This window comes from Symphodus melops (genome assembly GCF_947650265.1).
Source record: "Symphodus melops genome assembly, chromosome: 10".
Lineage (NCBI taxonomy): Eukaryota > Metazoa > Chordata > Actinopteri > Labriformes > Labridae > Symphodus > Symphodus melops.
The window spans coordinates 1985046-2122001 of record NC_136700.1 but is presented as its reverse complement, the minus strand read 5'-3'; the positions used below and the strand labels follow the sequence as shown (position 1 = coordinate 2122001).

At 41.4% G+C, this 136956-nt stretch overlaps 16 protein-coding genes and 2 long non-coding RNA genes across 24 annotated transcripts in view; 9 read left to right on the top strand and 9 right to left on the bottom strand.

The window, feature by feature from the left end:
• Nucleotides 1-413, top strand: part of LOC306830276 (uncharacterized protein) — a 4975-nt gene extending 4562 nt beyond the window's left edge. Inside the window, exons 8-9 of the mRNA XM_079353657.1 lie at nt 1-225; nt 277-413. The exon at nt 1-225 is cut by the window's left edge and continues 145 nt beyond it. Of these exons, the coding sequence (XP_079209783.1) occupies nt 1-122 (122 nt within the window). The 3' untranslated portion in view covers nt 123-225; nt 277-413. The remainder of the gene's footprint in view (nt 226-276) is intronic.
• A 513-nt stretch (nt 414-926) lies between these two features.
• LOC306830275 (uncharacterized protein) lies at nt 927-5195 on the bottom strand. Its single transcript, XM_079353656.1, has 3 exons — nt 5025-5195; nt 4282-4503; nt 927-3247 (listed from the first exon to the last, which is right to left on the bottom strand). The coding sequence occupies exons 2-3, from the start codon at nt 4495-4497 to the stop codon at nt 1382-1384; spliced, it is 2082 nt and encodes a 693-aa protein (XP_079209782.1). The 5' UTR covers nt 4498-4503; nt 5025-5195; the 3' UTR covers nt 927-1381.
• Nucleotides 5196-6378: 1183 nt separating this feature from the next.
• On the bottom strand, nt 6379-22913 carry LOC306830174 (calpain-5-like). The gene is made up of 13 exons (XM_079353461.1): nt 22646-22913; nt 20517-20677; nt 17595-17726; nt 11432-11640; nt 10130-10322; nt 9836-10029; nt 9578-9655; nt 9129-9324; nt 8890-9012; nt 8584-8780; nt 8101-8222; nt 7301-7437; nt 6379-7095 (listed from the first exon to the last, which is right to left on the bottom strand). Exons 2-13 carry the CDS (start codon nt 20670-20672, stop codon nt 6919-6921), a joined length of 1914 nt encoding a protein of 637 aa, XP_079209587.1. The 5' UTR covers nt 20673-20677; nt 22646-22913; the 3' UTR covers nt 6379-6918.
• LOC306830175 (olfactory marker protein-like) lies at nt 11655-14849 on the top strand. Its single transcript, XM_079353462.1, has 2 exons — nt 11655-12837; nt 13742-14849. The coding sequence occupies exons 1-2, from the start codon at nt 12565-12567 to the stop codon at nt 14171-14173; spliced, it is 705 nt and encodes a 234-aa protein (XP_079209588.1). The 5' UTR covers nt 11655-12564; the 3' UTR covers nt 14174-14849.
• Nucleotides 22914-26004: 3091 nt separating the features above from the next.
• On the top strand, nt 26005-28289 carry LOC306830640 (uncharacterized protein). The gene is made up of 2 exons (XM_079354231.1): nt 26005-26687; nt 27114-28289. The coding sequence occupies exons 1-2, from the start codon at nt 26362-26364 to the stop codon at nt 28069-28071; spliced, it is 1284 nt and encodes a 427-aa protein (XP_079210357.1). The 5' UTR covers nt 26005-26361; the 3' UTR covers nt 28072-28289.
• A 687-nt stretch (nt 28290-28976) lies between these two features.
• On the bottom strand, nt 28977-34217 carry LOC306830284 (DCN1-like protein 5). Its single transcript, XM_079353668.1, has 10 exons — nt 34109-34217; nt 31982-32031; nt 31821-31854; nt 31583-31682; nt 31093-31255; nt 30911-31002; nt 30645-30753; nt 30448-30552; nt 30252-30354; nt 28977-29461 (listed from the first exon to the last, which is right to left on the bottom strand). The coding sequence occupies exons 4-10, from the start codon at nt 31648-31650 to the stop codon at nt 29406-29408; spliced, it is 696 nt and encodes a 231-aa protein (XP_079209794.1). The 5' UTR covers nt 31651-31682; nt 31821-31854; nt 31982-32031; nt 34109-34217; the 3' UTR covers nt 28977-29405.
• Nucleotides 34218-38174: 3957 nt separating this feature from the next.
• LOC306830101 (cullin-5-like) lies at nt 38175-48694 on the bottom strand. The gene is made up of 19 exons (XM_079353355.1): nt 48397-48694; nt 47194-47303; nt 46018-46117; nt 45426-45602; nt 45036-45177; nt 44662-44807; nt 44284-44364; nt 44040-44133; nt 43696-43826; nt 43169-43276; nt 43022-43086; nt 42767-42899; nt 42530-42661; nt 42025-42148; nt 41682-41857; nt 41178-41339; nt 40919-41037; nt 39983-40106; nt 38175-39531 (listed from the first exon to the last, which is right to left on the bottom strand). Exons 1-19 carry the CDS (start codon nt 48418-48420, stop codon nt 39337-39339), a joined length of 2343 nt encoding a protein of 780 aa, XP_079209481.1. The 5' UTR covers nt 48421-48694; the 3' UTR covers nt 38175-39336.
• Nucleotides 48695-48836: 142 nt separating this feature from the next.
• LOC306830106 (solute carrier family 35 member F2-like) lies at nt 48837-53038 on the top strand. The gene is made up of 8 exons (XM_079353361.1): nt 48837-49142; nt 49630-49805; nt 50404-50531; nt 50797-50956; nt 51202-51358; nt 51449-51501; nt 51804-51958; nt 52726-53038. Exons 1-8 carry the CDS (start codon nt 49033-49035, stop codon nt 53029-53031), a joined length of 1245 nt encoding a protein of 414 aa, XP_079209487.1. The 5' UTR covers nt 48837-49032; the 3' UTR covers nt 53032-53038.
• A 22-nt stretch (nt 53039-53060) lies between these two features.
• Nucleotides 53061-57745, bottom strand: LOC306830104 (rhomboid-related protein 4-like). The gene is made up of 9 exons (XM_079353359.1): nt 57494-57745; nt 57283-57312; nt 56924-57079; nt 55944-56238; nt 55377-55509; nt 54754-54842; nt 54036-54101; nt 53618-53755; nt 53061-53514 (listed from the first exon to the last, which is right to left on the bottom strand). Exons 3-9 carry the CDS (start codon nt 57065-57067, stop codon nt 53390-53392), a joined length of 990 nt encoding a protein of 329 aa, XP_079209485.1. The 5' UTR covers nt 57068-57079; nt 57283-57312; nt 57494-57745; the 3' UTR covers nt 53061-53389.
• A 214-nt stretch (nt 57746-57959) lies between these two features.
• Nucleotides 57960-67427, top strand: LOC306830103 (flotillin-2). Of its 2 annotated transcripts, none has more exons than XM_079353357.1 (11): nt 57960-58087; nt 59359-59440; nt 60329-60419; nt 60558-60681; nt 61227-61345; nt 62630-62743; nt 62839-62958; nt 63332-63546; nt 64398-64581; nt 64839-64988; nt 65478-67427. In XM_079353357.1, exons 1-11 carry the CDS (start codon nt 58039-58041, stop codon nt 65514-65516), a joined length of 1287 nt encoding a protein of 428 aa, XP_079209483.1. In that variant the 5' UTR covers nt 57960-58038; the 3' UTR covers nt 65517-67427. The 2 variants fall into 2 exon arrangements, with proteins under 2 accessions (XP_079209483.1, XP_079209484.1); XM_079353358.1 differs by lacking the exon at nt 57960-58087 and adding an exon at nt 58155-58175.
• A 322-nt stretch (nt 67428-67749) lies between these two features.
• Nucleotides 67750-77128, top strand: LOC306830102 (protein FAM222B-like). Its single transcript, XM_079353356.1, has 3 exons — nt 67750-67974; nt 70923-71050; nt 71646-77128. Exons 2-3 carry the CDS (start codon nt 70969-70971, stop codon nt 73694-73696), a joined length of 2133 nt encoding a protein of 710 aa, XP_079209482.1. The 5' UTR covers nt 67750-67974; nt 70923-70968; the 3' UTR covers nt 73697-77128.
• Nucleotides 77129-77161: 33 nt separating this feature from the next.
• LOC306830105 (transient receptor potential cation channel subfamily V member 1-like) lies at nt 77162-84598 on the bottom strand. The gene is made up of 15 exons (XM_079353360.1): nt 83482-84598; nt 82999-83153; nt 82581-82733; nt 81782-81919; nt 81372-81676; nt 81084-81260; nt 80345-80500; nt 80146-80241; nt 79973-80043; nt 79729-79894; nt 79090-79156; nt 78681-79000; nt 78300-78424; nt 77749-77855; nt 77162-77658 (listed from the first exon to the last, which is right to left on the bottom strand). The coding sequence occupies exons 1-15, from the start codon at nt 83619-83621 to the stop codon at nt 77582-77584; spliced, it is 2253 nt and encodes a 750-aa protein (XP_079209486.1). The 5' UTR covers nt 83622-84598; the 3' UTR covers nt 77162-77581.
• A 13930-nt stretch (nt 84599-98528) lies between these two features.
• ech1 (enoyl CoA hydratase 1, peroxisomal) lies at nt 98529-102516 on the top strand. 4 transcript variants are annotated; one of them, XM_079353458.1, is made up of 11 exons: nt 98529-98683; nt 98863-98940; nt 99449-99617; nt 99842-99930; nt 100062-100186; nt 100277-100325; nt 100710-100774; nt 101110-101180; nt 101354-101425; nt 101695-101845; nt 101918-102516. In XM_079353458.1, the coding sequence occupies exons 2-11, from the start codon at nt 98904-98906 to the stop codon at nt 102020-102022; spliced, it is 933 nt and encodes a 310-aa protein (XP_079209584.1). In that variant the 5' UTR covers nt 98529-98683; nt 98863-98903; the 3' UTR covers nt 102023-102516. The 4 variants fall into 4 exon arrangements, with proteins under 4 accessions (XP_079209584.1, XP_079209583.1, XP_079209585.1 ...); XM_079353457.1 differs by having other exon boundaries at nt 98529-98714; XM_079353459.1 differs by having other exon boundaries at nt 98529-98726.
• LOC306830173 lies at nt 102075-103177 on the bottom strand. Its single transcript, XR_013779935.1, has 2 exons — nt 102796-103177; nt 102075-102707 (listed from the first exon to the last, which is right to left on the bottom strand). It is a non-coding gene; the product is annotated as an uncharacterized lncRNA (long non-coding RNA).
• Nucleotides 103178-106965: 3788 nt separating this feature from the next.
• cep295 (centrosomal protein 295) lies at nt 106966-134659 on the bottom strand. Of its 2 annotated transcripts, XM_079353454.1 has the most exons (28): nt 134273-134659; nt 133003-133203; nt 132746-132870; nt 132568-132661; nt 132341-132454; nt 132119-132259; nt 131685-131868; nt 131436-131603; nt 131051-131281; nt 130749-130846; nt 129666-129878; nt 129402-129478; nt 128518-129292; nt 128214-128388; nt 127861-128046; nt 127560-127787; nt 127377-127474; nt 126534-126630; nt 126167-126349; nt 125402-125989; nt 125171-125326; nt 124600-125072; nt 124304-124477; nt 124164-124224; nt 123642-123920; nt 123036-123129; nt 122646-122745; nt 122438-122551 (listed from the first exon to the last, which is right to left on the bottom strand). In XM_079353454.1, exons 1-28 carry the CDS (start codon nt 134396-134398, stop codon nt 122510-122512), a joined length of 5481 nt encoding a protein of 1826 aa, XP_079209580.1. In that variant the 5' UTR covers nt 134399-134659; the 3' UTR covers nt 122438-122509. The 2 variants fall into 2 exon arrangements, with proteins under 2 accessions (XP_079209581.1, XP_079209580.1); XM_079353455.1 differs by lacking the exons at nt 122438-122551; nt 122646-122745; nt 123036-123129 and adding an exon at nt 106966-107036.
• On the bottom strand, nt 114482-118781 carry LOC306830172. Of its 2 annotated transcripts, XR_013779933.1 has the most exons (5): nt 118579-118781; nt 118249-118343; nt 117957-118197; nt 117454-117553; nt 114482-115844 (listed from the first exon to the last, which is right to left on the bottom strand). It is a non-coding gene; the product is annotated as an uncharacterized lncRNA (long non-coding RNA). The 2 variants fall into 2 exon arrangements; XR_013779934.1 differs by lacking the exon at nt 114482-115844 and having other exon boundaries at nt 117135-117553.
• On the top strand, nt 120372-121062 carry LOC306829903 (geminin-like; the record flags this gene model as incomplete). Its single annotated transcript, XM_079353121.1, has 4 exons — nt 120372-120471; nt 120560-120642; nt 120827-120949; nt 121036-121062. The coding sequence occupies exons 1-4, from the start codon at nt 120384-120386 to the stop codon at nt 121060-121062; spliced, it is 321 nt and encodes a 106-aa protein (XP_079209247.1). The 5' UTR covers nt 120372-120383.
• Nucleotides 134660-135378: 719 nt separating the features above from the next.
• The window catches only part of med17 (mediator complex subunit 17), a 6146-nt gene continuing 4568 nt past the window's right edge, over nt 135379-136956 (top strand). Inside the window, exons 1-2 of the mRNA XM_079354127.1 lie at nt 135379-135480; nt 136119-136363. Of these exons, the coding sequence (XP_079210253.1) occupies nt 136129-136363 (235 nt within the window). The 5' untranslated portion in view covers nt 135379-135480; nt 136119-136128. The remainder of the gene's footprint in view (nt 135481-136118; nt 136364-136956) is intronic.

The following is a 136956-nucleotide window of genomic DNA, read 5'->3' as shown; positions in this document are numbered from 1 at the left end:
GAAACAGCCTGAAAGCCCACCAGCAGATACACACGGGGGAGAAACAGTACATGTGCGACAAGTGTGGGAAGAGTTTCTCCTACCTGAGGAACCTGAAGGACCACAAGTGTTTCTATGTGTGACACTCAACTGTGATTACTCGTCTGTTATGACTCGTCTGTGCCTGTTTAGGAAGAAACGAGTGGATAGATCATAAACTATAAATTTATGAAGGTAGCAGTTTGTGTGTTCATTGCTCAGCTAACTACAAAGACAGTGTTTTAAAGCTGGAGACAGTTACTGTGTAATTCACTGTGGTTTAAGGTTTAAAAAGGTTTGGATGGTCACTTTCTTACAGAAATGTTTTTAATGATTTGCAGTGATCAGTTACGTTATGATTATGAGGAAAATAAAATATAAAAGGTACAAAATAATCCCCAAAGGCAGAGTTGGTGATTTTTTGAAAACTAGCATGATTTCAAAAGTAGCACGGATTTTCTTAGTTCCTTTTTCAGAGCACCTGAGTTATTAATTTCTGTCAGGACCTAAAGACAACTTCAACCAAAATCTCTAAAAGTGGATCAGGAGGAAATTACCAAACCCGCCTTTCACATCAAACACCTGACTGATGATAAACCGTTTACAGAAAAACAAACTTTATAATCTAAAACTCTGACTGGTTTATGGATTTTCAAACAAATGTTATTTTTATCGGTTAAACGAACTCTCGTGCAGATAAATGAATCAGAACTTGTGTCGTCTTGTGTTTTGAGGAGCTGACGCGTCGACTGAGAACAGACAGTCATTTAATCCCAGTGTTAAACGTCACGTCACCTGTTTGTGTGTTATATCTCAGCTCCTGTGAGTCCAACTGATAAACATTGAACATCGTATGCTGTGTTTTCTTTTTATTTTCAAATATGAAGATTTGAAGAAGTTTAAGAAGCGTGATTTAATCTTTTATTGGTATCCTGTTCAAATCAAATGCACATACAAACTCAACTGTTTACAAACTTCTTTTACACTACTTTATGCTCAACACTAACAACCTTAAAAATATTTATGTTTAAAATCATCAGGATACAAAGCCAGGCTCCGGTGAGTCTACCTGCAGCCTGTGAGGTTTTTTATATGTCACATACAATCATTCATGTTTTTGGAAGTATTTCCAGTATGCAAGAATCAACAATAATGCTTGAGTCTTACTTGCACTCTTGTAGGATCATGTTATTCCACTGGATTAATGTCATTTGCAAAAATATTTTATTGATTAGACGTTGCATTTTAAAGACATGAGGCTCTGATGCAACTGTTTACAAATCACGAGCAGACAAAAAAGAAAAAAAAAGCAAAGACAGGAAAGACGAACGAGTGAGAGAGCACAAAACCACAACAAAGGATGTCACAGTGTGGCGAAGAGAGAAGCTGTGAGCAGAGTCAGCATGTCTAAAGGAAATGAGCCACTTGCAGCACTTGTAGGGCAATCGTCCTGAAACAGGGGAGGGGGCAGCGTGGCCCGAGAGAGCGCCGTCTCCTCAGGAAAGAGTGACGAAGCGGAGGGATTTTGCAGAGAAGAGAAGAAGCAGGCGGACTGGTCTTTGAGTTTCTCAGCGTGCGTGTTGATGTACAGAGCTTGTGCACCTGTGCAGTCCCACATGTTACCTGACAGGTACACAGCCTTCAGCTGTGTTAATGGCTCCAGAGTCCCATGCTCCACTCCTCTCAGCTGGTTGAACCTCAAACTCAATTTCTGCAGGTTTGTAAGTCCTTGAAATACGTCTGGCTGCAGGTGATGCAACAGGTTCCCATCCAGGTTGAGTTCTGTCAGGTTCGAAAGCCCGACGAAGGGCCGAGCGTGTAAACTTCTCAGGCTGTTGTTCTTTAGCAGAAGCCTGCGGAGGTTCTGGAGGTGAGAAAAGCTGCCGGAGGAGATGCGGTGGAGACGATTGTAGCTGAGTTTGAGCTCTTTGAGGCGAGTCAGCCCTGAGAAGTCATCAGGAGACAGCACTGAGATCCGGTTGTTTTCCAGCTCAAGGGTTGTTAGATTAGTTAGATTAATAAAAAGGCTCGAGGGAAAGTTAACTATTTGGTTTTTGTTTAGTTTGAGCTCTTTTAGGCTGACAAGGTCTCTGAATTGATCCTGGTGTAACGAGGACAGAGCGTTACCAGAGAGACTCAGTAAATGTACTCTCACCAAACCATGAAACACTGACGGATGTAGAGAGCTGATGTGGTTGTAATCCAAGTGTATCTCCTTCAGGTTCCTCATCTTGTGGAAAAGACCTTTAGGAAGGTGCCTCAAAGAGTTGTTCTCTATGTGCAGGAGCTTTAGAGACTTCAGCTTGTTGAGCAGAGTGTGCTCAAGTTTGAGGATGTGGTTGTTTGAGAGCTGGAGCTCATTGAGTCTGGATAGTGGATCGAACACCCCAGCAGGCAGGGCATTAATCAGATTGGCTTCAAGCTGCAGCTCCTGCAGGTTCTTTAAGTTCCTAAATACGTCCAGAGGAAGAGATGTCAGTTTGTTTTTGTACAGATCGAGTGACTGAAGGCTGAGCAGGTCGATGAAGAGTTGCGGGGGAAAGGAATCGATGAGGTTGACGCTGAGGTCCAGCTCACACAGACTGCTCAGACCGCTCAGCGATCCCTCCGACAGAGCGCTCATCCTGTTGGAGCTCAAGTCGAGGTGAAGCAACGAGCTCAGTGAGGAGAAGCAATCCTGTGGGAGGCTGCTGAGGTTGTTCTTCTGAAGGTGCAACCACCTGAGCTCACGTACGTCCCTCAGTGCCTCAGCAGGAACACGGACCAGCATGTTATCACTCAGGTCGAGGTGTCGGAGCCCCGTGGCTCCTCTGAAGCTGCCCATCCTCAAATCTGTGATTCTGTTTCCAGACAGAATGATCTTCTCCAGGAGTGCAGAGTCCTTGAACACACCACCTTCTATCCTTGTTATATCATTATGGCTGAGGTAGATTTCAGTAAGGTTGAAGGCTCCTTCCAAATCCCCTGCCTGTAACATTTGGATCTTGTTAAAGTTCATATTAAGTGTCTTCAGACTTCCCAATCCATTTAAGAAACCAGCTGTTAGATGTTCAATGAGGTTCTCACTCAGGTCCAGTAAGCTGAGAGCAGAGCAGTTTACAAACTGATCACGGAGCACAAATCTGATGCTATTGTTTCGTAGGAGGAGCTTGGAGAGCTTCTTCATCGGGGACCGAACTTGGTAGAGGGATAGAGACCCGTTCGACTGGTTCTCAGTCAAGTCCAGGACCTAAAGAACATCCAGGACACAAAGTTTGCTTGTGAAAAGAGAATTTTTTGTTGTGAATAATAAAGAATACATCCTGAAGGACTGACTGCTTCAAAGTCATTTGATTTGGCTAGTTGTAGTTTTTGTTTGCCTTGTTTTTGTTCAACAGTAGGCTAAAGGTCGAAGTCATGAAATAGTATTTTTTAAACTGATAAACCAGAAGTGTGTTCATTTTTAAGCTTTGAATGGGCTTGTAAGATTTTTACTTTGTCAAAGCCAGTTATTGAGGTACTGTATGTGTAGTTCAATTCAGCTCAAATTTCAATGAGAGCTTTGATATTCTGGTCATATTGAAATGTTTTAATGCAAAATCTGTGAAAGGTGAAAAAGATCTTTCAGTGGATTCTTTTTCAACGTGTCCCTGGCTAATATCTTGAGAATGTTCAGAAGATTTTCCTGTTCAGTTTCTTTAAAGAAAAATAAAGGTTTGTTACATTCAAGTTTCATTGAGAGATATCATATTTTAGTATTAGTATTAGTACTCAGTATTTTATTGTGAAAAATCTAAAAGAGGTGACAAAGATCTTTCAATGGACTATTGTACCCAAGGGCCCTGACTATTGGCCCTATAATTTACAGCAGATTTTACCGTATAGTTTTTGAGAAATTAACGGTAAGTTCCACTCAAATTTCATGTCTTACTGAAAATTCAGTAAGACATCAATTCAAAATCACAGGGCTGATGGTCAGGGCCCTTGGGTACAAGGATCCATTGAAAGATCTTTGTCACCTCTTTCAGATTTTTCAAAATAAAATACTGAATATATCTCAAATTTCTTACCTCTCAAAGAAAAATTGGCAGAATTTATCTTCAATTTTCTCAAAAATTATACAGCAAAATCTGCTGAAAACTAGAGGACTAATAGTCAGGTCCATCCGGTTCAATGATCTATGATTTAAAAAAGTTTGGCTCTCCACTTGCTGAAGGACGTCATCAGAAAACAGTTTAGGACTTTCCTCTAACATCATGTCAAAGCCTGCGTAACTTTCCTTACCTGTAGGTTCTGCAGCCTGTGCCAGGGTATTTCCTCTATCCTACTGTACACAACAAACAGCTGCTCTGTGTCCTCTGGGAGATCAGGGATCTGGTTCAGTCCACTTGTCAGACATTGGACAGCGGTCAGATTGTGGAGGCAGTGGCAGGCAGGGGGACAGAGGGTGGACGCCCACGCCAGGACACTCAGAGATGACAGAGTCAGGACCGCCAGCATGTTCAGCTATATGGCACAAAACAAACGTGCAGCTCGGGAGTTAACAAGTTTACTACTCTATGAATAACGTTTAACATCTGAGGTGACTGTTTTTAATCATCCAAATCTATGTAATTCATACATTGTGTGTGATTCTATTTCTTGAATAGAACTGTCATAATTATTGAAGCTGTTATTCAGTAAATTAAAAAATAAATTGCTGTGCTGGTTTAGCTCAGAATAGAGCAGGTCTCCAGTTTACAGAGAGGCGACAGTCCGAGTCAAACTGGTCGCAGGTTCGAGTCCAGCGTTCAACACTTCCTGTCCCTCTTAAGCTTTCCTGTCTGTGTAGGCCTACCAATTACGACACCTTTTAAGAAACACACTCATAAATAAATAAATTGTTACAAAACACATTTGAATCCATTCTGCGTTTATACTTTTTTTTATTAACTCAAAAGTCTAAAAGATACGATAAGATGCATCCATCCAAAGCCATCGATTCTTAGTTTGCCAAACTATTCTAAAAGGTTCTGAATGAATCTCACCTCTGATGAGAAGTCAAAGCTGTGAGAGGTGAGTCTGTGTTCCTGCTGAGCTCGCAGACCGTCGGTGTGCTGTGCTGCAGGCGAGATGCATTTACTTGTTGCAGAGGAAGATGTGGTTAGGAGAGAGTTTTTCTGAGAAAGCTGCTAAAAAACCGAGTTCGATGGCCTCAATGTGGTTACAGATTTGATAAAAAAAACCCCACCAGAAACCTGCACAGCACAGGTTTTTACAATCAGGCATGATAGAACTGAATCTCTCACCTTGCAAACCACATCAGTATAAAAGTTTAAATCAGGACACCTTCACACGAAACCTCGTTTCCGTGAGGTCGGAGAGATTGTTAGTTTGAGCAAACTCCACCACTGCCATATGTTTTCTCCGAAACCAGTGTAAATAAACTAATCTAATGTGTTTTTTATTCACCACAATTAAAACTGACCTGAATGCATCATGTTTGATTCATTAAGAAACTTTTCTTTTATTTGGTTGAAGATAATAATACAGTCTGATACTTCTGTTTTCAGGGGTCCAGAAACAACACAGATACAGTTTGTGTAAAACACATCAATGAAAGTAGAAATCACTTATTGGATGTATTCAAATACGTAGAGGAGAGGAACAAGGGGAGTCAGATATTTAACATACAGCATGACACAGAACAGGTCTGATCTGGAGCTCAAAGCACGGCTGGCCGATTTCACCTTTTTTTTTTTTTTTTTTTCATATACTTTATTAATCCCGCGAGGGGAAATTCGGTTTTCACTCTGCATTAATGGAGAGGTCTCAGAGTGAGGGGGCTGCCCACAGAGAGCGCCCCAGAGCAGTTGTTGGGGTTCGGTGCCTTGCTCAGGGGCACCTCGGCAGTGCTCAGGAAGTGGACTGGCACCTCTCCAGCTACCAGACCAATTTCCGGACTTGTTCCGTGCCGGGACTTCAACCGGCGACCCTCCGGTTCCCAACCCAAGTCCCTACAGACTGAGCTACTGCCGCCCTCATCCTTTCACTCATCCTGTCGATGCTGAACTGCAGAGAGACAACGTTGAACTCATTGAGGTTTTAAATGAGAAGACAATACATCAGACTCTCTCTGGAGACAAAGATGAAACCATCCATATTCAGGAATGTGTGAAATCAAAGTATCGTATGGCTACGTGTTGCTTCACCGAGTTTGATCAAATCAGCTCCAGTTCTCGGGCGGTGTCTGGGTTACCTGCAGCACACCTTACTTAGGATTAGCGTTACCACTTCATGCAGGGATGACAGTCAGTGACTCGGCAGGCCGTGAAGCTGACTCACCCTTCTGGGATTAATGAAGTCGCCTGACTCTTAAATCAAAATGTAGCAGGCTGTGTGTGAAGATGGTGTTTCTTAGTTTATTCATGGAGCACAGTTCAAACAAGGCAATAAGAAGAGCTTTACAGAAGACACGAGAGCCATGAGGACAATATACAAATATAACACAATATTAATAAGAACATATAAGATGCTTTGGCAACACTTTTCTTAAAACTTCAACGCCATAAAAAAAACCCTTTCAGGAAATAAACAAAAAAAAGAAGGACATAAAAAGTAGGAAATGAGGAAATATAAAAAGGCAGTATAAAAGGAAGCAGTAAGAAAAGACGTACTTAAGTCCTGTAAACAATGTTTATATACTCGATGGGAATTATTTGTAGTATCTCTCTCAGATGTGAAAGATTCCAGACTCTCCTTAAGAAGGGCTGTAAATCAATATGTAAACACATTTCAGAGCAGAGTTTGTCATTCTAATCAGCTGATTTACTCCCGTCTCTATTTCATGACATTTACTCAAACTAATCTTTAGTGGTAAACTCGTTATATTTGGTGAACTTCATCGCACAGATCTGGAGTGGACGCTCGTCCAGCTCCGTCTCAGATGTTGTTGAGCAGTGAGCTGGTCACTATGGCGACAGAGATGGTTCCGGGGAGGTCGCTGTCGCTGCGATCGCCCTTTCCCCTCAGATGCAGTGTCTGCTGGAAGCTTCCCTGCTCAGCGGGCACGGTCACCTGACCCAGGAAGGAGTCCATCAGCAGGTTGTGGTTGTAGAGCTGCAAAGAAAAGGACGCCAGAAAGAGAAAGTCACAGATGGAACAGAAGAGAAGAGTTCACACACACACACACACACACACACACACACACACACACACACACACACACACACACACACACACACACACACACACACACACACACACACACACACACACACACACACACACACACACACACACACACACACACACACACACACACCTTGATGCTGATTGGCTTCTTGGCTTTCTTCCTGTAGAAGAGCCCCTTGGTGTCAAACACGGGGCTCCGTGTGTCCTTACTGACCGGAGAGCGAACCTTCTGTCCTTCACAATTAATGATCACATAGGGGTCCGACACTAAAGAAACACACACACACACACACACACACACACACACACACACACACACACACGTAACATGAGAAAACATAATCGTGTTTGGGACGTCCAACTTTACTGTCAGTTAATCCAACTTTATTCATTTACACGGTTCTATTTAAGATCAGGAATTAGTGTCGGATTAATTACGTTTGTGTTCATTTCGATCAAACCTGATCTCAGCTGTAGCGTTGGTATTTTAAAAAAAGGTTTTGCACATCAGAAGGTTTCATACTTAGAGGACTGAAAAAGTGGAATCTGGATGAATTTAGGCAAAATGGACGTCTCAGTCTCTTCTATGAGAGCACATGTGGCTCCTGTAGCTCTAAAGACAATAATATCATCCATGTATAGGTTTTAAAAAAACTGGTAAGATTAAATAAAAAAGGTTCAGAGATGCTGATGGAAGATTTTTTTTTTTTTAACAACTGCAAAAACTTGAATAGGAAGCTTGTAGCTGAGTCACAAAGCTGCCACTGCTCCCTACTGGCAGAAACTGGTATTGCACTGGAGCTGCTTTAGGTGAAGGCAGGTCAGAGTTCAGGGAAATATTATAAAACATATAATACATGTTTGACTTTGATATTTTGTGGTCATTTTATTTGATCATTCCCAATAAAACAAAGAAAACCTTCAATATACCTCCACCAGAGTCTTGTCCTGCGAGTCCAGTCGCCCTCAGTACGTGGACTTGAGTGACCAGAGTGGGATAGCCACACAAACCGGTCCAGCAGGTGTTTGGAGGCTTGTCTAGAGTTAGCTCTCTGAAGCACAGAATGAGACCACGTTATTCTGCACATGAGCTGTCGTACCAACACAGTTCTGTCACATGACATCATTAAACGAAGAGTTCGATATGAAGAGCTTCACCTAAAAACCTGCTGCAGATCTGAAGACTAAAAAGAAGCAAACTCCTTTAAAAGGTAATAAACAATGCTGAACGTTAGCACAGCCTCGACTGTCACACAGCGTCTAATGTGCTGCAGGTTATCAGAGCTTTATGTAGACTTTAAATTCAAGCTTCTTTTTTTCATGTATTGATTTTAAAGTAACATCAAAGTATAAATGTGTCTACGTAATCACGCAGATTAACATGAAGTCAGGAGACGGCGACTGCTCTCTTACTGGAAGTTTGACGGCACGTCGCTGAAGATGCGCAGCAGGAATTCTCCCTCCAGACCAGGGTCAAAGGTCGTGGGTATGATGACATATCTCCCCTCTTTCAGGTCAATCCGAACAAACACAGAGCGTGAGTTGATGTAGGTGCTCCCTCCAACCTTCTCCTGGGTGACGTGCATGCGGTACGTCCTGTTTAACTCCACCTGTACACAAAGAGACAGCCGCTTTCACTCGTCTCCCTCTCCAACTCTCCAAGCTTCGGTAACGTATTCAAATATTTATAAAAAAAGAGCCGAACGTAAATGAACTGACCCTTTGTATGTCAAAGCCAATAGCCAGGTTTTCTCCTCGTCCTTCCTTCAGTGACGCCCTGCGGTCCTCCTGCTGCAGACAGATCAATATCTCGTCCTCTGGCTTCTTCACATCGAACACATACTACAAAAGCAGGGAAACAAACATGAGTTTGTTCCTTCTTTCAAAACAAAAAGGTGTCACAATTCAACGGGACAGGACAACGCCATCGTCCCATGATGAATGAGAGGAAGTGACACCTGTGGATTCTGGAGGAAGGACTGCTTGTTGTTGGTGCAGCCACCCGCTCGGTTGAGGAGCAGGTCGCCGTTGCGTATCCAGGAGCCTCGAATCACGGTCTCCGCCCAGGTCTTATGGAAGCTCAGGTAGGATGTGTTGATGAGACGACACAGGATGAGGTCTGTGAAGTTGGCGATAAAGTCGTCAAAGGTCATCCTGGGCGGGAGGGAGAGAGAGAGAGAGAGAGAGAGAATAAATCAGGCTTCAGGGAATTCTGCAAGAACAATAATTGACTGTTTGATCAGAGGTATTTACAATGAGAGGTGGAAAGAAAGAGAGAGCGACAGGATGAGTTTAGAATAACTCAAGAATACGCCAACATGCATCAATAACAGAAACTAAAGTCCTTTAACTCCACATGCAGGCGCAGAGTGACTGCCAACAGGGGGCAGTGTTGTTCAAAGCTCACCAGAATTCTCCATCGTCCTGCACAGTGACTCCGATCTTCTCTCTCTCACTTGTACTGACCTTCTTCCACTCCTCAGAGCTGCAGACAAGAAACAGCAAAAAAACACAACATTTTAAAGTGCTTTTTCAAACTGGGCAGAATTTAACAGTCGTGACCAAAAGTGCTCGATGGAAAAGTACAATATTCTCCTATTTTATATTCCCGTTCTTGTACTCGTAGCCATGATTACGAGTAACTTCAGAGCTTCCTCTTCCTCACCTGTCGCTCCAGGGCCCGTTCCACTCTTTCTGTCCCCAGGGGTTTCTCATGCGGATCATGGTGAGCTTGTCCGATCTGAAGTAAGCCAGCAGGCCGGTGCCCAGCCTCACCCTGCGGACATCCGTCACTGCGTACGCGTGACCCTTAACAAGACCGCAGGTCAGCCTGGCCTCCATGTCCGCCGCAGTTGTCGCCTGTAATGACGCCCGCAATTAAAAACCCAGTTCAACACATTCAGAATCCTAAATCGATGAATTTAAGTCACTGTGTTGTTGTCTTTGCGTCCGTCCTCACCCGGATGGAGCAGCTGATGAGCCCTCCTCTGTTGTGGACTTTCAGGACTCTCTCAAACAAGTCGTCCCGTTTCTCTTTATCCTCTTTGAAACCTTTTTCCACCAGGTCCATCGGCTCGGACACACCCCCGGTGAAATCCACGAGAGCGTCGGCGGTGTTGCCCCCATCGAGCGCCTCGTAGCATCCGCACATCCTTAAAAACCACACGATACACGGATGAAACATCTTCATTAACTCACATCACATTCTTGCTGATTTTTCACGCGTCACTTCAAGGTTCAAGGTTCAAGGTTCAAGGTTCAAGGTTCAAGGTTTACTTTCTTGTCAATCCCAAAATATGTCAGACATACAGTGAAATCGAAATGACGTCTCTCCCCTCCCCGCGGTGCAAAGTAAATTCCTTGTGCTGCATAAAAGTAATGACATCAGCACATTTGAGAAACAACCTGTTAATTAATAAAAATCTCTAATTTGGGGGGTAAACTCCTCCTGTTTACAGTATTTTATATATTAATATGTTAGTAATATATTACATCTTATGCAGCACTTTGATAATAAGAAGTGACTTTGAACCTTTATGAACTGAGTGTCTCATAAAGGCCACGTACTGTATGTCTATTCTTGTTGGTTTGCCCTGTGGGACTTTAGCTTTTATGCAAAGTGTGACAAGAAGCTGCTGCATCACCCTGAAGCAGCGTGACGTCACGGCCTGTTTGAGTCCTATATACGCTATACGAGGTGGGAGGAGTGGGGAGCCAGTATGGCTGTGTGCTGCCATGAACCTGAAATGTTTACACACCTCCAGGGTGTTTGAACAGCATTTGACAAACCACACTTAGTGATCATCCGCTCAGACGACACAGATCAGAAAAAGAGTTCAAAACCAACACGAGGAGCCGAAAGATTCTGAAATATAAATAGATGCAATTAGCTCAATATGAGGATGTTTAAACTTTTCAATAAGGTCTCTGCAGCAAAGCTCAAAATATTTAGACTTTCAGTCCCTCATGTGGGATCATCAGCAGAGTCTCAGACGTTCAGTTCAGTCCCTGCCTGTTGAGTATGTGTGAGCATGTGTGTGATTGTGTCAGTGTGGCCTGAAGTGCAGAGCTCTTTGAGTTAGACGAGGAAGGAGCTGCATGGAGGAAGTTTACTCTAAACATTTTGATTAAATCTGTGTTTCCTGGCTCCATGTCTTTGGTGACTGCAACAAAAAAAAAGCTTCACTTTCTGTCGCAGTGAAGAAAAGATTTGATGACAATCTTCTCTAAGATCACATTTAGGAACGTATCATGTGCTTACTTGGCGTACGCCTTCTCAACAAGTGCGCTCCAGAACTCGTTGCTGTCATTTGAGTGGCAGTACACCAGGTCGCCGTTCGCCGTGGGCAGCCGGTCATCAATCACCACATCCACCCACTCGCCGAACCGCCAAAACCGGAAGTGAAAAATCCCAGCGTAGGCCTCGGGTTTTTCTTCGTCCCACTCCTGGTCCTTCCAGTCTGGAATAACCTTTGGGAGACAAAATAAATAAATAAAGATGTGAGCTTGGTCGTCATGTTGTCAGTTTGTTAAATCCAGAATAAACAAAAAAAAAAAAAAAAGGCAAATTGTGAATTTTATTTCCTGGACACAGTGTTGTAATCACCACGTCGTCCATATACATGAAATAAAAACACATGTTTGTAGTTAGTAAAAAAAACATTAGCTTATCAACTTGTTTTCCCTTAATTAACCCTCCTCGTCTATAATTAACATGAGACACTGAAGATTTCAAAAGTTTTTAACAAGGGAATGCCATCCACCCATATCCTGAGCTGAGCTCCCAACTGACTACACCTTAACACACACACACACACACACACACACACACACACACACTTCAACAATCCTCACTCAACTAACTGATATAAATAAATAACTGATCCATTGAGGCAAAACCAGTCGAGCTCCCAGAAGCCCTCAGGAACCTCCCAGAGTTCCCTCCCGTACGTCATCAGTTCCTCCTGTTGCCTAGCACCCTCACACATCACCACCTCCTCAACACCTTAAAAAAAAAAAAAAAAAAGCTTTGAGTATTTCCATTTCATATTCAGACTTTTCCAACCTGATCTGTGTGTAGAATAAAGAGAAGTGACACGTTTTTAGTTTTTGTCTGTGTTTCAGATTCTGGATGAGATCAAATATAAACAGTTGAAGCTGTGAGTCGTGTTTACGTCTCCTCCACCTGAACACAGAAACTCTTCTTGGGTCAGGGTTCAAAAACACAGATTTAATGCATGCTCAGGCTGCACAGGATGGGAATGAGTGTTAGTAGAAGATGAACTCTGGCTGATGCTGTTTTCACATTGATTTCATCTCCCAATGCTTTCCACCGCCCTCTCTCACTTTTGGTGTCCAATCAATGCGCCCTGACAGAATCACCCTGTGGGCAGGATGGGGGATGGGGACAAAGTGAAGGACTGCCACACTGTGATGGAAATAGTTAGAAAGGGGAGGAGAGACAGGATGTGTACCTATGAGAAAAGAGAGAGAGCGAGAGAGCAAGAGAGAGAGAGAGTATATGAGAAACTCTATCAGCGCTCCATCCGTCCACACCTGCCCTCTCCTTCACTCGGGATTATCTCCTCAAAGTCAGACATGGACAATGCCAAGTCTCCCGCCAACGCAATCGTGCTGGAATTTACCGAAGACCCCGCGCTGACCGAGGTGAGGCTCTTACTTTGAAAAGACAAGATAGTTCCTGTGATTCTGCTTTTGTTTTTTTTAGTTTTTTTTATTTTCATTATTTTCTGAAATTTGAAGGTCAAAAACTTTTTTTTTTTTTTGTTTGTTTTTTTATAATCGTGAAATGAAGCACTTTCCTTCTCGATGTTGTAATGTGTCATTCCTCATAATGAGAGACGCACTGTAGAAAACAAAATCTTTAATAAACTGAGAAAGACTGTTTTTTAAAAAAACAGAATTTTCTTCTTGCTTTTTGGTGAATTTCACTGCACGCTTTTCCTAAACTTTTAATCGCCTTGTAATGAAGCGCCTTGTGACGTTTTTAATGGCGTGCCGGCTGCTTTTTTTAATATCCCCGGTGCAATGATCGATCGCTCTACTCATCAGAGTAGCGATAACGTGGCACTCTGCCTAAAAACTATTTCCTTTCTGTCTGGCATCATTGGTGGAGGTCATCCGCTCCTGGGCTTTTTGTGTCCTCACGTGTGTGTGTGTGTGTGTGTGTGTGTGTGTGTGTGTGTAAATGTTCTCTGCAGAAAGAAGACGTGTGTTTCAATGCAGTAATAAGTAAACTATACGAGTTAGTTTACCCAAACATCTGCAGAACCAGCTCCTGAAACATGTCCTGATTTTTCATATTATGAATCTGAGGCGTTTAAACTGTTCGACTGAAACAAACTTGTTTGCCTCTAAACAAAAATAAAAGAAATGATGTTCTGGTCATTTCTCTGATGCCTCTAAAATCACCGCTCAGTTAACTGATGTGATTCAGTTTCTTTTTCGTCTTTAAATTCTTTAAAACTTTTCCTTCGACTGTCACACATCGGTTCTTCTTCAGTCCTTCTCATTGGTTTCCTCCCACACGTCTTTTTATTCCCTCTCGTAGATGATGCGTCTTCGCGTGTCCTCGTTGCAGAAGACGGGGCAGAAGCGTCAGGATGGAGAGCGTCTTCTCCTCCCTCACGAGTTCGTGTATCGGCTGGATTTCAACGAACAGGAGCTGAACTTCTCTCGCTGGTACTTCTCGCTCACCGGCTACGGCCGCGTCACTATCACGGGCATTTGCCAACTCTGGACGCCGGACCTCACCAACCTGATGACCCGTCAGCTACTGGAGCCGATCGGAACGTTCTGGAGAAACGCTAATGACCCTGAGGATTCCCAGCTCAAATGGCTGGAGGCGGATATGCAGGAGTTCGGCGAGAGGATTGCTGAGCTGGCAAAGGTCAGGAAGGTCATGTACTTCCTGTTGGCGTTCAAAGATGGGGCACAGGCCGCCAATCTCAGCTGCTCCGTGGAGTTCACACCTGAGAAATGACTTCTTAATGACAAATGAAATGAAACACCTCTCGTCAGTAGAATCCATGTCGTGTGCAATATTTTGTTTAAACTTTGACCTTTAAAAGCTGCAAACTAGAAAAAGAAGAAAAACTCATCACTCAGATATCAAAGTCATCGTCTCAAATCTGCAGAATTAAACTTTAGACAAACGAAACGAAAGTTTCAGCATGAAAAGCAAACTTTTAATTTCGAGCGCAGTCGATGTTTTTTAAGCACTTATGTCACACGAGCTTTAAAGAAACAACTTTTAACAAAGTCGTTTTAAGGAAACGCCTCACAATCCTGGGTTGAACAACAAACGTATGAACGCACTTTATTTCGCCTGAGTTTAAAGTTCCTGGTGCTCCTCAAAAGATCAAAATCTTCAATCATCAAACAGAACAAAAAAGTGAGAAAAACTTCAAATCCAAACATTCCTCTTGTACATAAATCCTCCCTTCAGCGCTCAGCTGAATGTTGTGGAGACGTGTTTGTTGCTGTTGTTTTGTTTTTGTCCCTCATCGAGTATCAGACGCAGAACACGTAGCTGTGAGTGGAATATCAAATATTCACCATGCATGACTGTCGGCCCGACACAAAACACAGATCAATGCAGTGACATCTATTAAACATCGACTGAAAGCTGTCTGTGTGTTCTCATTGGTTTTTGAATCAGTGGAATGGGGGGGGGGGGGGGGGTCGAGTACAGGCCGCTCTTTAAATAAAGAGAATATATAACCCTGACATCCTCACAATTAAGACTTAAGCATTTTGAGTTTCATGTGTTTGATTTAAATTCATCCTTTGTGTCTCTGAGCTGAACTGTTTTGTTAATTGTTTAAATAAATGTTTGATTTTTCTCACATCTTTATGACGAAGGTTTTCATCTCAAGAAAAAACATCTTCTTGCAAAAACACTGACGATATCGATATTCTCGTTAAATATTCCTGTTTACTTCTCTGTACATGAAACTTCCATTAACCTGTAGTTAACATTTTGACCTCTGACCTGTGTTAGTTATAAATTAGGAGATTAGCATGGGTGCTTTGAAATACTGACATGGATCATTACTTCCATACATAAGAAGATCGCCCTTACAAATATGTTAAGATGCATTTACAAGCAGAAAACTGACGAATCAGCTGCTGATCCTGACAAGAGAGAAATTTCGTTTTTTGCTTCCAATAATAAAAAAAAAAAAAAAACAGCCCATGTGAGGGGAGTCAGGGAGACAGGCTGTGTGTCACTTCAAGTCTTTTTCAGTTCACTTTCGTTTAATCTGCATGTTGATTCAAAAGGGATTCTAATGGGCCGCTGGTTTAGCTTAGCATGTGTTTAGCATGTGTTCAGCATGTGTTCAGCACACAGACTCCGGTCCTCGGTGCACGTGCAGCAGGTTCAACTCTCAACCTCGACCTCATGATGGATCTGAGAGAGCTCCCCTCTCCACATTTCCTGTCTCTGACCTGAAAGCTAAATAAACTTAAAAAGAAGTGTTTGCTGTGTATTAACAGATGAATTATGGCTCCACACAGTAGCATCGCTACTACATCAGGTCTTTATCAGCGCTGAATACATTTTAAATTATTAAGACTAATGAATATAAGCGGTGAAAAGGGAGGACTACATCTTAAAGAAGTGGCTCTGTACACTCAACGTGAAACATTTAAGATGGAGCTTCAGGACGTCTGCTTTAAAGGATCGTCTCAGGACAACGCCGTCGCATTTGTCTGGTTGTCCTTCATCACACCAGAGGCTTCAGTGTTTGTTTGTCTTTGGACCCATTGACGGGTCTCACGACAACTGGAGCCTCCAGCGACACCTAAAACAAGACGAAGTTTCCCTTCAGCAGATGGAAAACTGAGCGCCGCAGACGTCCTCGGAGAGCACACCGGAGAAATGAGCGAACCGACAGCGGAAACACGCGGTGTCTCATCAGGTGAGGGTTTGAGATCAGCCCTCATGGTTTCTACCTCAGCTGCATGTGGGACTTATTTTTAACAGCTTTTTTCCTGTTTGACTCTTCTTTTAACAATGTGCAAGTAAACTAATATCAACGCACAGACTTGATGCTTACATGCTTGTCAGACTGTCAGAGTTGTAAGAGTGAACATTAAGGTTTGATATGACAAACAAAAAAAGTTCTGCAGACGTGCTTTAAGGTGAGAAAGTGAATCTAAACTTCTGTTTACACTTTGTGGAGAAAAAAACCAGCCAACCTTCAGGACCAGATTTAGAAAAATAAATGTTTTTTATGTTGTCCAAATACTTCTGGAACGATTCTTTGTCAGGATGAAACTCTCAAAGATTAAGAGTCATAAACGTCACAACATAATCGATAGAAACAAGTTAAACATTTACATAAATCTGATTAACACACAGTTGAATACTAATCATTAACTGTGGAACATTTCCAGAGGTAGTTGTCTCCTCTCTGAAAAACTGGGATGTAAATGAAGCTAACTGATGCCACCTAATGGAGGAAACTATTTTTTATAGCAGCGTCCTCCTGGGACATTTTCTGATTCATTTATAAAGTTTTTCCTTCGTTGATGTTAATGTGCGGATTTATAATCAGACATTTGTTTTTTATTAATTATCAAAACTAAGAATTTAAATTCTTACTCAGAGCTGCTCAGTGCTTCTACCTTTGAGACGCGATGCAGTCTGCGTTTCCTTCTTGTTTTGATTTTTGATGTTTGTTTTTTTAAGGAAAGACTGTGAAAAAGTGCAAAATCGATGTGAAGTTCGAGATACAGACACGAGTTTAAGCGTTTTATTCATTTGATGTCTCTATCTGATAAAGAGGCTGAGAGAAGGATTTTTCTAAGTGTTGAAATCCTCGGGTTTTGGCAGGTTGATTTCAAACCTTACGGACGTTTTAGAGGCTGTTTTTTTCAGGCGGTCTTCGGTCTGAATTGATGAATTATTATAAATGTTCTCCATTTATTAAAATGTCCATGTTTGATGAAGGTGAAAAGCACAGGGTGAAAATGACCTCCTACAGCAGCCGTCTACAGAACAGTGTTAAAGGACGGCCTGAAGGTCTGACGCTGAAACTGTTCAGCCGACAGGTTTCTCTCTCACCGGTTCACGTCACTGTCACTTATCAGATGTTGCTGGAAGTGTAAGACTAATAAAGTAAACTCACACCCAGTTGTACAAATCTAACAAATACATACATATACACACAACCTCGTCCCCCGATCAAAGCACAAACACGCCTAAACACACACACATGCACGAGCAGGAGGCTGTCTTTCACTGATGTAGTGCTCTGCACAGTAACCAATTATTACCTGTTTTATTATGATGGTTTTCTTGTTAGTGTGTCGTCTGTTTTTGTTGTCGTCTGTTTTTGTGTTTTTTTTGCAGGTCAGGGTTAAACAGGAGATTTGTCTGCGTGTCTTTGTCTCACCTTCTGCCATAGAGACTCTCTGGAGGCCAAACTGGAGCAGGCGGCAACAAACCAGCAGTTTCCTATCTGGCCTTGGTGCAGGTCATGTGCACTGATGCCGTCTACAAATAAATGGGGGTTGCTGCATAACTCCTACAAGGATGAAGAACATTTTAATTTGTAGTTAATCAGCATATCATCATATTCAGTTTAATAACTTAAAACACATAAATAATCTCTTCAGAAAAAAAGCATCACACCCAGGTAAACATCTCAGCCGTATATGAAAACATCAGGTGGGAAAAGCAATCAAACTGTTGACCAATGAAAGAAGGGCAAGCTTTGATTTATGAGTTTTACGATTTTTCTGCCTCTTATATTCAGACTGAAAGCGTCACGATCGTTGCAGAGGGCTGTCTTTTTTTTTTTTATTCTTTTCTAATGCATCAAATGTTCATTTTGTTTCTGCTGCAGCACAGAAGCTGTGGAGGTCAATACCAGTCAGCTGCCAGGCGGGGATGATTGTGGAGTAGGGCGTGAGCCAGAGCACTCACTCAACCATCCCTAGGTAAACACAGGTTAAAAAAAATATAAGTCGAGTTAAAAAAAAAAAGAAAAAAAAAAAAAATAGGCTTTTGAACGTTAAGAGGAAAATAAACCACAAAAAGGTCGACTGACAGGACGGCAGCCAAATGACAGGAGCGGGATAAACCAGAGGCACACCCCAGAAAACCACTAACAGGCCGATAAAAGGCTTATTATACCCCACACTCACTAACATGTTACATCTCAAATAGGAAATATGACATGCTAATCAGATCCACTTTCATTATTTAAAAAATTATCAGAAGATTTTTTTTAAAAAACTGTAAAAAAAAAAAAAAAAAAGGTTGTCTCTTCGTCATGACAAAACAGACGGATGTATGTTACTGTTAACCAGCCAGAAAGAATCCCTCCCTGTGTGTGCATTGAACTAAATTAGAGGTCGCTATTTTAAGTTCACATACTGTAGCCTTTTAAACATACAGCAGCATGTATGTCGTCCTCTTTATAACTACTGTACAAAAACACATGCACAGGGTGGGTCTCCTTTTCACATGATCTCCATCCTAAAGTGCACGCGCGGGGTTAAACGCCACGTTAAAGAAGATCAAGTGAGGGCCAATCAGGATCCAGAATCAGCGAGGTAAAGTCTCCCAGAGATGTTTGCACATAAAGGTTGATGAACTGTTGAAAACATAAAAGTCTTTTTTTCTTTAGGTTTCACTTTAAGACTGATCCATTAAGTTTCCTCTCTTTACTCCGACCAATCACATCAATCAATATGAAAGCTGTGAGTTTCCTGTTTAATAATTCAACATCTGGGATCCTAGATGACTGACAATAAGAGCCTGTTATACACGCTTTAGGTGCACATACACTGAGGGAGGACAAACTGCTCCATGTTTAAAAAAAAAGATTGAAGTCTTGTCCTCATTTTCAACCAAAGTCCAACCGTAGGTGACATTTATGAAGTGGCCTAAACTGAGAGACACACATCAAAGGTCGATGGAAATTAAATAATGCTGATTTGAGGAAGGAAAACATTTAGCCTCGTGGTTTTGTTGTGCGCCTCATGTGCAGAGGATGAAGCCACGCCCCCCTCCTTACTTTAAGAAAAACAAAGTGTGTGAAACCGAGGAGAAATCAAAACATCATCTTGTGTGTCTGAAATCAATATTTGGTGCCTTGATATAGATAATCGCTCCCGTTTACTTCTTATTCGGATACCCTTCACTTCTGAACTTAGTTAGCTTCTACCTAAATATTTATTTGATTCTGTATTCATGTTGCTCTATGTCCTACTTGAGGTTGTGTTTGAGAGCTGCACGTCTCAGCAGGGATTCATCAAGTATTTCACATTCTGATGAATCTGATGCAGAAAGAAGCTGAAAAGCTTTTTAGGCGATAAGTCCATTATGAGCATCATATTTCCCATCATGCTTCCTCAAAGCCTCGAACAGCTGCAGTGCACCGCTTGTTGTTGCAACGACTGACACCATTCATGAAACGTGTGCAGTAACATGCACATACACCTAAATGTTTATTTTAGACTGATGCTGCTGTTAATCATTTATCTATCATAATGTTATCTACTCAAAATGATCCATAGATCCTTTTGAGTGGATAACAGTTTGTTCGGTCCAAAAGAAAAATAAAGAAATCAGCTTTAGGATGAACGGAGCAGCTCCTGATACAACCTGATTGTTTGCATTTCAAAGCATGCGAAGAAGCTGTAAAATTCAGGTTCATAAAGTCACGTGATTGATGCCCTCTAAGCTGCAGCCCAAACGTTTCTATTTGTCTTCGTCTTTAATTTTCATGTTGCAAATGGAGCCGCTGTGACGCAAGACAAACACCAGACTCTGTCGAAAGATCAATCAGAACTAATTTACCATCACTCAGTAACCACCGGAAACCTCTAAGCGTGCTGTCATGCAGTCTGTTCACATGTTTGGTCAAAGAACAGACACAAACATCTTCACACAGAACTGGATTTCACTCGGCTTAATTCCTGAAATTCCTCCTGATCAATGTTACCTCTCCCCCTCTCTCTGTTTGCATTCTCTTTGTCCTCGTCTCATGACCACAAGCCCACTTTCCTTTCAGGCGACCCTGTTTTCATCCTGTGAACTGTGAATCTGCTCATCAACTCGGAGTGGTGCAGCAACAGCAGTTCATCTCTGTTTTACAGGGGCAGGGACGTTGACACTTTAGCTTTTGGGTGAAGCTGACAGCTGAGGAAATTAACGTCTACACACCGGTGTGTGCGTGTGTGTGTGTGTGTGTGTGTGTAGACGATGTGGAGGATTTAAAGAATGAACAATGAAGACTGTTTACAAAATTCTCTAAATAGTTTAAAGCCTTTCAAACTTTTGAAAGATGTTCTGGATGTTCTCTCACCTTCGGTCTTTTCCAGGTGACGCTGCCGATGCGGTTGTTCTGGTAAAACAGCGACTGGTCAGTCGTTGGGAACAGAGGGTCTTCAAACAGGACTCCTTTCTGCTGGCACTCTCTCCTCAGTGCAGAGAAAGACTGGCCAACGTAGGAGACCACCATCCCCCCTGCACGCACGCACGCACACACACACACACACACACACACACACACACACACACACACACACACACACACACACACACACACACACACACACACAGTAAGACTTAACTTTCAGTATTTGTGTTTTCTTTTCCTCCTGAACTCGTTCATATTATAGTTAATTAAGGATTATAAAAGGAGGTTATCCTTCCTTAACTCATACATACCATACAAGTGCATGCACACACACACACACACACACACACACACCTACCTACACACACAGGATAGTCAAATACACACTTGATAAGCTATCCCACCAGTCGTTTTAACAGGATGATAAGCACTAACTCGGACAGTCATGTTTGACTAAAGCTTACCAGCAAAGCAAACATGACGCAAGTTGCATGCCTTCGTGTGTGTGTGTGTGTGTGTGTGGCTGTACAGACCGATTAAGTGCCTGATCTAGTGACTTAAAAGAAGCTTCCTATCTTTTAAAGAATTTTCACATCAACAGAGAGAAAACAGGGATGTATTTTACAGCTATAGGTTTAGTTTGACACCAGATACCAAAGTTTGAGGTGGAATCACAACAACAGGATCAAAGTCTCCATAAACGCTCTCATTACATCATTATAAAGAGAGTCAACAGCGTGTGAGCTTGACAACATAGAAACTAGCTTGTAGCATATTTGTCAAATGTGGTCGGGGTAAAACGTGGAAGTTTCAAGTAACAGGTTTGTCAGCTCGTCAGAGGAAGTGCAAAAAAACTGATGCAAAAAATGTGAAAATAAGAAAATGAGCTCTGAAGGTTTCCCCAACCTAAATAAAAACCTGTTTGAAACAACAAGCTTTAAAGTCCTACATTACTCACCCACTGCTTCAGTTATACTGAGTGAAGAAAAAAATATATAATTTCATTATGTTTCTAAACACACAAGGTGTTAATATGCCAAATGCTTACAAGACTGGCAGCCATTTTTGTCACCTGTTCAAATCAGCCTGCTGTAAACAGTTGCATGTAACTCCTCTTTCTAATGTCTCTGCAGCTTTCACAGAAGAACTGGTCTGTTGTTTTCTTTAGTGTGTTTGTCCCACACAGCTCACTTTACATAGACTTGACTTATTTGTTAAGGTGAAACCATCTGTCAGGTCGACTCTTCTGAGGCCACACATTTTTATCTTCAGACACAGATGTGTTTGGTTATGGCGCAAACCCAGAAGGAAAACCAGCCAAACATGGGTGTGGTCTCACATGGGCACCAATAGACATGCCAGCGCACGCGACAAGTGAGAAACAGCCCATGTCAGTGCAGAGCCTTTAAGATGTGTGTGTGTGTGACATGTTCAGCACACACACACACACATTTATGACACTTCATATTAGACCGGAATGCAGCTTTTCTAAACAGACTGCTTCTCTCACATGAACTTCTTGAAAGCCAGAATAAGTCAAAATGAACAGGAAGTGATAAAGTCCTCTTTCCAAATAAAACGACAATGCGCCTTTTATGAACTCTATTAAACTACACACTCATCTTAACCCCAACATCTGTGTGTTCATTTAACATTAAGTTATCAGAGATGTTTTTCATTCATGACTTTTGACTTTGTAATTTGTTGTCTTGTTGTATCTCACAGACAAACCGATATCACAATCATACAGTTTGCTCATATTATTTTGAAAGTCTTCTTGTGCTGGTTTAAACGATAGTAACTTTTTTTTTTTTCAACAAAGATTTTACATCTTTCAAGGAAAGGAAATGGATACGAAACGATGAACAAACGATGTCCTGTAAAACCGCAACTAATCTAATGATAACCAACTTCCTGTCAAATGTTTTCAAACACACCCTCCCTGCATCCCGTCAAAGTGTTTGATCTGCACTCCAGTTTTGTGACATTTCCTGGGAAAAACTTGAGCTGGTTAAATGTTACATTAGAGCATCACAGTGCAGAGAAAGCTTCACTAACACTAATGAGTGTTTTACCTGCAGATGTGTTAAATGTCAGCAGCTCCCTGGGTGGAAACAAGCTCCTTCTCTCGTATCTTCCCCGGGAGGATGGTGTGTGTGTGTGTGTGTGTGTGTGTGTGTGTGTGTGTGTGTGTGTGTGTTTTATTCCCTCTGTCGTTGTCAGGTCGGTGATGTGCGAAGCTTTTCAGTTTGAGTTAAGTTCATCCAAAGTAAAACCACACACACACACACACACACATATACAGCTCCAGTCCAGCCTCCTCCTCTCATCTGAACAGCGGAACTCTGATGCCTTCAAATGCGGCACGGAAATATGAGAATCCTTGATTGAAGCGAACTTAAACAGAATCCTCTTTACTTTCCAGGTGTTTAACAGACAGGGACATGTGCTCTGTTTGTACAGAGGTATAAACACGACTTTATTAATTATTCACAAGGAAATACAGAGATATGATTGTAATTATACTAATTAGCAATACATCAGAAATGCTTGAGCTGATCATTCACAAGTACACCTCTCTGAGTTTGATTTATTTATTTCTTCTATCATTCAATGACAGTTCCAAACGATCATCTCATCATCTTGTTGGCTTTATTATCTTAATGTCGCTTTATAGACAGAGAGATTAAAGACTGTCTGCTGTTTTACATGTATTTTTTATTTGTGTGGACTTATCGCTGTTTGGCCTCACTGTTGAAGATGTTATTGTCCTGAATGCTTTTGTTTTGCACTTTGTAAGATTCAGATTACGATGCAGACAACTTTATTAATCCCAGAGGGGCAATTCTGTTTCACAGTTTACTGAGTTCACAACAGGAAGACAGGTAGGCTGCTGGATCTCACACCTCAAATCATCTGCTGTTTTAAAAAACATACATGGACATGTTTCTTTTATATTTACATTTTGGTTCAACAGATGAGAATTAGACTTTTGTGGTGAATGAGGTTGAGCGTCATATTCTTTCATTTCTTTATTCTCTGACTTCCTCAAACTTCAGCAAGAAGAACAGAATCAGCTGCTGAAAGAAGAGCTTCAGCTTTTATGAGTCACACTTTAAAGTTATAACAAGTATCTCCACTAAACAGAAAGCACCACCGTCAGAAGAACGGAAAGAACATCTGAACAAGTCAGCAGCATGTAGGAAAAATCAACAGACAGATTTACCTCTAACAGCCCATTTAATGACATGAGGAAAGAATTTATAAAGGAAAGCTGGACGGGTTCCTTAAAGGCTTTTGTTAAAAATCACTGCCCTCTAGTGGAGGTTGCAGTAATTACAGCCTGTGCTTTTCATCCGCTGCAAATGATACGGTGGCCCTGAAGGTCCATTGTATAGATATTTTATGATTGCAAAAAAAAAAAATACCAGATGTTGAAAATATTTCACTAAGTGAAAAAAAAATCTGAAGAATGAAAGTTTTTCAAGACATAAAAAAAACATTTAATTTAATTTGCAACTAATCCTTCACCTTCTGCACAAATACATTTCACCTTCTGGGTAGAAGGAAGTTCAGTGACATCAGTCCAATCACTAAACAAATGGCGTGTAGTCCTTTCTCTGACCCTTTGTGTCTTGAATATTTTTCGCAAGTAAAACATTTGCTCAGAAGGAAAAATATTTATTATTTATCTTACATGTTTCTTTTCATACAATTCTGTTGACAGTACATCACAAACACGCGTGTTTGAACTTGAACACTCGTTACAGTTCTTATTTAGGTGAAAACATGTGAAAAAGGAGCGAGCGTTCAGCTTTTCTGCTCATCACAACTTATAGAAATATGACATTTGACAAGGAAACTGTACATTACATACAAACACATAAAATGTGCACTTTTGAACCTTCCTTGAGTAAATGTTCTTGGTTACGATCCACCGCTGGAATTTGGGATATTTCAGTAATGTTAATTCACTCTGAACGGGCTGAACTGCTTTATGGGACACATGAGGTGTTTCATTATTTTTACATGAGTAAAAGTAGCAGCAGCTCCTTCAGAATGTGCAGGAATTACTAAAAATCAGGATGATTGTTGTTGTTCCTACTTGTTTCCAGACAACACATATATATTGATAACTTAATATTGCTTTTACAGAGGAGGACAAAATCTCTGCTCTCCCATTTATCCACTGTTCAAGTGTACTTTGAAAACTGTTGCTTTACAGAGGGTAGTTTGCTTCACAAAATAAAACACTGTCTGGGTGATTAATCTTTAACATCATCAGAGGAGAAGTCATCCACAGTGTCATGTGAGAAAGTGCACTTTACACTTACAGCCAGGGAAGACTGAAACACCAACGAATCCATCGTGTGATGTGAGCGCACAACAGGAAGAAGAGGAGCTGGCTGCACTGAGAAGAAATCCAACAAGCTGTCGAAGGTAAATATCTGAAACTCACACACAGAGCATACAAATCTCAGCTGCTCTCTTTTTTTATGACTCTCTCTTATTTTACCACAGGTCATGTATTGAATTGTAAAACTGTGCTGTGACATCTTTTCTGTGAATAAGCTGATCTGAGAACAAATGAACAGAAAACTTTATTTAACGTGTGACAGGTTTACAACAAAACAGACCCATAGTTACTTCAGAGACGATGTGTTGTGTATTTTGATATTGGTCTACTCCTCTCACAGCCTGGTCCTGTTAATGAGTTGAATTATAAGCCACAGTGAAGATGAAATTCAAATTTTAAAAATACATTTTCTATAAAAATTACAAAATCGATCCCATCAGTCAGAACCTTCCAGATTCTTGTACGGCACGTTTGTTGCCTGTTTGATGGAAGATGAATAAGACAATCTTTGGAAAAATCAACCTCGACATCCAGCAGTTACAGAACAACACTGCAGCGTTATTTTTCTCATCAGCTCGCCTTTTGTTTTGTCTGTCTTGGTTTCAGCTGCAAAGAGGATTCTGAGTGTGTTCCCTGGTGGAAATGAGGATGATATGAGCAGAGATAAAATGTCAATCTTCCACTTCCAGATTCCTGTCGTTGTTTTTACACTCAGACCACTAAAACAAACGTGACTTATTTCCTGCAGGTTCAAAATGTTAAGGTGGATGGCTCTTACAGCGTTTCTGGCTGCCTCAGCTGATCGTGTGAGTGCAGCTTTAGGCGACGGCTCTTTAACTGTTGCACCAACCTGCAGGCTCAAAGGTCGTCCAGAGGTCGAGCTGACTTTGAGCTGCGGAGACGAAAGAAAAGCAGGTTGGTAAAGAAGATCAACAAGAACTAAACTCTTTCTGCTGTTAGTTTGACACCATGGCTCAGACAGAAACTTTTTTTTTTCTTCGATTCTTCTGTATGTCCAGCACATGTAGAAAAAATTAAGGAGTTAGAGAGTCAAAATAAATTATATATTATAATAAATAAAGCTGTGCAATGCTCCAATGTGTTCAGATATAGCAGTTTCTAATGATACATACTAACATCAGTTTAAACATGACATTAAGTAATAATTATCCCAAAAAGCAATGTGTCCTGAACAGTGGCAAAAATGTAAATTATAATTAAAAGAAACATATTTTAGGGATCGTCTTTTTAACTTCATTATCAGAAACATTGTTACCAAGTATTAAGTTAAAAACATGTTTGTAGACATTGTTTTTTAACTATAGACCTAACAATTTTCTGGTCCTCTCATGTGTAGGTATTGTCCAGTACTGGCGCACCCCCTTTGGAGACCTCGGGACCCCTGGTACCCTGAGTAAACTGGACCCTGTCTTTATGCGTTATGATGGGAGCCTGGTGGTCCCTAACATCAGCCATCTCCACAGCGGCCTGTACTACTGCCTCCTGCAGCACAAAGAAGGATCTACACTGTGGTCGTACGAGCTCCATGTCGGCGATAATAACAAAACAGATGAAGAAGACCATGCGCACGAGGAACATGGCTGTGGTGCGTTCAGGGTCAGGAGGGATGTTGGTACTGCGGGGGAGAAGCAGGGAGGTGTATCAGATGAGCAGTTTGCAGGAGCTGTGGCAGCATCAGTGCTTCTGACATTTGTGCTGGGCTTCAGCGCTGGAGCTCTGACCAGGACTCAGGTGCTCAGGTGCGTTCAGGGACCCGGACATCCCAGCTTTTATTCACACTAACAATAACATTTAAAAAGGTTTTAAATCACAATCACAAATCCACCAAATGTACCAAACAGCTATTTGTTTTCTGAATTAAGGTTTCAACACATACCTGACCAGTTTTTTTAATTACTGCCAAGTTAAAGTATTTTAAATTACATATATTGATTTAAAGTCCATGTGAGGAGTTTTTAGCTTGTGACCTACAAAAGCAAACAAGATAAGAATTACTATTACAGTATTGTATTTTTTAAATCCACATCATAAGGTAGGTTTCATATTAGAAAATTAAAGAGACAAAACACGTCCTTCACAGATACAGAACAACATAAGCAGCCATCTTTAACACTTTCAGTTTGTGTTTAACCCGTTTCAAACTGTCAATCCACTGTACCATTAAGGTGCCTGGGGGCAGTCACTGTGAAGCTGAGATCACCATGGCAACGCCAAAGTGACACACTGGACCATGGCTGTGATGTCAACATGACCAGCCTGCCCCCCATGTACGACAACCAGGCCTTTGCAGTGGAACAGGAGGCGTTCGATGATGATTCGGCGACTTGTGCGACCACAGACTCAACGATTTCATCGACAACCTCATCGCCGCCGCCCGCCAAGCCTCAGAGAAGCTTCCGGCAGAAGCGAGAGGAGCAGGACACCACAGCCTATCTGGAGGGATGCGACTACGTCAAGGTGAAGGAGGAGGAGGAGGAGCGGAAGAGTCTGAAGGAAAACAGCGGGGGAAATGATGAAGAGGAGGCCGGAGAGGAAAAGGGATTCAGTGGTTCCTTCTATTTATCAGACGCATATGGAGAGAGTAAAACAGAAACAGACGAAGACGAGTGCAGTGAGGATCAAGAGCAGAGAGATCCAAGACACAGCAGGGAAGAGAAGATGCAACAAGAGGAAGAGCTGGAGGACAGTAGTAGTACAGGGCATGAAGAGGATAGAAGAGAAGGTGAGGATGAGGAGAAACGGGGAGAGGAGGAGGAAGGATTGAGAGAAGAAAAAGAGGCAGATGTAGAAAACAACGCAGGGGGAGGTGATGATCCATTTGGTGAGGACACAATGAAAAGCGACACCCTGGAAGAGGGAGAAGATCCTTCGACTTCTCCACCCTCACAGGGCCGCCGCAGCCGCGTCATCCGCCTGTACCAGTACGACGACGACGGGCAGCGGTACGGCCACCTTCCAGACCCCACGCCTGACGAGCCAGGCCCCGCCCCCAGACTCAAACAGCGCTCCCTCTCTCTGACGCGTCTCAACGCCATTATGGCTGCCGCCTCAGCCGGGCCGTTAGACCCGAGAGAGACAGGGACGGAGGGGACAGAGAGGGGACACTTCCAAATGGAAATATAAGAGACAATCCAGAGGAGGCAAATAAACAGTGACATGTTGGACTTTCACAAAGTTGGCGATATGTTTTCACATTTTTAACTTTCAAACACCGACACCTCTGCTTTAAAGGGACAATTATAGTGAGTCACAAAAGCTTCAGTTCTGATCATTATAAAACCATTTTTGTGTTCACAATGATACTAGAAAACAATCAGGTGTCTGCTGCATCCATGTGATTAGGCACAATTTGGGATGATGTGTAAAAATGATCAAAAGCTGAGGAACATTGTGTCAAATATCAATTTTTAAAAAAGGATGTAATCATTTTGAAAACATAAGAAGCCCATATCTTATTAAAAAAAATAAATAAATAGAGCAAACACACTATGTCAGATGATGAAACTGAGAAATTGCATTTTTGGGAGAACATGAAATGCCAAATTTGCATTTGATGCCAACAAACATGGTGGTGAAAAAGTTGAAACACATACTTCCAAGTAGCTTTCTATTTTTCACTATCGTTTAGTTTTTTTCTTTGCGTTTGTTATTTCGTCAGGACGATGTCAAACTGCATTCTGTCTGATCTACGACAGCGCAGTAAAAGAGACCCAACCTGTCGCCTACTGTATTAAAAATGTTTGAAGCATAATGAGGAGAGAGTGATCACAAAGAAGACCATGAACTTTTGAACAACGGGAACATTACATCAACCATCAAAAATTCTAAAAGATGTTTCTGGTTTAAATTCACAGAGTTGAGGAAACCTTTTTCCAAAAACAAGCAATTGTAAGTTTCAACCACAGACTGTATAAAACATGGACGTGTTCTCAGTGACGTCGGTCAACCTACAGAAACAGTCCAAAGCGATGAAGGAACGAGGTCTTCAATTGTTGGAGTGAAATCAGTATACAGAGTACTGCTTGTACTTCTTATTTTCAATATCCTTTTTATTTCTGTGAAAACATCTACAAATAAGTCACAAAATGGGGAAAAAAAAATCATCATCAAGAAAACACAAATTCAACAGCTAATTTCTTTGTATCCTTATCTGGAGACGTTTCCCCCACATCTTCTCGTCTCCACACGGACTATGAAAAGTCTACTCACTTAGAAGGAGGCCTTTTGACCAGCGTTGGATGATGATGCACAGAAACAATCTCTGTTTGGTTGCAGTGTTACTCAGAGTCTACAGGGATGATTCTGTTGTCCATATTTGTGCGTGTGAATCGTTAAAAGTCTGTCAGTATTTTTGAAACAGCAGTTTTTGCTTTCGGAAAGGATCGAAAAGATTCCTCCCATATATGGGCATTCTGTCTCTACCCATTTCCTCCTTTTCGGTGGCGTGATGGCCTCCGCTACGATGTGGGCCAAGCCTTCAGCCATTCCACAAACTCATCTAGCAGCACTGGCCCTGAAAACACAAGAGGAGCACGTTAAGAGACAGCAGATCCTCCACTTAGTTCATCTGAGACATAATGAAGCACAGAATGCAAATAAATCTTTATCAATGGTACATGAGAACTACTGGTATGTAAAAATTGAATAGGCATGTGTGAATGTAAGATTACTCACTGTCTTCATTCACTGGCAATGACACCAGTTTGAAATAGTCTTTAAATATAAATGTGTTTTCATAGCTACAGATTTTTGAAAACAGAAAATAATTTGTGTTTTTTTAAAGGAGTTCAGGGTGAAAATTGGTGCAGATTGATTTTTCCGTATCTGATTCTCATTTCACAAACTGTCGCTGCAGGGCTGACCTTTGAGGGGATGAAAGAAGCAGGAGTCTAAATGAAGGAGGCGATCATATTAGTTATGTTGCATCACCCGGTGTCACATAACCCTTACTCTGCAGAGAGTTGAGATTTCCTCCGAGTCCATGAGTGAGGATAGCCACAGCAAACGATAAACAACCAATAAGGAGCTTTTTACACTGGACATGTACATGATGCAAAGCCTTCAGAGTAGTATGTTTAAGTTTATAGATCATTGACACGTTTCACCAGCTGATGGCAACAATGAACCGTCTCAGCGAACGGTGCACATCTTATAGGAGACACAGATTCTTCTGAAGAAGAATCAACAGAACATTAAAGTGCTGTGTGTCAAGTTCAAGGAAGAGACAAAAACAACACACGGAAAACTCATTAGACAAACACACACACAAAAAGAAAATAACTAAGAGTTTTTCATATACTCACAAGCTCCATCTTCATCGTAGTTACTGAGGTCTGTGTTGATGGTTCTGCTGAACTCCAGAACATTATACCACTGGTCCTTGTTCATGCCCCTGTACTTGGATTGCTGGGGGAGAAATCAATTGGTGTTGGGCAGTCAGACAGGCAGCTAAAACAACAACCTTTACACCTAAACTCAGGAAGTAAACAAACGATTTACCTCCAGGAACTGATGGAAGACTGGATAGAGAGGCCATGTTCTCCCGAGCAGCAAGGCCAGCATTCCTTTAGCCGTGTCCATGTCCAGACTCCTTTGGTCCTTATCCTGAGAGACAGGGTGTTCAAATCTGAGCTCATTTTGATCTACTAATGCAAGAGGAAGTTCAATCATCCAGCAGAAATAAACCGCACACTCACCCTGGCAAAATCAAAAGCATATCTATAAATGTTTTTGAAGACAACAGAGTCGTTGAGCTCATTGCGCAAGTAATCCAACTTGCTTTGTAACCTCTCTGTGCAGTCACACCTGCAAGTAGGCAAAGGATCACAAGTTAAACAAACACACAGTTACAGTGAAACAGGTCTCACCACAACAAAAGAAAGTTGGTTATTCAAAGCTAGTTGTCAGGATCAAGTTTGAGAGAAGATCTCATATTGAATGAAAAAACCTGAAATGTTCTTACTGTAATATCGTCATTCCCCTGAGCCACTCGTCTTTTGTGAAGAACCCCATACTCGCTGCTTCTAGATGCCATGCTAAAACTAACATGATAATCTGTAAGACAAGAGAGGCAGTCAGACGAAAGGGAAGCTTGATAAATACAGATCCAGGTTAAAGGTGAAGACAAGAGGCGGGCACACTCACATTCTCTGGTTCCACACCAATGTCTTCACAGAACTTCTCCATGGCCTCTGGACCGACCACCTTGTCAGCACCAGCATACTTGTGGAACCAAGTCAGGCACTTCTTCCCCGAGAACAGCTTGTCAGCGATCGGCCTGGCGCCACGGATTTGAGGTCGAGTGAAACTAACACAAGGGTTCACATCACATAATGTTTAGTTCATCTGAAATCATTCAAGAGATTTAAGAAAATAATGAACATGAGCTTTTCTCTCTGTCAGAACGCAACAATAACACCCACATGCATCTACTTACACGCTCTCAACAAACAGAAAACACACCACGGTTTAAAAAGAAAAAGTGCTCAGTGCTGTCAGGACATAGACGATGCATTACCTCGTGTTTGAAATAGTCACAGACACATTTCTGCCTTCACATGTAGAAAAGGTGTTTTCTATTCTGTTCCATGAGAGAAGGTTTGAATTCACAGTTAAAGTGTGTCTGTCTGTTTACCTGGTAATTTTACATTTCGGCCCATTGTCATCTGCGTCAGGCAACTTCCGTTTCTTTTTCTCCAGCATCACTGAGCCTTTCACTGGTTTCACTAGCTGGGCTACACACAGGGGAAAAAAATATTTAAAGAAATCTTCACAGAGAGATAACATATCTTCATCCTCCTGCACACAAACTTCTAGAAGTCTATAATCAGTAATATATTTCAAAATAAAAAAGAGCCAAGTGAAGAGCATACCCGTGTGCTTCTGGCTGCCATGTCCATTCAGATTCTGAAAAAACAAAACAAAAAAAAGAAAGGTCACTGCAAACCACTTTGACAAACTTGAATCCAGACAGAGGAAAGAGATGAAGGTTGTTATAGTGTTCAGATGCATCATCGTCATAGTGAGTACTCACAAACTTGTCCAGTGTTTCGGTTGTTGTGAAAATGTCTTTGCAACTTGTTTCTAGAGCAGAGAGACAAAACAAGCAATATTTTATTCTCACTTTCTCTCATTAGTTAAAACTGACTTTTTTCCTTTTTGAATGATGACATGTTGTAAATTACCTAGAAATGTAAACAACCAATGTAAATATGTTTTAATAGAAAAGACAAAGTTCTAGTTAGAAAAATGTGCAAACCATTCAAAAAATGCAGATCTCAAATGGAAACTTTGTATATATATTTTTTTTTTTTAAAACACAGGGTGTTGTAATAGACATATTACCCAGAGACCTGGACAGGTCCATGAGTTTACATGCTTGTAATAAGATGACATAAACCTCCTAGTTCAGGAAAACTGTCACAGAAACAATTTGCATTTCACTGGTCAAGACATTTACAAGGAATTATTATTTGTTTGGTTTATTTAAGGCAAAATATTGCTGTACAAGGATTATTTGTTGACATATATTTAATATGTTTGGTTTGATGATCCCGTGTGGGCAACAGCAGAGGAATTATTCACATGACGAACGAGGGCAGAGGTTGGTTTTTTTCCCACAAAGCACATCTTGCTGTGACAACAACACCGAGCTGGTGTTTGTCAGGCTGAGTCAGCACTAAAGATCATCCCAAAAAGGTGTGTTGGATGGAGTTCAGTTCAGAAGTTATATTTCAGTTATTCCACAACAAAACCAGGAACACCATTTCTTAATCAACCTTTCTTACAGCACAATCTGCAAAATTCTGTGTAAAACCTTTTTACAAAAGAGCCAAGTGTTTACTTCAATATCCCATGAAGCCATAAAAATATTTATTATTATCCAGACTAAAGCTGAATAAGGCGGGTCAACTAGCAACAGAGGACCCTTTCCAATACAAATTTGACCGAGATAACGTGCTGTCCTTTCAAAACGACATTATGTACTGGCAGCTGTTAGGAGAGAGGTCAGCTATTTCATCATCTGAGTAATGCTGAACAATACAAACAATAAAAAAAAAATTCAGGGTAGGGCTGGGCAATTCATCAAAACCATCAATCAGAAGTTCTAACAGACGTAATCTCGCCCAAGTCGATTATATTCAAGGTCGAGTCACGTGACCGACGACGCGTCCAAACCAGGACATGGATCCAACGTCAGTCACCGTTTGGACACAGTTTGCCTTACGCTGAACAAGAAGAAATAAAATGTAAACAAGACATGAAAGTTATTCATTCATTCAATTCTTTTTTATTGAAATTAAATTCTACTTTTAAAATGAAATGTTTCAATTTCATTTCAAGTAATGATTTGACTTTCAAATATTCAATAAAGTTAAATATTTTTAAAAAATACCCCCAGCTTTAATAACAGAGCACATTTACAGAAGAGACCATGTCAGTGAACGAAGGGTCAAAAAAACAACAACAAAAGAATCGACCATTAAATTGTAAAACGAGAAGAAATGTTCGATTATTCATGATATCGCCCAGACCTAAAATCAGGGTTTACCATAGCGAACCGAACTGCTTGTCGGACCCGGATCTTTTGTGAACCGTAACTGTGACGTCACCAGGTTACGCATCACCTGGACCGAGACGTACAACCGTCTGTCACGTATTACCAAAAGAATTATGTATATTTTAAGAGGTCAATTTCTCCTAATTCCCTTTTAAATTAAATTCAGCAGAGATGAGTGGTGTCCTGGTTGTTTAGCAGTCCCCACACAGAGGCAGCAGACAGTTTAGTAAACATTTTAATATTTAATAAAAACCTGATGACCGTTACTCTGCCATTGATGCTAACTAACGAGCGGCTAACTGTGCCGGGCAAACTAATCTAATAATCCTGAACAGTTCTCACAACTCACTGTCAATTAAATAGAACAGGAACTCTAATCAAAGCATACACCGTTAGTTTTATTTATTTTTAATTTGTAGATGCTGCGTGACTTCTTTTGTTTGTCAGTTAGTGAAGCCTCAGCTACGCTGCTAGCATTAGCCTGTTTGTCAACACACACGTCATAGAATCGACTTCAACTAATTAACATTACACCATGATTTGGCTTTTATGATCAAATCATAACGAAATAAAGTCACTTGAATAATTCCAAATACTTACTTTGTAGTAAACTACTCTCCCCCCTGACAAATCACTCGCTTCTCTCACGCCGGGGTTTTTTTAGCTGTCGCCTTGGTTTCCGGGGAGTGGACGAGACCACTTCTTTACGGGGGGAGGGGGGAGGTTACGAAATACACGTTTCAATATCAAGAAATATTCCGACAAACACTAATTTTTTATACAAACAAAATGCTACAAACACATGTAGAATTTCAATTAAGTAAAAATTACAGTATTCAAACAAAATAAAAAACACCAAAAAGGAAAGGGGTATAAGACTATGCCCCCCCTTCGACCCCAAAAGGTAAAACGTGCGTCTTTTAAAGCGACACTCCTTTATTTTTGGCTCTCACATGGGTCGTGCTCACGTTGTTCACTGATCTCTAATGATGGGAGTTCAGGTTCTTTTCCAGTGAGCCAGATAAACTCATACCGACTCTTTCGGCTCCCAAACGACTCTTCAGTTCACTACTTGTCTTATATGAATGAAAACCTTTATTGCCACTATAGGGGAATTTGTCTTGCACCTGAGAGCATAAAAAACGATAAAAACAGAACATTTACAAGACAGAACACACACACAAAAAAAACCCAACATAAAACACACTAAAACATCACACAAGTAAAAGAGGGATTTCAGGGGAAAGATAAATAAAGTGCAGAGTGCCATTCCAAAGTAAAACTTACATTTTCTAATAACAATAAATTGCTGTGGTCACTTTTTCATTGCATTTACAGAACATTGTAACTCTCTTAAACCATCCAATGACATGCAGAAGCAGGCACACTAGCCTTCCTTTTTTTCCTTCAACTGAACTGCTGGATGCACGCCTGGAATTTCAGGTGTCTGTGAAGGTTGTTTGTTGACCCTGCTTGATATGACAACTTAATTGAGCAAATTCTGCATACAAGCACCCGTAGCTATAGGAGATCATCATATCATTCTGCGGCTCCCATCTTCACTTATAGAGAGCTGGCTCTTTGAACCCATTCGTTTGTAACTGACACGTCACTCGTGAATTCAACCTCACTGACCCTTGAAAGTGACAAGCCGTTTTACAAGACTTTATCACTGTATCAAGTTTCTACCATTGAGTGTTTGTCAACACTGAGATACGTTGGCAAATGTTCTGTATTCAAAGGTTGTAATTGTATCTGTTTTTTTGTTGGAGACTAAATGAAAGTGGTATGTTTGCTTGAGAAGCATCACATATCAAAAACAAAAATATTATGTATCCCTATAAAGCCCCCCTTTAGTCCATCGAGCCTCAACAAACATACCGTGTTTGATACAGACTAAGTGCCTTTTATTCATCACATTTCTCTTTAGTACAGTATATTTATTGTTTCACAGTGACTGGAAGTAAAGAAAGGGGAGAAAAACAGAACATATGTCAGAACAGTTGTCTTTATTTTGCAGGGAAATAAACAAGTAAACTTTTTAAACCATTTAAAACAAGAAAAACATCGCAGCACATGAAGGTGGTCAAACCACCCTCCTTCCACTCCAACAACACAAAGTTTGATGATAGTGTTGTTGCAAACATTCAGCAAGTTTAGACTGTCACTGATGGTGTTAACTTCAAGTTTTGTATTTATGCAAGGCTACAGGTAGGTCTGCCCCCTGTGTAGGCCAGGCTGATGGGCAGGGAATCGGGGTTAAAATGAGGAAAAAAACAAAACAACGGCAGGTTGTACACTACCATCCACAGGCCAAATCTCCTCTTACCATGACTGACAAAAAGCTATTTAGTTTCACAAGCTCATACTGATTATTGATCAAAAGAATACACATTGAACACTTGAATGATGGGATTTAAAATGAATAATGTATAAAAGGAATCAACATATTATTATTCATATTTAAACAAATGTTCTGAAGGAGGGAAGTGACACCTTTGTTTGTGGTCAAAACTATAAAATGTTAACATTTATGTTCTGTTTGTGGATACTGCTCTGGCTAAAAGTATTACTGAAGACGATATGAACCAGTTGTGCAGTGAATCACTTATTAATGACCTGTGCACATCGATGTTTTCGATTCTGAGGTATTTTAAATATTCTGCACCCTTATGCATCAACGGATAGGAAACAGATAACCTGTCACTCTAACACCTTTATGTTTGAGCTCATTGATTTCCTTTCAAACAGAGTTTCTGTGATTGTTGACAGCTCAAAGAAGTGCTTGACCAATCAGGTAACAAAGAAGATCTCAAACTTGCCTCTATCTATTTGGATGATTTTGTGGTTCGAACAACAGAAGTCGCACATTTAGCCAATGTCTGGGTTCAACTTTAAGCTTCATTCTAAATAATTAAGAGACGGCAGAAAACAATTAGCATCTCCATTAAATAAAACTGGTTGGATAGAAAATAACATGATAACGTTTTGATGAAATCTGATGAAGAAAACTAAAAAAAAAAAAATCACACAACTTAAAGTTGATAAAGGACCATAAATATGATGAGGATATTTTAAAGTTAAAAAAGAGTCACAAGCGAGCTTCACTGTGCATAAAGACTTTAACTGCATAATATGATGAATAAGAGCAGTTTGTTTTATTTATAACAAGGCAAACTTTTTTTTTTTTTTTTTTAAATGTCCCTGCATTCAGAAAAGAGTCGATGTGTTTAACGTAAATCTGATTATTGCCGATCCATGTCTCATACTAACAGGAAGTGAAAAACTCATTCTGACAAACTGCAGTTATGTTTTTTTTTTTGTCTAGAACTAAAACAGAGGAGAGAGTAGCATTAAATAAATACTGTCAGCTCTATCAGTGTACAAGAGGAAAACGTTTAGCCAAATAGAAATATGAAAAGAGAAATATTTTAACCAACAAAGTAAAATTCTTCATAAATATAGAATATGGAAAATAAATCAATCCCACACATTCACTGTTCTTTAGTTCTTTCCTCACTGATCACAGGAGTTCATGGTTAAAGAAATCATAAGAGGGAAAGAAATCAATACTAATGGGAATGAGGTGGACTCGTTTTTTAACATACAGTGTTTTTGTTCCGAGTGCTCCGAGTGCATCGGAAAATGTTTTTTATTAATCTCATTCATTAAAAGTAGAACAGCCAAACACCCCGAACTCTCTGAATACTGATACGACTTCAGGCCTCAACTCAACCGCTCGAGGAATCACTCCAACACCACTTATCAACTTCCTTATAACCACATTTTAAAAAAACAACAACAACAAAAACAACAACCGTATTTTGCCACACTGGAGGATTCAGAGTTGACCAATAATCAGATGAATTAAAGCTGTGGAAAAAAAGGCAGCAGCATCATTTTCTACACTTTTGCACACTCTGTCAAAAAGTGATTTGTCCCATAGTGAGTTTTCAGGATGTTTTTCCTTATTTTGAAATAACACTACGGGTATGTTTGGGTGTTTTATTATTAAAAGTAGATTTTATTTTTGTGAATTACTTCCAAATTCATCTTTGGTATTTCTGTGCTGAAATCTTTTCACTTATTTATTGACACATACACAGATTTGTCTATAATAAGTTAACACGCTCTTTCCCACATCATACTAAGCAACAGTTTCTCCCACACAGAAAACCACCAAAGAGCAACTTTAAAAAAAAAAAAAAAAAAAAACTTAAGTCTGTAAAAAAAAACACATCTGTACTGAGAAGCAGCTACTGATGTTCCATGTGACCCAGGAGTGAGTCCTCCTGTCCGTCTGAGCAGGACACAGAGCCCGAGCTCCAGCGAGTCAAGGGTTAACAGACTACAGCAGGATCTAGACTAGACTCCACACAGCTCTTCATCCCCGTCTCTGACACTATCCACTGTCCTCCTCCACAATGAAGACATCAAAAAAATCGTTTTTTAAAAATGAGTAGTGTATATAGCTTCTTTACAGTGACTGATAATAACAACCACAGAGGAAATTCAAATAGCTATCATCGTCAAAACAATGAAACCTCCACGGATGGTGCCTGTTGGATATGCATGTTGAGAAACGAGGAGCGCATTCGTTTAAATCTTAAAGACTGATATCTGTAGTTTGAGACTCAAAAAAGAACTAACTTACTGTCTTGGTTTGTTTTTGTTTTTTTCTGGCATACATGTCGGTACCTGCTCACAGCTCTCGATGTTTCCCTCTTTCAAAGATTCAACAGGTTTTTAATCTCACAATGTTCATAGCACTGGTTTTTACGCACAAAATAAATAGTTCACAGATCGATGATTAACCCACACACACACACACGCACACACACGCACACACACACACACACACACACACACACACACACACACACACACACACACAGGGGTCTCCAGACATTACGTTTGACCTGTTTACAAACTGAACCTTCCACAGGGGACAAAATAAAAAAAAAAAACATGAAATAACAGGATTTAAATGGTGGCTCGCCTGAATCATTCATAGAAACAACAACAACAACAAAGTGTGACAGATCCTCCAGTGAACAGCAAACAAACAGAAATCATGAAGCAGCATGCTTTTGTGCACACATACACACATCTAAAAGATACACACACACATCCCCACACACACACACACACACACACACACACACACACAGTTTGGCAAAATACTCCTCGGTACTTTTAAGTATTCTCTCTCCGTCCATGTCCGCGCCTCCTGAACGGCGGCTCTCACTTGCAGATTTTCGCGTTCCCAGTTCAAAAACAAGACAAGGTGTAAAGTAGAAGGGATGCACAATGGCTGCTGTCAAGATGGCAGATGTGGCATTTAGTGAAAGCAAAGGTTTGATATCTACTTGTAACATTTGTCCTCCTCTCCATCCTCAATACGCCTCCTTCTCTTTTGCAGTCTGTTTGCTGATGAAAGTAAGGCAGGAAGTATTTAATTGAATCATGTCCCTATAATTTTTCTTCTGAGCTGCAGGAAAATGGCACACTGTGCAGTCCCTCTCTCCTCTGATTGACACGAGACAGCAGCAGAGACAAACAACACACTCCGATGACTCGAATCTACGCTTTGATAAAGACACTCCAATCACTCACTTTGTGTCTCACAAACACAAAACACCATCCAAACCTCTGCTGGAGAAGCTCCCCTCTCACTCCCTTTTGTATCATCACCATCGTTTGCCTCGCACGCTTCCTTTTCTTCGTCCTCTCTGTCCCTTTAGAGGTTTTTAATTAAAGCGCTGGTCTTGTTGGGCCAGGAGTAAAAAAAACCAGAGCAAGAAAGTGCTCCCTCCCTCCCTGCTCGCCTAGGCCATGTAGATGAAGGTGTTGATGTCAGTCTCGTCCCTCTTTATGTACTTATGCTCGATGAGCCACTCGATCTGCTCCTTGATCATCTTCTTCTGGGGCAGAAACATGTTCTTCAGGATCTCCACCAGCTCGGTCTGCAGCTGTGCGTTGCTAATCCTCTTCCTCATCTTCATGATTTGAATGATGGCCTCCTGCACAAGAAAAACAAACAACATGGAGACTGTTTGCATGGACTACAGGGAGACACCGAGGAGGCTCATCTACGGTGCTCTTAAAAAGGACATAAAAGGATTTGATTATTCCCGACTTAAAAAGCTTAATACATTCATTTCAGACCGCTAATAGCTAGCTACAGCTGACGGCACAGTTTCCTTCTTTTGTTTCACACGACAGTTATTTCTCACTGAGTCATGATGGACGGATTATTACAGCACAAATCTAGAAATATGAAACAAAGAGAAAATCTGTGTGAGAAGATTCTCACTTCACACACCAGACTGCGGATGATTATTTAAAGCAAGGACATAACTACTTAATGCTTATATGGAAATCATGCTTCTTCATGTTACAATAAAATCTTTAAAAAGTTTTTTTAATTCTTTTAAAGTTCAGCAGATCCTCGTGAGGCTCGTGTTTCTGTACCTGAGTTCTGAGTATTCTAAGCTGAACGATTCCTTCGTTCTCCTCCTCTCTCATCCGCTCTGTGGTCAGCTGCAGTCGGCCAATCAGATTGATCTTTCCGCGCTTCTGGACCTTCGAGTTTTTTCTGAAAGAGGATACAAAAACACAAGGTGGATCAATATCCAAAATGTTTTCCGCTTCACAGTGTTTTATGGAGCGGCATCAGTTCATCACCACCTGTGGGTTTACCAGATATGAGAGCAGTTATCAGGTGAACAGGTGTTGCAGCGATGGAAGCGGGCAGTGGAACTGCTTCAGATAGAAGTGATTGTACCCGAGCTAAGAAGCCTCTGCATGTTTCTAATAAGCTCCAGCAGCAGAAAGCTGCTCAAACTAGGATCAATGTTGGAGATGAAACATGGAGAGAGGTTAGAACGCAGAAAGCTTTACAGACCCATGCAGAGCTGGCTAAACACTGAAGCTACAGTGTCCACCACAGGCAGAGCTGGCTAAACACTGAAGCTACAGTGTCCACCACATGCAGAGCTGGCTAAACACTGAAGCTACAGTGTCTCTACATGCAGAGCTGGCTAAACACTGAAGCTACAGTGTCCACCACATGCAGAGCTGGCTAAACACTGAAGCTACAGTGTCTCTACATGCAGAGCTGGCTAAACACTGAAGCTACAGTGTCCACCACATGCAGAGCTGGCTAAACACTGAAGCTACAGTGTCCACCACATGCTGACCTGTGTGACCATCCACTCCAGAGAGGAGGGGGGATGTTTAGAGCTTGTACTGCAGTACCCATTTTAACCACTAGGGGTCAGAGTGACAAGTTGCTCCTTTAATACAAGTTTAGAAATGATTTAGTTCTTCCCATTTAAGCAGCTTTCAGAAAAATCCAGACAGAGAGTATCGAACATTTTTCTCTTGGATGTATTCACAGTAACTTACATGAGTGAGAACTCCTGGTTGACGTAGAAGAGCGTGCTGTCTGTGAAGTCTTTGGGGGAGCTGACTGAAGGGTCATAAGACAACACCTGTCTCTTCAGCTTGGGGAAGGCCACCAGAGACTGCACGAAGAGGAGAGAAGATTTGAAACATCATAATGTACGCTGCCAAGCAAGTATCCAGTCACCGCACATTAGAATACTTTCCATCCCACACTTAATAGTTTCATTTAAATAAAGTTATGGAAATATGTGAATCTGACCCAAAGTGTTCGGCGTAGCTCTGCGTCTGGCAGCTCTGTGGCTAGTTTCAGGTTCTCGAAGGTTATTCTCTCTCTGGGTCTCTGGTTCCAGGCGAACAGCACGGCCAGCTGGAACGTCGTCACCTCCAGGTCGTACTGTCCAACCTCGTTTTTAAAGGTGATCTGAGCGGAGAGGAGGACGAAACAAAGACGAGTGTCCTGTTTTAGTTTTGAAGCCTCACAACTACTTTAAAGAATACATTTAAAAGGCAGCAAAGAAAAGTAAGAAGGAATTTTAGGAAGTTGAAGTTCAGGAGACGTCCAACTTCAAGTTTCTTACGGCATCTGAGAAATGAGTTTTTCAGCCGGGTTAAAACAAGAAACATAAAGAAAACAAAGTCACATGGACTCAGAAGAATCATTGAAGAGAGGATCAGATACGAGAGAGCAGAGATTCAGGGGACAGATGTGTTTTTTTGTTGTTGCAGGAGGAACCCTCGATCGTTTACGTTACACCGTACTCACGATGCCATTGGACATGAGGTGATGCCAGTGGAGTTTGCGACCGCTATGATTTCTCTTGTAGAAGTCTTCCACCTCAGGGATCAGATCCTCCAGCTCGGTGGGGAGAGAGACGAACACTTTCTCACTGCTTCTCGACCAAGCGCCTGCGTTCAGGATCTTAATGTTTACACTGTCCGCTGGAGAGCCGAGGGAGGGAGGGAGAGTATTTTAGAAAACACCGTCTTTTATCTTTAAACACTTTGCTTTATAACTGAGACTGTGTGTGTGTGTGTGTGTGTGTGTGTGTGTGTGTGTGTGTGTGTGTGTGTGTGTGTGTGTGTGTGTGTGTGTGTGTGTGGAGTACCTGGCAGGGCCAGCCTGTTGTGTTTGTGGACCTCCTTAAAGACCTGGTTGAGGTCCTCTGAGACCTTGATGTCCTGAAACATCCTGGCCAGCTTGTTCACATAATCTGCAGGCATTCCTACTTCCTGAACAAACAAACAAAGGTTTCCACGGAAACCATCAAACACGGAACAGGATCTAATTCTCGAACATGACCTGTCCTAAATTGAAAAAGAAATGTGAAGTAATAATCTGAAGTGTGCATTGAGGCTTGCAGTGTGAAGCAGCTCTCTGCTCCTCGTCTTCTAACACACATCTGTGTTTTTCTAACTTTCACTTCTGTTATATTTAAATCTTGTTTATGGACCTAATAGAGTCAGAACTTATAGAGCCATCTTGTGTTTCATCCAGTAAAGAGACGGCTGTCTTAAACCTTTTAAGGAGTGTATGTACGGATCTACTGCCGGCTGTCTTTGATTCGAAGCACAGCTCTTATTTGAGCGTCTGACAAAGAAACCCTTACTCACCCTCAGCCACTCCACCATGTTCTCTTCAATCTCGCTGTCTGCAGAAATGTCCAGAATGAGACGTCTGGTCAGGTGGGCTTTGTGGTAACGCATGAACACGTCTTTATTCTGCACGTACTTCAACACCAAGAGCTGCAAAGAAAGACAAAGCAGAACAAGTTATTATGGGAGAGGACAGGGGTCAGAGGTCGGAGGGAAAATAGCTGGTATGAAAAGTGACTCAGGACAGAAACTCACCACTTCTTTGAGTTTCAGCTCGATTTCCTCCGAGGTGAGTTTCTTGCTTAGAGGAGTTTTCCTCAGCAGCATATCACAGTAGTTTGCTAGCAGCTCAGGACACTTTGACTCAGGCTGGGTTTTCATACCCACACTAGATGGTTGGTTGGTTGGATACAAACACACAGATGTTTAAAAAAAGAAAAGAAAAAGTGCACATAGTCGTGACTAAATGAAGTAATGCGTCATATCACATCAACGAATCAGTCCACTCACCCTTTCTGTTTCAAAGGCAGCTCCAGTTTAAAGATTGTGGCGTCGTTGACGACAGCTTTATAAGCCTGAGGGGAAACAGGAAACAGTCCCGATATGTTCGTGATACATCGACACGTGCAGTGATTTGAGTAGGTGGGAAGAACAGACCTTGTCTCTTGCTGTGAGGAAGCGAGGGTCGTCCTGAAAGGCCTCCTTCACGAGCTTACTGAAGCGGTTAAACAAAGTCAACAACTGCTCCACGTACTTCTCGGAGTCCTGGACACACACACATACACACAGTTACCCTGCATTATTTATCTCATACTTCATGTCCTCACTCATGACTTTTCAACCCAAAAATTGTTGCCTGTTATGTCGTCACAAATTTTTTAATTTCCAGCAGTAAAATCAAAGTTTATTGGTTTTTTTTTAAAGTTATATTTTGGGGTTTTTTCTTTATTGAACAGGAAGCTGAAAAGAGACAGGAAATGCTGGGAGGAGAGAAAAAGTCCAAATCAAACCAGCAGTCGCTGTGACAAGGACTATAGCTCCCGTACATTGGGTCCACTACATAACCGCTGGGCCATCATGTCCATTCTTTACAGGGTGAATAAAAAGCGTTTCTCTGAAATCATGAAGAGGAGGCTGAGGACAAACGGAAACCAGAAGTTGAAAAGGTGTGATTGTGCACGTACAGTAGTGATAGTCTCAGCAGCAGCCACCATGTCTGCGAGTCCAGCATTGAGGATATGTTCTTCCAGGTCTTTCAGCATTGGTTCGATCCCACTGGGGACTTTGTCCATTAAAGAAAACATGAGGTGCAGCCCTGCGGGAAGAGGGACGAAAATCAACGCCACACATGGAAGAAGAAGCACGTTCCTTAAATCCAACACTCAGGGACTTTACAGGAGGATGTGAAGAGGCAGTTCACATCTACAGCTGACGAGACCCCTTACTAACACTTCTTAGATGCAGCCGATGCATCACAGTTAATTTGGATCAAATGTGATCGATTAGACGACAGTGCAGCAGTACTCACTGTCCGTTTCATTTCGTTTGATCATCCCAGGACACTCGGCGAGGATTGTCTCTTTGAAGGAGGTAACCAGAGCGTTTACACAACACTCCATAAGCTGCAAGCATCGACACAAAGCAAAGGCTCCAAAATAAGGACACACAACACATTCAAAAAAAAAATAATATGCAGAAAATTCAACTAAGAATGACTTGTGAAGTCATTTAGCAAGAAACTGAAAAACATGAAATATAACAAAACCACCTACTGCTTGAACAGAGTTACATTCACGACGTGTCTCTAAATATCTGAGCGCTCTCTTCTCCTCTTCTCTCAGCTTTGTATCAGCCTGCAGGGAAACACACGTGAACATCAGGTTACACACACACACACACACACACACACACACGTGTTCTCCTCACATCTGTTCACAAAGATGTGAACGCTGTAATAAGGAGGCTGTGTTGAACAAAGAATAGAGAAGGGTTGATTAAATGTTTGCTCTACAGAAACATGCAGTCTTCCATTTTTTTTTTAATATGATCAAGTTGAAGCTGTTAATGAGGCAGAGTATTACTCAGCTGTAATCTTCCCCATGTGTAAATGCATCCTTCTGCTGCACACGTCACTCTCATTTGAGGCTTACATATTTCATGTAGTTCTGGACGCCATTCTGCTGCAGGTAGGACGGCGCTTGTGTTCGGTAAAACCTCTCCGTGGAGTCCAGGTACGCCTTCTCAAAGTTGTCTCTGTAGATCTGCAACTTGTCCTCTGGGTTCGAGCACAGGTTCACTGACAGGACAGAAGAACGGGGAACATGCTCGTTAACTTATTTTAGTTTGAGGTAGAACGGCGGCAATTATATACCGTAATTAAACAATATATCGTTTCTAGTGTTTTTGTTCATCCTGTTTGTGTGCAGCACTTTGAGTCAAACACATTTACATTTCATAAGGAGGCAATAAAGCGTAGCGTTTACATACATATCACTGGTGATTATCCTTCAGTGGCTTCTCTTACCGTAAGACTCTCGTACGCCTATAACGAGCTGAGAATCGAAAGCCTCCCCCTGCCGCTCGGCATGCACCAGCTTCATGGCGCTGTCCTGAAGGCGGCTCTTAATGTTGGAAAAGATCGACTCGTTCCACGTGTCGAGCATCAGCTATAAAAGACAGCGGGGGGGGGGGGGAATGAACGTACAACAAAAGCACCGCATCGACTTTGAATGAAAAAAAGTGACTCCCTGATTTCTGACATCTTAAGACCAGCCAAGTCCGATTTATATTTCAGTACAGTTTTACAAATGTGATGTTTTCCCTCCATCGTTATCTGGCTCTTCTTCCTTCGTATAGATCAACAGCTTCTCTCTTTTTTTCTTCGTTGTGATTTGTAATACTCGTTTCCTCTCACCTTGCGCACGATGCTGTCCTCCACGTTCGTCTTCTTGTTGCTCCCCTGTTTGCCCATCAGCGTGATCTCCAGCTGGCAGAAGGGTTTCGGGAGGATGTCGCACTGGGTGAAGAACTTCCTCCACTCCACGATGTAGGCCTTGAGCAGCGCCGTGTCGTCCTGGTGGCTCAGCACCCGCTGCCATGACAACAGAAGAGGAGCTTAACTCATGAACGCATGCAAGGTAGAAGAAGAACACAGCTTCTCTGGGACACGACTAATGACTTTATGGATCATGATAACGTTTATTATCGGAGATTTTTTTAATCACTTTCTCTTATGTAAACAACTGTAGCTGTATCTGAACTTATCCAACAGATGGCGGCACTGAACGACAGAAACACAGAGTGCTGCTGAGGCCTCCATGTTTATCGGACTGTGTCATGTTGTGTGTGTTACAGGGATGTGAGTTAGCTGGAAGGTTAGCTTGTTCAGACATCAGCGTGTGGAAGAACCTTCAGATGAAGGTCAATGGGCCGTATTTATAAAAACAGACAGACGAAAACAACGAAGAAACTTGAAACTGGGAGTGATCCAAACACACTATACTCACATTCTGTGCTTGTTTGATGAAATCTAAGATGTCCTCTTTGAGGGCTTGGTGGATCTTGGCAGGTCCTTTATCATCCCATAAACAAACAGCGTGGACATCTCTGGAGAGCAGGCGGAAAAACAACGTCACAAAAAAAGTTCTAATAACGAGCGAGAGCAGGTTTATGTGACGTTCGTTACACTTCACAGAACAACACATTTGACATTCATACTTTTTTTTTTTTTTTTTTAAATGTGGTCTTGCTCGGGAACAAATACGATTCAACATTTTCTCTGATATTTTTTCGCACCAAAAATGTAGTTCGTGCAAAGTCCTTCAAGCTTTAAAGAATATTCCTGTCACATGTTTTAAAGGTTGAAAGAGCGAGTGGGGAGGAAACATGCGTCAGATTCAAACTGGGCCACCCAGTGTGCACGCCTCCGTACATGAAGCGTGCACACAAACCACTAAGCCACCTCACTGTTCACCATTTGGAGAAGTTATTACACGAAAATGTAAATCTTTTCTCTCTCTCTCTTCCTCTTCTTCCTCAAAGCCAAAAGCAGAAATCACAAACTTCTCCTATTGACCACTTTTACTCTGCTATCCGCTCTTTGTTTGAGATGTTGGGGTTAGTAAACAATACTTATTACACATTAATTGAAGGGTTTTTAATCTGTACCTTCTACCCTTGAGTTTGGATAATATGTTGACAGCTTGTTTTAAATGTTGGATAGCAACAATGATCCTCTTCACTTAGGCTAAACTCAGAAGAGTCCCACGCAATCACAGCTTTGAGCTAAATAAAAAGGTACCAAGACTGAAATTTGGCCGCCTTGTCTGTTTTAAACAACAATGATAAACTACACTTCCATAAATGACTCGAACAAAAGTAGATTTATGTGAAGCAGGAAAAGACAAGTGTGACATTTAAAGAACGGACATGAGACCCTTCTCTCTCTCTGGGTTTATGAGTGGAGCAAATCCAGCAGGCTCATCTCCACATTTATGACATTTTGTGGGGATAAAGTGAAGAACAACAGCTGCTGGAAGAAACGTAAACCCATCAGCTGAAATGCTCCAAAATAGTACGCTGCGTGTTTTGTCATCCAACGGTCTGAGTAATGCAGCGAGTCGCACACCACTTTGTTAGATAAGACAGAAAGACAGGACGTGGAGCAGAGGGGTATCTCTTACGAGAACAAGTCGAACCACTGTTGCTTGGTGACGGCCTCTTGTCTCAGCAGCTTGAGAACGATGGGCCGCATCAGATCCCACTTGTCCTCAAACTGCAGGGACCCTTTGTTCTGGATGGGAGACACGGGCACACACACAGGAAGGATTCAAAAAAAGCACCAGGAAGTGATGTCATGAAGAATAAAGACAAACTAAGTTAGAATCTCATATATCAACATTTTACATGTGTCTAATAACAATAAGTTAGGAAGGTTTTTTTCTTGGTTTAAAATTGTGATTTTCATAATTGTTTTGCTGATTTATCCAGATAAAGAGTCGATGAATACTTTAAGGTTAAATGTGCTAAAAATGTCATTTCTTATACAAATCAGTCGTGCAGCTGGAAATGCTTCAGGTCTATGAGGGGTTTCACTGTCCCCCCCCCCCCCTCCCCCCCAGAGAGGTGAGACATGGATCATGGTTGTAGAAAAATGACTCTAACACTGCTTTCATACACATTGAGTACATTAGTGGATTAATCTTTTGCAGGACATGTGTTGATGTCTGCGCACCTGCACTTCTGTGACGTCACCTGCAGGTGGGCGGACCTCCTGTCAACGCTACCTGTCGTTGAAGCCTTATGGCAGCTACCTTACCAAAGACTGAATGACATATTTCAAAAGGCTAATGGTGTTCATATGAGACCTTTACTGTGCAGCCAATCAGCTGTTTTCTTTGCGCACGTGCAGAGCCGACGTTCATGTTGAGCGCAGCTCGCTTTGATGGCCGTTTAATTATCTATCAATACCAATGCAGTATTTGCACATTAGCAACAAAAAGCATGAATAAGTTGACAGTTGTAAAGGCTGTCCTGTGTCTGAGAGCTCTGCAGGGTCGTTCTGAGGGTCTGATCCGGGTCTGCAGAGGACCAGGTCTGATCTCGGATCTGCACGGGTTTTGGTTCAAAGTCATCCGAGCAGAAAAGCTGTCGTTTCGTTTTGAAGATATCTTGTGTTTTTAAGAAATTAGACTCAGAAAAAACACCGGATAACGACAACGGTGGTGACAGTGACTTCAGACATATCTGTTGTATTAATTCACGTCACCTGTGTTCGTGTTAAATGGACCAAACAGTATGAATATACACACAAAAGTATGTGACTGTAAATACCTTAAAAATCTGCACACCCATATGGGAATATGATATATTCAAGAGCTTCTTACCTTTAACAAATTAGACGTCGCCATGTTTCTTCAACTTATCACCTCGCGGATTCTCGCGAGAACACGCGCTCGCTCAGGATTAGGTCATGGTGACTTCACACTGAGATGTATATGTTCTTGTTTTTCACACCAAAATGATCTTCAAATTGGCACAGTTTTCAACTGAATTAATTACAAATAAATCACGTGGATGAAAAAAGAAAAATAAATAAATATATCCCCACAGTAAATCTCTAAATATTAATAATTCATTTGTCTTGTCACTGAGATGACACAGATAATAATCAGTGTTTTAATTAATGTCATTATTTCTGACTACCTTTTCTGAGGGGGAAAAAACCGCGATGATGAAGCACTTTTCCTCCAAAATGAGTTTTTATCTCATCAACAGATAACGAATGAGAGTGAAGACAAGAAGAGGCACCTTGATGACTCCTTTAAAAAGTCTCTTTCAGTTCTTATCTCTAAGTGCTGCAGGCTGTTCAACACATTATTCACACTCACACAGATAAGACAAAGATTAATCTTTGTCCTCTGACTCAGTTAATCATTCAGCTCTTGAAATGTAAAAGTGAAGAAGTTAAAAGCTTGCAGCAGTTTAAATTCAGAGGATTGCTCCATCGGCCGAGTGAAGACATGGATACCAAAGCTTCAGAAGAGACTTTAAGGGACGTGGACGATGAGAACCAAAGCAGGGGATTCATGATGAGGATCAGGAAATTCAATGCCAAGGAAGTTTTCACCTGGTAAGTGAACAGATGAAAGAAATTAATCTTAAAGTTTTTATTTATGGTAAAAAGTCAGTCTGTTCTGAGGACTGTTACTTTACTGAGGCCTTGCATGTTATTGGTTGGTCATGTACAGATCATTTACACAAGGCCTGCTGATCAGAAGGGTTGTATTGGTTGAGCACTAAGACAAAGAACAGAACAAAAAAAGGCTTCAACAAGATATTAAATTTAAAACATAGTAAAACTATATATACGTTTTACCTTTTCAGTCAAGGTAAAATATTTTTTTTTTAAAAAACTTTTTAACAAAGCCAGAATAAAACAAGTAGTTTTTGTTTATGTGCCAGGCAAACTTTCCCACCTCCTTGTTTTCATATCGATACGAGTGTTATCAAATTTCTCATTTTTGAATAAAACTTCTTTTGTGAGACATTTTCCCCCGTTTAATTTAATTTAGCTATTAAGAATATTGAAATATTTTTTAAAGATTTGCTTCCCTCAGGCACTTGGCCAAGACGTTGGCGATGGGTCAGGGCCTGGCTGTTCTCGTCTGTGGGACGGCGGTCTCCTCTCAGTACCTGGCCACACACTTCCACGTGAACACGCCGATGCTGCAGAGTCTCCTGAACTACACTTTGCTGTGTGCCACCTACACCACCATGCTGATCTGCAGAACAGGTAACCATCTATCTCTTAACACCTGAGATAATACGTGTCATGACTTATTTGTAGCTATGAGGATTGTTTACATGCAAATTTGAAATCTTATGCTTAAATTCTAATCAAATCAGGTAAAAGTGTGATGTACAGTGAGAGCAATGCTAGGTTTGACTTTAGGCTCCTTCACATGAGCATGAAGCAAATACAGGCTCATTTACACGTCCCCTATATGTACATAGCTACAAACACAGTATATTCTGAATTAAGTGTCCAACACTTACAGGAATTTGTTCTTTACATGAGTTCCTTGAACTGTACTTAAAGATAATGGTCTATTCTTTGACCCCCAGTATGTTGACAAAATGTAATTTAAGTGTCTGATTACGTCCTCTGTCGACAGGCGTGCACACAAATACAACTTACAATTGAGTCAAGAAAGCCATTATTTTAACTATGCCAATACTTACAGATGATATAAGAAGATTTTTGTTTGGGGAAAATTCATTTGGAGCTCTCCTGATATTCAAATGATCATGCAGAAATGACGGATGAAAGCAGTGATTCACTGACTCAGGCTTTGTGTTGAAACAAACTGTGCTCCCCCTTTAAAACGTAGGGGATGAAAATATCTTACAGATTCTGAAGCAGCGCTGGTGGAAGTACCTCCTGCTGGGCCTGGTGGACGTGGAAGCCAACTACGCTGTGGTTAAAGCATACCAGTACACCACCCTCACCAGTGTTCAGGTGGGTGCTGGTTGTTAATTTGTGGGTGTCATTGTTAGAGTTTAAAAAGAACTGATCTAATTGGGGAGCTATGTCAAGTTTCATGTCAGTGAAGCACAGATTTCTCCTTATTTATAAGAAACCTTATAAAATGTTTCAGCTTGTGTCATTCATTTGATTAAAAATAATTTTAAATAATTAGTTTTGTTGTGAAATGAAATGTGCATACTCTTAATATTTTATATTAAATGTTAAAACATGCTTCTGGTTTTGTTTCCGTCTCCAGCTGCTGGACTGCTTTGTGGTCCCAGTCCTGATGATTCTGTCCCGCTTGTTTTTGAAGGCACGCTACAGGCTGGTCCACTTTGTAGCCGTCTGCATCTGTCTCCTCGGGGTGGGAGCCATGGTGGGAGCCGACCTGCTGTCTGGACGAGACCAGGGCTCCAGTAAGAGCTCACAGAGTGTTTATGAAGCCATAAGGAGAATTATGAACATTTTACGTATCACTATACACATAAGATGTCGTAAATCTTTTTTATGGCTGCAAAGGAAAGTGTGCAAAGTCTGATAAATGTCCTGAAGTAATCCCTCAATCAGAGAGGGTCAGGGAGTAGAAGGGTTCGGTTTAAAAAGTAAAATATCTCTGGGTGCGTTAAAGGAAAAGTCCAAAGTTTCCCCTTCCTCTCCTCAGCCTCAAACATCTTGTTGGGAGACGGCTTGGTGCTGATCAGTGCCGTGCTGTACGCTGTGTCTAACGTGTGTCAGGAGTACACAGTGAAGAACCTGAGCAGGGTGGAGTTTCTGGGCATGGTCGGCCTGTTCAGCACAGTCATCAGCACTATTCAGATGTAAGCATGTTCATGTGGGTCCCATCATCCTCATGAATCTTTTGACATCACTTTACCTGACTTGTGATTTATGTATTTCTCCTTCCATAGGGTGATCCTGGAACGGGACGAAGTTGCAAACATCAAGTGGAGCTGGCAAGTCGGTAGGTGTTCATCCACTGTACCACAGAAACATTTGGAGCTGGGGATCCAACCCCCGACCGTCCAGTTCAGAGACGACCCACTCTGCCACTGAGCCACTGCCACCCCAGCTAGTTAATTAATAGGCTATATCTCACATTAAATCCAGATCATTTTGTTCACAATCAGCCAGTAGTTTTCATTTGAGAACAAATAAACTGGCGACTCCTAAACCATATGCTTTATAAATCTTCAATCTTAGCAGACTTAGGTTATTAAGCTGAATAACAAAGTTTCCCTGACTTGATTCTGTCTGTCCTCTCAGGGCTCCTGTTCGCTGCCTTTGGGTTGTGTATGTATGCTCTGTACAGCTGTATGCCGATCGTGATGAAGCTGAGCAGCGCCACCTCCGTCAACCTCTCCATGCTCACTGCCGACCTCTTCAGCCTCTTCTGTGGTATCTTCCTCTTCCAGTACAAGGTGAGCGGACACACGCACAGATCCGCCCTGATTGGTCAACTCTTTATTTTTAATTTGTCCCATGAGCAACAAATCACCTTTCTCCCCTGTGAAGCACTTAGAACTGAAATTGAACTTGTCTGAAAGGTGCTTTATAAATAAAGTTTGACTGAATATAGTCACCATCAACCCCAATGTGATCAATGTTTGAAAAACCACTACAGCGATCAGGACTATCAGGAAATTATCAATCATTTTTAAAGTCAGAGGTGAGCCAAAGGCAGTGTGTGAACACACACACACACACACACACACACACACACTCTTTAACACTTCAACACTATTCCTTCATCCCAACCCGTCTGAAGGTCATGGTGACCTGCTGATTGTTAAACCGAGGCTGCAGTGTTGATGAATGATTACAAGACTTCTGCAAGACTGACTCTGGTCTCAGGGCCAGACCTCTTTGAGGACTGTAGTCTGTGTACACGAGGCTCACACACTAACCACTAGGCCACCATCATGGACGTAAACACAACTCCACCTGAATGTGGATGTTTCTATGACTCGGAGATATCTCATGAAAAGTTACTGAGGTATTATCATACGAGAGATTGTGTCATTGTTGTGTTTGTTTGTTATTGCTGCCCCCAAGTGGCCAGAAAAAAAAAGTTTTTGGGATTTAAGATTTAAGTTGAACGTGTCAGCAGATAATTATGATGAATTATAACAGAATAAACTTCCCAGAATAATAAAATCAAACCTGTAACCTCTCTGTCCCGCCTCAGTTCTCTGGACTCTACCTGGTCTCGCTGGTGGTCATCCTCATCGGCTTCATCACCTTTAACGCTGTACCAACACCACAGCCTGCCCCCTCCCCTTCCTCGTCCATCTGTGAGGACGGTTCCCATGACAACCCTGTGGCCCCTCAGGATGACATCCAAAAGCAGGAAGTCTCTGTCAGGATCACCACAGAAGAAGAGGGGCAGGATAGAGAGGAGCAACGAGGGGACAGAGAAAAGGTTGAGACGAGGACGAGGCAGAAAGAGATGGGAAAGGATGTTGTAACTGTTGGACAAAGCACTAAAATGTGAAAAAAAAGCATCAAAATCCTGTCAATATGTCACGTTTTATATCTTTATATACATGTATTTATAGCTTTTATACAATGTAAACAAAACTTGGTGTACATAACAAAAATGAATTAGGAAAAGGGAAATAAAAGATCACGATAAAGGCAAACAGTCGCAGATGTTTGAAGCTTTTCTTGGTGTTGTTTTTGCTCATAGGCCTCTGAAAAATAAAACACCCTCAGCTACCATTGTACAAAATGTGGAAACATATTGTTGATTGATAATTAGCTAATCGAGTAAAAACCAAACTGCATGGAAATAGTGAAAATAAGACACTGAAGATTTAAGATACATGTGGAAGTGTCTTCTCAGTCCAGCATTAAATTCTTCTCCCCCTGTTTTGGTTGAAAAATCGTTCCAACCTCTTCAGTCGGTGTTGTCTGAGCTCCTCCAGTGCCACCTCCTCCTCAGTAGGGCGTCGAAAGTGTCTCTGCCTGGCTCGCCCTTTAAAATTGAATGTCATTAAACGTGTTTTCATTTCTGACTCCAGCTTGTGTCGACAGTAATTAAAAACTAAAACTAAAGGAAACAATATTTTCTTTCTCACCTTGTTCATTCAGGCTGTTTCTAATCGCCATTTCTATCTGCTCTTCCTCTGTCATTCCTGAAATATCGGATTCTCTCTCAGCAGGATGATATCTCCCGCTGTAATCTGCCTGCTGTGGATATTCTCGTCCACTGTAACCTAAACACACATTCAAACACAGATCCACTTTATGACTGATAATCATTTGAATATTGTAAACTAGTTTTAAAGTCTCCTTGATCAGGGACACAAAATAACTAAAATACACAAGAAATAAAACTTGTTTTTGTTATTTTAAAGGTATTCAGTAGAAACGCTCTGTCATCACAGTCTTCATGTTTGCGTTTGAACATTTCTGACTTCTGTGCCATCATGCAAAGAATGGCGCAGGATTGTGTTTGCAGAACTGTTGCATAACAAAATCTGAGCAGTGTTGTACCTGAAGACCGGAAATAGGAAGTTGAGTGCCGAGGAACTTGATTATTTCTGACGGATGAGATGAAATCTGACGGAGAAAAACATATGGATGCAATGAATATTTACAGAATCGATATCATTCTCTGCCTTATTGTCAGTTTACATTTAACATTCAGACACACGCTATGGCCAAAAGTCAGCGGACGACCACACTCATGTTGATTCTTACAATCCAGCTGAAATCCTCACAAACAAGTATTTACAAAATGGGTCATAAAGGGGGGAGAGGGGTCACATTTCTGTCCTACTTGATGCACCCTGACCAGCTGACAGTGATTTGAAGTTGAAGCACCAAAATGTAACAACAGTCAGTAAACAGTCAGAAAGAGGACAGTGCATAAAAAAGAGCTGCAGGCGTCACGCCATTGAGCGTGTTGGGCGGAGAAGCGTGGAGCATGCAACAAATAAACTCTACAGCAGCAGAAACATGTTCTTTGGAGTGATGACTCATGGTTCACTATGCAGCAGTCTAAAGGACACGTCACAGCGTGGGGCCTACTGTGGAGTGGGGTAAATTAAAAATGTGATGGATCAGGTTCCCAATGTCTTTTGATCATAAAGTGAACATGAGCCCTCAGTGACTGCAAAATATATTTTTGCTGACAATGACTTCAGGTAAACTAGTGAAACTGCACATTTATCGAAGAAAGCAACACACACACAAACACACATGTCCAGACCTGCACATGTCTTCATGATGGTCTCCAGTGGACCCACAGTGTACAGCAGACCCACCAGGATACCTGCCAGGTGGCCGATTAAAGAGGTCCTGAAGCAAAACAATGAAAAACAGTCTCCAGTAAACAGCATGCTATTCCAGTGTAGACTGCTGTAACTGGAGAAGAATATCACAACAATTAAACCCTTAAAGCTTCAAACAAGACCGTTTGTTTTTATTTAACATTTTCAATGCCTGGGGGAGGGGCTACTGCCCTTTGTGATGTCATGAAGGGAAAATCATGGCATGGAATGAGCTACTTTAATCAGAAAATACTCCTTAAACATGTGCAGTGCCAGATCTTCAAAAAACCAAACATAAAAAAAGAATTTTCACACATTTATTATTCTGTTTCACTTTCTCTATTCTGTTTGTCTATTTGTCTGCCTGAGAGGTTTCTTTCTCTGTGATGATCTCATAGTTACAGCTTAATCTGCACTCTAACTTCTTTAAATTTACTTTCTGTTTGCTGAATTCAAGTGTGAAAAAATAACATCTGAACGGGGTGTTCTGTTCTATATATCTCTCGGTGCACTATGCAATGCCTCATGAAAATACTGGTCTTTATTTGTTGCAGTATCTTACCCTGGAGCGATCAAATAAATCAGCACAAGCTCCACCCAGCTCGCGAAGCGGTTGGAAACATGAATCATCAACATGTAGGTCTCACCTCCTGGGTCGTAGTGATTATTGACCACCTTCAGAGCAAACACGACACCTGCAAACAGATTTGTGTTGAGAAAGAATCAGAAACAAAGAGATGATTTCATGAGGTGGTTGAAAATTCAATATATATATAATCAGAAGAAAATGATCCAACTGGTTAGACACTTTCACATGTTATACATAGAACATTAAATGTCCAAACTCATATTTGTTATTTCTAAATGTATTAAACTTTAATACATTTAATAATTAAAGGCTTCAGCTGATCGTAATTATCATCATTTAATAGTCAGCAAACTACTTAATTAAATTATGAATTCATCAGAAAATGACTTTATTGACTGATCAATGTGTATTATATCATTACATTTTGGAATATAATAGCAATTTGTCTTTTAGCAATTAACAGTTTTTTCATCACTCAATAAAAGCAAAAGCTTAAAGACAATAAAAAAGGTTCAAACAATCGCCACATAGTCTCAGCACCTGAGAAGCCAACAGCACACTCTTGTACCAATCCTGCAAGTGGATCCTGCGAGTCCACCATGAGGTCAAGGAGCCAGGCCTGCAGCAGCAGGTGGACGACTCCTGTGAGCACGAAGAAGACCGACAGCATGTAGAGGAACCAGGCTCCACCTAGACGTCGCTCCAGCCAGATCCCTTTCCAGAGGAGGGACGCCATGCTGAAGTAAAGGTGCAAATCATCGGTGTGATGCAGGGGTGACAGGAAGAGGCGGCCCCACTCTTTATACGTGTACACTCGTTGGAGGTTCACACAGACCTGAACAAAAAAAAGATCATTTATATATGTTATACTCGTAGAGGAGTATCCTTTAAATTAGTTTAGTATATTTGCACATCATGGAAAAATCTGACAGAAAAAAGTGAACAAAACTACATAGTTAGTTAGTTAGTTAGTTTATTAGTTTAGTTGTCAGGGACTATGTTCAAACAATAACATTAATCTCACAGAGAAAAAAAGCTTCGTACCAGATTATAGCAGTTTGCTCATTTCCATCCAGCTTTACAATTCAAACTGGGTCCTAAAGGGGTCAGTGACTTTAAATGTATAGCACCCGTCATAGGATGCCATCTTTTCAGAAATTCAATTTAAAATTATAACTATAAAAAATCTATAGCATATATGACCAATCAGCTTGCCAAAGGCACAGCGACTGTCTTTTAAAAATTGCCTCTCTACTCTTACCAAATCAAGCTACAGTCTTGTGACCAAGAGTTATAAAATCAACCAACCAAAACAAACCTGAAATTCCAAATGAACATGTAATATCATGTTTATTTAAGCCTGGCAGAAACACGCTGTAACATTCACATTTATGATTTATAGCTCCAGTAATTTGTCTATTTATTGTCCAGGGACTGTTTGTGTCTCCCTGAAAGACAATGACTGTGTTTCTTAGAGCATTTAGTGGTAGAAATGCTCCTCATATGAAACTGTTTGTTACCTTCTCCAGAGGACCAACAGGCAACATGTAATGATACACGTTGAAAAGCAGGACGGTAAAGGTGACCACTGGGATGTTGTTCAGACCCTCCTGGAAGAGCTGGACCACCAGAAGCAGCAGACCCAGCTGGAAGCCTCTCTGCATACTGAAAACACCCTGTGGAGAGAAAGTTTAACATTTTATATGGAGACTCGTCAACCTTTTGATCAATCCATGTTTAAACAGTTTGTTAGTAATTGTTGAAACAAATTTCCCAACTCCATCATGTTTTATATCACAAATACCAAAGTCAGTACCACTCTGCTCATTAAAAATCAAAACATCTCAATCTACAATCATCAAACTGCATCAGAAAATACCTGGTGTGCTTTAGATGTTGGCTTTAGGACCTACAGTATAAAATAAGAAAATAAAAACGACGAGAGTCCTGTGCCTACTGATCTTCCTCATTCCTTCAATTGTTATAAACACCAAAGTTATTTTAGACAGGAAATGCAGATACGTAAATCATCAGGCTGCAACAAGTTAAACCGTGTTATATTAATTTATGCAAACTTTAATTATACTTACTTTGACTCAGATTGTTTGTGTCCGCTGTTAAACTTTGTTTTGTGTATAAAAATGGATGGGTGGGTGGAGCCGGGTAACCTTTCTGTCATGTTGAATTATTTTTCGTCCTGTCTCTCCTGGAGAGAACAAGAAACGAAACCTTTTTCTTTCTTTTTTTTTGGCGCAATTTTATTTATTATTTAAAATAATAAGAGTAAAGCTTTCTTCAAGAAGAATAATGTACATAAACGATCAAACAAAACAGTAGCACATTTAGATAAATAAACCCCCCCCCTTGCATAATATGAAGTTTGTAGTGTCTGACTATGCAGACATGAAACGTTACATCCCTCTTGTGGTCACGATGTAGGACTGCAGTTTACATGTTTTTTACACCCCCCCACCCTTTGTTGACATGTGACGTCACTTCCTGTCAGTGCGGCGTCGTTAGGTGGGGCGGGGGCTGCTGTTGTTGCTCTCGTCGTTCAGGACTTCCACACACGGAACGAACCATCCGTTAAGGTTGAACCTGCTGTTCATCGTTTGTGTCGCCGTCTCGAGTGAACATGGGGAGCTGTTTAACCGTGGGTCCGAACGAAGCTCTGGTGGTCTCCGGTGGGTCTTCTTCCGCTTTATCTTACCGACTTTACCGTCATCCTAATGCGAGAGCTTAAGCATCATTGATGCGTGATCCTATAAACCAGTGCGTGTTTTTTTTTTTTAACCAAGCCTCTTTATTTTGTTTCTTATTCAGCATCGTGTGTTAATGTTACATTTCATTAAACGGGCCGTTGACGTGCAGCGTGAGGTAATACGTCAGAAACGTGACCGTTAAATCAACGTTTATTTAAAACGTTAGCTTCGTTAGCAGACGAGGCAGCGGCGCTCAGAGTATTAACATACACTATTAACAGATTATAGATTATACATCTTCTTTAGTTTTTACATTTAAACTGTGATTACATATTGGCGTTGGTCAAAAGTTATTGTTTATATATTGTCTTTTTGGAGCAGTCTGTAACCTCATTTAGGCCCCCAGTGATGTTATTTTCACTGGGGGCCTATATATATATATATATATATATATATATATATATATATATATATATATATATATATATACACATATACACTCTTATAATAAACTATAAAGACAGAATGATAAGTTAAGTAGCTCTATCTATCTATCTATCTATCTATCTATCTATCTATCTATCTATCTAACATGCAATAATAGTCTTATACTATTATGTTTATAACACAAGAGGCCGTTTTATCCTCTGCTGGACCGGCCTTTTAAGAGTATACCCACTGATTTAGGTACCACTACACCGCTGAGTATAGTTTTCCAATTGCACTTTCATTTAACAAAGGTACATCAGAGTAAGTTTATTTCTGTGAGACGTTAAAAAACAGTCATGAGAAGTGATTTGGGTGTAAATCCTAACGAGAGACTCATTTTAAAGTCACCTTTAACTCAATCCTTAATCAGGTTTAACGGTGGTTTATCGTTGTTGTTGTAAATTAGATTTAAAGTTGTAATGACATTTTTACATTCAGCCAAGAATACAGTGAAGTAGTGCAGATGTTGTAAAGGAGAGATAAGGATCTGAGAAACACTGGCTGCACTGCACAAGAACACAAGAGGCAGAAATCAAGATTAGAGAGGAGAAAAATGACAGCATGCATTCAACTATCCCTCAGCTGCATGTTGTGGTTACATCCATTTAAAGCCACAGAATGGGCACAGCCACAAATTGACTTGAAATTGATCAAATAAGATGACTCTGTCCTGAGTGTTCAGTTCGAAGTGAGTTCATATTAAATCCAATACAAAGGTCACAGCAGGTTGATAATTGATGAATGTGTGTTGTCTCTTCCCTCAGGTGGTTGTTGTGGCTCCGATACGAAGACCTACGCCGTCGGAGGCTGGGCCTGGGCTTGGTGTCTCATCTCGGACACTCAAAGGTGCAAGATTGACAAGATCTTTTATTTCATCTTGGAGTCGAGTTGGCTCTTTCAGTCGCTCCTTGAAATCTTTTCTATGCGAGCAACTCACCACAGAGAAGTGGACTATTCTAGTGAAAGCCGTCTTTTTCAGACAAACCACTTTGCCGTGTTGAAAATTCACAGCGAGGCCGGTTTCATTCAGTTAAAGGAAGTCAGTCAGCAAGTGAAGGATCACAATTACATATCCTGTTAAGTATTACTCAGTATGTTAAAGGTGTGTCTTATATAAACTGAGGCAGAGGTCCACATATTTCCCCTTGTCTAAGCTGTTTGTGTGACTGATGAATACGCTCAGCTCTGTGTAGAAAAGTGCACCTTCGGGTTAATCTTTAGCAGCAGCTGTCTTTGGCTGGTTAACATTCATCACATAGATTATTTTTTTTATTCCACAGCACTGATCTTCAATGCTGCTACAGGTCGTGGCTCTGAGATTGTGAAATTTTCCATTACCTCATTTCCCGAGCATTGCTCCGATTTATTGTCCAGAAGTTGGAGTTTAGTCGTGGTGGTAAAATGCAGCGAAACAAAACAAAACACAGCTGTCAGTGAACACTGCACTGAGGTGTTGTAACTCCAGATTTCCTTCTTCTTCTCTAGAGGCAAAGGGCTCCTTTAAATCTCATCTGTCGTGATAATAGTTAGATGAACATTTAGGCATTCTTATCCTGAGTAACTTAATGTGACGACTTGTTTTTGGCCTTTAACGTTGATCCGGGTCATAAAGTCAGATTTATGAACTGAATTCAGTGAAGTGAAATGATAAGACATGAGAAAGGTCAGACGCTGTTACTATTTTATGATCTTCTCTTCGTGGTCGACTGATTGTGTTTTTGTTCCTCACTTTAGGATAACCTTAGAGATCATGACTCTGCAGCCGCGATGTGAGGATGTGGAGACCGCAGAGGGGGTCGCCATCACCGTCACCGGGGTGGCTCAGGTAACACAACATACCTACTGCACATTTAACTCATGTTACCTTTTCCTTACCTACCGACGTATTGTTTGTGTGGTGCCATCAAATATTTCCCCATAATTTAGAAAGCTCCGAAGACGATATGTGACTGTGTCTCTTCAGGTGAAAGTCATGACGGAGCAGGACTTGCTGGCTGTAGCTTGTGAGCAGTTCCTGGGTAAATCAGTCATGGAGATCAAAGCTGTGGTTCTGCAGACTTTGGAGGGACATCTGCGCTCTATTCTTGGTACGATCATTCTTTCCACGGAAGCAGTGTTTTGTCCATAATTAAGTTGTTTTCATGAACGTGTGATTGATTGACTGAACTGCCATTAGGCCAACTCTACGAACGAGTTATTTTTGCGGATTTGTTATTTATCTTTTTGCTTTTTTTAAAATTAGAACAACGATGTCCATTTTAGTTTCCCTGGTCTCCAAGAATGAAGATTTCTGGATTCATCTTTAGTCCAACCAAGTGTCCGACGCCAGAAGATCACAAATACATAAATCAGAGCAAATACTCCAAAGTAACAAATTAACTAATTTTAAAAATAGATTTAGATTATCTTTCATCAAATCGATAAATGTTTCAAACAATTGATGGTCTTGTTTACAAAACTGGTTTGTCACGACAGCTGTGTGGCGTCTGGCGGGCATGTTGTTAGCACAAGATCGCCTCATGACTGTGTTGAACACACTCTCCTCAGTCAAAAGAAAATTCAAATCATTTTTTAAGTGACTTTTATCGTACATGTGGAATCATGTCTAACCTGATGTGTGTAACTTTTGTAGGTACTTTGACTGTAGAGCAGATCTACCAGGACAGGGACCAGTTTGCTAAACTGGTGAGGGAGGTAGCCGCTCCAGATGTGGGCAGGATGGGTATCGAGATCCTCAGCTTTACCATCAAGGTGGGTTGGAGGTGATGTGGAGTGTCTCGGTTTGTGATGACCCTCATCTCTTCTTCTCTCCTCTGAAAACGATCGGGATGATGCAACGTTTACATGCAGGCCCAAATATGAAGCGGTTATTCCCAGAACGTGTTCTTCAAACTTTATCTGGCTGATCTCCTGAAGAACAGCCTGTAAGAAGCACTGACCGACCAAGAGAAAAGCTTGCACTTCTCAGCATGATCATGCTTCTTTTTAGAGTTTAAAGTCCAGGAAAGCTGTAAGAAAAGTGTAGTTCAGTGTTTAATAAGTTTACAGGCCCATCCATGGTGACTATAAATCCATGAGATTTAGATCTCACAGTAAATCTCCTGCTCCATGTGACCATCATTTGCCTTCAGATCCTTTCAGTGATGATGATGTGAGTTCTTATCTCCTCTCCTTTTGGTCTTGAATATGTTTCTCCATGAAGCTGGTCAGATGTAACTGACTCTTGTTTAGTGCATTAGTCTGATGCACGCTTGCATCAGCTCAGAAGTGCATCACTGTGACTGTGAGCACTTTGTTTCATCCATTTCTTCCTTAATGAGGTATGATCTGCTATTTAGAGCCAGCACACGAGTAATAACGTGGGTGTTTGTTTACTCTCTGCACCGTCTGTGGATATCATACAAACACAGTTTTTGGATTTGTTTTTATGTGCTGTTGATGCTGCTGCTCATTAGAGGAGTCTCATTATTGTCAGCAGGACCCTCAGCCTGTAGAGTTCACTGTTGTTCATTGGAGTTAATTGAAGCGTGGTGCAGACACAGCGGCTGACCAAAGTGCTTATCTGGAAACCCAGTGTCCATTTCTATCACATCAATTAGTCCAGCATGAGATGGTTTCTGTGAAGTCCGGATGAGCTGGCTTGTAAATACGGATTTCAGATCCCCTTTTTATTTTTTTGCATCTTCTCGATTTGAAACAACAAAAAGAGTGATACACTCCTGTCAAAAACAATTTAGCATTTTTATTGAACAAATTGCAACAGAGTAGACGCACACATGCATGTTCTTAACAAAAGACCTTTTTATGAACTGTGTTTAGTCGTGATTTTAGTTTAATGTGCAAACGTAACCTCAAAGGAGATAAAGCCTCGTGCACCCTCGAGTCTTTGGTGAGGGAACAAATGATCGAGAGAAAATGCTCCGCTGTCATAGCACTAACTTCACGTTTGCTTGGTTAAATGTGTTTTCAGTTCTATTGTGCCAGTCTTTAGAGGTATAAGTTGAGTCGACCTGTTTGTCTGTTCTGTGCTCGCAGGACGTGTATGATAAACTCGATTACCTGAGCTCCCTCGGGAAGACCCAGACTGCAGCTGTCCAGAGGGATGCAGACATCGGCGTTGCCGAGGCAGAGAGGGATGCTGGGATACGGGTGAGGAGGTTCTAGCTGATTGGGGAGTCTGGGAAATGAATTTCACAATCACAACAACCAAACTGAGCTCTGCTTTTCGTCTTCATCGTCTCCAGGAAGCAGAATGTAAGAAAGAGATGATGGACGTTAAATTCCAGGCGGACACCAGGATGGCTGACTCCAAACGAGAACTGGAGCTGCAGAAAGCTTCTTTCAACCAGGAAGTCAACACTAAAGTAGGAACATGAGGTTTTAGTTTCCTCTAATGTTTGAGTCAATGTTCAGGATCAGATATACAGTACATAAAGATATATCCTGCCATTTACAACAGTTATGAACTCAAGCAGTTCAACCAATAGTGTGCAGACAGGAAGCAATTTGTTTAACATTTTTTGAGAGATGTGAACTTTCCAAAATGCCAAAAAAGACACGTCTGTTTCAATAGAATACATGAGTTTAAATACTCAGTTAACATTTTAGAAGAAAGAGAAGCTCAAACAAACTTACACAAAGATTAGACCGTAATGTATCTAAAAGATACTGACAGGATAGAAAAGGCTCGTTCTATGTTGTAACTAAGTTTAGAGCAAGTTGTGTGTTTATTTTCAGAAAGCAGAAGCCCAGCTGGCCTACGAGCTGCAGGCGGCCAAAGAGCAGCAGAAGATCCGCCTGGAGGAGATTGAGATCCAAGTGGTGCAGAGGAAGAAAGAGATCACTATCGAGGAGAAGGAGATCGACCGCGTAGACAAGGAGCTCATTGCTACTGTGAAGAGGCCCGCTGAGGCCGAGGCCTACAAGATGCAGCAGCTGGCTGAGGGGCATAAGTGAGTTAGAACACCGAAGTTTAACCTTCATCAAGTAGTAAGAGCAATTAGTGGAAAGACAAGGTGACAAAGAGAATCCTCATTCCTCCGTGGCCTGTAAGTGACTTCACAGTAAACTACCAGGAGTACATATCTGAAACATCTGGTAGAGACTAGAGGCCATGTCAGGAGCAAAATGTTTCATGTGTGAAACGTGCCAATGAATAATTCTGAAGTATTTTAGGCTGTTTTAAAGCAGTTAATGGTTACATGTTTTAACAGAAACTAAGTAGAAAATTTGCATCACTGAGAATAGCATGGTTGGGTTTTGGCTAAATCATTTTTAAGGTGTTTCAGCTGAGGGGTCAATCATGTGAGAGAAGCTGCAGCGACGGTACCATAGCTTCCAGATCGCTGCAGCTGATGAGATCAGAAAAAGAAATCAGCTTCATAATCAGTCGCACACAATAAAGCGTCATCAGACCACCAAAAGAATGAGTGAGAAATACAATAATGTACACAACAGTATTACTGTTCAAACTTGATGGTTGTTTGTGGCCTTGTATGTCACACAGAAAGTGGCCTTTAAATTCAGAGGTATCGGTCAACAAACGTTTTAACCTGCTCCAAAGGGAGGTCAGAGGTCGTGAGCTAAAGATTAGCACCATCACACTGTGTTTCTGCAAGAGTTTTGTATTACTGGTTAAAGACATACTAAAATATGGATGATTATCTGTCACCATGGCTTGAAACAGAACCGTAAAATCCTTACAAACTGAATGACTAACCGTGCCAAAGGTTTCTTCATTTTGTTACAATATTTGAACCAGTTGAAACTCAATATGTTTACGGAGTGTCCTCCCCTTCACCAGGACGAAGACTGTGTTGATCGCTCAGGCCGAGGCAGAGAAAATCAAGAGGATCGGTGAGGCTGAGGCCTCCTCCATTGAAGCAGTGGGAAAGGCCGAGGCTGAGAAGATGAGACTGAAGGCTGAGGCCTATCAGATGTACGGAGACGCAGCTAAGACTGCCCTGGTCCTCGAGGCTCTTCCCAAGGTAAACCATGGTGGGGGGGGGGTCAGTAAAAGTTCATTAATGCATCACCTCTGATCACCTGTACTGAAGGTTTGTTAAAGAAACTCCACGAAGAGCTCAGTGGTTTGTTCCAGCATACATGGCATCAGGATCACAGATCACATTTCTTCAGCTTGATTCACAACTCTGGAGACTATGACTCATGTCGCACATTATCACTGACTTTAGATTTTTGATTATCTCCAGCCGACAGTTAACTGTTTCACCGTGTCTTGCAGATTGCTGCCAAAGTGGCGGCGCCATTAGCCAGGACCAACGAGATCGTTATCCTGAGTGGGGAGGGCAGCCGTGTGACGGGTGAGGTCAACCGTCTTCTGGCTGAACTTCCTGTGTCTGTCAACGCCCTCACAGGAGTGGACTTGTCAAAGGTGAGCAACCTTACCTGAGTAAAAATAGTGTCTGAAATGATGCACATCAGTATCCTAACCATGAAACCCTGTTTATCACAACATACAATTGTTTCTGTCAGAACACAGTACATTGATTGATTCACAGCGAAAGTTGTCTTTAGTCCTCTAATTGATTGTTTCAGTATACAGTTGTCAAAGTTTTCAATACCGAGTGTTTGGAAACGACAAAATCCTCATTCTTTTAACTGAAGACAATCAGAAAAAAAACATTTTCATAAGACAGGTGTGTAGGAGAGGAATCAATCCATCAAACACTCTCAGACTCCAGAGTTTCTAAAATGTGCTGTAGTAGTGTATTTGTGCAGGAGTTTGCCTGAAATGTTCAGAAACTATGAATAGAAGAACTTTAGGTTCATGAAGGCATCCATCTTACATGTGGATGATTCATTTTTGTTTGTATCGGCCTCTCAGAGTTTGAATGTTGAATAAATGTCCCTTTCTCCACAGATCCCGCTGCTGCAGAAAATGACCAGTGCTCAAGCCTGAAAGCAGCGGCTCCACATGACTCCAGTATCTGTTGTATGCACTCTGATAGACTGCCTTTAATACACTTGAAGAACTTTGTTGTTTTATACGTAAATATACTGTATACCAAGTGAATTTTGGAAACCTCTGGTGCCTTACTTTATACAGGACCAGAATATCTGCATGCACTGCTGCTCATTCAACTATGTTTTTGTTTGGTTTTGAACATGGGAACATTTTTTGTTGTTGTTTTTTTTAATGATTATTTTTAGATATATATATGGCCCATTTGTATAAAATGTCAATGAATTGGAGAGCGGACTTTAGACCTGTTTACCTATTGACACTCGGGTTCGATCCAGTAGAAATGAACACATTCTTTGATATTTGTACATTGGGGCCTTTTCATTTTCAGACATCTCGGCCTGTGTGTCGGCCTTTTTGTTGATTTACATACCTCTTTATTTATTTTGTGACAGATCTGCATTCCCTCGATAATCTGAATATTTTATTGTAATTGTGGAGTTTTTGTTGTGTTGCACAAGTTATTTAACTTTTGGTGTAATTCAGGTTAATTTATGTGATTTATTTTACAATGTAACCGGTGCTCACAGTCTTAAAGCCCTTATAATGTTTAAATACTGTCGGCTCCTTTGCACGAAGTTTTACTCTCCACCAACTTTGGATTGCAGGCATTATAGATACAACTTCTGTGTATATGCTGACAAGAACACTGATAGATGATAGATAGATAGATACTTTATTGATACCGAGGAAAATTCAAGGCAGGTTCAGCTTATGTGCTGATATAGTTGGCGTGTAATTTGGTCCTGTAATATTTTGTGTAAATTTTAATGTAAGTTAAAATAGTTTGGACCTCAATTAAGGTCAAGAAATTGTTGTAGGAAGAAAAAAAAAACAATCACCGGGAGAGGGCCAGTTAAAAAAAAAAAAGAGTTGAAATGTGTTTATGTTGTGGAAAAAAGTTTAATGTGAAAATATTCTAAAACTGAAAGGCCAAACAGTGATGCCAAATAGAATAGATTTAGTTAAAGCTTAAGGAGTTCGTAAACGTTGTAGATTTTCTGATGTATACTTTCATACTACAAAGAACTTTAGATGCTCTACCATGTTTTACACGATGTGTAAAGAAATCAAAGTTTCACACGTCAGAGAATCACAGTTCCTATTGGATGTTTGTTCCTGTTTTATTTATTTTTATTTAAATTAGGACATCAGATATAGAAGGATATTTAAGCAGAGGTCCTTAATCTATCAGACTATTTTCATCTGTATTAAGCCATGATATCACTGTTTGTAAATGCTCACAACGCTTTGCTGTTTTGGCGCTCAAGTACACCTTTAATGCTATGTTTTGGTGCAGCAGTGAAAATGATCTGTCGCACATTTATCTGTCAAAGGTTTAGGGGGGAAGTGATGGAGATGGTAGGTACAGTTTGTTGTTTGGCTTACCTAGTTGAATCCATCCTATGAAATGTGTTTCATGCTAAAATGAAAGTGTTTAGTTTGAACCTGATATCTAAAAACAGTTGACACATCAAATACAACAGTAGTTTTATAAATGGCTGAAGAAACAGCTGGTACGAATCAATGCAGAATTAACAGATGACTGTTATTGTTGTTGTTGACATTGATCATTGTAACCATCTTCAGTCGATTTTATTTTTGACTCGTTCTTTGCTGATTCTGTGACTTGACAAATACTGTGACCATTTTGATTCGATTAGCTTTAAATGTGTCAATGTATAGATGACATAGTTATGTTATCTTTTAACGTTAATTACAACATGTACACGTGTGTCTCGAAAAACACGAGTTCCTGTATGCTCTTGCTGCATGTCATCCGTCTGTATACAGAATAATTGGTTCACTCTCAGATAAATGTCATTCTAATAAATCCAAATGCCATCATTTATGTTATTTTTCTATTTTCACACCGCAAGCATTTAAATACTCCTGATTCAGCCTCTTATTCTGGCTTCAATGTAGGATGATTTACAACAGACCAACGCTTACTAGTATGTGATCTCTTTATGAGAAAATAAAACTAGATTTCAATCATTGTTGTTTTGGAGGCTTTTATTTTTGTAGTTATATCTTGATCATGTATGGTTATTTCTCAGGATAAACACGGAATAACTGTTTTATTTTGTGTTCTTTGACTTGAATATGCACTATCTGCACTGTATGCATATCTAGGCGTTGGAGAGTAAAAAATAAATAAATTACAACCTATAAATTTGCGTTTCCGGTGGATTATCGCACAGGCGTTGGCCGTCGGTGCCTACATGCAGACTCGGGGTCCTTTTCATTTGCGCATGCGTCATAAATGTTGCTGCCGTAGCCGGACAGCAGCACGGAGAACCAACACAGAGGGGGATGATCTCTTTATATTTATAAACCACATCGACGTCACATCTCCACAAAATGAAGTTTCCCTACTCATAGATCCGTGGAAGTGAGTATAATCTTTTCCTTTTTTTAGCGGTTTCGTCGATGTTTTTCCTCCATGAAAAGCCAAAGTTTGCTCACCAGCTGGCCTGCTCACAATAAGCACAAAGAAGCTCCTTATTTATTGTGCTGCTGCTTGACTCGAGGTTACCCACTGAACAATTTAATTTAAAAACAATAAAAAAATTTCTTACGGGAGGTTTCGTGCCCAGTCTGCCCAGTTCTCTGTTTGAAATAGTCCAGTTTAATTTATCAGATTAGTAAAGATAACTGGGGGCAGATTGCAGGACAGATGGCTAACCTCACCTAGCTGCAGTCTGTCTGAAAGTTAAAACCTAAGCCGTCTACATGATTGTACAAAATGTTTTTTTCTTTGGTTTGATATACGTTTGAAAACCTGACAGGGATTATCTAAGGCGTTAGCTGCAGACGAGCTTCCCACGGTGTGACTGTGTAAAAGGTCACATTATTATCCTGCCTGCATTAATGAACATCCTCTAACAACACTCAGTCCACTGCGTCATCCTGATGCAGGCAGAGAGACCAGCCACCAACATGTCATTCACCATAGAGTATTGAAAACACACTTACCAAACATGTCGTTTTTAAATGTCTCATACAACATACAATATGTCTACATATTGTACAATCTCAGATCTTTAAAGTGGACATATTATACCTCGTTGTTCACCTTTTCAAACACTCCCCTGTGCTCTAAATGAATTATCTGGTCCAAATAAAACATGAATCAAGCAGCAAGAGGAGGTTTGTGACCCTGTAGAAACCAGCTCTCTCAGAACGCTCCGTTTTGGTGTGTGTGTCTCTTTAAATTTAATAACCCCGCCCTCTTGAGTTTTCCCCTCATAGATATAACTCCTTCACTAACTAGAATAAAAATGACAGACCTGTGCAAAAGTTTTGCTCCAGGCTGGAAGTGGAGTCCATGGAGACACCAGGGGAGGGATTTTTTTCTTACGATAATTCAACTTGTAATGTCACAAATTTAGAAAATTTGAAACTGAGCATTTTTCTCTGTGTTGTAAGACTTCTGCAGACCACAACAAAGGACTGGATGGATTTATTTCAAATTTCGTGGGTCAGTAGAAACTCAGATTACCCAAATGTTCAAAAACAGTTGATTTCTCATAATATGTCCCCTTTAATTAAAACTAGGGGTGCAAAGATGAATCGTAGAATCGCAATTAATTGATTCAAAGATGTCAAGGTTCACATTGACACTCTGAAAAATAAATTACAATAACATGGTGAGTGTCAGAGGCTGCAGATCGAGATTTAGAAATTGAGGACGAACCGCGGTCTTTTAAATGGAAGGTGTGGAAGCACTACAGCCTCCTCAAGAAATGAAAAAAAAAAACTGTGCACAAAGATTGCAAGAAGACGGGGAGCTACACAAATACCACAACCAACATGATGCTGCACAACGAGAAGCTTCAATCAGCTTCCCCTTGTTGAGAGAAAACAAACATTAAAAGGTCAAACCACACTGACAAGCAGGTTAGCTTCCCTTAAAAGGAAACTCCTCCTGTCATCTTCTGTCTACAGCCTCATTTTGTACAACAGATTTTGAGAGAATCGTATCATGAGTTTAGTGAATCGTAAAATCCCTATCATAGACTAGAGTGTTGAATACACGCTTTCCATACATGTCCTTTAAGTGTCTAATACAACAATGCATCTCTACATTGAGCACAATCTTAAAACTGATCTAAAAGACGGTTTTGTTGGGTTTTTTTCTCCTACAAGCCAGCCAATAATTTAATGCCAGACACAAGTGATGAATCATAAACTGTCTGATGAATCTGCAACATGACTGGACCATAAGAAAATGTTATTGCTTCAGGGATCCTGTCTCATTTCCCTTCCAGTGAAAACGCCAACAGACTGCTGTTCTGAGACCGATGATTATTTTCCTTTTGCATTAGTCTGTCACTGGGACTCTGGGTATTGCCTAATGGCCGGTGTTGTGAACACTGCTTCTTTGTGTAATACCTCTGATATAAGCTAACAACACGTTTCAGCTTGTGACTACTGCAACAAAGGCCCAGGCCTTAGCACTAGGTCAAAAACTATGATTCAGTCTGTTACACATTTTATTTCAATAATAAACATTTTACTAGTTTCCCCCTCTGAGTGTTGATGATATGCTGTTTTTTTTTTTGCTACTATAAATTGAAATCCATTTGTTTTTATTTTGGATTTGGGTCGGACATTTTTAACAGTGCTACCTATCAACCGATTTCAAAATCATCATTAAACCATCAGTTATCATGAAAGGGTTGGCAGAATCAATTGTGACTTACATTGATCATTACTAATTATCTCTTTTGTTGAAAGCATGTTAGAGATAAAGCAAACACTGAAAATGTCATTCATCTTTATGACTTGAAAATGGTAACTTAAAACATATATGCACATCAGAGCCCAGAACCTTCTCCAGTAGATTATGGGGTTTACTTCAATATTATTTTGCAGAGTCATCAATTTATAGATTTGACAAACCTTTATGGTTAAATGATGCCTCAGACGTGTGCAGCTCTTCTTCGGTATTCAACAAGATAACTGGCTCTTCAGTTTAGTTTCCATCATATGACTATTAACACATCTGCATCAGAGGAATGTGGTCTGTTTTTGAGTGTGAGCAGGACAATCAAAACTGACTGGCTTGCAGCCTGCCATCACGATACGTCTACTTGATGTGTTACAGCCAACAAAAATCATGTTTTTCCCCACCATCTGAGTTCTTTGCTAGCTGCAGGCTAATCACTGTGAGCTCTGAAAGAATCATGACGCTGACTTTAAAAAAAAAAAAAAAAAAAAGCCATTTGCAAAAGGTCAAACAGGACTGGATGTGAACTAGGCGATGGCAAAGTCATTTCACACCACCGTAAGTGTCTTGTCAGCGGCTGACTTGTGTCTGCTCTGTTTTTCCCCCAGTATGGTGAGGGGAAGGTGTCTCATGCTGCATTAGTGGAATAGTGACATGCTGGCCTGTCTGCCAGCATCAGGTGACCCTACCATCAGACTTCTCTCCCGCACGCAGATGAACACCGGACTTCAGAAATGTAAGTTCTTCCCTCTTGACACCTTCTGTCCATTTGAAACGTCCTCACTGGTAAACACCAGGGAACATACAATTAATACACATCTTTCCTATATCTTGTGTTCATGATTTAATAAAAATGATTAAGTGTAAGTGGTCCAGATTATGTCATTATGACATAAGAGGTGACTTGACACCAAAAAAGCAATGTAGTCATGTTTCTTACATGTTGTAAATAATAGATGTTCTCAGCAAGTCTCGGCATTATAATGTGCTGAAAAGGCAAACTTGCTTGAAGGTTAAATAACAGCTCATGACTCGGCTGTTTAAAGCTATTTTTATTGCTGAAATAAACAATTTTTGTATTTATTTATTTTTTTGGCTCCAGCCTACCATTACAGATGGAAGTGAAATAAACTCGTTGTTTGCAATGATGCATTTAATTATTACAGAACACTTTACAGAGAGCTGGAGCAGAAAGCGGTGCAAGGCAGCTTTCACATTTATTATTTCCTTCCAGCGCTGCTTTGTCATTCAACTTGGTGTTTAAGTATATTACAGAGATGGGATTATTGTCAAATTTCTGTATCTCATCGATGACTTTATACACATTTCAGGGGAAACTACACAGAAGATGAGATCTGCCAACTACCCAACCCCAGCAGAGTTGGATGCCTATGCTAAGAAAATTGCCAACAACCCTCTTACTATCCAGATTTTTCCTAACAGTGTCAAAGTACCTCAGAGGAAGCACATTCGCCGCACAGTAAACGGTCTTGACACGTCTTCGTCCAGTCAGCGACACAGTCCCTACCCCTCTCAGGTCAGCTCCAGTAGGGGCCTTCTGGCTGTCCTGCGGGCACCAGTGAAAGGTGTCATCAAAGATTCAGACGGAAGCCGAACCCGGCAGCTTCACAAAGCAGTCATGAACCCTCACAGTGGGCCATATGCCCCTCAAAGCACTTTAAATCTCCCTCAGCCTGTTCCTCACCTACCAGGTCCATCAAACCCTGGGGCCCAGGCTGCCCAGAAGCAGGGCATGGTGCACCCACAGGTGCTTCAGCAACAGCAAAGCTTGTCTCGCCCAATGACTTTACAGCAGCCTCAAACTTTGCCTCACCCACAGGCTTTGCAGCAAAGGATGGCTCATCCACAAGGTCTGCAGCGGCAACAGAGCTTGTCCCAGGTTCAGACTTCACAGCAGCAAAGATTGGCTCTCCCACAAGGCATTCAGAGGCAGCAGAGTCTGCCTCACACTCAGGCTCTGCAGCAACAGCAGAGCCAGACACGTCCACCAGTGGTGCCACAGCAGCATCTTTCTCATTTGCAGACACTAAAGCATCAGGCGGCCCCTCCGCAAGCTTTACTCTCGCAACAAGGAGTGACTCAGGACCTACGCCACATCTCTGATGGAGCTCAGCTTTCAAGCCTACAGCACACCCAGGGTCTAGTTAGCTCACAGCCCCTCCCCCAAGCTGTGGGTGCAGGACCTCCTACCATGCCTAATAACCTACAGCAGCAGCCCCCACCAGGGGCGTATGGACCCCGGAAGCTCCCTGACGCAGACGCCCCACCAAATGTTACTGTATCTACCTCCACCATCCCACTGTCCATGGCTGCCAGTCTGCATCAGAACAGGCCGAGTGACTTGAGCAGCATCGTGCACCAAATCAACCAGTTGTGCCAGGCACGGGCTGGCATGGGCACCACCTCAGTCTGCGAGGGCCAGATCGCAAATCCAAGCCCGATCAGCCGCAACCTGCTAATCAACGCCAGCTCAAGGGTGTCCTCTCACCACCCGGGTCTGGGCTCTGTACCCAACTGTCTCATGGTGGGACCCCCAGACAAAGCTCCAACTCAGACTTCTAGTGCTGCTCTCCATTCACAGCCCAATATAGCTGCTAATAATAGTATACCTGCCTTTCACACAGACCCAGAGAAGGTACACCTGCAACAGCAGCAACAACACATACACCAACAGCAGCAGCAGCAGCAGCAGCAACAACAGCTTCAGCACCATTTACATCAGCAGAAACAACAGCAGCAACATTTACAGCAGCAACATTTACATCAACTACAGCAGCTGCAGCAGCAACGCTCCTGGGCCCAGCATCAACTGGCCCACATGCAGCAGCCCCCTGAAGGGGCTCATCCATGCAAGAACCCAAGGATGGAGCCTCCAACTGAGTGTTCGTTTCCCTCTGGGAACCTCAACTATCTCCACAAGCTACCCAACACAGCACAGTCCTTTCCTCTAAAACACCCTGCAGAAAAACCAAGACCATCATCGCCTATTAACTGCCCTGTGGGTTCTATGCCTTACATTAATGGCCACTACATGCAGCCATCATGGGGCAACATCCCAGCCACAGCAGGAAACAACGGATCAGGCCCTCAGGACCTCCCAGTGGCTTTCCAGGGAGGGCAAGCTGCTGCTGCCACCACAGAACGCATCCCAGGGGCAAAGTACCGGCCAGGAAAGGAAGGTCATCCTGGCCAGCCCAAGTTGATGCAGAATGTGGATTTCTTGGGAGGGGACTTCCAGATACCCAGCTTTCAGGAGCAGAACATGGATGCGATGCAGAAGATGCACAGGTCAGCCATGGGCCAAGTTCAGGACCCAAATAACGGTGGAGGGCTCCACAGTCATCATCCAGGCTACCGCTAAAGTGGGCACTTTTCCCCCCCATGGTGTGTTTTGAGTTTTTTTCTCAATAGCTACTTTCAGCTACTGTGGTTTATTCTTTTAGATCTTGCAAGTGATCAATTCCAATCTTATCCTCCAGAGCTTGATTTGTAGACCCACCAGGTTGTGATTTTTCAAAGTATTCCTCAGGTCTTGAGCCATGTCATACCTTTGTTGCAGATGAAGGGTTTTTAGAGATTGTTGTCCACCGTTGAGTTGGATTTTTCTTTCATCACTGGCATGGATATGCTGCTCTTTGTTCATGTATATATATGGTGTTCTTAAAAATTAATTTGCCGCTGAGAATATGCTTGCCATGATTGTCACAGTGCTTTTCCTAGCTTGACATGGAACAACTCAACTTTTTTCAGCATTTGTGGCCTTACAACTGCCCAAAGGCAACATTTAGGATGTCGTTGTGTCATGTCTTTTTTTTGCATTTATTTATCCTCTTTAATAGGTTTGTGATCCATTTTAATAAGAAGGTTACATTTATATGCAATTAATAAGACTGTTGATAAGGCGTCTATCCCTGAAGCTCTCTTATAGTTCAGGTGTATGTCTGATAATGGGCATAGGTGAGAGGCAAAACATGATCAGGAATTCAACATGGTTTCTAAAAACTGCACCGTGACTGGTCCTGTTAGTTTTTGCTCGAGTCCATGGATGAGCACGGAGTGCAAAAAACAGCTGACTTTCACTGTTAAACAGACTTCTAGTTAAATTGGAAAGTGCAAGCAAGAAAAGCAACATTTTTGATTTCTGTGATTTCATAAAAACTTCTGAAATATAAAGTAGTTATTCTAGGTTTGGAAGGTCTAAAGTACGCTTGTGTGTTATATTTAAAACAATGCTTTTGAAGTAGTTATTCTTTTTATTACAGGTTTTGTCTTATTTCTTTAGATGGTCCTACTTGAACTGTAGAAATTACTGTTATTAATGTTATCCCTAATATTTGGCAAAGGAGCAGACTCTCCATTAGCCCGTTTGTCTGTAGCTAATGTGAAACAGAACGGCTTCCCATTTATATTCAAATGATGTATGTATTTAAGTATGTGAAAAGCAAATTGATCACTTGCAAGCATGCAAGTATTTCAAATAATGCAAGGTGGGAACATGCTTAATTTCCCCTCCGACACATTTCCTCACCACTTTACTACTGTACTACAAGTGAACTGATGTGATGTGGACAATATCTGTGTGGCTTGTGGTGGGCTGTTCATCTACTAATCACTAGCCCTGCGTTGTATTTCTGCTACCTATAAAGAAAAAAGTGAGAACGTTTAATGCAGGTTATGTGTTGTGAGATGCGTCTAGCATGAAGCTCTGGACCCATTTCCTCCTCTAGTCTTTTTCGGGTTGGTGTTGTCTGGACATGTGTTGGTTCTACATCCTCAATCCTTCTGGAAAAAAAAGCCTTAAATGTCAAAGAAGTAATCTTCAACATAATATTTAGCTGAACTGACTTTCTTTAGCAGGTTTCCAAATTCAGTATGGCTTAACTGTGAGAAGGAAAGTTACTCTTTTTGTTCTTTCATTTGAAACCGGTTCTGCACCTGTGCTGTCCGATCATTGGGCAGTGCTAGCATGTCTAGTTAGTGGCACTCGGAGCAACGTTTCCAGAGTGGAAATGTAACGGTAACAGTTTTACCAATGGTGTTTATAAATCACCCATGTTCCTGTCCAAAATGTTGCCTATCAAGGATTTAAGATTTTAAGAGTGAACTATGAATAGTATTTAGCAGAATAAATAGTTATGTAGTACAGGGCTTGAGCAGTTATTTTAAAGTATTTGGATTGTGTTTTAGTTGTTTTACTTAATAAATATACTTATTTAGTTTAATTTATTATTTTTGGACCACTGCATCCTGAAGCCATAGGTGTTTCCACATTAGGTGCCATAGGTGACACATATTCGTGCAGACGTTGTAAACTGCGTCGTCTGCACTCATGGGTAAATAAAAAGGCTTTTGCATCCACGCTTTAATCTAATGTCTTTCACATTGCTCAGAATCTTTCCTCCTCAAGAGTTTTTTTTTTTTTTCATTCAGTATACAACAGTACAGGTGAAAAGGGAGAAAAGTGGCAAAATGAGGCATCATCTTTAGAGAACGAGATGTAAGCAAAGCTTTTATGGATTTTGGTCTTCATTTTTGATGGCAGTTTTTTTTTCCCCTGGCTCTCATTTTTGATGTGCCTGCCCCTTAAAGCTGCTATTGACTTTAATCTTAACACACACTAGTATGATTTGTGTGTGCATGTGTATGACTAGTAAATGATATATGGGCTGTAATCAGTGAAAATAAGTCCCTTTTTATGGGATGGGGGGGCAGGGTGAAAAGCCACAACTCAGACGCTGGTAAACTTGGTCATTTTCTATGAGATTGTTCTGAATATGTATTCACAGTGACGGAGTGATTTTCAGGAGTCTGGCCTGAAAAGAGGCCTAAAGTTTAACACCTGACGAGCCTGTTTTGTTTCCTTAAGTTTTAAAAATGAACACTAAACTATTTGACAGACCTGCCCCATTTATTTTTGAACTGCTTCGTTACAGCCCGAAATAGTCAGGTTCTACAGTTTCATATGAAGTGCCTCCACTGGGCTTAGTATGGAGAAGTGTGTGAGCGGGTGCTTGCGTGTGTGTCTGTTAAGCTTGGGTACTTGCACACAGGTGTGCACGCTAACAAAGGTGCACAGAGTTAATCTATGAGGGGGACCAAGCTACTTAGTGTAACTACTGATACTGTGTCATGGACTGAAGTCCTGAAGTGTGCCACGATTCCTAGACTCTGTCAGGATGTGTGAACTGTTTGCTGCTGACTCACTGACCAAAGTGACCAAGCGGTCCCTCTCTGTAACCACCCCGGCCAAATGCCTCGACGAGCTTGTAAATCGGGGACTTTTGGTCGTTCCAACAGTAATAAGCAACAACCTGGTGACATAAAGGAGAGCTGCTGCCCTCGTTTGGACAGCCAAAGAAAATCTTGTGAAGTGTAAAGATGTGAACAGGGAATTAATAAATCTAGAGGGAGTTGTTCCTGCCTGATCATATAAGCCACAGTAGGAGTCAGAACTTTAATGTGGTTTGATTTTACAGTATTATCAGGCAGAGAAACGTCAATGAGCACTGTAAGAAGCTACTCTACTTAAGCACATTGTAGCTCTCCATGTCAGTCGACTGAGATGGTAATATTTATTTGGTGACAGGCATTTAACTCTCTCTAGATTAATTTTTGCTCCTGATTAAATGGGCATCTTTGATTGTCAAAGATATTTCATGTTGTGAACGGTGGTGGAGGGGGGCTTACTTTCTCTACTTTGTGAAATGTGATATTCCAGTTTTGCCTAACCTTCAGGAATAACTTGTCTTGCACAAACATTCCCCCTAACCAAAATAAAGTTTGCAAACACAAAGCTTTTATAAGTGACTTTTTTTTTTTTTTTTTTTTTAATGTTCAGTTTTAATAAATAAATCATTCAATTCACCACTTAGTCAACAAGTATGCTCTAAAGGTTTATACACAAAAAGGACAATTTAAAACGGGGCAATTGGGAAATGTTGAAGAATAAATCTCGGCAGCAGGTGGGTAAACCTTTTCAAGGTTTGTTAAAGATTAAATCATGAAGATACGTCACTGCAGCCATGCACAGAATAAATGGTGTGGTATCAAAGGTGCAAAATATTTTCTATTCCTGCATGAAAACTATCAAACGTTCAGATTATTAACCGGTTAAATGCTGTGATGCATTTGCCAAGGGGACTGCAGATGCTAACTCTGGTGCGATGCATCAAATGGTTACAGTTATGTTTTAATTGCACATGCTCTCCTGGAAATAAAGTTGAATTTGATTTGATTTGAATTTAATTTAGGGAATGCTGGAATCCGGTGGTGGGTGCCGTCTTGCACGAATCCTCTCCAGTGGATTTAGTTTCCAACGTCTCCCTGGAAGATACAACTTATTTTAGTAACATTTTAGATAAATATTTAAAAAAAAAAAAACAGGAAAAAAAGTGTGTGGTCTTGTTGCCATACTTGGAGTTTCACTGTAAAGCTCGGGCCTCATCAGGTGATCCACAGGGTCTTCCTCCCGGATGTCTCCAAGATCTGACGTCCATTGTTTCCAATTCATTTCCTCCACTCTAAAGAGGGAAAGGCAATCCATCATTATTCTTAAGTGACCATATCTTCATATACAGAAATTACATTTAATTGAATTACATTTAATAATATCACATGTAGACCGTACATGTGATAAGATGATAAAACAACCTGGGGAAGTGAGGATTTAATGATCTTTGTAATTAACATCAGCATCACTAACTACAGAGTTCAGAACATCCTGCATAAATTATGCAAGGGGACCTTCATGGTTTCAATGGATCAACAGCTGAAGACAAAAGTCAAACAACAATGCCGGTGCAAGGAGTGGTTGAAACCAATCTTTTAAATGATCAGTCACCCTTTAGCATTCGCAGAGGACAGGACTTTAGTGCAAAGAATGATGTAGGTCCGTTTTTCAGGCTTTGGACTCGAGACATTAGAAATGGTAAATTTGTGGTGATAAAAAGTTAATTGATGTTTACCTGAAAAATCTTTGACTTTTCCCCTCCTGGCGTTCCAAACACACCATGTTCGACACCCCGGAGTACACTTTCCTCTTAAGGAAACTCGGCAGAGTCCTCTCCATGTCCAATATTGTAACAGCTCTCTGAGGATGTGCAGCAGGACATTTAATGGTTAGCAAGACAGTCCGGTTAAATTCAAATAACATTTCTAACGTTTATTACATTTGATTCTGTTTGCACACTAAAGACAAAGTTAAAATCATGCTGTCTTTTGACTTAAGGCTGATGTGTATTATCACTAAACATCAGTTGTAGGAATTAACATTCATTCCTTAAAACAAGCCAATCCTGGATGTGTCCGATTGTGTGTAATAAGAATCTGTTCAGACAGCTTCCCACCTGCAGGTTCCAGATGTCTTCGCTGTCTTTGGAGATGCTTTCCACTGTGCTGCCCATCAAGGCTATCAGCATGTTGAGCAGCAGGATGTAGGTGAGAACTATGTACAAGATGAGCAGGATGTAGAAAACTTCCTTGTACTGAACCCGGTCAGTGAACCCCAGATCACCCATACCGATAGTGAACTTGAACATTTCCAGGATTGTGAAACGGATGTTGTTGTAACATGGTTTCTTGCATCGCACTGGCTTGACCTTTCCTTTTGTCAGGGTGCTATTGAATTTATTTCTTTGAGGGGGTTCCTCGTGAAGAGCAACAATAGCTGTGAATAAAAACATCAAAAGTCAAGAAGCCTGTTACTGGGAAAACATCGACAGTCTTTATGGTATTTAGAGTCCAAGAAAGTCTTACCAGCAGAAAATCCCAAAAGCAAGACGCTATAGACACAAAGAAAGTGAAACAGGTCGACCATGATCATCTGAAATGAGAAACAAAAAAAACCCAATTCATAACGAGGTATTCCACTCAAAAGACTTTTTGCTAATTAACAGCCCGTCGCAACAGCACGAAACACGAGCTACCACAGCTTCCCATTAAAGTGTCCTAACTGTGACAGGATGTCCTAACTTCTTCCCCGGCGCTTGCATAAACGGACGGACACAGAATGAAGTGGCTTTTCTTACTCAACAGAACTTGTTAGCTTGTCGTATAAAAGGGGAGGTGACGGGTTCATAAATAGTCTCTACATCAGTGATTGAAATGTGCTTTGACTCTCGTCAACAGCACCAGAGAAAACTTATTTTCGGCTCACCACAAGCTGTTTATTAATGAGCCTCAGTGTTGGGATTTGAGTCAACAGGTCCTCAATACAAAGCAACATACTTTGCTTTTGTATTGAAGGTGTAAAAAACTGGAGAATGAAATTCACAGAGCAAAAAAAACAAATTTAATGGATGCAGTTTGGACAGCCAGCATGCGATCATGCACGATGCGACCTGATATAACAATGCTTGTGTGCTGTTAGGACACGGTGTGAAACACAGTTCTTACTCTTTGCATCATGACGCTGTACATCCCCATTTGTTTAGAGCCTCTTAAGTAGTGAAGAATGTTGATCCAGGCAAAAGCAAGCGAGAGCACAAGGATGCCAACGTACTCTTTCCTCCCACAGAAGTACAGAACTGTGCATATCAAAAGGAGCGATGCCTGCAGGAAACTAAACAAAAGGCATAAATAATGAGAAGGCATACATTCACATCAGTTTGGGCTTTTAAGGTCTCACGGTGATACCTACAACATAATGTCACTGAACCCGTCCATGTACAGAGCTCTTAATCTTGGAGGTTTCCTGATGAACATGGTGATCTGTTAATTTAGAAGTCACAATGAAAGAAAGAAATAGCTTTGCATAAATTCAAATTCTCTTTTTTTTTGGTGAATTATTGGAGCAGATGACGTCTTTCTCACCGCTTTGTAGAAAAACCAAACAGCTCCAAGCACGCAGATGATCTCGCCAACGCATCGCAGGGAGTCAACTGTGACATTTTCAACAGGAAACGGCGGCTGTAGATCAAAAAGTTTGATCCATGCTTAGACTTAAAAAAAATAAAATAATGTTTGTCCCGTTTTGACTAAGTTGTTGGTGTTGTTGTTTTTTTTGGATTACCTTTCCTTTCTTTCTGTAGAAGGCCACAGCGGTGAAGATGAACACGTATATCAGATAAACCAAGAAATTCATCAAGAACATCTTGGAAGCAAACCTGTCCCACTTGTCCTGGAGAAGGCTGCGTAGAGGCTCGATCTGTAGCATCTCAGGTCGATTCTGCGATGGGGTTTTTAAAAAAAAAATAATGTACACATTAAAAAAAACACTTTAACTGCAATCACAGATCATTGTAAACAGTGTCATTGCATCATACAGGGCAATGAAGGACTATTTGGGAAGCGTCAGTATACGTCTGCAAATGACCCTTTCTCTGACACCGCTCTTCACTTTCATCAACCTGCTCTAAGCGTAAACGCGTAGACTGGACTATATCATTCTTTAGTCTCAAGTTTGAAGAGTGCCATCTTCGCTTTTTGAACCATAACTATGTTTATATTTATACGAGAGGATGCCCATTGTTTCATATCTAACCTGGTTAACAGGTCACAGGTCATCACTGGTCTCAGATTGTCTCTCGCAGGCAGTCATGACCTTAAGCAGACTCTTTAAGGGTCGATTTATTTATTCATTTATTTTTTTTAAATAAATAAATCACTGTAAAATAATAAATGCTGTATGAAAGGATACATAAAAGTAGTGATTTCAACTTCTTAAAAAAAATAATAAAAAACAAACACTAGCACTCTGTCAGTCATTCAAGTCAAATTCATATTATTGAATATAAAAATAGATTTCCAACCGGAACATCACTTCCAAAGATGAGTATCTCCAACACAGAGCGGTCTTCATCGGTCTCAATGGACTTCATGTCATAAAGGGAGGAGCGAACGGGTCCGTAGACCCATTCTGTAAACTTCCTGGACAGCGGCCTCGTCTCTTTATCCATAAATTCCCGGTGTAACATGTGCTCAAACAGCTGGTCGTGAAGAGAGAAGGAAAGTGTGTTATTCTTACGTGACAATATGCAGCATGTTCCAAGAGTATCTGAAAAATGCACAAAAACACATATGAACGAAAATGGACCAACCCCGATCTTGCCTAGCTTCGCAGCTAACTTCAGAGGCGTAAACCCCCGGTCATTTTCAATCTCTTCCAGCTGGACTTTAGATTTTTTCTCAAGTTTGCTGTGATGGATAAGAATGTGGTCATAAATCATTGAGATCATATCCGTGCTTTCTGTCGTATTATCTGCTATGACCACCAAGGTGTGAAACACAGTGTTTCCCTGCGAGTCTTTTTCAGTCAAGTCCGCTCTTCTGTGAGGATTTTCCATGAGGAAGGTCACAATATCGGGCTGGTTGGTACAAGCAGCCAGTGACAAGGGAAGCTCACCTATTGGAAAAGTACAGAATTAAGAGATAATACAGAACTATAAACAACAAACTACATGGATTAAAAAAAGTATCATCGTGGAAGTTTTACGCTGTTATGACCCACCAAAATAAAAGCCTAGTCCTGCACTTCGCTGGAAGAAGTTCCCGTTGGCTTTTGCCTCGACATCAGCTCCTTTCTCCACCAGCAGTTTCACGTGGTCAAAGCTCCTTCTCTCAATCGCAATGTGCAACGCTGTCTGACCTGTGGCGTGATTTGTAAAAACAAAGAAAGTTGTTGTGTTGTTACCCATTGGTTTGTCAAATGCAGTCTGAAGCCTGGAGTTTGGGAAGTGGCTTTTGGTCCGGTTTCTTTTCTTTTTTTTCACAGCCAGAGGATAACTCATTTGGATGAGAGGTCATATTGGAGTGAAGCTAAGGGGTTAGCAAACACTAAGTAATCAAAGCTCAGTCATTCAGGCTTTTCATCAGTAGTTATTGCCCTTGAACACCAGCATTAAACCAAACAAACTGCTGTTTTGCAAAACCTTTGCTCTTCTGAAGCCTCCTCAAGCGACACACCTACAACTCCGTTTGACTTACGTTCACACCGAGGAGTTATGAATTAAAACGCACCATCATTAAGCTCAATCTGTGTCCTACATTGTTGTGTTAGCATGCTAATGTTATCAGACTTTGTTTAACTCATATAGCACATAAATTGACACAGAATGACTGATCTAAAGACACTAATGTGAAGTCCAAATAAGCAGTGGGTAAATTGCTCTAAATACAATGCCGTCCCGCCCATGTAAAAGTGATGTAAACCAGCAAAAGGACTTTACACGTTGCAGAACATCAAATATTTCTTCAGGATCTAAAAAATTAATTCACAACAAAAACAAAACAAATTGAGTTTCACTTACCTTTGTAGCAAGGATCTCTGTAAGGTGCATTTATTAAGTTTTCCAAATCTCCAGTTTTCTCTGCGATGTCCAGGAGAACTTCAATGGTGTCATTTTTGCCATCTTTCAGATTCAGCAGAGCTTTCATTAGAGCAGTTTTCCCGTTTGTTTCATCTGAAAGTTCCAGAAAAATGACAAAAAGTTGCATTATACAGATCAGGAGATTTTATTTAATATATCGGAGTTCTGTAAACCAGTACTAGACTAGCCCCCCTTTTCCACATTGCAGGAGTCCCAGCTTTAAAGAAGGCTCGCCGAGTCGCCTTTTCTAAACAAACTTTGTATGAATCAAGCAGTGTTGCTCTCAAACAAGTACAAACACTGTTGTAATATGTCATCTTGACATGAGCAAATACAACAGGACATTGTGGATACTTGCCAATGAATTCTGGGCTTGTAAGTTGCTTGTTGTTATCTCTCAGGTAGTTGAGCAGGCCGTGAAGTTGAATTGCATTGCCCTGGGATACGGCTTCAAAGACTCTCTCTCTGCTGAATTCTTTACTTTGAATGCCGTCGACATTGTTACTACATTCACTGAAATGTAGGAAAGCACACAGTACATACAATGAATTACTAGCTCAAGATGTTTCACTACTACTACTTCATTCATTAATATTGAATGTCCATTAATATTTAACATTTAACACACACAATACAGTGTCAAGAACATTTGTAACACGAGTCTCTTTTGAAAAAGGTCCAGACCAGCTTGGGAACTTAATAGGGCTTCAAGCTTGCTGAAACTTATTTACCTGAAATCGGCCACCATGTCACCTGATCATTCATCATTAAATCAATAAAAGATCACTTAAAAAAACCCGAGTGAAATCACGCTGCAGATCTCCGTCTCTTAACTGCTTACCCGGACATCAAAATGTTGGTATCCATGGGTGCGTGAGCAATCTCTGGGCTGTCTCTACCAAGAAGCCAATCTAGGCCAACTTCTTCTTCCTCTTCTTCGCTCCATTTTCGATCCACTTTGTCCGGCGGCAGTCCAGCCATATTTTTTTGTTGAAGTAAAAAGCAAACCTTGATAATGTGTCAACACTGGGTTTCCGTCCACATGAAGCTTTACAACTGTGATGAGCTACAGCCGTGGAGGTGTAGAGTTTCAACAGTTGGTTACAGCACTGTACTGTAAATGCCGTTCGTTAGATTGGTAATGACTCCTCCCTTCGCCCTGAGGGCAGGTCTCTCTGCCTAACTGCATTTTCCAGTTTTTGAAACAATACGTGGTATGTTTGAGGACACACCTGCTGAATGTGATCATACTTTCTCACATCCTCTTAATGATGCTGGTGTTTGGATTGGTTTAATAAATCTGTTCACAATAAGTTTGTTCTTCTACAGTTAAAGCCATGTATTGAATGGCTTGAATTTCCCCTCGGGATCAATAAAGTATCTATCTATCTATCTATATGAAGCTTAGCGAAAGTTCAGTAAGGAAGACTTTAAGTGATCCACAATCAGGTTTCTCAGTCACCCTTTTCACGCTCTCTCATTTTCGCTGTCATTCTCGAGCTGTCAGTTTGGGCCGTCCGCAGGTTAATCAGCTGTTCTGTCACCGGACCTCATCTAACCAATGGCGCAGCGTTCCTCCTTCGTTGTCGGCCTATCATCGTTCAGCTCTCCTTTTAAATACGATCCTTTTTCTTCCCTAGTTCTTTCAAGCTGGCTTCGTGCGCCCCTCCACCTCCCCATCACCGCCATCTTCAGAAGCAGAGTCAACTCCAATCAATTCTTCTCCAACTCGGTCTCATCAAATCATCAGTCCTCCACCACCAGGGTCTGGACTCCATGGGGGGGGGGGGGATCTATCCTAATGACGAGCAGGACTTCATCACTAAATCGCATCTTCCACCCCGTAGAGTCCAAGCGCCAAAACATTCAGTCAAATCTCATTCTGTCAATCACTTTTTCACTGTAATAAATTCATTCTTAATATCACCCGTCTCTCCTGATTGAAGTATGATTAACTGATATGTCAACATCAGCATTAAATGCTAACTGATGGTATATCTTCATTTTCCACACAGCAAAAACACTAAGAAAAATGAAACGGGGACACCACATATACAGCCTTGATCAAGAAAACAACAGGAGAAGAAATAAGGAATTCTCTGGTTTCACTTTGGGTGATGATAGAAGCACCTAGCCAACGAAACAACTGTTTCTGGAGTACTTTTGTTTTCATTAACCTGTAAACAGTCACATGTTTCACCATGCTATCTGAGCTACTTACCTCAATGCATTTTACACATCCCTAAGCACATCATTCCAACTAAATGAATAATATCAGTGTTAATTTTCAACAGGTAGAGGGGGGTGCACCGTTCCTGGAGGTACTGCAATACCAGGTCGATGCGTGGAGTGGACGGAGCAAGCCCCTATTCCATCTCCCAGTTCCAAAAATCAATTTAATATATGGTCCCCGGGTAGGGGACGTATCAGATATTAAACTGATAAGAACAGATACTACACTTGATCTTAGCCAAAAGGCCGAGAAGCGATAACATGAATATGTCAGAGGCAAGGAACTGATTCCCCGCACTCTCAGTCTCACTGATGGTTCAGTCTTTGTTCTCTCCATTTTCATCTCTTAAGACTCCGACTGCTGCCACCTACTGCTCTGGAGTGTAAACACCACCGCTTGTTTAATCATAAAACCCACATTCAGAGTGTGATTTCCTCCCTGTAGATTGTCAGTATTAAACAGACTGGGAAACAAATGAGTGTTTCTTTTTAGGGGGAACCCACCTAATCTGACAACATATAATACATAGTGGTTCATTTAAAAACTAGACTACAATGACCAGGGACAACAACTAACCGTTTGGCTTTCCTCCCCCTGGCAGGGGGACCAAACATGTACCAGCTTCAAGGTTTTAGATACAGGCTCCATTTTTTCTTCTTCCAGAAAGTAATTAAATACTTTGACTTAAGTAGTGTATTCAAAATGGCAGCAATCTTTCCATTGTTTTTGTTTTGGGTGGGGAGGGGGGCCCTTTTTGTGCCTTGACTGGAGAGATAGGTCAATGGATAAAGTTTGAAACAAGCGCGAGAGAGAGAGAATAATATAGGAGACATTAGTTGGATTCCAAGTCAGGCCACTCGCCTCATGAACTACAACATCAGTGCATGTGATGTGCAAACTGGAGCATCACTTTCAGTCACCCAAACATATACTGTGGAAAATAATGCAGCGTTATCTGTTTTCCAGTGTTTTGCAAACAAAACAGCTCCTCAACCTCTCCAGGATGAATAACACCCACAGAAGTGAAGAATTAATAGTTTCTTAAACATGAAATCAGGGGAGAGCGCGAACGCAGTCCCCCACTACCACAAATTATGCAGTCGAGATTCCCACATTTGGGGAATTCGCACGGGTCAGCCCAAACCGAAGTGCAATGGTTAGGCCTCGCCATGGGTGAACCACCTTCTTGATCATGGTATCTCCCCTGCCAGGTAAGTATGAGTTGTACACGTCGGAGCAGGAGGAGTCACTCACAGAGATACCGCTCTGACTGATGGTGGGGAACTCTAGAAAAACCCAAATCAGGGGCAACAAGGTTGCAAAATCCTGAGTACAGAGGCGAGCAAAGGTTTTATATTTGACTAAAACGAACCCAGGCTGCAAATTTCGTCATGCATTGCTGCAAATCTCTACCAAAAATGTACCTAAGAAGTTCGATATGTTTTACCTAAACCCAATGACAAGCAGCCTGCTTGTCAAAAAGCTGAATTAAACTGCAATAACAAAAGATTCTCGATCAAATGTTAAAAAATCAAACAGGAATAATAACAGCACATCTCCATTGTTCTCTCGCTCACATTCAGCCACTTCTTGGTTCTTTGCTTTAGTGGGTCTCATGTGAGTCTCCTAAACCTAAACTGCTGCCACCTACTGCTCTGGAGTGTGAACAACACTGGTACGGTATACATTTTAGGACATCCTCAGGTCTCAGACGAAGGTGTCAGACCTCAGACGAAAAAGCATCAGTTCTCAGGAAAACCTCCGTCGGGTGTCAGACCTCAGACTAAACGGCCTCAGATGAAACTGTCTGAGGCCGTTTAGTCACCCCCCCCCCCCCCCCCCCCGAATTTAAAAATAAATAATAAATATGTGTGAGGCCGTTTAGTCTGAGACAGTTTCATCTGAGGTCTGACACAAGACGGAGGTTTTCCTGAGAACCGATGCTTTTTCGTCTGAGGTCTGACACCTTCGTCTGAGACCTGAGGATGTCCTAAAATGTTTGCCGTACACTGGCTTTAAAATAAGGATTATATATTGCTTTTGAAGCGTGTAAGTAAATACATTTCATAAAGCTTCACATTAAATAAACATGTAAAACCAACATTAAAGTATGATTAACTGATGTGTCAACATCAGCATTAAATGCCAACTGATAGTATACCTTCATTTTTCACAGCAAAAAAAAGAAAATAGAGAAATGAAACAGTCAGCATATACAGCCTTTATCAGGAAAACAAAAGAAATAAGGAATTCTGTGGTTTCACTTCGGGTGATAATAGTAGCGACTAACAGATGAATCTATTTTTGGAAAACTTTTGTTTTCATTAAATCTGAAAACAGTCACATGTTTAACCATACTATCTGAGCTACTTCAATGCATTTTACACATCCCTAAGCACATCATTCTAACTAAAGGAAAAACATCAATGATAATTTTCATAACAGAGAGAGGGGGGTGCACCGTTCCTGGAGGTACTGCAATACCAGGTCGATGCGTGGAGTGGACGGAGCAAGCCCCTATTCCATCTCCCAGTTCCAAAAATCAATTTAATATATGGTCCCCGGGTAGGGGACGTATCAGATATTAAACTGATAAGAACAGATACTACACTTGATCTTAGCCAAAAGGCCGAGAAGCGATAACATGAATATGTCAGAGGCAAAGAAGTCATTCCCCGCACTGTCTGTATCACTGATGGTTTAGTCTGAATCACAAACACCAAAACAGTTCGATGACACAGGAATGAAGTTTACTACATGCAGTGAAAAGGGAGAGGAGAGAAAATAACAGCACGTTGTGTTATTTTATAAAACTGAGGTTTGTGTGTGAAGTTACGCAGCACTTCCGGGTCATGTGACTCTTACAGTCCAATAAGGCAGGACTTTGTGAAAATCTCACCAATTATACCTCAGAAAGTTGTCTAAAAATGACAAGCAGCACAGCTGTATGCTCCAATGAGCTTGAAACAAAATCATTGAGCCACATTTAAGATAAGTCTTTGTCCACATAATGGTTCTTTGTTCACTCCATGTGGGTCTCTGAGACTCTCACTGCTGCCCCCTACTGCTCTGGAGTGTAAACACCACCTTATGGAAGAACACACTCAAGAGCGTGCTTTCCTTTCTTTAGAGCATGGTCACACTCAAGCATGATTGCTGCCCCCCCCCCCCCCGCTCCCGCTCCCGCTCCCGCTCCCGCTCCCGCTGTACCATTCCCTCACACAGGCCAGCATGGTCCACAACCACACTGCATCAGGACTGAGCCCCCATTCACATGCATTTCCAATTTCTAGCTTCCTGTGACTGTATTTATTACCTTTTTCCCAGGCGCATGTGTGCTACAGCAGCAGGTAACACATTCATGCACTTTACCCGATTTAACACAAACCGATGACAACAAATCTGATCTGAAACTGAATTAAATTCTGCTGTACTGATACATGCTCAGCATATTTCCTGATGAATATTAGAGTACCACAATACTTCCCAAAGCACATCAGCACAACCACCAGAACTGTATAAATTTAATCTTAACATGAAATCAGGGGAGAGCGCGAACGCAGTCCCCCACTACCACAAATTATGCAGTCGAGATTCCCACATTTGGGGAATTCGCATAGGTCAGCCCAACCGAAGTGCAATGGTCAGGCCTCGCCATGGGTGAACCACCTTCTTGATCATGGTGTCTCCCCTGCCAGGTAAGTATGAGTTGTACACGTCGGAGCAGGAGGAGTCACTCACAGAGATACCGCTCTAACTGATGGATGAGAGCTCCATAAAACCCCAAATCTGGGGCCATAAGGTCGCAAAATCCAGAGATATAAAACACAGGGGTAATAGCTTTGTACTGACGCTGACAAAGATTAAAAATAAATAAATCAAAGCTGCAATTCCCATGATGCACTGCTGCATATCTTTGCCACGAACTCACCCAAAGTTTTGCAAGTGGTATATATTTTTGCAAACCAAATGACAAACAGCCTATAAGCAGGATTAAATAATTAAATAATGAATCACACTGCAATAAAAAGTTGTTTGATCAAATGTTAAAATCATGAGGAAAAAAGAAAAACATCTTCTCTTTGTATCCCTCTCATATTACATCCACTTCCTAGTTCTTTGTTCACTCCATGCGGGCATTTTTTACATTATTGCTACTGCCCCCTGCTGGTCTGGAGTGTGAACAATACCGACGCAACCAAGTGGGTTTTAAGTGCAAGTAATACAACACAATCTATCACCTTTCACTAAAAAAGCAAAGCAACAGACTGACAGAATCAAGAGTTAATTACGTTACAGAAAAAACTGTTTGCTGCGACTTAAAATATGTAAGTCCTGAAATTCCCTCGGGATCAATAAAGTATCTATCTATCTATCTATCTATCTATCTATCTATCTATCTATCTATCTTTTTAGATTCTGTGTCAAAGCAAGCACAGCAATAAACCAGAGCATATGATGCTAAGTCAAAATAAACTAGTGAAAGTTAAACTTTGAATACTATCTAAATGTATTGATGTGGTTTTTTCCCAGATTAATTTAAAATGAATTTCCCTCGGGATCAATAAAGTATCTATCTATCTATCTATCTATCTATCTATCTATCTATCTATCTATCTATCTATCTATCTATCCATCTATCTATCTATAACAGAAGTCCCTGAGCTTTGTAATGCAGAACACACCATAAGGATAATGTAAAATGAAAGGAACATCTACAAAGATAAAAGATAAAATAACGATTTGTACGTTCAGTAAGAAGCAGAAGCCATACCTGTCGAGCTTCTTTTATCCAAATTCTTTGCAGCGTGCAAGATGTCAGGGGAACGTCGGAGACTCCAGTCCTTGTACTAGCCACGATCTGGATCTGTAACAAATGGTGCAAGATTAATTTATACAGTCAAATACTGTTAATAACAGGAGCTAGAAATAGGAATTTTCTGCAGTGATGCTTAGAGTGCTCACCAGAACCATCTTTTTTCCAAGACAAATGTTTTGTTATATTTACTTAGAGACGTCAGCTTTCTCCTTGACATGGTACCACTATCCTTCCCTTCCATATTGCACATAAACACAAAGACTATAGACCAGGATGACAACTCAGTGAAATAATATTAAATCTATCAATGGCAGTCACCTACATGCTGTTTCTCAAGTCATGAATCTCCTCCTTATCCATGGAGCCATGTCGATCCTCACCACCAGAATTCAGGGAGAGCACGCTGAAACCAGAGTGTAAAAGGACTTAAAATTAGGTTATTATTATTCAGTCAACACAATATGTTGAATTCTAAAGCTTCAACTTACTTATGTTACTTGTGCTTCTCAAAACATAACTGTTGCCGTTTACAGTGTAAGACTGGACTCTGGCGAGGATGCAGGTTGTATTTGCACCTTGCTGGAGAGGATGCTGAGCAGCTTTTTATAAAGCTGGAATAAAGTTTGAAGTCAGTATGCTGGTTGATTCAGCTGTGCAAAGTATGCAATGTAATGCTAGCTTCAACAGAAACATAAGGGCAACATTTTTGACCTGCCAGAAACGATGTACATGCGTTGCTCAAATAAATAGCGACCTTTAACACAGGCACTTTGAACGCAAGTGCTTGCGATTTTTTTCATGCTACGTGCTAAACTTCTGCTGACATGCGCTGATTTAGCACAAGAACAACCGCTAACAAGTCGACAACTTTTCTTGCTGTGCTTAGCCAAACCAGTCTGCCCAAATACCCCTGACAAATAACGTTAGCGTGTGTTGTTAGCTCATCAAGAGTGTGACGTTCTAATCTTCTGGTCGTTATATGATAATGTCATCTACCTGTCGAAATAGACTGAACGGGTTTAAGGTAAAACAACTAACTATGATGCAAAGATATAAGACAAAACTTGAGCCATAAATATTACTCACCAGTCCACAGCATAAACAGCTCAGTTGCAGCCTGCTGTTTCTTGTCGCTCTCTCCAACGTGTAAATGCCTGTCCAATATTTCTTCTGTTGCGGCTTCTTGCTCACGCTCTCTTGTTCTCTTAGCGTCATGTCTTTGTAGCAAACAGAGACTTCGCGTGGAACGACCGTGACTTCTAGTCTAAAGTTACAGTTTGTGGTTTTCAGGCGAGCGGGCATGGGAGAGATATCATTCTCACGATTGAGAACTATTGCACCTATTAGATAGACATTAACACGACCTATACAATAGATGTAAAAGTTATACAAAACATTGATACCACCATCCTGAGCACTGGGGCCCCGCAAGGCTGTGTGCTCAGCCCCCTGCTCTTCACGCTGCTGACCCACGACTGCACTCCATCCTTCAGCAGCAACCACATTGTGAAGTCTGCGGACGACACAACAGTGGTCGGTCTCATCTCCAACAACGATGAGACGCACTACAGGATGGAGGTGGGCCAACTGGCCACGTGGTGCAGAGACAACAACCTCTTCCTGAATACCGACAAGACCAAGGAGGTTGTTGTCGACTTCCGGAGGGCCCCCACTCCCAAACTCCCCCTGACCATCGACGGTGAGCAGCACCAAGTTCCTGGGGGTCCACATCAGTGAGGATCTCTCCTGGACAGCAAACACCACATCATTGGCCAAGAAGTCCCAGCAGCGCCTCGACTTCCTCCGTAAGCTGAAGAGAGCACGAGCACCCCCACCCATCATGTGCTCCTTCTACAGAGGCACCATCGAGAGCATCCTGACCCATCATGTGCTCCTTCTACAGAGGCACCATGGAGAGCATCCCGACCCATCATGTGCTCCTTCTACAGAGGCACCATCGAGAGCATCCTGACCCATCATGTGCTCCTTCTACAGAGGCACCATGGAGAGCATCCCGACCCATCATGTGCTCCTTCTACAGAGGCACCATCGAGAGCATCCTGACCAGCTGCATCACTGTGTGGATGGGGAGCTGCACTGCTGCCAACCGCAAGACCCTGCAGCGCACAGTGAAGGCGGCTGAACGGATCATCGGTGTCCCGCTCCCCTCTCTTCTGGACCTCTACGGCACCCGCCTCACCCGCAAAGCAACCCGCATTGTGAGTGACCCCACCCACCCCTCACACAGCCTCTTCAGCCTCCTGCCATCGGGGAGACGGTACCGCAGCCTGCGGGCCGTCTCTACCAGACTGAGAAACAGCTTCTTCCACCAAGCTGTCAGGAAGCTGAACTCTCTCCTCTCCCCTCCCTTCCCTCTGCCCCCATGAACACTGAACATTGGACCCTCCTCCTGTTTGAACATTGAAACAGAACCCTGGTCACTTACTGCACACTGCACACATGCACAAGTTTCACCTTTCTTATAATCTTGTTCTATACTCCATTTTATTTAACTTAGTACTTTTGCACATTTAGGCTTATTAATGTAAATATTATTTCTTTTTTTTACCTTGTTTTATTTGATTTACTGTACCTTTAATCTACATTGCACCGTGGGGAGGGGGGAAACTGTATGTCTGACATATTTTGGAATTGACAAATAAAGAACCTTGAACCTTGACAGACTACTACACCACCACAGCGCTCCGAGTTAACTACCTGAAAAGTAGAGACGCCAAAGTGCCCAATACAGGTAAAGAGTGCTTCGAATAGCCTTGTTGTTTAAATATATAAATAAACGTGCCTTGCCTCTTTATGCCCCAGGGCAGATAAAGGTTTTTAAAATGTAGTCATGTAAAAGATAAGCAGAGTTTTTTGTGTTGCTGCAGCTTCTTTTTCCTGCTCCTTGACAGTCTGCATAACGGAGCATCGAGCTGACACATAAGCAGACTGAACAACAGATTTGATTGGCCTAATACTGTTATAAGATCAATATTTTCCATTCAACATGAAATCAGGGGAGAGCGCGAACGCAGTCCCCCACTACCACAAATTATGCAGTCGAGATTCCCACATTTGGGGAATTCGCATAGGTCAGCCCAACCGAAGTGCAATGGTCAGGCCTCGCCATGGGTGAACCACCTTCTTGATCATGGTGTCTCCCCTGCCAGGTAAGTATGAGTTGTACACGTCGGAGCAGGAGAAGTCAATCACAGAGATACCACGCTGACTGATGGATGAGAGCTCCATAAAACCCCAAATCTGGGCCGTAAGGTTGTAAAATCCAGAGATATAAAACACAGGGGTGACAGCTTTGTACTGAGGCTGATTTCTTGCTTAATTTTAACAAATCAAGGCTGCAATTCCCATCATGCACTGCTGCATACCTATGCCAGAGACGTACCTAACAATCACAAGTGTTGCACATTTTACCAAACCAAATGACAAGCAGACTGTGAGTTGATTTAAATGATCAAAAGCTGAATCAAACTGCAGGAAAAAGTAGTTTGATCAAATGTTAAAATCAAGACGAAAGAACAAAAAACATGTTCTCTCTTTTCCTCTAGCTCACATTAGAGCCACTTCCTGTTTCTTTGTTCACGTGGGTCCCACTTACACGTCAGCTGCTGCCCCCTGCTGAGTTGGAGTGGGAACAACATCAGCTCAGCAAAAGACCCATTTAAAAATCACAAAGCAGCAATAATCTTTAACACTTCCTTTGATTTTTACTTGTTGATAAAAGCATTTTATAACCTTGGTTAAGAAATGTGTTAAATAAAATAATGCTTTATTTTGAAAAGCTATGCAATTTTCTACAATTCATTTAGCTTTTATCCAAAGCAACGTAAATCAGAGGGTAATTTCTTATTTTGCATCTGCTCCCTACATGCACTCCCTATTTACTGCTTCACTTTCGAGGCAAAAAAAAACAAATCTCTAATTAAATGTAAGCGTCCTAAAAAAAAAAAAAAAAAAAAAAAAAATCTCACTTCAACACAATGTGTAAGTGTTATAAATATCACAGGCTTTGATTAGACCCAGCACCACACTTCCCATTGAGTCAGAGAGAGAAGCATGACAGCATTTGTTCCTCATTAACACAAAGTACTACAGCAGCAACATTAGCCAGCAAATAAAGAGATTGATGAAGTTGGGTGGGTTCTATATTTTCATAACAGAGAGAGGGGGGTGCACCGTTCCTGGAGGTACTGCAATACCAGGTCGATGCGTGGAGTGGACGGAGCAAGCCCCTATTCCATCTCCCAGTTCCAAAAATCAATTTAATATATGGTCCCCGGGTAGGGGACGTATCAGATATTAAACTGATAAGAACAGATACTACACTTGATCTTAGCCAAAAGGCCGAGAAGCGATAACGTGAATATGTCAGAGGCAAGGAAATCATTCCCCGCACTCTCCGTCTCACTGATGGTTCAGTCTGAATCACAAACATCAAAACAGCTCGATGACACAGGAATGAAGTCTGCTACATGCAGTGAAAAGGGAGAGGAGAGAAAATATCAGCACGTTGTGTTATTTTATAAAACTGAGGTTTGTGTGTGAAGTTATGCAGCACTTCCGGGTCATGTGACTCTTACAGTCCAATAAGGCAGGACTTGTGAAATCTCACCAATTACCTCAGAAAGTTGTCTAAAAATGACAAGCAGCACAGCTGTGTGTTCCAATGAGCTTGAAACAAAATCATTGAGCCACATTTAAGAGAACTCTTTGGCCACATAATGGTTCTTTGTTCACTCCATGTGGGTCTCTGAGACTCTCACTGCTGCCCCCTACTGCTCTGGAGTGTAAACACCACCTTATGGAAGAACACACTCAACAGCGTGCTTGCCTTTCTTTAGAGCAGGGGTCGGCAACCTTTGTGACATGGAGTGCCAGTTTGAAATGTTCTTCTCATCTAGTGTGCCATTATCAAAAATAACGCAAAGTTAAATGACACAAAATACAAAATAATTTCCACTATACCTGGAATTTTATTCCATCCATATACAGCACATCTCAAAAACACAAACATAGTGCTCTGGGAAGAGAGGCCAAACCAAAACTGAGACCACAGTGCCTTGTCTTAAAACCTGCATCTGCTCAAGCTTAACAATAATAATAATAAAAAGTGCAACTGTATCTGTATCATAACAAAACAATAACATATCTGTATTCTTAACAAAATAGCCACATCAACATTTCAAAGACATGGACAAACAGCTACACATTTAAACTAAAACCAGTGTAGGCTGAGGCCACATCAAATGATCCCTGCTTAGCTTGGCTGAGCTCTGTGATCTGGGGCTTATAGTTGGTTAGGCTACTCTAGTTGCAAACATGTGAGAACACCCGCTAACAGAGATATGTTGACCCGAAGACTGACAGCAGTGCCACTGCAATGTCCCGGAGACAGCAACATTTCTCAGATGCACACGCCCGGATGTGGGCTCCGGTGATCTCGCACTAGTGTGGCTTCCAACAGTTTCCTCATGACCTCTGCACACTTGTGGTCACCCACAGTGTCGAGCTCTTCAGCTCAATCAGTTGCATTTCCATGTCCTCTACATCCATCCAGTCGACCAGAGTAGCGTCCAAATCATGTCCATCAAAGCTGTCGGGGGGGTCGCCGGTAGCGCAGCGGCAGTGCGCGCGATCCCACGTATTAAGGCTCAGTCCTCGCGCGCAGGCGGCCCGGGTTCGCGTCTGGCCTGTGGCCCATTTCCCCCATGTCTCTCCCCACTCTCTCCCCCTTTCCAGCTCTATCCGCTTTCCTCCCTCTCCAATAAAAGGCATAAAACGCCCCCCCCCCCCCCCCCAAAAAAAAAAAAAAAAAAAGCTGTCAGGCTTGATCAAGAAAGAGAACATTTGCCCGTAGCCTACCTTTTAAAATCCACAAATCGCGTTGTTAACTCAGCCTCCAGCTCACGCATGTAGCCTACGTGGTTATTTCAGCGGCTCTGGGAGGACAGCTCTCTCAGGTGTCGAAAGTAGCGGAAAGCGGATGTGGAAATGTCACCTGAGAATACTGCCAGCTTACCGACAAAAGCCGTCCATGTCTCAAACATGTCCAAAACAGTTTGTCCTGCACCTTGCAGTCTGAGATTGAGCCCGTTCAGTTGTCCCGTAATGTCCGCCAACAACATAAGTTTCACAATCCACCTCTCGTCCTCCAGTTTTTGATACTTACAAAACCAAACTCTTGTGTCCAGGAGGACAGGAATGCACTAGTTTTGGCCTTTTTAACAGCCGGTGTAGCCATTGTTGACAACATCACGTGCGGGGGTCTGCGGCAACAGCGCTGTGGCATAAGCTGTCACTCAAACCCATGAAATCAGGACACACAACGTGAGGAACACTGAGGTGCCAGCGTGCCAGTGTTTATTCCGCGGCGTGCCACCTGTGGCACGGGTGCCAAAGGTTGCCGACCCCTGCTTTAGAGCATGGTCACACTCAAGCATGATTGCTGCCCCCCCCCCGCTGTACTATTCCCTCACACAGGCCAGCATGGCCCACAACCACACTGCATCAGGACTGAGACCCCATTCACATGCATTTCCAATTTCTAGCTTCCTGTGACTGTATTTATTACCTTTACCCAGGTGCATATGTGTTACAGCAGCACTCTCTGCCTCACTAACAGTTTAATCTGAATCACAATCACCAAAACAGCGAGATGACACAGTAATAAAGATCTAAAAAAGAAAAAAAAGAAAAAATAAACATCTAAAAAAGAAAAGATAAAAAAAGGGGGAAGCTCGAGGTTTAATTAAACACAATCATGTATGTCAACTAAATAACAAACTTGGAAATAACCGACAAATTATGTAAGTTCTCTTTAAACGGAGAAAATACTGTAAACTTCTCTTCTCGACGAGCGACTGTCTGAGCTGCAGCGCCCTCCTGTGGACAACAGGGCGAACTGCACGCGGCAGCCTACTGCATTACGTCACTACTAGCTACTAGACAACCTCGTGCAGCTCAGCAGGCTTGGTGAAAATATCATAAAAGGCTAAAATATAAAGCTCGAATGAGTTACATTTCATAAATCAAAATAAACTCACATGTTGGGCCAAACTAAATTGTTAAAGAAGAAAATTAATTTGATAGGTAGGGATATTAAAAATTGCTGATGACTGTTTCATAAAGATGGTTAATTGATATTATGTCCTGGAGTTGGAATGATGTCAAAACATCCCATAATATTTTTACTTAAAATTGGGAGTACATAATTACATTGTATTAATACGTATTTAAGCACAGCTACATTTCACTGCTCTTTTCAAGTCACTTATTTGGCGTTATTAAATACAGCTAGTCTGATAGAAAGGTTAAGGTTTTTGGCCTTGAACATAATCTCCATTGGGGGGGGGCGCCATCTTGCCCATGTGGCAGCTTCACATATACTTTTAAAACAAAGTTAAGCAAGTTTTGTTGAACTGCATGGCAAAAATAATTCCATTTCATGGTATTTTAAGAGAAAATAACCTTAATTATGTCGCCATAGCAAAGCGAGCAGGTTTGCAGACTCATGTTGAGTTAATTGGTTGGGATGTTCTGAAGGCCGCACGAGGCCTCGCGACACGTTTTCGCCCCTCGCACCTGTTTGCAAGAAAATTAATCATGTCTACTCACTGTCTCCGCTGTTGGTCCTTTAAAAGTAGTCTAAAATCGTCGAATAAATGTCCTCACTCCAGGGTTTAAAGTTTGGGCCTGGTGGTGGTCTGGTGGTCTTCTTTGCTACGAAATTGATTTACCTTTGCAAGGGCCTCAAATTGGTGACGTTCAGGTGATTGTCTCCACCCCTCCCCCTTCTGCAAACGTGATGTCCAAGACTGGTTCGCTGATTGGTTGTTTTTTTTAGTAAAATTTAATTCAATTCAAAAAACTTTATTTGCAATTCAAAGGCAACAGAGCAGTAAATGGACGACAGGGCAAATATAATAAAAATGTATCCAAAGATAAAGTGTTAAAAAAAAAAAAGAATAAAGTGTCAAGATGTAAGTACAAAGTTAAAATACAAAATTAGATACAAAAGAAGGTATAAGTGATCAGACTAAAGATGGAAACAGAACTAAGTATTTAATAAGAATACTTAACTCCTTCAGATCTAGTATGTGTTATTTTATTGCTCCCTTTATTTTTTTGAGCAGTGTATTTTAAAATCATTTTCTTGAGTAGTTATTTGGGGGCCAAGGGGAGAAAAACACAACATGACTAAATAAAGTTTGTTGGTCTGCATATCTTGTTTTGCTTTCCTTACATATGTTTTTTTTTTCTTTCAAACCACCACTGCCTGTATTTGACCTGTTGCAATTACTGTGCTATTACCTGCACACACCTGTTTCACAAGCTGTTTCTGCATGGTGCATGTATTACATTTAGGTGTATAGGATAAGATAAGATATGACTTTATTGATCCCCAATGGGGACATTCAGGCGTTACAGCAGCAGCAGTGCAGAATCAAAGAAGTCAAAAGTCAAAAAAAGTCCCAAAACCGAGTTAAAAATAGAAATAATAATAATAACATAAACATAAATACAATTCCAGGTAGAAAGGAGGGGGGGGATATATATACAGAGGACTATAGTGTGGTGGATAATACTGTGCAGTGAATTGCATGTTGACCAGTGAAGAATTTAAAGTGACATTTGTGATCAAACGGTTAATCGATCAAAATAACAGCAGATGTAAAAACATGTAAATGTTGTATTTGATCTTATATGTGCAGTACAAGTATTTTCTTTTTCTTGTTGTTGTTCTTTTTCATAATATTATTTTCACTGTTGCCTTTCGAGCCAGTTTAAGAGGTTGGTAAAAATGATCTTTCGCTCTCGAGTTTGAGCCCTCTCGGCCACCGTAGCAGGCTGTAACTGAAGCCGAAGGAAGGTTGATTTAGGTTAGATAAGTGCAGATCTCTTTTCCTTTTTGATTGCAAAAAAAGCTGTTCAGTACAGGAGGGCTTTGTTTCCGGGTTTCAGACCTTTTTGCAGGTGCGTGATAATTTACAACCAAAGAATATAGGTGAGAGTTCAGGTAAACAGCTGTTAGCATGAGTTAGCATCAGTGTTGGTGCAGGCTTTTTCTTTTTCTTTTTTTTTTAGTTGACTACAAATAGAGTTAGAGAGTGAAATGAAACTGATTTAATAAACTTATTGTCTTGTTTGTGCAGCTTCGTTGAACACAATCTGACCTCTGATCGTCCAAAGAGAGATGGTTCCAGTGATTGTCAGGTCAGCTCTGCAGAAATGTAAGTGACAGTGTTAAACTTCTATTTAATACTAAATGTTAATACTTAATGTTAAGATATATGTCAGTTGTATTACTTTGCAGTCTGGTTAAAAACGTAAACATTTAACTGAGGTGAATAAAAGCTTTGACAAGCAATGTAGGTGAAAGGTCATCTGTGTTTACAGTTTGTAATATTTGGTCTTAAAATCTGTTTTTCTTTATTACACTTTGCTCAAGACTGCAAATAAATAAAAAACGTCAATTCCTTCCCTACCCAATGTTAGGGCTATTAAACGCAGGACTACTTCTGCAGATGTAATTTGTATGGATTAATTAATTAATTTTGGCTCTGCACGTCTCCTCCTCGGCACTTGATTCCTTATATGAGCTTTTACTCTTTATGGACTCAAAATCTCATGTACTCCTTTATCATTAAAGTTTCTCAACATGTCGACCTGTGAGATATTCAGTCTCTCCTTGTCGTGGACAAACTCTGCATCGCTCTGTCTCGTCTCTCTCTCTCTTAGACCGAGCGTTGTGGCTGCCAGGTCAAGCTGCAGTCAGGGCCATGTCGTCTTCCGGCAGTCCGGGCTCTCCCTACACCACCCTGGCCGTCAGCCGCCCTGCGGAGTCCATCACACATGTAGAGCTGAACCGTCCAGAGAAACGCAACGCCATGAATAAAGCCTTCTGGAGGTAAGAATTTTACATTTCGTAAAGACGCATCATCTCCTTCTCCAGGTGAGCGTCGAAGTTGTTTTTATAGAGACAACTTCTTAAAGTCTGTCAGATATTGTTTCAGATATGACACAGCTGGACAAATATACTTCAGAAAGAACTTTTCCTTTTGTTATTAAAAAAACTCAAGTGTGTTTCATCTTTCAGACCGTGACGTGAGCTGTTGCTGTTTCTACTTTCAGGGAGATGGTGGCGTGCTTTAATGAGATAGCTGAAGACCCTGACTGCAGGGTGGTGGTCGTGTCAGGAGCAGGGAAGCTCTTCACAGCAGGTGAGCGTCAGATAGTGTAAAAATAAAAATAATAACAAGCAGCCCGGGTTTGAATCCGACATGTCATTCCCCACGCTCTCCCTCCCTCCGACTCTTTTTGTCTTTCTTCTCTTTGTCCTGTAATCAAACAGGCATTGACCTGATGGACATGGCGAGCGACGTCCTCCAGCCGGAGGGTGATGACGTGTCCAGAATCTCCTGGAATTTGAGGAAAACAATCACCAAGTATCAGGAGACGTTCTCCGTCATAGAGCGGGTCAGACCTGAAGAGTCCTTTTATGTTTATTTCACAGGAATGATTATTTATATCCAGGCAGCATTAAAAGCGTCGTTTTTCTGCTTACAGTGTCCAAAGCCTGTCGTGGTGGCCGTCCACGGAGCCTGCGTGGGGGGAGGTAGGACATCGTCATAATTAAGTCAGTCCACTTTCCTCTCAGATTAGAGCTCTGAGAATGTACACCTTGCATTAACAGACATCTCTATGAGCACTTCAGATCAGACCTCACGTGCAATCTGCAGATCTGTTACTCAAAAACGTTTCAAACTCGGATAAAAACTCAGATTTTTGTCCTAGTTTTTGGTTTGTTTGATCTGTATTTATTTCACTGGTATATTCTGCAGGCTCCTCTGTCGCTGAGCTCATGTTAAACGTTCTCAGGCCTCTCGCTGATGTGTAACGAACAAAGGCAAAAAAAACTTCAGACCTTAAAATTAGCAAAAGGAACCTCGGTGAGTTTACAAACCGACATATTCACCGTGGATGTTGTTCTGTTTGGCAGGTGTTGACCTGATCACAGCGTGTGATATTCGACTGTGTACCCAGGACGCCTGGTTCCAGATAAAGGTTTGTACAGGTCCAAAACAAAGAGAGGATGAATAATGGGGGGCGGGGCTACAAGCTTTAAAAAAAACCCCACTCTGTTCTAAAATGTAAACAATATCTCTTAGTCGTGAATGCAGTGTTGAGAATTAGATGTAATCATGAAACATAAAAAACAGTCATTTTTAGTCGTTCACATTTTTAGTGCATGACACAAACAATATTTATTGTTTTATTGGATCCTCGCTTCGTCGTTGTTGTATTTGAGGATGCAGGCGACGTTCTGATGGAGTCTGAATTTACACTCGGGACGTTTCCACAGCCAATCACATCGTCTGTATTTCTGGTCGTCGTTACAGGAAGTTGATATCGGACTCGCAGCAGACGTTGGAACTCTTCAGAGGCTTCCGAAAATCATCGGCAGCCGCAGGTAAACAACAACATTTGGTAGGAAGGAGTCGTGTAACCCGGCTTCTGAATCAGGAAACATACTGATTGTTCTTTTTGACGTTTATAAGAGCTGAAGATAAAAAAAAAGTGACATACTCGACAACCATTTAATTTATTAATAAGACGTCGCACCTTTTATCTGACCTTCTCCAGCTTAGTGAACGAGCTCGCTCTGACTGCCAGGAGGATGTATGCTGACGAAGCCAAGAGCAGTGGACTCGTCAGGTAATCACAAGCTATGTTTATTTTAATTAAAGCCTGATGCTGATAAAAAGCCCGTTTTTGTTTTTGTTGCTTCTAAAAACGTGAAATAAAGTCGGCGAACAGAAGATCAGCTGCAGCAACTTTTATTGCTGAACTGCACTGAAGGTGTGACGTCACTTACAAGCTCATCATCTTTGTATCTGTGTCTCCTACTGAGCGAGTAGCCTTATCATGCAGAGTAATCATCGCCCGTTTTAAAGTAGTGAATTACATTTTAAGATCTCTCGCAGCCGAGTGTTCACAGATAAGGAGACGATGATGGCTGGAGCTCTGGAGATGGCCGGCGAGATCGCAGGTCGCAGCCCCGTCGCTGTGCAGGGAACCAAGATCAACCTCATCTACTCCAGAGATCACAGCGTCGCAGAGGGACTGGACTACATGGTGAGATCTTCATCTACCTGTCAGTACAAATACGTTTCTCCACGTCGTAACACTTTGTTCGTTTGTTTCCAGGCGTCGTGGAACATGAGCATGCTGCAGACTCAAGATGTGATGAAGTCAGCTCAGGCCTCCATGGAGAAGAAAAGTCCCAAGACGATAGAGTTCTCCAAACTCTAAACGTCACAGAGGAAACAGATCAACACGAAGATGCCATTTTATTTTATTTCCCCCCCCCTTGCCTTTTTTTGGGGGAAATGAGAGAATATGTGAATCGTATGTTCTGTACTTTTTATAACACCAAAACAAAAATGTCAGTAGTCTGTAGGGATTTGATAAAACTGGATCCAGACTTTGAGATTGACACTTCTGTATGAAATACTTTGGCAGGTGATCATTCTTTCCAAAGATTATTTTTGGGTTGAAAGAATCTTGATAAAAAGATTTTTAAAAAAAGATTTAATCATCGTTGTATGAAATCAAGCGTAACAAAGTTCATGTTTATATCTAACTGTGACCTCTAATGACCTGTGTCAGACATCTTGTAATCGGCTAACTGTCCATTAACAGGCTGCAGAAAGAGATACTGATCTTATTGTAAAAATATAAACACCGTTTTCTGTCTGTAAATGACGTGAATGTTTGATCTTATAATAAAACTCATCTGAAAGCTGCGATAACAGTTTGTAGTCGCTCTCTGTATGTGATGTGTTTTCAGTCAGTCAGCAGCACTGAAGGGCAGTTTATACAAATAAATTAAAAAACTTTATTGATAAAACTTTACAAAATAATTTAAATCTACAAAAAAAAGATTTAAAGTCGATCACTGCAGCGTCCGCTTGGCACGAAGTTTCTGTAAAGTTTTCTGTGGAGAGAAAAGAAAATCAATGTAATTAATATACACACACACACACACACACACACACACGTACATGTATACAACAGTGTCGTACCTTGTGGAACTCTTTGGCCTTCAGTCTGTTTTCAGCGTAAGCTTCTCGTCTGCTCCTGATCGCTTTCTGATGCTTCACTTCATCCAGCTGCTCGTACAGTCTGCAGAAACACGACACAAAATACACCACATGAATCATTTACTATCTGCCACAGATTTTTATTAAAAACAATAAAATAAATAAAAAGGACTGAATCTGAGGAGAAACATTTCAATAAAACCTGTTTCGTCAGACACTGATCCAGTGCCGATGTTACAGGTAAGAAAATTAAAGAAATAATGCTCGAGTTGCTGATCGTCTTTGAATTCATTCCGATGCCTCTTCATCACCTCCAAAGTCTGTTTCATAACCGGCTAAAAGTCCAGCTGAAGGACTTCACAGGTTTTCTACCTCTGAGTTCTTTTACCTGAATTTCCCTCGGGATCAATACCTACCATACATTTCAGCTTTGGACCCCCACAATAACTGAGCTAGAGACCGGGGAACCCCACTGTCTCTATTTCAGCAGAGTAATGTAAGAAATGCTGTATAATAATAAAATGTATAAACAGGACTGTGTGGACATTCACAATTTCCTTAACAGACACAAATGTCCTTCATAGGGAGCAGCAGACACCTGCATTGTTTCACTTTTGGGAAGCATAAATTACTTTGCCACTGCTAACCATTTTTGAACCATTAGTTAAAATTCAACTAATATTTGAATGGGGTTTTTTCCACCATGATGGGTAAGATATGACATTTTAGATCATTCAACTTTTGTATTTATTGATGGACAGCATCTCGTGACCCCCCTCTCAGTGTCTCATGAGCCCCCAGGGGGTCCCAGTCCCCACTTTAAGAACAGTAGAGTGTGAAGAAAGCTCAGACCTGGACCCCCAATACATTAAGCAATGTGGTGCAGTATATTTTTAACTAGTATTCGAGATATTAAAATGAACATATAGATGGAGTGGATTTTTTGGAAAACTAAAATTTGCAATGGATTCAGAATCCTAAAGAACCCCTAGTTTGACCCCTCACAAGCTACCAAAAGCAAAGGTTAATATTTTCAAATTTTCACCAATAAGTATATCGTACCAATAAAGTACTATTCCAGGTCTCCGACTTTGAGCCGCTCTCACAGATTTTCCTATGGGAGTTGGATTTAAATGTTTTTTTTATGTGTTATAAGACACCTTTATGAACACGTTTGTGAAGAAATCTATTGGTAAGGAATTTATTCCCAGATTGGCCAAATATCTGATAAAATACCCTGACTATCAGGGAAACCAAGTAAAGCCTCTGAATTATTCACTTTTCATTAAATGACAGGAGATTATAATGAGCAGAAAGTTTGTGAAAATCAAAGAATAAAATCGACTTTTGTTGCACTTAAATGTAATTATTGTAAACGGTCTAAAACACTGAGTTGTTCTCGTGTGATTTGTTGAAGTTAGAACTAAAGGAGTGCTGGTGGCTCAGTGGTTGGTGTGTACGGAGGCTGTAGTCCTCCAAGCAGGCGGCCCAGGTTCAAATCCGACCTGTGGTTTCTCTCTCTCTCTCTCTCTCTCACAGAAATACACTTTCCAGTTCATACTACAGATAACTTTTTCCTCTGACCTTTAATGAATTGAAGCTTTAATTCAATGTGAGTTAATTAAAATCAATAATTAGTCTCGACTTTATTTAACTCGCTCTCTTATTCTAAGATGTTGAGGTGTAGAAAGTCTAATCGTTGCCATTAAAGCATCTCAACTGAGCACTTTATATTTCTCTATCAGTTTTAAGTTCTATGCAGACAGACCTGATAAAAGGCTCCAACATGTGAAGCAGTTTGTTTTTCTGCTGCTCATAACTCATTGAACATGTTCTGTGCTACCACACACCCTGAAAGGGGCGCTGGGCCTTCTTCTAATTGTTGAGGTCCGATGATGTCTCAGCCTTACGTTGACTCTCTGGTTTGGTCTTTGCTTTGCGGTCGGCTGGATGACATTCTTTCCCTGTGCGCGGCTGCCTTCAGAGGATCCTCGTTGTGTGTGTGTGTGTGTGGAAACTTCTCATTTTCTCTGCTCTGGTGTGCAGAGCGTCAGCTCCGCCTCTCCCAGCCTGGAGCTCTTCACTAAAACAACAGAAAGGACAAATTCACAGGATGCATCAATCACAACATTTATACCAAAAAAAAAAAGCTTCCTAGAAAACATTCATAGTAAGGGGATATTGCAAAAATCTGGGAATAAATTCCTTACCAATAGATTTCTTCACAAACGTGTTCATAAAGGTGTCTTATAACACATAAAAAAACATTTAAATCCAACTCCCATAGGAAAATCCGTGAGAGCGGCTCAAAGTCGGGAACCTGGAATAGTTCTTTATTGGTACTATATACTTATTGGTGAAAACTTGAAAATGTTAACCTTTGCTTTTGGTAGCTTGTGAGGGGTCAAACTAGGGGTTCTTTAGGATTCTGAATCCATTGCAAACATTTGTTTTCAAAAAAATCCATTCCTTGGTGGAGAAATGGCCACGCCCACTTTTACATGTAAATTTACAATAGCTCTATATCTTGATTTTAATATCTCGAATACTAGTTAAAAATATACTGCACCACATTGCTTAATGTATTAGGGGTCCAGGTCTGAGCTTTCTTCACACTCTACTGTTCTTAAAGTGGGGACTGGGACCCCCTGGGGGCTCATGAGACACTGAGAGGGGGTTCACGAGATGCTTTTCATCACCAAATACAAAAGTTGAATGATCTAAAATTTTATATCTTACCCATCATGGTGGAAAAATACCCCATTCAAATATTAGTTGAATTTTAACTAATGGTTCAAAAATGGTTAACAGTGGCAAAGTAATTTATGCTTCCCATAAGTGAAACAATGCAGGTGTCTGCTGCTCCCTATGAAGGACATTTGTGTCTGTTAAGGAAATTGTGAATGTCCACACAGTCCTGTTTATACATTTTATTATTATACAGCATTTCTTACATTACTCTGCTGAAATAGAGACAGTGGGGTTCCCCGGTCTCTAGCTCAGTTATTGTGGGGGTCCAAAGCTGAAATGTATGGAAACCTCTGCTCTACATCATCATCATTACATCAACTTGTCTGCTCGTCTCCGAGTTTCTAAGCAGTAATGGATTCAGAATCCTAAAGAACCCCTAGTTTGACCCCTCACAAGCTACCAAAAGCAAAGGTTAATATTTTCAAGTTTTCACCAATAAGTATATAGTACCAATAAAGTACTATTCCAGGTTCCCAACTTTGAGCCGCTCTCACAGATTTTCCTATGGGAGTTGGATTTAAATGTTTTTTTTTATGTGTTATAAGAAACCTTTATGAACACGTTTGTGAAGAAATCTATTGGTAAGGAATTTATTCCCAGATTGGCCAAATATCTGATAAAATACCCTGACTATCAGGGAAACCAAGTAAAGCCTCTGAATTATTCACTTTTCATTAAATGACAGGAGATTAAAATGAGCAGAAAGTTTGTGAAAATCAAAGAATAAAATCGACTTTTGTTGCAATTAAATGTAATTATTGTAAACGGTCTAAAACACTGAGTTGTTCTCGTGTGATTTGTTGAAGTTAGAACTAAAGGAGTGCTGGTGGCTCAGTGGTTAGTGTGTACGGAGGCTGTAGTCCTCCAAGCAGGCGGCCCGGGTTCAAATCCGACCTGTGGTCTCTCTCTCTCTCTCTCTCTCTCACAGAAATACACTTTCCAGTTCATACTACAGATAACTTTTTCCTCCTTTAATAAATTGAAGCTTTAATTCAATGTGAGTTAATTAAAATCAATAATCAGTCTTGACTTTATTTAACTCGCTCTCTTATTCTAAGATGTTGAGGTGTAGAAAGTCTAATCGTTGCCATTAAAGCATCTCAACTGAGCACTTTATATTTCTCTATCAGTTTAAGTTCTATGCAGACAGACCTGATAAAAGGCTCCAACATGTGAAGCAGTTTGTTTTTCTGCTGCTCATAACTCATTGAACATGTTCTGTGCTACCACACACCCTGAAAGGGGACGCTGGGCCTTCTTCTAATTGTTGAGGTCCGATGATGTCTCAGCCTTACGTTGACTCTCTGGTTTGGTCTTTGCTTTGCGGTCGGCTGGATGACATTCTTTCCCTGTGCGCGGCTGCCTTCAGAGGATCCTCGTTGTGTGTGTGTGTGTGTGTGTGGAAACTTCTCATTTTCTCTGCTCTGGTGTGCAGAGCGTCAGCTCCGCCTCTCCCAGCCTGGAGCTCTTCACTAAAACAACAGAAAGGACAAATTCACAGGATGCATCAATCACAACATTTATACCAAAAAAAAAAAGCTTCCTAGAAAACATTCATAGTAAGGGGATATTGCAAAAATCTGGGAATAAATTCCTTACCAATAGATTTCTTCACAAACGTGTTCATAAAGGTGTCTTATAACACATAAAAAAACATTTAAATCCAACTCCCATAGGAAAATCCGTGAGAGCGGCTCAAAGTCGGGAACCTGGAATAGTTCTTTATTGGTACTATATACTTATTGGTGAAAACTTGAAAATGTTAACCTTTGCTTTTGGTAGCTTGTGAGGGGTCAAACTAGGGGTTCTTTAGGATTCTGAATCCATTGCAAACATTTGTTTTCAAAAAAATCCATTCCTTGGTGGAGAAATGGCCACGCCCACTTTTACATGTAAATGTACAATAGCTCTATATCTTGATTTTAATATCTCGAATACTAGTTAAAAATATACTGCACCACATTGCTTAATGTATTAGGGGTCCAGGTCTGAGCTTTCTTCACACTCTACTGTTCTTAAAGTGGGGACTGGGACCCCCTGGGGGCTCATGAGACACTGAGAGGGGGTTCACGAGATGCTTTTCATCACCAAATACAAAAGTTGAATGATCTAAAATTTTATATCTTACCCATCATGGTGGAAAAATACCCCATTCAAATATTAGTTGAATTTTAACTAATGGTTCAAAAATGGTTAACAGTGGCAAAGTAATTTATGCTTCCCATAAGTGAAACAATGCAGGTGTCTGCTGCTCCCTATGAAGGACATTTGTGTCTGTTAAGGAAATTGTGAATGTCCACACAGTCCTGTTTATACATTTTATTATTATACAGCATTTCTTACATTACTCTGCTGAAATAGAGACAGTGGGGTTCCCCGGTCTCTAGCTCAGTTATTGTGGGGGTCCAAAGCTGAAATGTATGGAAACCTCTGCTCTACATCATCATCATTACATCAACTTGTCTGCTCGTCTCCGAGTTTCTAAGCAGTAATGGATTCAGAATCCTAAAGAACCCCTAGTTTGACCCCTCACAAGCTACCAAAAGCAAAGGTTAATATTTTCAAGTTTTCACCAATAAGTATATAGTACCAATAAAGTACTATTCCAGGTTCCCAACTTTGAGCCGCTCTCACAGATTTTCCTATGGGAGTTGGATTTAAATGTTTTTTTTTATGTGTTATAAGAAACCTTTATGAACACGTTTGTGAAGAAATCTATTGGTAAGGAATTTATTCCCAGATTGGCCAAATATCTGATAAAATACCCTGACTATCAGGGAAACCAAGTAAAGCCTCTGAATTATTCACTTTTCATTAAATGACAGGAGATTATAATGAGCAGAAAGTTTGTGAAAATCAAAGAATAAAATCGACTTTTGTTGCAATTAAATGTAATTATTGTAAACGGTCTAAAACACTGAGTTGTTCTCGTGTGATTTGTTGAAGTTAGAACTAAAGGAGTGCTGGTGGCTCAGTGGTTAGTGTGTACGGAGGCTGTAGTCCTCCAAGCAGGCGGCCCGGGTTCAAATCCGACCTGTGGTCTCTCTCTCTCTCTCTCTCTCTCACAGAAATACACTTTCCAGTTCATACTACAGATAACTTTTTCCTCCTTTAATAAATTGAAGCTTTAATTCAATGTGAGTTAATTAAAATCAATAATCAGTCTTGACTTTATTTAACTCGCTCTCTTATTCTAAGATGTTGAGGTGTAGAAAGTCTAATCGTTGCCATTAAGGCATCTCAACTGAGCACTTTATATTTCTCTTTCAGTTTAAGTTCTATGCAAACAGACCTGATAAAAGGCTCCAACATGTGAAGCAGTTTGTTTTTCTGCTGCTCATAACTCATTGAACATGTTCTGTGCTACCACACACCCTGAAAGGGGCGCTGGGCCTTCTTCTAATTGTTGAGGTCCGATGATGTCTCAGCCTTACGTTGACTCTCTGGTTTGGTCTTTGCTTTGCGGTCGGCTGGATGACATTCTTTCGCTGTGCGCGGCTGCCTTCAGAGGATCCTCGTTGTGTGTGTGTGTGTGTGTGTGTGTGTGTGTGTGTGTGTGTGTGTGTGTGTGTGTGTGTGTGTGTGTGTGTTACACTCTGAATAAAGAAGAAATAATCACAAAAGTGATACCGGTCTGTTTCTTCATCAGGAGCGTTTAGTATAATTTTTGAATACAACATTCACAAAATAAACAATATACAAGAGTACACATTTACACATTTTCTTACACAATGAAAAACAGTATTCTGTAACAAATCACTTTCGCACTCGTTCTTCCCCTAAACATACAAATTCCAAACTCACTCCGAGCCCATCAAAATAAATTAATCAAAACACATATGACATCAAACACGCGAATTCTCCTTCTATGTGGGCGGAGACAAAACCAATCGATCCCAGATAAGTTTTACTCAGTGGATCACAGATCAATCAATCAATTAAATCACATGTTTAACATTCTTTTAACATTCTTTTAACACTTTAACATTTGTTTAAACACTTTTAACATTCATTAAGCATTTTAATGCAACTATACAAGTTATTGCTTTTCAACCTGTCACACACACCCCTACAAAATTAGATGTCGTCCCGACATCTCTTGATCCATGAGTTAAAGTTTTTCAAACTCTCAACTGAGAATGGTTTTTGTGTCTCTTCATGTACTGTACACCGGAGAGAGTTAACTGCTGGACACACCCACGTTGAGCTTGAGTCTTGAGTCTCGACAGCTTGGGTTGTGGCGGCCACACAATCTGATGTCATCTCTTCAGTGCATTGTTCCATCATCATATCAATGTTTACCGGCATTCTAGAAAGACTATCAGCATCCACATTCTCTTTACCTGGGCGGTAGCGAATAGTGAAGTGGAAGTCTGCAAGCTCTGCGACCCATCTACATCCTGTTGCGTTGAGCTTTGCACTAGATAAAACATATGTAAGGGGATTATTATCGGTAAACACTGTGAACGTGGGGGCGTAATAAAGATAATCCCTAAATTTTTCTGTGACTGCCCACTTTAAGGCAAGGAATTCTAACTTTCCAGAGTGTAGATGATAGTTTTTCTCAGCAGCAGTCAATGTTCTTGAGCCATAGGCTATCACTCTGAGTTTGTCATCCTGCTGTTGGTAAAGGACTGCACCGAGGCCTTGGTTGGAAGCATCAGTATGGAGCACAAATGCTTTTGAGAAGTCTGGGAACCCAAGGACTGGTGGCTCAATCAAACAATCTATTAGTTGCTCTAATATGCGCTGATGTTCTTCCTCCCAACCAATTGGTGTGTTTGAGGGCACTCCTTTGTTTTTAGCTTTCACTTGTCTCGTGTTTGATTTTCTGTTTGGCACATTGGTCTCTCCTGTTGTTCCTTTCAACAAGTTGTATATTGGGCCAGCAATACGGGAAAAGTCTTTTATGTATTGTCTGTAATAGCTTAATAAACCCATGATGGATCTAAGCTCTCCAACATTGCTTGGTCTTTTCTCTTTTAATGCTCTCACAGCGATGGTGTCAGCTGGATCAATTTTACTTCCTTCAGCAGAGACAATCCTTCCCAGGTAACGAACTTCATGTTTAAATATTTCGCACTTACTGGGTTTCAGCTTGATGCCATACTTCCTCAGTAGCTTTAGGACTTTTCTGACATGGTTTAGATGTTCATCAAAGGACTGACTGTACACAAGCGTGTCATCAAGATAGGGGACACATGTTGTCTCGCACCTCTTCCAGACACTCCTCCATGCAGCGCTGAAATGCGGCGGGGGCGTTCATTAGGCCAAACGGAATTCTTATCCATTCGTAGAGGCCCCATGGGGTCACAAATGCAGTCAAGGGCCTGCTGTTTTCATCCATAAATCCTTGATGGTAAGCTTTCCCTTGATCTAGCAATGAAAACCATGAGTTACCTCCAAGACTGTCGAGGATATCCTGCACACGTGGGATGGGCTGTCTGTCTGGGTGAGACTTTTTGTTCAGTTCTCTGTAGTCGATGCAAAGACGTAAACTCCCATCTTTCTTCCTTACACAGACAACAGGTGAGGCGTAAGGCGAATTGGATTTCTTCACCCACCCTTGTGCAATAAGATTATGCAGATAATCTTTCATTTCTTTATACAATGGCTTTGGCACAGACAGGTAAGTGCGTGCTACAGGATCTTTTTTTTTTTTTTTTTTTTTTTTCTCATATACTTTATTAATCCCTCGAGGGGAAATTCGGTTTTCACTCTGCATTAATGGAGAGGTCTCAGAGTGAGGTTGCTGCCCACAGAGAGCGCCCCAGAGCAGTTGTTGGGGTTCGGTGCCTTGCTCAGGGGCACCTCGGCAGTGCTCAGGAAGTGGACTGGCACCTCTCCAGCTACCAGACCAATTTCTGGACTTGGTCCGTGCCGGGACTTGAACCGGCGACCCTCCGGTTCCCAACCCAAGTCCCTACAGACTGAGCTACTGCCGCCCGGATCTATGTCTTTCAATGATATGCTTAACTTCAATTTTTCAATACATCCGATGTCATCATCTGACTTTGAAAAAGAGGAGCACTCTTCACGAAGCATGTTTTTTACAGCTACTCTTTCGTGTTCATGTAAATGACTCAAGTCAATCGGGGGGTCCCATGGAGTTTCCCTAACTGACTCGGTGTGCGCGTTCATTTGATTCACTGACACTTGGGGACACTGGTTTGGTTTCTCAAACACATTTGCTGGATACACAGCCTGGACATACTGAAGGGTACCAACAACAGTTTTTCCTGACAACTCGATATCATGATCAGTGGGATTTTGTACATCAAGCACAATATAGGGTGAAGCGCCACGTTTTAGCTTAACCAATGTCTCACAGAACTCAAGGCCTTCACTCCACTGAGGGTTTACGTCAGGTTCAAATAGCAATGTAGTGTCTGTTTTCAAAGGGGATGTTTTAACTTTACAGTCAATCTGAACTGAGGTATGTTTGGGCACAGTAACTTTCTCTTTTGTTGTTTTCACAACATAGTCACATGACTGTTCAGCAACCACAAGATTAATAAAGGCAGTAACATTCTCACATCCAAGGCAGGGAAAAGCTGCTCTTAATACCTTGCTTAACTGCTCTCTTCTTGAAACATCTAGTTGGTCTATAGTGCTAGCTTTCACTATTTGTTCAATGACATTAAACCCTAGGATGGGCTGTTGCAGACTTCCTCCTTTCATCACTAGCATAGGGACAAGAAGTTCTTTGGGGTCAGCTTCTTTAGCAGCTAATCCAAAAGTGACCTCAATGAAACCTTTATAAGGCATGCTCTGTCCATTCGCAGCTGTTATTTTTAAATCATCAGGTGCATCGAGTAACTCGGAGATATCTTTTACTCTTTCACGGGGCAAATGCCTCCTTTTCCACTTCTCATCCACAATACATACTTGAGAGCCAGTATCCCACAATGCTCTGGTTTTGTAGCCTTGTATGTAGCAGTCAATCATGCACTGTTTACCGACCAGATCGATGAGACGGGGGTGACTTCCTTCTTTCTTTGTCTGTCTGGCATTTGTTGTGGCTTGAAAGTCTTGGTTAATTGGTGGTTGAATGTACTGATGACATTTCTTTTTGTGTTTTGGCCAATGTTCAACTTGGCAGGCTTTTGAACAGTAACTGTCTGTCTTACATGATGAACACCTTCTTAGCCTTTTGTCTCGGGCAGAGAGACCACATTGTGGGCAATACTGTTGGGTTTTTTGAGAGCCAGTCACATGTGTGTGTGTGTGTGTGTGTGTGATCACTCCTGCAATCCTTCCACATTCGCTGCCTCTCCTGCAGGACCGAGTCTGTTGGTTGAGACTTTGACTGTGAACTGAACTTGAATTTCCCTCGCGATCATTAAAGTCTCTCTCTCTCTCTCTCTGGCTATATGGATGCTGCTTCTATTACAGTTCAAAACAAAAAAACAGGCTAAAACATGATTAAAGAGGTGTAATGATCCGTGGTAGTGAGTGAGAACAGATGTCTCTGGGTTGCCGCTCACATTCGGGTGCACAGTGTAAGTGGTTTGATTATTCAAAGTGTGTTTTGGTGAATTATTCCCACAACCTCAGAAACGATCGAACAGACACGTTGAATATTTCGGCATCAGACACAAAAGCGTTTCCTCATTGATGATTTAAATCTCTGAGTGTTTAACATAAAATATTATATACGCAGCGTTTAATGATTTGATCTGCTGGAATCCTCTGTTATATTCTCTAGTTTGCGCGTAACAGACACCGGACAGTCTGTATTAATATATGTAGTCATACGATTTATTATAAATCCAACTCTGTTGCAAGAGAGCGTGTGTGTGTGTGTGTGTGTGTGTGTGTGTGTGTGTGTGTGTGTGTGTGCTCTGTGATGAGCTGGGATTAAAAAGAGTCTGATGAAGAGGAGTCCGTTTTATATTCTCACTTATTTATCTTCTGAACGTTTCATCATTCAGATTCTAATCAATCATTTTCAGTATCCTGACACATAAATATCCGTTTATAAAATACAGAGTTGGTTGTCTAAATACAGGCTAGGTTCAGTCCAAACTGATTAATAATAATCAATAACTAGACAATTCCTGCAGAAATTGTGAGGGTGGTTGCCGTGTGTGCGTGAGTGTCTGTGTGTGTGTGGGACAGCAGTAAGCATGGCGCCTCTAACAGCTGAGACAGAACTCTGTCCCACTCTAAACACTAACTCTGATAAGCTGCTCACTGATTGGTTGACATTCAGCTTTTTTCCAGAACATTCCATCAATGTATTTGAATGGGCTTACCACTGCTCGCAAAACCTCAAATATCTTAAAAACTAAAGATGGTATCACCAATCCGTTTGGACTGTGAGCGACAGAACAAATAGGCGCACGTTTCGATGTATTTTATTTTTTATCTAACATTCAGTTAGAAGTTTTTGGCAGTTACACTCGAGGATTTCAAATTTTGCCATCTACCTTCAATGGGGCAATTTTGGCCAAATTTGTGTCACTTAAACTCAATTTGTGTCCAAACCGTGTGGCCGAGGTTTCCACAAAGTAATTGCACACTTTTTGGGGCCGAGCCGGTCGTTTTGATACCTTTCTTGTGTGTGTGGCGCTGTGGGAGGAGTAGCGCGGCCCGTTTTGAGGATATAATAAGAATAATAATATCGACAATAGTAGTAGTGTGTTTGCCTTTCAGGCAACCACCCTAATTATAGACAATTCAAAATGAAATCTTTGAGTCAGTAGAAACTTTCCTTTTGGTTTGAAACAGACTGCAGGTTGTTCTTCAGGTGTTTTTCAAGACACTAAACACTGTAACTGTGTGTGTTTGATTAGAAATAATACAGTGTGTGTGTGCGTGTGTGTGTGCGTGTGTGTGTGTGCGTGTGCGTGTGTGCGTGTCGGCTCCTCCCCTAAATGGAGCAGATGCAATTTGCATGTACCACGTGCAGGGGCGGATCTAGAAAAAAATTTATGGGGTGGCAAGAGGGGGCAGGAAATTTTTAGGGGTGGCAACATATGGCAGACATACTTTATGCAATCACCGTTATTATAGTTTGATGAGAAATAGTATGTACACTATAAAAGGACAGGGGCTTCTATTTACATACTCACACAGACCAATTTAATCTTAAACAATTAATGTCTTGCATTTGAGGTTTCATGAGAAACAGTTACATTTTGATCTCACTTAATAGGAGACAAAAGTATGAGAACATTTGGTCGGGTATTATCACAGGAAAGGCAGTAAGGTGAGACACAGGTGATGAGTGGCAGATGTGTTCGAGGGCAAGCAAACCGTTTTTGACTGTGTCAGAGAAACTTACCCATGAAGATCTATGGACTGAGCTGTACTAAGGTGAGCATAAATATACTGTGGAAATAAATGGGTCATGGTACTCAAAGTACTGCACATCGCTTTTATTGTTTAGATTCTCCCAATGTGTCCCTCACTAGATTCAATGATTTTTTTTTTACAGAAGAGGTAACTGATAAAGTGATGAAAAATATTGAATGGTACAGTATGTACAATATTCACAGCAGCTGAGGTGGCATAAAAGGACATTTTCACATTTCATGCATGTAAATCTCAGCTGCTCAACAAATTACAAAAAGGCTCACAGAGTTACAAACCTTAAAAGAAGTCACATAAAAATACATTTTGTTCCCAGTCCGAAAAAGTACAAAAACATTTTGAAAGTTCACACAGGCTGTTAGACAGTTTAATACTGTATATTAACAAAAACAACAATAACAACACTGCTTCATGTTCAGCAGGATTCACACCAGTGTAACATTTGAAATGTCATCATTTTAACAGCTTTTTAAAGGCACACCAGTGAGCAGAACCTGAAGTTGTCATGCCTATAACAGTTGAATGCGGCGATTTCCATGTTGCTCAGCAAAACGCTTTACAAATCTATCCAGATCTAATGCTTTGGTGCGTTTTGATTCAATGCTGAGTACAGACAAACTTGATAGTCTCTTTTCTGTCATAGTAGACCGCAAATAAGTCTTAATGAGCCTGAGAGATGAAAAACTTCGTTCACAGGATGCACTGCTCACAGGTAAAACAACCGCTATTTTGCACAACCTGAATAACTCATAAAAAACATCCTGGTATGGGTCCAAAAACTGAGTGAACTCCATTAGAGTAGTAGGACTCTCCTTTCCCCCCTTTTTTCTTTCTAACACCCTCCTTGTCTGATGTAACTCGTGTTTCAGATCCTCCACATTTGACTCATAAGCTTCAGCCAATAATAGAACCGCATCCTCTCTCAAAAAAGTTGGACTTGATGGATTTAGTGCCTGGACACCCTGCATGATATTACAATTTGTGTTAGAAAATCGTCTTCCTATTTCACCAATCATGTTATCCAGAACTGGATAGTACACAGAAACACAAAAAGTGTGTTTGCTATCTGGAACTACATGCTGTCCCAAGGTGGAGTGGACGACAGTATCCTGAAGCATCTTTGTTGTCTGTCTTAGCCTCTTTGGTTTTCGCTGAGTTATATCAATGTTACTTTGTTGACATAACTCAAGTGTTTCACTCCACATTTCCTCAAAAGAGGCTTGACTACGGTACTGGACCAGTGTCTCTTTAAGTGCTTTAATAAGTTCAACAGCCTTAGCGTAGTCCACTGTTTTAGACTGGAGCATGTCTGATAAATATTTGGAGTCACTCAGGACCTTTCTGAACAGAACAAGAGATCCAGCAAAATTCTGATCAATTTGAGCCAATATCCCTCTGGCTTCAACAGCTCTTTGCGGATGGTTTTCCGATGCGATCTCTTCAAGCACCTGTACTATTGCAGGCAATCTGTCCATAACATTGCGACATGCTATGTGCCTACAGGCCCAACGTGTATCACTAAGCTGTTGGAGCTCCCTTGGTGCACCATCAAACATCTCCCGCTGCACTTCCAGCCATTTGTTGTGTACATAAGACCCAGACACAAATACATACAGTCTCTCCAATAATGAGAAGAAGTTTCCTGCATCTGCCACACTCTTTACAGCGTCTACTATAACTAAGTTCAAGCAGTGTGCACTACAGTGAACATAGAAGGCGTGTTTGGCTACTTCTTTTATTTTTGCTTGAACACCTGCATGTGCCCCTCGCATCACTGCCGCGCCATCGTAGCCCTGGCCTACAAGGTTGTTTTTGTATTCCAGCCCGTGCTTCTCAAAGAAGCCTATAATCTTTTCAGTTAAGGCAGCAGCATCCATGTGTTCGGCAACTTCAAACTCCAGAAAGCTCTCATGAACCACACCGTTGTAAAAATATCTCAGAACATATGACATTTGCTCTTTTTTCTGAACATCTTTGGTTTCGTCAACAATAACTGAAAACTGCTTGCTTGTTTTAACTTCCTGAATGATTTCCTCTTTGACCATTGCAGCCAGGCACTCGAGTATTTCATTCTGTATCGTTTTACTGGTGTATTTAGCATTTTTAGCTTGATGTTCAAGCCTTTTTTTAATGATGGGGTTATGGTTACCCAGCAAGTCTAACAGAGACAAAAAAACACCCTTTTTATCAGAATCAGAAGACTCCCTGTGAGCTCGCTGTGCTGTATTTTCTGTGGCTGTGAGAACTACAATTTCTGCTAAAGTTCTGATGTAGTACTGATTTTCAGCCACCTGCTTCCTTTTTTGCTCATCCATTAGTCCAATCATTGAGATATTTTTATCCACACTTTTCTTGTTCTCTGTCCATGCAAACATTGAATTTACATGGCCTTCAGATCTGGCATGAGAACAGAAACCACTGTCTTTCATTGTAGCCTTTTTCCAATTACGATATCCATCAGATGAGGTGAAAACAGTTCTTGGGGCATCGGGGAGGGAAAAATGCCTACAAGCAAAACAGTAAGCTGCATCTTTGGAGTGCGAGTATTCTAACCAGGGATGAGATTTGTACCAGTTACTGTGGAAACTTCTCCTTGCTCCTCCCTGGAGGGTCTGAGGGAAACTCTCTCGGATTGGCTGCACTGGCACCTCACACCTGGACTTGGATATGTCTAGAAGATGCAGAGGAGGAAAGATTTAAATTGCATTACATCTAAACTAATTACACAATGTAGCAGATAGTAAAAAGATAATCAATGTGGAACTGTCATTAGTTATAACCATCCAGATGTGTTAAGACTAACATTTTTTTCCCGGGAGAGTGCTATTAGGTTCATTTCATTAATTTGGAATTTAATCTGAGCAATAAATCAAAAATACATTGTACAAAATATTCAGACTCTGTCCCCATCTCATCACACTTTCAAGTTTTCCCAATTATTTCTATTCAAGCAAACGAGTATTTATATTTATTTGAAAAAACTTTAAGCAATCTCTCTTAAAACACCTTAAAGCAAAATGTCCATTTTGTCATTAGTTTTTATTCTTATGTAACTTAGTATACCATTTCCATACCATGTGGACCAGCTCGACTGGAGATGGTTGGTGATGGTTCAGGCACTCTCCTTTCACTGTCACTGTCTGAGCCCTGCTCCTTATCTTGTCTCTGATTTTCTGCCTTCTCATCTTGGTGATGCTCTCCCTCCTCCATAGCTTCACCTCTGTGATGCTCTCCCTCCTCCTGTCCCTGCTGGTCGCCTTGGCTTTGTATTCTGTCTCTGTCACGTTTCTGTTGCTCTTCTCTTTCTCCTTCCACCTCTTTTCTCTCTCCATCCACTTTGTTCTGCTGTTCTCTTTCTCCTTCCACCTCATCTTCTCCGTCTACCTTGCTCAGCTGTTCATTTTCTCCCGCCTTTCTCTTTGGTGAGAAAAAACTAAAGATGCTACCTTTCCTCTTCATTTCTGTAAAATTCAAAGCAACTTAACAATGTTTTCCTTGACAGAAGTTGAATCAATATTAGCTTGAGTAGCCTACTTTACACAAAACTAACGTCAGAGCTAGCTAACATTACAGGTATAGTTAGCCAAATAACTTTCTTCAACATTTTCATCATCTTAAAATCAGCATTGCAACTATACTTGCACTTTTTTTTAAATTGTAATTTCATTTCTTGATAGATTGTTAATCCGTTTTTACCTCGTTCCTCCGTGTCTTCTTTCCTCAGGACTCCTTGCTCAGTGGATCCCTCGCTTTATCAAAAAAAACAAATCAGTCTCTGTGATTGGCTGCTGCTGCTCTGACGTTAACTTGTGCTGCATTCGCGGCAGTCGGACATTGGAGATTCACGCTCGTAAATCGGGAAATTGGCCGTAACTTTTTTTTTTTTTCGTTGCTGCCTACTGGGGTGGCAGCTGGGGTGGCAAACCTCTCCTTTAGGCAGGCAGCTGCCACCCTATGCCACCCCGGTAGATCCGCCCCTGACCACGTGACTGAGTGGGTCTATTTAAGCTCCGGGCGCGAGCTTCATACAGGAGAACGGTGAAATGAACGAGGTGTCCCACGAAAGGTAAACTGACTTAATTTTTGTTTTATTTTAATTTTCTGACTTAATCTTTGTTAACACTCACGTTTCTATCACAGTTTCCGTTCTGCTTTGAAGTAAGCTTATCTTAGTAAAGCAATATTTAGTTAATGTTTTAATGAAAGCAGGCTGACATTTAAGAACTGTAGTGTCAATATTTATTATTTTGACTGCAGGTTGACTGTTGCCTTCAGAACAGCTTATGTGATAGACAGATAGATAGATAGATAGATACTTTATTGATCCCGAGGGAAGTTCAAATTCAAATTCATGTGCTCATCAAATAGAAGATAAAGCGCCTCCATTATGTGTCCATCCAGTAGTTAAAGAGCATATTGCAGGTTAAAAAAAGTTGAGATTAACACTTCATGTTGTCAGATAAGGGCTGTAGAATAAGTACATCAATTTTCTGTATGTTCTTCAACACATAAGTGCTCTAATCTAATTTAGAGGAGAAAGTGGCTGTTTTTAGTGTCGCTGTTTAGAACTGTTTCATATGTCGTCAGGGTCTTGTTCTGTCACTCTCATCAGTTTAGCAGATGGCTGTTCCGTCATGATCCGGGTCTGCTGAAGATTTCTGCCTGTTAAAAGGAAGTTTGTTCTTCTATGACGGATTAAGCTGGGCTCTTGTAATATAGCCATCAGTAAGGTCCTTTACCTGCTTTATGTAAACATAACAATGAGCATGGTCTTGTTACCTGCCCTTTTGTTAATGTTAACAGACAAACAGTAAGGTCCTTTACCTGCTTTTGTAAAGTGTCTCGAGATAACGCCTGTTATGAATTGACGCTATACAAATAAAGATTGAGATTAAAGATTGAGACTCTGCTTCTGTAGAGGATCGGCGTTATGCGTCCGTGTATGAATGAATGAATGAAGCCTTTATTGCCCCTGGGGGAACTTGTCTTGCACCGAGAGCATGAAACACTTTACAATCAAACATTTAGAAGGCAGCACAAAAGAATTAAAGCACAAAAAACAGGCTAAAGCATCACATGATTAAAGAGGTGTAATGATACGTGGTAGTGAGTGAGAACAGACAAGATGCCTCCCTGCCATAGTTTGTAATTTGCGCGGCGCACATTCAGGTGCACAGTGTAAGTGGCTTTATTATTCAAAGTGTTTTTTGGTGAATTATTCCCAACTCTCTCTCTCTCTCTCTCTCTCTCTCTCTCTCTCTCTCTAACGCACAGCACGGCACTGTAATACGTTGTGCAGAGGCGTCCTGTCACTCAGCAGGACGCCTGCTCCGGGTCTCTCCTCACACCACAGCTTCTCTCCTGAGGCCGTTATTCCTCTAATCCTGCCTGTTTCTGCTCTCTATCACATCTAACAGGTTCATAATAATAAGCCGGTGGACCATTATATGTAAAGGAATACATATTTTCTCTTTATTGACGGGAGTGACACAAAGAAGGTGATGGCTGAAGTCAAATCCACACAAACTGAAGAAAGTCAGTGTTCAACCGATGACATGTCCAAGGAAGCAAATGAGCTTATGGTCGAAGGTAGGTGGAGACTTCATTGAATTGTTTAAATGATCTCTCAAAGCCAACTGGACTTGATGTTGAGCCTGACTCGATGTTGCTGTTGTAGAAACTCCTCCTTCCACATACTGGAAAGAAGTAGCCGAGGAGCGAAGGAAAGCCTTGTACGATACTCTACAGGAGAATGAGAAGGTAAATTTAAGGTAGACATATAGGATGCAAAACCTGTAATTATTAAATTTAAAATCTGGAATACTTGAAGAGTTACATTTTGACCTTGCAGCTTTCAATAACGATTCAGAATAATTTGTTGGCAATTTCGTTCTGCTTTTTTTTTTTTAATTATTATTTTTTTGCATGCTGTTCTTTGTACCAGTTACACAAAGACAAGGAGGCCAAAGAAGAACGGATAACAAAGCTTGAGTGTGAAAATGAAGAGGCCGTGTTGTGCCTGCAGGAGCTGGCACAACTTGTCCAGAACATGGCTGATAAGATTGAGGTGAATATCCTGTAATGTATGGGCTTAATTTTCCGACGGTAATTTGTGACAAAGTTTGAAATATATATATATTTTTTTCCCTCTAGAGGTTGACTGGAAAGATCCCTGGATGAGGCAACTCAACTCAGAGCGAAGATGAAGATTCAGAGGTGTGCTTGAATGGCAAAAAACGCTTTTAACTTAAGATGTGTACTTTTTTTAATTTTTTTTATTTATGCAAACGGATTGTTTTTATTTTAGAATAATTGTGGAAGTAAAAAAAAGTGTTCAAACTGAGACATGAGGGATTATTTTGGAGACGCAGAAGACTTTAAGCAATATTTCAGTAAAACTGATAAATTCAGAAGCTCAGTGGCTAAAATCTTTCACGTTACAGGGTCCTGGTTTTGTGCATGTGGTTTTATGTCACTGCAGCTGGGTCATTGTTAATCATTTCATATCCTAACTTTATGTATTATAATACAAGAATGTGAGGCCTGAAACTGTTTTCCTGTCAGGTACAAGTGTTTAGGTTTACAATGTGACCATGTACACATGAGGACAGAATTATTAGCCTCCCCTATGAAAATGTCATTATTTTTAAAGTATTTCCCAAGTGCTAATAAATAGAGCAGATAATTTTTAACACAGGTTTTTCAAACATCCAAGTTTTAATTTGGACGCTTACATTATTTTACTTTGCACACAGAAATGAAATTATTTCAGAGCAACCAAAAACTACCAGGGTCAAAATGATTAGCCCCCCTGATGCTAATAGTCAATTGTGTATCGTTTTTGCTGGATAGGGGGGACAGCGGGTGTGTATTGTAACTAATGTCTTGTGTCCTGCCTGTCTGTATACTGCTACTGGATGCCTTGAATTTCCCTCAGGATCAATAAAGTATCTATCTATCTATCAGCCTGCAGTCGTTTGTTGTAGTTTTCAACAAGTCTCTGACACGTCTCCTGACCAATCCCAGCCCATTCTTCTTTGGCAAAATCTCTCAAGCTCCTCCAGATTTGATGGCCTTCTGGCATGGACCTTGGTGTGTTGCTCTCTTTGAATTTCTTGAGGATACCTCTCACTCCAGTTCTTGACACTTGGAATCGCTGTGATAACTTTGAATATCCTTCTCCTGCTTTGTGCGCATCAACAATTCTTTTTCTCAGGTCCAAACTGATTTCTTTTGTTTTTGCCATGATGCTTTCTCAAGTGACAGCTCAAACCCAACTGACCTTTTTATACTGTGTGTAAATTGGGAGATAATACTCAATTTTAACTTGATTTTACAAGCTTTGAGCATTACAAAGGTAATGCACATCATTGCACAACAGTGTTTTGTTCTATGGCTCATTTAACACCAAAACAAAAATGTCAGTAGTCTGTAGGGATTTGATAAAACTGGATCCAGACTTTGAGATTGACACTTCTGTATGAAATAGTAAATTGATGTGATGTGAATTGTGATGTGTTTTCAGTCAGCAGCACTGAAGGGCAGTTTATACAAATAAATTAAAAAACTTTATTGATAAAACTTCACAAAATAATTTAAATCTACAAAGAAAAAGTTTCAAAGTCGATCACTGCAGCGTCCGCTTGGCACGAAGTTTCTGTAAAGTTTTCTGTGGAGAGAAAAGAAAATCAATGTAACTAAAAGTTTATGCACAAACATATACATATATACACACACACACACACGTATACACACTGTCGTACCTTGTGGAACTCTTTGGCCTTCAGTCTGTTTTCAGCGTAAGCTTCTCGTCTGCTCCTGATCGCTTTCTGATGCTTCACTTCATCCAGCTGCTCGTACAGTCTGCAGAAACACAACACAAAATACATCACATGAATCATTTACTCTCTGCCACAGCTTTTTATTAAAAACAATAAAATAAATAAAAAGGCCTGAATCTGAGGAGAAAAATGTCAATAAAACCTGTTTCGTCAGACAGCGATCCAGTGCCGATGTTACAGGTAAGAAAATTAAAGAAATAATGCTCGAGTTGCTGATCGTCTTTGAATTCATTCCGATGCCTCTTCATCACCTACAAAGTCTGTTTCATAACCGGCTAAAAGTCCAGCTGAAGGACTTCACAGGTTCTCTACCTTTGAGTTCTCTGGTGCATCTCGGAAACTTCTCGTTTTCTCTGCTCAGGTGTGCAGAGCGTCAGCTCCACCTCTCCCAGCCTGGAGCTCTTCACTGAAACAACAGAAAGGACAAATTCACAGGATGCATCAATCACAACATTTATACCAAAAAAAAAACAAGCTTCCTAGAAAACATTCAGGGAAACCAAGTAAAGCCTCTGAATTATTCACTTTTCATGAAGTGACTGGAGATTAAAATTAGCAGAAAGTTTGTGAAAATCAAAGAATAAAATCGACTCTTGTTGCACTTAAATGTAATTATTGTAAACTGTCTAAAACACTGAGTTTTTCTCGTGTGATTTGTTGAAGTTAGAACTTAAGGAGTGCTGGTGGCTCAGTGGTTAGTGTGTACAGAGGCTGTAGTCTTCCAAGCAGGCGGCCCAGGTTCAAATCCGACCTGTGCTTGCTTGCTGGCTGATTGACACAACTTGAGTGTGACTCAAAACACACAAACTTGAGCCACAAGTTTGTGTGTTTTGAGTCACACTCAAGTTGTGTCAATCAGCCAGCCAGCTGCTCATAACTCAGATGACGTTATTGAACATGTTCTGTGCTATCACACACCCTGAAGGGGGCGCTGGGCCTTCTTCTGATTGTTGACGCCCGATGTCTCAGCCTTACGTTGACTCTCTGGTTTGGTCTTGGCCTTGCGGGCGGCTGGATGAGATTCCTTCGCCGTGCACGGCTCTTTGGCTTCAGGTGGCTCTCGGGTCTTTGACAGAACAGCTTTGGCTTTTATTTCCTCAACTCTGCGAGACGATCTCTGGATCAGAGCTCTGCGCTTGTGCTGACTAACGTCCTGCAGGCTTCCACCGACATCCCACCGAAACTCCAGGAGCATCCCTGAAGGAAGGAAGGAAGGAAGCTTGAGATGCTTTAAAATCCTTTCAGTACTTTTTATTTTAGCCTCGTTTCTTTTAAATTACACCAAGACAAGTTCCTCGTATATGTAAATTCACTTGGCTATAAAAATCGTTTCTCATTCTGCAGGCCGTCTGTGCTCGATAGGAAGCAGAAGCAGGTTTTCATGTATTTCCACAATCTCATGCATGCAGAACCTTTGACGGCCAATATTTCAGATTTTACCGGGATGCTTTTGGTTTTTGTCCTCTTGAGGTCCATCCAGTAATAACGCTGATTCCAACACCTGGAGAAGACAAAGATTGCGTTCAGAGTCACTTAAAAAGATGCGTATAAAAAAAATCAGTGGGGGATTTGATTTCTACCTCTGTCTTCTGTTCTCTCTGTCCTTCCTCGTTCCCCACGTCTGAATCTCTGTCTTCCCAAACGTCCTCTCCGTCAGTGAGAGTCGTCTCCTGGTCCTGCAGCGTTGTGTCCGTCAGACTCACCAGTGTTATTTCTGACTGCTCCAGGATCCCCTTCTCCTCACAGGCAGCTTCCTAAACAGACACAGTGAACAAATCTGATTTCCTGAAATATTCACTAAAACCTGCAGTTGACGATTGGAAATGAAGGTCAGAATAAAGACGCTTGTTTACCAATGGAAACGGAAAACTCATACCATTATTATATTTGAGAGAGAAGCAGCATTCCTCACGACTTGGACTGCAGCTTCGCTCTCTTTCGATGTGCCGTTTGCGTCAGCTTCCTCCGGTTGTGGCAAACGCACTGCAGCCGAATCGTCACACATATTTAAGTGCGACAGATTCAGAGCTGTGACGTCCTCATCTGTCCTCCTGCTGGGAGACAAAGTGAGGACAGATTCACGGAGCTGGGAAGTCATCAGCTGGGAGAAGGAGTCGTGTGCTGCTGGAGAAGCCGCCGTGCGGCCCGGTGGCTCCTCCGCTCGGAGACGCTCGGGTGACGCGTCAGACTCCACAGAAGGATCATCTCCAGACGGCGTGGACATACTGCCATCCTCACGAGTCGGCTGCCCGTCATGACCCGGCGGGTGAAACAACATGGAGGGGTCTGACGTCTCATTGTGCGTGACCTCGGCCAGTAACGGGTGAAACGAGTCCGAGTCTGGAAACACTAAATTGGTGGAAAACATCGAACACAGTTAATTCAAAGACGATAATAAAAACAATAAAAGACGCAGGTTGGTTTGAAGACTTTTTATAACCTCTCACCTTCCGACCTCTCCTGGTGCTGTGTGGTTGAACCGGTTCGGTCCTGGTGGGTCTGTTCCTGTGGGGCGCTGTGAGTGGACGCTTCAGAAGGCAACGCTGGATACGACGTCGCCGTGGCGTCAGTTGAAACACCGAGGTCCACGCGAGTTCTTTCACCTGCAACGATCAAAACTTTAAAGCATTTATAAGAAGAATCACAAAAAGACTCGTGGATGTCGAAACTCCCTTTACCTGAGCTTCCAACAGACTCATCCAGCTCCCCCACCAGCGGTCTCATCAGGGTCTCCTCCCCACCTTCATCCAGCCACGTGGTCGCCTGCTCCGAAGGCATCTCGCCAATCAGCCGGCCGGCGTAAAAGTCCTGCCCGCCGCTCAGCCAGTGGGAGCTGGACTGATGCGAGAGGCGACCAATCATCCGCGTCAGAGTTGAATCCCATCCGCTCTGATCCACGCTCACGGAAACCGGCGGACCAATCATGGACGAGTGCGCTGATGGTTGACCAACCAGCTGCTCCATGGTTGAGGTTCTGTCGTCGGCAGCGAGACAGGACGACTGGTTGATCAGGCGGCCAATCAGAGGTCTGAAGGAGTCCTGCTCCTCTGCATGTGACGGGTCCAGTCCTGATGATTGATCTCGGATTGGATTAATTAGAGATTGAGCTGAACTGCCCGAGCCGCTCCTCTGATCCGTCGCTGCGTCCGAGCGAGGAGACCGACGAGGTGAAGAGCCTTCGTCCTCCCTGCTGCTCCCAGTGACACGAACCAGTGACTGCTGGGAAACTGAAGGAGCAGCTTCGTCTGCGAACGAGCCTCCTCCGTCTGCAGCACAACACAAAGACGAAACACAGGATCCATTTTAGATTTTCAGAAACAACTTGAATGTGTTTGAGGGAAGACGACATTTTAACATTAGAAATAAAGACGCACGAGCTCAAGACAGCAGGTGAGGAGGAAGAGAGGTGTAGGTGTGTAATGTTTGCAGTATTGGGAGCACACCTGAGGTTTTCCCAGTGCTGTTAAGAGAGACGTTCAGCTCCTTTGTGTATCTGTCAATGATGTGCTGAATGCTGCTGTCGTTAAACAGAGAGTGGACAGCTGCACCGGGATGAGCTGCTGCTGAGACGTCGAGTAAATCTGACTCTCCTCCCTCCGCAAAATGTTTGAGGGGTCGGGATTTATCTGTGAAGCAACAAAGACAGAAGCCAAACATGGAGCATAATGTCAGTTTTACATGCAAGAAGAAACTTTTAAAAACACGGCAATATGAAATAACCTGAATAATGAAGCACATTCAGCAGCACGTGTTTATTTAATAAGATCAGGTCGATGTTCTGACCCGGTGAGCTGCACACGACACACTCACCAGTGTTTAGGTTTTGCTCGGGGTCGGAGGTGATGTAGCTTCCAGTTGAGATGGTGGTGGAGGAGAGGCAGTCAGAATCACGAGGTCGGTGTGCCGACTGATGAATCAAAACATGTCGAGGACAAAACAAAAAGGGAAAACACACAATCAGCTCACACACACACACTCTGAATAAAGAGCGTCAGGTCGATACAGATGTTTTATAGCTGAGCTCAGTTCAAGTGTAGAAACCATCAAGAGAGGTATTTTATAAACACTCTTCAGGTGGATTTATTGTTTACATCATCACTCAGTTTGTAAAAACAGAAACACACAGACTTATAAACAAACACACACACAATCTTAATAAATTAAATTAGTCAAAATATTACCCTGTTTTATCTAAATGTAAGTTCAACACACACACACACACAATCTTAATAAATTAAATTAGTCAAAATATTACCCTGTTTTATCTAAATGTAAGTTCAACACACACACACACACACTGAGCTCAGTTCAAGTGTAGAAACCATCAACAGAGGTGTTTTATAAACACACTCTTCAGGTGGATTTATTGTTTACATCATCACTCAGTTTGTAAAAACAGAAACACACAGACTTAATAAACAATCACACAAAGATTTCCGGGTCGTGTTTTGAGGTTTTTCATCAGGATTGTTTGATGTTTACTGACCTTTAACTTAAGGAACAGAAGCTGTTTTAGATGAAGAGTGAATCAGAAGTATTTCGCTGTATTAATTAATTAACCCTAACCCTTTATAGAAATCTTAAATTAGCTCTTTTTTTTTAACACACACACACACACACACACACGCACACACACGTAGCCGGTCTGGTTACCTCTGTGGGGGATCTGAAGCTTGTGAATACACGACCAGAGTAGTCGGCTCCTCTCCCAGAGTCGGAGGAAACCGGAGAAATCCTCCTACGTGCCGACTCTGTGAAACAATCACACATCAGAACGGCTTCTGTCCGCGCAAACGGCGTCCATCAGTCTGTCCCCACCTGCCCCCTTTTTCTTACCAGACTCTGAGGATTCAGGAGAGCTCCCCATCAGTCTGTCTCTCCAGGCCTGATAGCTGGAGCTCCTCGAGCTCGCCCCAGAGCCACTTTGGCTTTTGATGGTCTGCTGCCCCCTGCTGGCCAAAGACGGCGTCTGCAAACTGCTGTCAGACGTTAGAGATGATTCGGATCCGTCCTGTGGATCCCAGCCTGCTGATCCTAAAGGAACCCTGAGGTTTTCCTCTGGGCCTGGATACAGGAAGAAGGTGATCAGCTGATGTCGCTCCTCATAGTTTGATGAGTAAAAACACTGTAAACCAACCTGTTAACAGACTGGAGTTGACCGGCGTCTCCACCTCTGGAATAACGCTGAGCTCATGCTGCGCCGTCATCATCTCCATGAGGCCCAGCCGGACGCGGGTCACAGGGGGCTTTGCGGCTCGCGGCGGAGCGAGGACATCTAATGCTGAGGTCGGTCCAGCAGGAACATCACTCAGAGAGACGGAGTCTAAAAAAACAAAACGTAAATAATGATCTTATAAACTGCTTTATTTTGATTTACTGACCAGTTAGTGTTAAATTCTTCGAGAGCATTAAATGAGTTTAATGGGAAATTAGTTCAGATAGTAAAAACACAGCAGTCATCTGTGGTTAGTGATCAAGCAGGTCACATACCGGTCTCTTCATCGTTAGACCAGCGATGTTCTCGCTCCTCAGGATCTTCCTCCAGGTGCGATAAAGATCCTCCGTTAGTCTCCTCGATAGCTCTCAGCAGAGAAGCGAGAATTTTGAGGCGAGTCTGGCTGATGTCGTCTGAAGCCAACGTGTCGGCGGACGGCTCTGAAGGCGGCTGTTGGTGAGACGATGAAAAAAGGGCTCTTGAGGAGCGTCGTCTCTCGCAGACAGAAGATGGTTACACATTTAAATGTTTTAGATTCGAGCTGCGTTAGGACACAAACTGTGATTGAAGTGAACTCACCTCTTCATCATGATGAATCAGAGCCTGCAGCGTCTCCTTCTCTCGCCTCACCTGCTCCCTCGCCACTTCTCGTCTGCTCCGTTCTTCTTCTTCTTCTTCTCCTCGCCGTCTCTCCTGCAGCGCCGTCGACTCCCTCTGCTCCAGGAAGCGTCGCTGGGCCTCCTGCAGCTCACGTCTCTGCCTCTCCACGTCGTCTGCTCGTGAGCTGACGGGTTCAGAGTGCGGGGCCGAGGCTCGCTTGACTTCTTCAGGACCTACACGGTGAGCGGTCACGTCCTCTGTGTTTCTTCGGCTCGTAGTTATGACGCCGTCCGAGGTCGGGTGGAGCGGGACGCTGGTTGGAGATGCTGGTGTTGCAATCGCTTTGTGAGGTAGTGGCTCTGTGTTGAGGGAGGAGGGGCCATCTCGCTCTCTGAGGTGCCTCGTTACCTTCTCCATGATGTCGTCAGTCAGCCAGGCGGTGACTTCCTGTCTCTGATCACTAGAACGTCCTGAAAGTGACTCTCCGTCATCTGACAACAACCTGGAGCCAGTCAGAAGCGGAGGAGAGGACAAACTGTCCGACTCCTCAGTGGGAGCTCCCACAGAGGTTTGTGGTTGGGCGTGGATGTACGCAGAAAGTGCAGGAGCGGGCGGTCGGAGAGGAGCGCTTCGAGGAGGTCGGTGAACGACAGCTGACGACGAGGACGCAGCAGTCATGTTGTGTCGTATTCGGACAGCTCGCTGGTATTCCTCCAGGCGCTGACGAGCGACTTGCACCGATCTCTGGTGAGTTCTGAAAGGTTGGACCAAGGAATTATTTGTTATTTATACTGAACAGTCTGTACGGCAGCTCCATAAAAAGGATTAACTGTGCGTGTGTTACTCAAATAAAAAAAGCGAACCGGTTTTGTTCAAGCAGTCGCTGCTGGTACTCTCGTATCCTGCTGCTGTGGTCGTCTTCACGTGAAGGAGGAACGAGCTGGAGAGAGGAGAGGAGGAGGGAACCATCATTTAACACCTAAGAGTCTTTAACATGTTCGACACTTTAAATAAGACTAAAACGATCGCAGGGCAACAACTTTGAAAAAAAAATAAAAAAGTTTTTGTTTTATTTAACCAGGAAAGAAAATTCTGTCCTGGACAGTAGATAAGCAGAGAGGGTCTACCTCATGGGTCTGTCCAGGGGGGACTGAGGTCTCCCTCTGGTCCTGGATGAGTACTTCTGCTGGCTTGGCAGCTCCTTGTTCGGTCACAGCGGCCTTCAGGTGTTCTCTCTCCTGCTGGGCCTCAAGCAGCATCTGCTCCAATTTAGCTTTCTGCTCCTCCAGCTCCTGGAGCAACGCCACCTGCTGCCGCCGCTCCCGCTCCAGTTCTTCTTCCTACATTCAAAAAATAAAACATTTAACACAGTATTTAACGCTGATCAGAAACCCTGCCTAAAGCTGATTCTTATCACCTGGACAGCCAGTGTGAGGTGAAGGGAAAATCAGGAGGCATCAGTCTTAAGGATAATATAAGATGAGGGTTTGCTTTAAAAGTGAGGGCACATATAATAAAACCTTTAAAGTCCCCAGAGCAGAAAATACTAAATCTGCACCTCTTGCTCCTGAGACACAGATTCTTCAGAGGATCATCCTTCTCCACAGGTATCTGCAGCCAGCCTGGGATCAGCTGGATATAGCTGGAACATCCACCAGCAACCATTATTCAAACTACTCAGGTCTAATTCTTTACCCGAGCAAATGCTCTGTCCGCTCTGAAACAGTAAATAAAGTGTGTGTCGGTGCAGAGGGAGCTGCGAGCTTTCTTGTTGAAACCAAACTGAACACAGCAGCCTTCTGAGTCCCAGCTCTGCACTGATTAAGTAATGAGAAGCACCTGGATCCACACACGCTGGCCAATCACGAAACACAAACGAGGTTTGGATACACAAGTACGGGCTTTGATAAATCAACACCCTCAATAAAGAAAAGAGACATTTAGGTGTTTTAATAATCTCAGAAGGGCTGTGATAATCCAGATTATAATAACTTTTCTCCTGTCCTGTAATTTTATGTAATTAATTGCAAAAGGCGCCACACAGAAATGAAAATAAACTTTGGGAGAGTTGAAAAGCAAACTGTATTCTGCCAGTGTCAACAATCGGTTCTGCAGATGTTATTTAACAACAGTCACTTTGTGTTTGAGGTGAGAACAGCAGCACACGATGCAGCGACATGTTTGTTACACCAACAGGAAACAGGAAGTACCCGTTTGTTTCGTGCTTCTTCAAACTCCCGGATTCTGTCGAGAAGTCCATCAGGGTGTCGAGTATCTGCGACGGCGGCGGGCTCTGCTGTTTCCATCGCTGGTCGGATTAAATACGAGAAAAGGAAATATTTATTTATCTCACAACAATGAGACTTTTAAGTGTGGAGCTCTGAAGCCAAATTGTTACGGATCTGAAAAGAGGAAAATCTCTTCACTACGTCGTACTTTCACTGTATAGTTAAAACTTAAGAGCAGCGTGTGAAGGGAACTAACAAAATGAATCGATTCGTGCAGGACGTACCTGATGGTGAGCTGTCAGGGAGTTCTGCAGGGGGCAGGTCTTCTTTCTCCTCATTGGTCAGGGAGCCGGTGTCTATGGTGGTGTCTCGCTCTGGGATGTGATCAGCGTTGGCTGCGGGTGAATCGGCTTCAGATGTGCAACTGTTCCGGTCGGCCCAGTGGTTCCTCTGTCCCCTGATTCGATCCAGGAGATTTTTCAGCGCCCGTCTGGGAGCAGGTTTAGAAGGCACATCTGCATGTAGAGAAATTCTTAAAATGCTAGTCTGGGATAAATGCATTTCCAAAATGTGGTTTTATTGCACAAGAGAATCTGATTGTAGAGACTGAAGCTTGACTAAACTTCTTACAGGAAGCATCTTTTTGGGTTTTGTGTTACTTGTCCTCACCCTGTGCAGATGTTCCACTCTCGCTGCTCGCAGCGTCTTGCTGTGTGTCGTCTTCTCCCGGTGCAGAGATTTCCTCCAGTGTGACATCCAGCGCCTGGTCCTGGCTGTCTGTGGACAGAGAAGGCAGAGGCTCGGGTACCAGCTGCACCACCAGGTCACCTTTCACTCCTGTACTCAAACACAGACCAGGTTTAAAAAAAGAATCCATTTAAACATGTGCATGTATCCAATATGGTAACAAATACTTACTCCTTTCTCCAGTATACATGTCCTCAAAGGCAAACTCCATCTCCCTCTGGAAGTCTCCTCTCGTCTCCTGCCTCTTATAGAGAGGCTGGAAGATCTGAGGAGGCATGTGAGCCACCTGCTGTCTCCTCCTCAGCAGGTCCGTCTGCTGCATGTGCTCCAGTTCAACAAGCAAGCGCTCACGATCCTAAAAAGGAGGTCATCAAACGGATCGGGAGCAAGAAACTAAATTTAATATCCACGCAAATTGAAACACGAACATTTAACATGTTTCGAGGAAATCTTTCAATCCTGGCATTCATTCTTTTTTGATCCAGAGGGGAAATTCAGTTGACAAGTAGCATCAGAGTAAATAAGAGATTCCTTTATTCATCCAACAACAGAGAAATGCACTTTGTTAAATTACCCATCAAATACATGCAAACTGTTTCACAGACCTGCACAAGATGTTCCTTCCTCAGAGCCTGCTTCCCCCTGAGACGAGCCCTCTCCAGCTGCTCCACCCTCCTCCTCTGTTCCTCCCTCTGTAAATCCTGCAGCCTCCTCACCTCCAGCTCAGCTTCCTCATGGGCATTTGGCTGTTGATGCAAATACAGGTTAGAACCCTCTAAAGGAGGGGAGAAGACAATCAAACAGTGGAGTTACACCCAAATACTCACCTGCATCGTCTCCTCCTCTCTGTCCACGGCGCTCTCGGGCATGTGGTAATGTGTGGCAGCAAAGGCGCTCACATCCGATTTCTTTACAACGTACGACTTCTTGGCATCGATGTTCTGCTTGAGCAAGAAATGATCATGATGAGTTAAGCTGGACTCGACCCAGAACCCAACTTAAACGCAAGTGGACAAATCAAGAAGGCTTGTAATGCAAACTTCTAACATGTTACCTGAATGGGATTCGGTGGAGGCGGTGGGAGACTGGCCACTTTAGCTGCTCTTTCTTTTTCCGCCTGCAGTGCCTTCTTTCTGGTATTAATGCACCTTCAGGAAAAAATGAAGACACTTACTGTTATAAAATTCATGTATTCAAACATCAACCATGCACATGTTGGTTTTGCTGTTTACCTGTTTTGCCTCTTGTGGTCTTTAAGCCTCTGTGATTTGAGCTCTTTCAAAGCTTCTCGATGGCGCTCTGCTGCTTTGGCATGATTTTCTTCCTCCTTTCGAGCGAAGGCTGCCAAGTCCGGTTCCTTCAAAATCAAAAAATCAGATTTGCATAAACCCTGAAGGCAGATCTGTTGAAAAGTAAACTATTGTGTTCATCTAACTACAAGAAATGTAGACAGGATAGAGCTCCATGTTTTAGACTAATGATAGCTTACGTTTTCTTTAGCACTCCTGTGTCCCTGACCGAGAAGTTGGAGGCTCTCTTGGTATAACTTCTGCAGCGTGTCGAGTTTCTCCCTCTGCTGTCGCTCCCAGTCCATCCTCAGCTCCTCTCCCAGCTTCTCCAGCTCCCGCTGCCGCCTCTGCTCAACCTCTCGCCGGATCTGCTGCGCAAAGGTCCGCTGCTGCTCCCTCACCTGGAAATCAAAACAGAAATATATATAATAATTTGATTTAAATGTGTTTATTTATTCCAAACATGTAAGATAAGACAAAAGTGAACATAAAAAAACAGACAGAAAATAAATAATTATTACAAACAGTGGAAAGTAAAAATAAAAATGTTTTGGATAATAAGCTATTATAAATAAAATGTGTGCAAAGGAGTGGGAGGAAGTAAAACTTATTGAATCCCACCTGCTCTCCATTTATTCAGCTGTCATCTAGTACAGCACGAAAATCTATTTTTATAGTTTAGACAGTTTTTTCAATGTCGAGTTTTAAATAAATATAGAAATGCCCTTAATTTCATTTTAAATAATACAAAAACATATAAAAGGTAAATAGACAAAAATAAAACAATAATAGTAACAATAATAATAATAAACGTTATTTATATAGCACCTTTCCAACACAGGATTTACAAAGTGCTTTACAGGATAAAACAAAAGTCACATGTGTTGATCATAGGACAGAGACGATATTAGTAAAAACAACACTAAGCATCAGAAAGTAATAAAAACAATAAAACAGAAGATCAGAGGAAGGCGAGCCGATAAAAGTGAGAAACATCATCTCTGTAAACACCTAGTGTGAGAACAGAGACACTGAATGAACAAAACAAAAAGTTAAATAAAGGCTGATTATTATTGTTACCTGTTGTTATGATTGATTATTATTATTATTGTTACCTGTTGTTATGATTGATTATTATTATTATTGTTACCTGTTGTTATGATTGATTATTATTATTGTTACCTGTTGTTATGAATGATTATTATTATTACCTGTTGTTATGATTGATTATTATTATTATTATTATTATTATTATTGTTACCTGTTGTTATGATTGATTATTATTATTGTTACCTGTTGTTATGATTGATTATTATTATTACCTGTTGTTATGATTGATTATTATTATTACCTGTTGTTATGATTGATTATTATTATTACCTGTTGTTATGATTGATTATTATTGTTACCTGTTGTTATGATTGATTATTATTATTGTTACCTGTTGTTATGAATGATTATTATTGTTACCTGTTGTATTCGTAGTTTTCTCCTCCTCTCATGTTCCTCTCGGATCATCCGAGCCTCTTCGTTCGGGCTCGGCCTTAACTTTGACATGTTTCTCGTCGTTTCCGTCAAAAAGAAGCGAGGGGACATTTCACAGGCAGCGTAGCTTCAGTGTTTAGCTACACTCCGTCCCAACAGGCCACAGACGGCCCGTTTCAGGAGACATGATAAATAAATGCTGCTTGAAAAAGAAAAGGCCTGAAGTATGGAGGGGAAACGACACAAAGTCCATATCAGCCTCCAGAAGATTGGATGTTTACGTCTCTAAACCCATGCCAACCTGCGAAAAAACGACTAAACGCTTTTGTCTTAGACGTCACATCCGGTAGTTTGAACTGCCCGCCTCCGCCGCGCAGGGTCCGTAGATACAAATACACTTCAATGGTTCCTACCCAGTCTATGGTTCCTACCCGTTATGAGGCGCTTCATAAATAAGTATAAATAAAACATATATAATATAGAAGTGTTTCTATATCTATGAGTTGCTTAGCCTTACGAAATATTCACAAACTGAGAGAAAAAATAATTTATTCACAAATTAAATCAATATTATTGATTTATTTATTATATTATTATTTTTGATCTATTTATTTCATAATTGTATTTATTGGCAATTTAACAAACACTCAAGGTGAATACAAACAACGAACAAACAACACCATCATATACAGAACAAGTTAATTCAAACATCAATTAAGACTGTGGGGTTATATATATATAAATTAATTAATATCAAACAAAACAAACAAGAGCAGACAACAAACTGGAGCAACAACAATAGCCAGGAATCAAAACAACCATTCCAGAAATAGGTAAAAATATCTTAAATCATTTTTAAACCAGTCAAAAGAGGGTTGCTGTTTCTCCACTTACTGCAGTGAATATGATATTTACTCAGAGTAAAATCACATTTACCACGTCAGTAACTGAAGGGTTTAAATTACCCATAAAAATAAAGAATGCTATAAATATCAAAAATGGAATAATATTAATTAAACCCGTAACTTTACCCGCTGTCGAGTTCACCCGCACACCGCCAGGGGGCAGCAGAGAGCAGCTCTTACCAAATAACAGCGTAGAATGTGCCACATCCAAACACGGCGTTAGCAGAAAGGACTACACATCGATAAGAGAAAACCCTGCAAACACAAGTGTACTTTGTGATACCACAGGTAAGATTTGCCCGCATTGAAGATGTTTTTTATGTTATTTTATTTTAATAATTCTGTGCTCTTAATGAGTCGGTTGAGTTGAGCACAGAGGCGATGCTAACTGTTTCACAAAGCTAGCAGCACTCATACACAATCAAATCCACCTTGTTCAGGTAGTATTTTAACTGTTTTACACAGGGACATAAGCTTAAAAAAGAGACGGTAATGTAACTATAAAACAAACAAACTGCTCACAAAAACAACTAAATGGGTTAAATTAATGTAAAGACGACAATCTAGTGGCTACCTCCATAGAGATATTTAACCTGCCTTCATGACAGTAAATAAATAAGTCTTTATTTATTAAGCACTCTTAAAACAATTTGTTACAAGGTGCTTCACAAATGCAAAGAAAAGTAAAACCAAAAAAACACACATAAAGGAAAAAAAACAGAGTGCACGAGGAAGAGTAATAGATTACCTGAAGGGTTGTGAGTACAGGTGAGTGTTTAGATGGAAGATGTGCAGAGATTCAGCAGATCGGAGGGTTTGAGATGTTAAATGTTTACGTTTAGTTGTGAGAGATCTGTTTGTCTCTTTTTTTTTCCTCTAAGAAAGGTGGATAATGTTTTTTCTTTGCTTGCTTTTTTTCATATCAGCATCGCCGTCATGTCAGGTGGGCCGCCTGTGAGCGTGAGCATCGAGTCCTCCTGTGAGAAGCAGGTGCAGGAAGTGGCCTTGGATGGGACGGAGACGTACGTCCCACCTCTGTCCATGTCCCAGAACCTGGCGAAGTTGGCCCAAAGGATCGACTTTAGTCAGGGATCAGACTCCGAGGAGGACGGCGGCGCAGAGGGCGAACCCAGGGACCGGGAGTGGGGCAAGGAGCCAGAGGAAGAAGAAGGTAACGTTGACAGACACAGAAACCTTTCTGAACTGATTTCATATCATGTTATTTATTTTCTCTTTCCAAAAGTGATCGATCAGACACTAGAAATTCAGTTTGGGTTTTTTTTTTTTTAAAACATGAGGGTCAAACTCAACGTCAGAAGTCCTGAACTTCACGAGTTCATTACATAAATACAAAAACAAGTTGTACTACTTTTCACAGGTGGCTTATTTCCTGATATTTTAAGCTGTGCGGCTTCAATAAAGTTAAAAAAAAAAAGAAGTTGAGCACAATCACATCCTAAGATCAAACAGAAACCTACTTTGATAAATAATAACTGTGAAATATTATCAGTCTGCTGGCATATACAAGCCTCCGGTTAGAAAGACGGCATCAATCCAACAAAGTTTAATAAAGTCCAAAAATGGTGCAATCATGCCTTTCTCTTGTGTCACTGGTTTAGAGATCTGGTTTTAGACTCCTGGAAAGTCCGACGATAACGGCGTCAAACCACCTGTTCATTTAGCAACACAACCCTGCACGGAGCTGGTCCGGTGTGCGTGCCCTGTGACGTCACAGTCCTCAGCGAGCGTTTGATTTACAACATC

Excerpts from the sequence above, each read along its gene's own strand:
- LOC306830275 (XM_079353656.1), bottom strand. The coding sequence starts at position 4,497 with ATGCTGGCGGTCCTGACTCTGTCATCTCTGAGTGTCCTGGCGTGGGCG. Across the intron at positions 3,248-4,281 it reads ACAGGCTGCAGAACCTACAG|GTCCTGGACTTGACTGAGAA; the intron begins GTAAGGAAAGTT and ends GATGTTCTTTAG.
- LOC306830175 (XM_079353462.1), top strand. The coding sequence starts at position 12,565 with ATGGGGGATGGGGACAAAGTGAAGGACTGCCACACTGTGATGGAAATA. Across the intron at positions 12,838-13,741 it reads AAGACCCCGCGCTGACCGAG|ATGATGCGTCTTCGCGTGTC; the intron begins GTGAGGCTCTTA and ends TCCCTCTCGTAG.
- LOC306830174 (XM_079353461.1), bottom strand. The coding sequence starts at position 20,672 with ATGGTGGTCTCCTACGTTGGCCAGTCTTTCTCTGCACTGAGGAGAGAG. Across the intron at positions 10,323-11,431 it reads GTTGAGAAGGCGTACGCCAA|GATGTGCGGATGCTACGAGG; the intron begins GTAAGCACATGA and ends GTGGTTTTTAAG. Across the intron at positions 8,781-8,889 it reads TTGGCTTTGACATACAAAGG|GTGGAGTTAAACAGGACGTA; the intron begins GTCAGTTCATTT and ends CTTTGTGTACAG.
- LOC306830640 (XM_079354231.1), top strand. The coding sequence starts at position 26,362 with ATGCGTTATGATGGGAGCCTGGTGGTCCCTAACATCAGCCATCTCCAC. Across the intron at positions 26,688-27,113 it reads ACCAGGACTCAGGTGCTCAG|GTGCCTGGGGGCAGTCACTG; the intron begins GTGCGTTCAGGG and ends TGTACCATTAAG.
- LOC306830284 (XM_079353668.1), bottom strand. The coding sequence starts at position 31,650 with ATGCTGGAGAAAAAGAAACGGAAGTTGCCTGACGCAGATGACAATGGG. Across the intron at positions 30,754-30,910 it reads AGGGGAATGACGATATTACA|GTGTGACTGCACAGAGAGGT; the intron begins GTAAGAACATTT and ends GCCTACTTGCAG. Across the intron at positions 30,553-30,644 it reads ATGCTTTTGATTTTGCCAGG|GATAAGGACCAAAGGAGTCT; the intron begins GTGAGTGTGCGG and ends CCTGTCTCTCAG.
- LOC306830101 (XM_079353355.1), bottom strand. The coding sequence starts at position 48,420 with ATGGCGACGTCTAATTTGTTAAAG. Across the intron at positions 44,134-44,283 it reads AATGTAACTCTGTTCAAGCA|CTTATGGAGTGTTGTGTAAA; the intron begins GTAGGTGGTTTT and ends CGATGCTTGCAG. Across the intron at positions 39,532-39,982 it reads TTAGAATACTCAGAACTCAG|GAGGCCATCATTCAAATCAT; the intron begins GTACAGAAACAC and ends TTTCTTGTGCAG.
- LOC306830106 (XM_079353361.1), top strand. The coding sequence starts at position 49,033 with ATGGATACCAAAGCTTCAGAAGAGACTTTAAGGGACGTGGACGATGAG. Across the intron at positions 50,532-50,796 it reads CCACCCTCACCAGTGTTCAG|CTGCTGGACTGCTTTGTGGT; the intron begins GTGGGTGCTGGT and ends TTCCGTCTCCAG. Across the intron at positions 51,959-52,725 it reads TCTTCCTCTTCCAGTACAAG|TTCTCTGGACTCTACCTGGT; the intron begins GTGAGCGGACAC and ends GTCCCGCCTCAG.
- LOC306830104 (XM_079353359.1), bottom strand. The coding sequence starts at position 57,067 with ATGCAGAGAGGCTTCCAGCTGGGTCTGCTGCTTCTGGTGGTCCAGCTC. Across the intron at positions 55,510-55,943 it reads GTGTGCTGTTGGCTTCTCAG|GTGTCGTGTTTGCTCTGAAG; the intron begins GTGCTGAGACTA and ends ATCTGTTTGCAG. Across the intron at positions 54,843-55,376 it reads ATTTATTTGATCGCTCCAGG|GACCTCTTTAATCGGCCACC; the intron begins GTAAGATACTGC and ends GTTTTGCTTCAG.
- LOC306830103 (XM_079353357.1), top strand. The coding sequence starts at position 58,039 with ATGGGGAGCTGTTTAACCGTGGGTCCGAACGAAGCTCTGGTGGTCTCC. Across the intron at positions 58,088-59,358 it reads CGAAGCTCTGGTGGTCTCCG|GTGGTTGTTGTGGCTCCGAT; the intron begins GTGGGTCTTCTT and ends CTCTTCCCTCAG. Across the intron at positions 61,346-62,629 it reads TCCTCAGCTTTACCATCAAG|GACGTGTATGATAAACTCGA; the intron begins GTGGGTTGGAGG and ends CTGTGCTCGCAG.
- LOC306830102 (XM_079353356.1), top strand. The coding sequence starts at position 70,969 with ATGCTGGCCTGTCTGCCAGCATCAGGTGACCCTACCATCAGACTTCTC. Across the intron at positions 71,051-71,645 it reads GAACACCGGACTTCAGAAAT|GGGAAACTACACAGAAGATG; the intron begins GTAAGTTCTTCC and ends TACACATTTCAG.
- LOC306830105 (XM_079353360.1), bottom strand. The coding sequence starts at position 83,621 with ATGGCTGGACTGCCGCCGGACAAAGTGGATCGAAAATGGAGCGAAGAA. Across the intron at positions 80,044-80,145 it reads TTTGGTTTTTCTACAAAGCG|ATCACCATGTTCATCAGGAA; the intron begins GTGAGAAAGACG and ends CTAAATTAACAG. Across the intron at positions 79,895-79,972 it reads GGGTTCAGTGACATTATGTT|TTTCCTGCAGGCATCGCTCC; the intron begins GTAGGTATCACC and ends CCTTTTGTTTAG.
- ech1 (XM_079353458.1), top strand. The coding sequence starts at position 98,904 with ATGGTTCCAGTGATTGTCAGGTCAGCTCTGCAGAAAT. Across the intron at positions 100,187-100,276 it reads CGTTCTCCGTCATAGAGCGG|TGTCCAAAGCCTGTCGTGGT; the intron begins GTCAGACCTGAA and ends TTCTGCTTACAG. Across the intron at positions 100,326-100,709 it reads CGGAGCCTGCGTGGGGGGAG|GTGTTGACCTGATCACAGCG; the intron begins GTAGGACATCGT and ends TCTGTTTGGCAG.
- cep295 (XM_079353454.1), bottom strand. The coding sequence starts at position 134,398 with ATGTCCCCTCGCTTCTTTTTGACGGAAACGACGAGAAACATGTCAAAG. Across the intron at positions 125,073-125,170 it reads GCACCAGGAGAGGTCGGAAG|TGTTTCCAGACTCGGACTCG; the intron begins GTGAGAGGTTAT and ends CCACCAATTTAG. Across the intron at positions 124,225-124,303 it reads AGAGAGAACAGAAGACAGAG|GTGTTGGAATCAGCGTTATT; the intron begins GTAGAAATCAAA and ends TGTCTTCTCCAG.